Raw genomic sequence first — 133,291 nt, forward strand, 5'->3', positions numbered from 1 at the left:
TAACTGTACAAGTTCTTTTCACATGAAAACAGATTCTTACTTTTTGTACAAAGTAACCATGTAAATAGAAATATCAAATGTACATGGAACAGAATGTAAAAAAAAAAAAAAAATGTTGTGATCACTTCCCAGGAGTTGTACATTCGATTTACCAGTGACATATTTTTACTAGCCTTTTGCTGATATCCTAACTACACATTAGTTCTTTCTGCCCCACATGGAAAATGACAGTATCGGCACATTTTACTTAACTCCAGATATTTTTCTCTATTTAGAACTCTGATAAGTTGATATCCCTTCAGAGAACCCCAGGTAATAAAAAGCATCTCCAATTCTCCAGAGTTGGGCCATTCAAAGCCAGTTTTAAACAAGAGGTTGAATGACGTTTCTGATTATTCACTCTTATATGTGGTGTTAGTGTACTCCTGGGGGTTAGGGAATTATTTTACGACTCATATAAATGATGTCTTAATTTTTAGTTTTTAATAACTGGGCTGTACGTTTTATTCACATTAGCATCAGGAATAAGAGTCTAACAAAGCCTAACTGGTTACAAAATTTGGAGTTTATCTTTAACCCCTGACCCCCATTTCATCACCTTTTCCCACCTTAATGGTATTCTTTCTATTTTCCAGGTATGCAGTGCCCCTAATCTCGCTTTTTACATGTTTTAAGATCTTTCATAAAAGGATCTGAAATTCATTTACATTAAGGGGTAAATGACAGATAATAGCTTAAAGTATTACTCCTCTTTTCCAAACTCCCGTGAGACAACCAAATTAGTGCCACAGGATCTCACCCTCAGGGCCTGCTATATAACTTACAGGGCTCAGCACAAAAAGAAAATGTGACCACATTCTCAAAACCCAGGAAAAAAATGCTGTTAAAATATAAAGCTTAAAAAAACAAAACAAAACAAAACAAAAAAAATATAAAGCTTTTGGGTTTCCCTGGTGGTCCAGTGGTTAAGACTTCGTGCTTCCACTGTAGGGGGCATGGGTTCAATCTCTAGTTGGGGGAGTTCTGCATGCCATGCAGTGGAGCCAAAAAAAAAAAGTTATATATATATATATATAATATATATAACATATATATAAAGCTTGGTAGGTAGTCTTGGTCAGAGGGTGAAGTCAAAATGTGATAGAGCTGAGACAAAATTTTGGCCAATCCCAGGGAATGTTCTGGACCATCCATGGCCCATAAGAAATGCTAGGTTGGGCCAAAATGTCTTTAGACCTTTGTCTCTGTCAATCACTGGATGTGGGCTGCTCCAATGGCAGGGAGTGTGATTAGCAGAAAGTTTCCAACTCTCAGTTCCTTCAGGGTGTGTTTTAGTTGCAGGAGGCCACCTCACCCAAGGACACACCCTTCCCACCTGGACCCACATCCTGCTTTGTCTTCTGAAGAGAATGTTAACAAACGAAATCCAGCCATATACATATGGTAATAATCACAACCAACAGCTTGGGTCTGTTCCAAGAATAGAAGGTTGGTTTAACATTGGGGAATCAGCGAATCAATCGCTGATTGACTGATCTGCATTAACAGAATGATATATAAGCTTACAGATAAGAAAGGGTGAAAATAAAATGATGGGAAAAGATATATCATGTGTCAATGATAAATTAATCAGTTGGTCTAAGAAAGGAATGGAAAATTTTATTGAAGCCAAAAGAAGACTGTAACCTGGGAACAGCAACTCAAAAAGCTCCAAGAACTGTTTCATCCATTAGAAGTCAATGCACAGTTATATAAGTTTTTTGAGACAGAAGGCTGTGTATTAAATGATGTATTATTGACAGTTTACACAATCCAGATCTAAGTGTCATCATGGCCCCTTTCAAGATCAAGAAGGAATGTTATCTTTTTTTTTTTTTTTTTTTTTTTGGTGGTACACGGGCCTCTCACTGTCGTGGCCTCTCCCGTTGCGGAGCACAGGCTCCGGACGCGCAGGCTCAGCGGCCATGGCTCACGGGCCCAGCCGCTCCGCGGCATGTGGGATCTTCCCGGACCGGGGCACGAACCCGTGTCCCCTGCATCGGCAGGCAGACTCTCAACCACTGCACCACCAGGGATGCCCAGGGATGTTATCTTTTAAGGAGTTGTCTTGTTGATGCTAGGAGAATGTTGTTCTTTATGGCTGAGCAGGTATTTCTGCCGGTGGGGCAGGTTTGGTGGATGCAAAATCCAGATACAAGTTATGAAGGTACAAAAAGACATGGAGGAAATTTAAACATGTTTTGCTAAAGAACTCAATCTGAAAAAACTGCATACTGAATGGTTCCAGTTTCATGACGTTCTGGGAAGGGCAAAAATATGGAGGCAGTAAAAATATGGTTGCCAGGTGACAACAATAGACCAGACAGATCTAACTGATGTTTATAGAACATTCCACCCCAAAGTGGCAGAATACACTTTCTTCTCAAGGGCACAAGGGACAGTCTTCAGGATAGATCACATCTTGGGTCACAAATCAAGACTCAGAAAATTTAAATTGTATCAAGCATCTTTTCTGACCACAATGCTATGAGAATAGAAATCAATTACAGGGAAGAAACTGTAAAAAACACAAATACATGAAGGCTTAACAGCGTGCTACTAAATAAACAAGAGATCACTGAAGAAATCAAAGAAGAAATAAAGAAATGCATAGAAACAAATGACCATGAAAACACGATGACCCAAAACCTGTGGGATGCAGCAAAAGCAGTTCTAAGAGGGAAGTTTATAGCAATTCAATCTCACCTCAAGAAACAAGAAAAATATCAAATAAACAATCTAACCTACACTTGAAACAACCAGAGAAAGAAGAACAAAGAAAATCCAAAGTCAGTAGAAGGAAAGAAATCATAAAAATCAGAGCAGAAATAAATGAAATAGAAATGAAGAAAACAATAGCAAAGATCAATAAAACTAAAAGACGGGTCTTTGAGAAGATAAACAAAATTGATAAACCCTTAGCCAGACTCATCAAGAAAAAAAGGGAGAGGACACAAATCAATAAAATCAGAAATGAAAAAGGAGAAATCACAACAGATACTGCAGAAATACAAAGGACTATAAAAGACCACTACAAACAACTATCTGCCAATAAAAGGGATAACCACGAAGAAACAGACAAATTCGTGGAAAGGTACAATTTTCCAAGACTGAACCAGGAAGGATTAGGAAATATAAACAGACCTATCACAAGTAATGAAATTGAAACTGTAATTAAAAATCTTCCAACAAACAAAAGTCAAGGACCAGATGGCTTCACAGGTGAATTCTATCAAGCATTTAGAGAAGAGCTAACACCAATCCTCAAACTCTTCCAAAAAATTGCAGAGGGAGAAACACTCCCAAATTCATTCTACAAAGCTACCATCACCTTGATACCAAAACCAGAAAAAGATATCCCCAAAAAAGAAAATTACAGACTAATATCACTGATGAACATAGAGGCAAAAATCCTCAACAAAATAGTAGCAAACAGAATCCAACAGCACATTAAAAAGATCATACACCATGATCAAGTGGGGTTTATTCCAGGGATGCAAGGGTTCTTCAATGTACGCAAGTCAATCAATGTGATACACCACATTAACAAATTAAGGAATAAAAACCATGTGATCATCTCAATAGATGCAGACAAAGCTTTTGACAAAATTCAACACCCATTTATAATAAAAACTCTCCAGAAAGTGGACATAGAGGGAACCTACATCAACATAATAAAGGCCATATATGACAAATCCACAGCAAGCATCATACTCAATGGTGAAAAACTGAAAGCATTTCCACTAAGATCAGGAAAAAGACAAGGATGTCCACTGTCGTCACTCTTATTCAACATAGTTTTGGAAGTCCTAGTTACGGCAATCAGAGAAGAAAAAGAAATAAAAAGAATCCAAATTGGAAAAGAAAAAGTAAAACTGTCACTGTTTGCTGATGACATGATACTATACATAGAAAATCCTAAAGATGTCACCAGAAAACTACTAGAACTAATCAATGAATTTGGTAAGGTTGCAGGATACAAAATTAATGCACAGAAATCTCTGGCTTTCCTATATACCAACAACAAAAAATCTGAAAGAGAAATTAAGGAAACACTCCCATTTACCATTGCAACAAAAAGAATAAAATATCTAGGAATAAGCCTGCCTAAGGAGGCAAAAGACTTGTACTCAAAAAGCCATAAAACACTGATGAAAGAAATCAAAGATGATATAAACAGATGGAGAAATATACCATGTTCTTGGATGGGAAGAATCAATACTGTGAAAATGACTATACTACCCAAAGCAATCTACAAATTCAATGCAATCCTTATCAAGCTACCAATGGCATTCTTCACAGAATTAGAACAAAAAATTTTACAATTCGTATGGAAACACAAAAGACCCCAAATAGCCAAAGCAATCTTGGGAAAGAAAAATGGAGTTGGAGGAATCAGGCTCCCCAACTTCAAACTATACCACAAAGCTACAGTAATCAAGGCAGTATGGTACTGGCACAAAAACAGAAATATAGATCAATGGCACAGGATAGAATGCCCAGAGATAAGCCCACGCACATATGGACACCTAATTTATGACAAAGGAGGCAAGAACATACAATGGAGAAAAGACAGCCTCTTCAATAAGTGGTGCTGGGAAAACTGGACAGCTACATGTAAAAGAATGAAATTAGAACACTCCGTAGCTCCATTCACAAAAATAAATTCCAAATGGATTAAAGAATTAAATGTAAGACCAGACACTATAAAACTCTTAGAGGAAAACTGAGGAAAAACACTCTTTGACATAAACCACAGCAAGATCTTTTTTGACCCACCTCTTATAGTAACGGAAATAAAAACAAAAATTAAAAAAATAGGACTTAATTAAACTTAAAATCTTTTGCACAGAAAAGGAAACCATAAACAGGACAAAAAGACAACCCTCAGAATGGGAGAAAATATTTGCAAATGAAACAACAGACAAAGGATTAATCTCCAAAATTTACAAACAACTCGTGGAACTCAATATCAAAAAAACAAACAATGCGGTTAAAGAATGGGCAGAAGACCTCCATAGACATTTCACCAAGGAAGACATACAGATGGCCAAGAGGCACATGAAAAGATGCTCAACATTGTTAATTATTAGAGAAATGCAAATCAAAATTACAATGAGATATCACCTCACGCCAGTCAGAATGGCCATTATCAAAAAATCCAGAAACAATAAATTCTGGAGAGGGTGTGGTGAAAAGGCAACACTCCTGCACTGTTGGTGGGAATGTAAATTGATACAACCACTATGGAAAACAGTATGAAGGTTTCTTTAAAAACTAAAAATAGAACTACCATATGAACCAGCAATCCCACTACTGGGCATATACCCTGAGAAAACCATAATTCGAAAAGAGTCATGTACCACAATATTCATTGCAACATTATTTACAATAGCCAGGAGATGGAAGCAACCTAAGTGTCCATCATCGGATGAATGGATAAAGCAACCTAAGTGTCCATCATCGGATGAATGGATAAAGGAAGCAACCTAAGTGTCCATCATCGGATGAATGGATAAATGAAATGGATAAAGAAGATGTGGCACATATATACAATGGAATATTACTCAACCATAAAAAGCAACAAAACTGAGTTATTTGTAGTGAAGTGGATGGACCCAAAGTCTGTCATACAGAGTGAAGTAAGTCAGAAAGAGAAAAACAAATACCTTATGATAACGCATATATAGAGAGTCTAAAAAAAAAAATGGTACTGATGGACCTAGTTGCAGGGCAGGAATAAAGAGGTAGACATAGGGAATGGATTTGAGGACATGGGGTGGGAGGGCGAAGCTGGGGCAAAGTGAGAGTAGCATCGACATATATACACTACGGAATGTAAAATAGTTGGCTGGTGGGAAGCAGCAACATAGCACAGGGAGATCGGCTCGGTGCTTTGTGATGACCTAGAAGGGTGGGATAGGGAGGATGGGAGAGAGGCTCAATAGGGAGAGGATATGGGGACATGTGTATGCATATGACTGATTCGCTTTGTTGTGCAACAGAAACTAACACGGCATTGTGAGGCAATTACACTCCAATAAAGATCTATTAAAAATAAATAAATAAAAAGCATTTAAAACAAAACAAAACAAAAATAATAGAGGAAACTGTGTGTGTTGTGGGGACAGGGGTAGGAAGTGAAGGGTATATGGGAACTCTTTGTACTCTCTGCTCAATTTTTCTGTTAATCTAAAACTTGTCTAAAAAATAAAGTCTCCTATTAAAAATAATATTACTAGGAGAATGTAATATTACTAGGAGAGATTCTTTTGGTGCAAGTAACAGAAACCAACTCAAAATAAGCCAAAGACAAAAGTACATGCATGAGGTTGTGGGGGCCGGTTGAGTTAAGAGTTAAATCCAAGGTCATAACAAAGCATCTGAAGTTCTTAGCAGGGCTGGGATGGTACAGAAAGGAAACGTGGAAGGCGTGGATAGGACCCCAAACTGAATCCTTACCATGGTGAGGCTCACAGAGGACATGGATGTGATGGCGGTACTCTGAGAAGACGCCGCTGGTGACAGCAGGGAAGCTGTGAGATCTGATGGCAGACCTACAACGTGGAAATGGCCTGCAAAATCAACTTCTTGAAGACAAAGAATGGGGCAGACTCGTGGCAGGGCTGCTGAGGCCAGGAGCTAGGATGCCCAGTATGAAATCCTCATCTAGTTTGTCTCTCCACCCATTTTCTTTCTCCAACCCCATCTTCTCTTAGCTTTCTCTACAGTAAGCTGAATCCCAAATATGTATGCAGGCCTGCATATACAGAAGCAATCTCACTAGAGCAATGGAATCATAGCTGGTTTTATGGAATCATTTATCTGGTTTTCTGGGTTTTCCATTATGTGTCTTGATATTGATTTCTCTTCATTTATTCTGCCTGGGCTTTATTGAGCTTCTTGAATCTGTGGTTTGATGCTTTTACTCAGTTCTGGAAAATTCTCAGCCATTGTATCTTCAAATATTCTCTACCCCTTTCTTTCTCTCCTCTCCTTTGGGAATTCAATTTTATGTTATTATACCTTATTGTACTCTTTATGTCTCTAACCCTATCTTTTTCTACTTTACATATTTTTATCTCTCTGTGCTTCAGTCTTTTGATCTAACTTCCAGTTCACTAATTTTCCCTTCTATTGTATCCAATCCACTGTCAAATATATCCAGTGAGTTCTTAATTTGGGTTACTGAATTTTTCAGTTCTAGAAGTTCCTTTTGACTTTTTCAAATCCATGATGTAGCTTTTTGTAGTTTCCTGGTCATGCAAATGTTTTAAAGTTTGAATTTTATCAGTTTAATCATAGTAATCTTAGGTATTTAATGAATGAAAATTCTTAAAGCTTAAGGCTTTGTGAGTCTTTCTGTTTTCTGTTATTACTTATGGCTCTCAATAAATATTGTTTTTGAAAAAATATTTATAGGAATATTAATAGACATAGGATAGCATCACCTTCCTCCAGAGAGGATTTTCATTTGTTTCAGCCAGGCTCCTGGGTCTAGTCAGGACCATTTTTGTCCCCTTTTAAGGATTGAGGTTCCCTGGAAGGGTCACTCAGATTCAGCCTGCAATTCTAGGTGAGAGTTTACTTCTGGTTTGCTTTTATCTTTAAGAAGAGAAACTTCAGTGTCTCATTTAAAGTGTGGGAGGGTATTGGATTTCTCACCTTGGTTGAGTTCTGTGCCGGACTCTTGTTCCCTTCTTCCCACAGGGCTGCTGAAAGTTCAGCTTAATTTTTAAAGCTGTTATTCAGCTGTTCCTACAGGAGCAGCAAAAACAAACAAACACCCTCAGTGCAAAAGCAGGTTTGTATAAATGATTTATCTTTCTGGCTCCTTCCTACAATTTATCTGGTTCATCCTCATTAGCTTTTTTTGTTTTTGTTTTTGTTTTTGGCTGCACTGCGGCATGAGGGATCTTAGTTCCCTGACCAGGGATTGAACCCATGCCCCTGCAGTGGAAGCGTGGAGTCTTAACCACTGGACTGCCAGGGAAGTCCCTCATTAGCTTTTTTTTTGAATTTTATTTTATTTATTTTTTTATACAGCAGGCTCTTATTAGTTAACCATTTTATACACATCAGTGTATATATGTCAATCCCAATCTCCCAGTTCATCCCACCACCACCACCCCCACCACTTTCCCCCCTTGGTGTCCATACATTTGGTCTCTACAGCTGTGTCTCTATCTCTGCCCTGCAAACCAGTTCATCTATAACATTTTTCTAGGTTCTACGTATATGCTTTAATATACGATATTTGTTTTTCTCTTTCTGACTTACTTCACTCTGTATGACAGTCTCTAGAACCATCCACATCTCTACAAATGACCTAATTTCTTTCCTTTTTATGGCTGAGTAATATTCCATTGTATATATGTTACCACATCTTCTTTATCCGTTCATCTGTTGATGGGCATTTAGGTTGCTTCCATGACCTGGCTATTGTAAATAGTGCTGCAATGAATATTGGGGTGCATGTGTCTTTTTGAATTATGGTTTTTCTCTGGGTATATGTCCCATAATGGGATTGCTGGGTCATATGGTAATTCTTTTTTTAGTTTTTTAAGGAACCTCCATAGTGGCTGTATCAATTTACATTCCCACCAACAGTGCAAGAGGGTTAGGGAAGTCCCTCATTAGCTATTTTTAAAATTAATTAATTAATTATTTAAATTTTTGGCTGTGTTGGGTCTTCATTGCTGTGCACAGGCTTTCTCTAGTTGCGGTGAGCAGGGGCTACTCTTCGTTGAGGTGTGCGAGCTTCTCATTGTGGTGGCTTCTTTTGTTGCGGAGCATGGACTCTAGGTGCTCAGGCTTCAGTAGTTGTGGCATATGAGCTCAGTAGTTGTGGCTTGCGGGCTCTAGAGCTCAGGCTCAGTAGTTGTGGTGCACGGGCTTAGTTGCTCTGCGGCATGTGGGATCTTCCCGGACCGGGGCTCAAACCCGTGTCCCCTGCATTGGCAGGCAGATTCTTAACCACAGCGCCAACAGGGAAGCCCCCTCAGCTTTTTTTTTTTTAATTTATTTCTTTAATTTACTTATTTTTGGCTGCGTTGGGTTTTTGTTGCTGCACATGGGCTTTCTCTAGTTTCGGGGAGCAGGGGCTACTCTTTGTTGCGGTGCTCAGGCTTCTCATTGCGGTGGCTTCTCTTGTTGTGGAGCACAGGCTCTAGATGCGTGGGCTTCAGTAGTTGTGGCTTATGGGCTTAGTTGCTCTGCGGCATGTGGGATCTTCCTGGACCAGGGCTCGAACCCGTGTCCCCTGCATTGGCAGGCGGATTCTTAATCACTGCGCCACCAGGGAAGTCCCCCCTCGTTAGCTATTAATGCTCTTAAATTTAAACACCTTCATCCAGATTTTTTTTTTTTGTCCTTAGTGGGAGGATCGTTTGAATAACCTGATCTACTATTACTAGAAGCAAAAGACCTTTTGCTTTTATTTTATTCTATTTTTACCATCTTGTTATGGAACATGTAAAACCTACACAAAAGTAAAGAGAGAAGCAGAATGAACTCTCTTGTACTCATCAATCAGCTTCAACAATGATCAGCTTTCTTAATTTCTTGTTTTATTTACTCATCTCTGCTGGCTCTTTCTTTCTTTGTTGAATATTTTAAGTCAAAAGACAGAAAAATATAATTTTAATTGAAAATACTTTGGTGTGAGTGTTTATCTGTTAAGGAGTTTTATATATATATATATATATATATATATATGTACAATAAAAATACATCTACAATATCTTATCATACCCAACAAAATTAACGATAATTCCTTACCATCATATAGTACCAATCTTATGTTCAGTTTTCCTCAGTTGTCTCCAAAATGTTTTTTTACAGATTGTTCAAATTGGGGTCTAAAGAAGTCTCAAACATTGCATTTGATTGATGAATTTAGCTACATTTAGATCTATAACATGCCTTCACTCCTTTTTTTCCCCCCATGGCATTTATTTTTGGAAGAAAGTGGATCATTTGTCCTGTAGACTTTCTCACATTTGGGAGCAGGCTGATTGTATCCTCATGGTGTCATTTAACATGTATCTCTAACTCAGTGGTGCTTACCTGGGGGTGATTTTGCCACCTAGGGAATATTTGGCAATGTCTGGACATTTTTGGTTGTCATGACTGCAGGGGTGCTACTGATATCTAGTAAGTTTAGGCCAGGGATAGATACTACTAAATATCCTATAATGCACGGAATAGCTCTACCCAACAAAGGATTATGTGGTTCAAAATGTCAATAGTATGGACATTGAGAAAGTGCCTAATCTTTGATTTTCCCTAAAATGGCAGTTAGATCTAGAGGTTTTATCAGATTTAAGTTCAGTTTTAGGGAGAGGATAGAATTCTTCACGGGTGGACTTGTGTTGTATATCCTAGGATATCATGTAAGAAATCAATAATCTCACATTTTCAGTGATGTGCAGATTGATAAACACATGTAGGTATTGTCAGCCTGATCCATCCATTATAAAGTTTCTATTTAACTTTTCATCTAATAGTTTTATCATGCCTTGGTGGCTGCTTAAGCCCATTATTTCTTCAAAGGTTGCAAAAGGGTGACTCTTCTAATTCTGTTATTTGTTCTATTATTAGCTGCAGTTCTTCTATACAGAAAAGCATTGCCTTATCAACTATTTACCCTGAAATACAGTCCATACTGGAAAGGCAGGATGAATGCATGATTCTTTCCCTTTCTCAATTCTCAGAATGCCATAGTTGCTTATAAATATGTTTAAAATAGTCTTTATAAGTGTTTTTGGAAAACCCAGCTTGCTACCACCCTCTGAGGAGCGAGACAGGAAAAGAGTGTTACTACACAGACACTGTTACACCAGGCACTTGGTTTTAAATGAATCCACAAGGTGGGTTGGGATTAGACAGGGATCTAGGGGGCAGCAGAGACCACCAGCTGCTGGAGTCAGAACACCTTTGCTTTGATAACCTTTAAAAATTCGTTGCCACTGACGGTTGCTGCTTGCAGCTCTAATTTCAGCTAGATAGAATCTCAGCTGATCTGAGAAACCACATCCCCACCATGGCTGCAGGGAGGAGCTGGGCTCTCTCTGGACCTCCTGGCCCTTGTTACCTGCTGCGTAAAGAGTCTCACCTCCCACTAGCAACGGGAACCTGTCAGTCCCTGTGGGTGGGGTCTGTCTGTGACAAGAAAGCAGCCTCCACCAAGTTCAACTCCAGCGTTCATTCTGCGTGTTTCCAAGCGATCATTTATGTGTCTCTTTAAACGGTGTCAATATGCTATCCTGGAGAAGAGCGTGGCCTTTTAGGTAAGACAAACCTGTTGCCAAGTCCTGGTTCTGCTATTTATGAACTGTGTGATGAAACTCAGCTTCCACATCTGTAAAACGTGGTGGATGAGAGTTGCTACTGCACAGGGTTGTTGCTGCTGAAACAGAGGATGCTGGAAGTAAAGGGCTCAGTCAGGGCCCTGACGTGCAGGGCAGTGCTGTGCAGTGTGCGCGCGTGAGTGCACAGTAACCGCAAAGGAGCGCCCCTCACCTTCCCCTGGCACAGCCTGTCCCAGCTCCAGGGCTGATGGCTGCGTTCAGCTGGCCCAGGAGCCGGTCACCTCCGGACAAGTGTAGCTTGGTTGAGCGCATAGTGGAGCTGTGCTCTGTGCCCCCCCATGTCCCCTGTGTCCGGTGAGCAAAGGAAGACCTGGGAGAAAAGTGACTTCTCCAATTCACCGTGAGGATGGGACAGGGCGGAGGATGGAATCCACTACAGACTCTTGGTCTAGGGCTCTTATTGGCTGCATTTATATTACTATTTTGCCTAGATCCCCCTAGCCCTTCCCTAACCCCTTCTTATGTTGTCTTGGTTTAAGTCATACTTGCAAACCTTTTCAGAGAATTACGCATAAAATAAGAGCCCTCAGGATACATGTGTACTGAAATTCCTATAATTTTACCCATCCTGGGCTTAATTATACTCTGTCTTTTGCTAATCCAAGGATGCAAGATACAAAGCCTGAATATAACTTGTATGTTTAGCTAGTTATTCATTCATCAAACATGTATTGAATATTTGATATGTGCTAGGTACTGGGCCAAAGGAAAGGGGTTTGAGATAATGGGGTGGGGGAAGGGTGAGTGGAGACATAGGGATGAAAAATGCAGTCCCCTGCATGCAAGGAATTTTAACTCTAATGGGAGGAGTGGAGGCAATTCAGAACCAAGAAGCAAACCGATGATTACAATTCAGTGTAATGCACAGGATGGCCTTTACCTTGGGAGCCTTTCTGGAAAATTGATACTTGAATGTAATCTAGAAAGACAGGTCATGGCAAAGCAGGGAGAGAACAGAGTGACTGTCATTTCAGTTAGAGGGAGCATGGGGGGTTGTTAAAAGGCATGGTAGGTTTGGGGGAGTTTCCCATAGCTCTGTATGGAGGAAGCATGGGCAGATAGGGTTGCTGTGGTAATGGGGCTGGGGTAGAAGCCAGGTGGTGAGAGCCACGATGCCAAGGCAAGGAGTTGGGACATCATCTTTAAGGCAAGATGAGGGGCATTGAAATACTTAAAGTAACAATCAGACTGGAGATTGGAGAGATTTGAGAAATTTGGAAGACTATCGCCATGATCCAGGCTAGAAGGGATAAAGGATTGTACTTAAGGGGCTTCCCTGGTGGTCCAGTGGTTAAGACTCTGTGCTCCCAATGCAGGGAGCCCCCCCGGGTTCGATCCCTGGTCGGGGAACTAAGATCCCACATACTGCAACTAAGCCCACGGACCGCAACCACTGAGCCCGCAGACCCTAGAGCCCGTGTCCTGCAACCTAGAGCCCGCGAGCTGCAGCGAAGACCCAGCGCAGCAAAAATAAACAAACAAACAAATTAATTAATTAATTAAAAAAAAAGAATTGTACTTAAGCTGTGGCTGTGGGCATGGAGAAGAAGGAAGTAACTCAAGGGACATTTAGGAGAAAGACTGGATAGGACATATGTTCAAATAGTAACCATGGAAAGGATCTACCTCGACGTTTTGGAATCAACCTTGAGAAATTGCTATGATGTGCCCAAGTTCCCACCTGGTTTTTCACAGGTTCAGCTTGGGGCACTCCTCTAAAGTTTGCTGGAAGTTGGAAGTCTGATAAACACCTATGAAGATTTTTTTTTCTTCCTTTGCCTCCCCTTTGAAAAACCCAGTGGAAAATTCAGTGTTTTCTTTGTCCTAGTGATGGGGATGGGGGGAGATGAGAAACGTGGCTATTTCCAGTGCAGCCTATGGCCTCCAAGGGAAAAATGATTGATGGGCTGTGAGTACCTTCCTTCCAACCAATTTCATGCCAAGCTCTGCTGTGGTACCAGGGTTATACGATTTGAGGCTCCTTGCACAAAATTCCCAGCCCATAAATATCTCCCCTTCTGCCTGCTATGGGAACGTTTTTTCTGTTAATGTCCAAAATTAGATTAATTATAATCCTTGATTTAGGACACAAGCTCATCATTAGTCCATGCATGGTTTTCTTTCATTTCTTGTTCATAGTATAATGAACTCCTATGTACCCACCACCCACCTGAGAATGGAAACATTACCTGAAATGTGTACCTCTCTTCTGCTCCTCTCCCACCCCATCTCCCTCCTCTTCAAGATGGAAGGAAAAACCCTTCTGATCTTTGTGTTTATCTTTCCTTTTTGGGTGTGTTTTATTTTGTATATTTTTATGTATGGGTTTTTCTCCCCCACATTCAAAAATTGACCCACTAAAATGAGGACATTTGAACTTGGAGAAGAGCAAATACAAAATCCTTTGGAAGAGTCTGACATCTTCGTAAATATATTTCTTTTTTAAAAATAGATTTAGTTATTTATTTATTTTTATTTTTGGCTGCGTTGGGTCTTTGTTGCTGCCCGCGGGCTTTCTCTAGTTGTGGCGAGAGGGGGCTACTCTTCGTTGCGGTGCGTGGGCTTCTCATTGCGGTGGCTTCTCTTGTTGTGGAACACATTCTCTAGATGCGCGGGCTTCAGTAGTTGTGGCACACGGACTTAGTTGCTCCGCAGCATGTAGGATCTTTCCGGACCAGGGCTCAAACCTGCATCCCCTGCATTGGCAGATGGATTCCTAACCACTGCGCCACCAGGGAAGCCCTTAAATATGTTTCTTATTAAAAACCTAATTTGCGGGCTTCCCTGGTGGCGCAGTGGTTGAGAGTCCACCTGCTGATGCAGGGGACACGGGTTCGTGCCCCGGTCCGGGAAGATCCCACATGCTGCGAAGCGGCTGGACCCATGAGCCATGGCCGCTGAGCCTGCGCATCCGGAGCCCGTGCTCCGCAATGGGAGAGGCCACAACAGTGAGAGACCCGCGTACTGCAAAAAAAAAAAACCCAACCCCCCCAACCCCCCCAAAAAACCCCCCTAATTTGCCTTACAAAAAAAAAAATCTTTGAGTGAAATTGAGAGTCCAAAAAAAAGATATGTTTGTGCTCTAGTATGTCACCAAGCACACTGGAGGGCAGACGGCCCTGGTTAGAGAGGCACTTCTGGCTTCCGTGACTGCTGGCAAAGTGGGCTCTGACAGCTTGAGATCAGTGCCTCCTTCCAACAGAGGGACACAGGGAGGGGCTGCCAGCAGGTGACGCTCATCAGAGCCCAGGTGCACAGAATGGTGACGGGCTCCAAGCGGTATGGACAGAGCGTGGACTTCATGCGTGCAGCAGCTTATCCCTTAAACTGGTCAGTGACATAGGACTCAAGTGGCCTGGCTCCAAAAGGGGAGCTGGGCCAGTTAGATTCTCTCTTGGGAAACTGGACTGAGAAACACAGAAGGAATGATTTGCTAGTTAGTGGTGGGAGTTTCACTTACTTGACAAGTCAAGAGAGAGAGCTGGAGCTGGAGAGGACACGATGGGCCGTGGGAAACTCAGAGTTGTACTGGAGCAAAAAGGATGAGCAGTCCAAGGAGGCCAGCTGATAGCCAGACAGAATGAGATGGTTGACCAGAACAGAGGCTTGCTAACAGGAGGGCAGTGGTGGAAGGAGCCACAGTCCTGATACTGAGGCTGGGGGAGCTATGAGTATCCAACATTCAGCAGAATTCAACTTCTGATTTCAGAAAGCCTGGTACCATCAAGACTCTGGTTCTTAGATTTCCTGTTCTCAGGTGTCCATAACCCTGTTTAATCCAACTTTCCACCTATTCTGTGCCTGCACCTGCACCTGTACCTGCACAGCCGAACATGACTGGAATAAAGAATACAATCAAACTGTCGTGGTTTAAAAATATGCTCACAAATTCTTTGATACTCCTCCCTTGAAGAGGTGGAGGCTAATTCCCTCCTTTTACAAGTGGGCTGGACTGGGCTTCCCTGGTGGCGCAGTGGTTAAGAATCCACCTGCCAATGCAGGGGACACGGGTTTGAGCCCTGGTCCAGGAAGATCCCACATGCTGCGGAGCAACTCAGCCCACGTGCCGCACAGCTACTGCAGCCCGTGCGCCTAGATCCCGTGCTCCGCAACAAGAGAAGTCACCACAATGAGAAGGCCGCACACCGCGATGAAGGATAGCCCCCGCTCGCCGCAACCAGAGAAAAGCCTGCGTGCAGCAACGAAGACCTGAAGCAGCCAAAAATAAATAAATAAAATAAAATAAAAATTTATTAAGAAAAAAAGTGGGCTGGACTTAGTAGCCTTGCATCTAATGAGTAGAATAAATCAGGAGCGACAGTGTGCGATTTCAGAAACTAGGTTGTAGAAGGTGCTGCGATTTCCTCTTTGGTCTCTTGGATTGCTCGCTCTGGAGGAAGTCAGCTGCCATGTCATGAGGACACTCAAGCAGCCTATGGAGAGCCCCACAGAGTCAGAAACTGAGGCCTCCTGCCAACGGCCATGTGAGTGCACCATCTTGGGAGTGGATCCTCCCACCCCAGTCAAGCCTTCAGTTGACTGCAGCTCCAGTCAACATCTTAACTGCAGCCTCAAGAAAGACTCTGAGGCCAGAACCACGCAGCTAAGCTATTCTTGACTTCCTTCCCCACAGAAATGGTAAGATAATAAGTATTTGTTGTTCTAGGCCACTAAGTTTGGGATAATTTGTTAGCAGCAATAGGTAACTAATATACAGGCTGATTTGTCTCACACTCAGTTGATGATCACTGACTCCACTGTGCTATTAGTGTTGCCTGGCAACCATACTGTTATGTCTCCATCCTTTCATTCTCCCATTCTCTTTCATCCCTTCCCTCTTTCAAATCTCCAACACCTCCACCCCATTCTCACTCTCAGCTAATGTCCTTAATTCCTATTTCCATGAGTAAACATTAAAGCAGTCAGAAGAGAACTTTCCAGGGTCCCACTGTCATATCTACGTTCACATCTGTTCTGCCTTCTCTCCTGTGACTAGGGATGGACTCTCTGTACTACTAGCTAAGGCCAATGTCTTCCTTTGGGTTCTAGATCTGATCCTTTCTTGCCCACTCAAGGACATCCCTCGTGAAATTCTTCCCCCGTCTCTGTTTCTGGAAGGAAAGAGCATTGATCTGTGACTAATTGCTGCTCATAGGTCAAGTAAGATGAGGACAGAGAAATAACCATTGGTTTTAGCAACATCATGGTCATGAGGTTCATTGCCGCAGTGGTTTATCCTGAAAATCTGACTGGAGGGATATTAAAAGAGCCTGGGAGGGTAGAATTAGGCACAGTGACTGTATATACCCCTTTGATGAAATTCTGTTGTAAAAAGAAAGGGAGAAATGGATCAGGGATATGGGTTCAAGAAAGGTTAGAAAGAGGAGAAGTTAAAGGAAGGTTGTATGCAGAAGGAAATGACCTCGTAGAGAAGCAGAAAACTGACGATGCAGGTACATCCATGGCCCCCTGGCGGCAGGGACAGAGGGCAAGGGAGTGTGTGACATAGTGACGTGCCCAAAAGAACGACCTCGAAAACAGTTACTAAGCTCCAGCAATTATCCATGGCACTCTGAAGCCTTGCATGATAAATTTTAGATGTGCACAGTTCCAGCCTTCCATGGCCTTGTTTTCTACAACAGGCTGGGCCAGGACAGTTCTCACCTTTTTTCCAAGCTTTTTTTTTTTTTCTAGGAAGTAGTTTCCTTTTTGGAGGAAATCACGTTGCCCCTATTTGCTCAAAACATGAGTCCTGAACCATTAGAGCTCTAGGGGTGGGGTGGGAGAGGGTCTCCGTGAGGCCAGCGGTATCCTGGCCACGTCCCCTGTCCCACCCAGCCTTCCCGGCCACTCCTGTACACGCAGAGGAGGGACCCTTGGCAATTCATCTCGCCACCTGCCCAGACCCACGGCCACTACCTTATTTAGGCCGTCATCCATTCTTGCCTGGTTTAGAGTGATTGCCTCTTAACTACAGAGAAAAATTCCATGTTCAAAGCCCCTACAAACTGTATCATCTAGTCCATCACCTCATCCCTCACTCCAGCCGCTCTGAAGGATATTAATTGTCCTTCCTGCCTTTATTCTTGCTGCTTCTCTAGTCTTCGATGCCCTTTTCTCACTGCCCTCTTTCAAATCCTAATCATCCTTCAAGTCCCTTAAATCTTCAGGATCCAGCTGGAATGCTACCTCGTCCATGAAGCCTTCCTTATCCTCTGTCACCTCAGAATTGGTCCCTCCTTTCTTTGAGTGTTGTTCTGTCTCTCCTATAGCATTGAAGTTCCTTGTGGGCAGGGGTGGTGTTTACTTGTCTCTTGATCCTTCTACTTGGTGGCTGCCCCTGCCCAGCAAAGTGTCGGTGCAGAGAAAGCTTGTGGGTTGGAGAGCCGAATGGTCAATGGGCTTCTTTCTCGCAGGTCTCCTGCCTCATGGCCTATTGCCCAGGCCAGGGCTTCCCACTGGTAGGCAGTGTAGGTCCTGTGCCCTGGAAAGAACATGGAATTTAAAACCAGGAGACTTGGGCTTCCCTGGTGGTGCAGTGGTTAAGAATCTGCCTGCCAATGCAGGAGACACGGGTTTGAGCCCTGGTACAGGAAGATCCCACATGCCACGGAGCAACTAAGCCTGTGTGCCACAACTACTGAGCCTGCGCTCTAGAGCCCGCGAGCCACAACTACCGAAGCCTGCATGCCTAGAGCCTGTGCTCCACAAGAGAAGCCACTGCAATGAGAAGCCCACACACTGCAACGAAGAGTAGCCCTTGCTTGCCGCAACTAGAGAAAGCCCATTCACAGCAACGAAGACCCAAGGCAGCCAAAAATAAAAATAAATAAAAGAATTAATTAAAAAATACTGTAAAACAAAAACAACAACAAAATAAATAAATAAAATCAGAAGACTTAGGGTCAAGTTTGCCATGTGAGTAACTTTGGGTTAGTCTGACAGTACAATCTACCCATAGACTTGCTGTGACTCTCTAATGGATCATGGACTTGAAAGTGCTACCTCTTAAGTTTTTACATTAGTCACACTGGGTCCGTAGGGTCTCGGTTGGCCACTGGGGGGCAGTCTCAGCTAGCCTCCTAGCTGGGCTTGAGTGGATCCACCCTTTCCTGCCAGGGATGAGAGACTGGGGTGGTGTGCGATCCCACAGACCTGGAGAGCGATGAGCCCACACATCTGGCCTTCCCAGCCTTCTGTTTTCTCAGGGCTGGTTAGATACGGATCAGTCTTACAGCTCTGGCACTCTTTGGAGTGATGGGATACTTCCTGTCCTGGGCAGACGGGGAACCCATCTTTTACTTAGAGACGACTCATGAACGCGTGGATCACAGCAGGCCATCGTCTCTGTAATACTCTTTTCTTTTATTTAAAAATTTTAATTGAGATATAATTCACATAATCAAAACTCACCATTTTAAAATATACAATTCTGTGATTTTTTTCATTATATTCACTATGTTGTGCAACCATCACTGCTTATCTAATTCCAGAAAACTTCCATCACCCCCGATGAGAAACCTCACACCTATTTGTAGTCAGTCCCCGTTCCCCTCTCTGCTCAGTTTCCGGCAACCAATAATCTACTCTGTCTCTGTGGACTTGCCGATTCTGAATATTTCATATAACTAGAAGCACACAACTTGTGGCCTTTTGTGACTGGCTTCTTTCACTTAGCATAATATTTTCAAGGGTCATCCATGTTGTAGCCTATGTCAGTACTTCATTCCTTTTTATGGCTGCATACTATTCAGTTGCATGGCTGTACTACATTTTGTTGGTCTATTCACGCGTTGACGGACATTGGGCTGTTTCCACTTTTTGGCTATTGTGAATAATGTCTTATGAGCATCGGAGTAGAAGTTTTTGTGTGGACTTAAGTTTTCAAGTCTGTTTCAATTCCCTGGAGTGGAATGTTGCTAGAAGTTACTCTGTCACTCTGAGGAACTGCCAAACTCTTTTCCAAAGTGCCCGTATATTTTCCATTCCCACCAGCGATGTACGAGAACTCTGTAATCCTCTCGACACTGGACTCACCCCATGCTTGCCTTAGAATTCTGAAATGGGAAGGCCCAGGAGAGAGACTGAAGTTAAGGTTCTGCATGACGAAGAGCTTTGCAGACTTTGTCTGAAAAGCACACTTGGGCTTTGGGGTGATTTGTCTTCCTTGCTGAGGACACAATGCAGCCTTGTCCTTCTGGCTGAGAGGAGCCGCTGTGGATAAGCTGAGTGCTCTGTCTGAGCTGCATTCACCAACGCTGTTTGCCTAGAAGAGTTCTTACTAGTCGGTGCCGGCAGGTGTGTTTCTGCCCAGCCTCATCGGCCTCTGTTGTGGATCCTGGGCTTCCTGGGTGGAGCTGGCAGTGGCTCTTGTGGGGTGTCTGAGGTGTGAGGCTGGGGAGATGTCTGTTCAGGTTGACAGGGCCAGCGGGAGCCCGGCTGGGCAACGGGGAGACGTTGGCTGTCAGCTCAGGTGGGGCTGGTGAGCAGAGACGGCTCCTGGCTCGGAAAATGAGGGTTCTCTTCCCAGCAGCTCAGACCTGTCTCCCTAGATGAGGATGAATTTGTTCATGCAGCATCTGGACGTGACAAGGGAGGTGATTTAGGCAGGTGGGGTGGGAAAGAGATTGCTAACCCCAAAGGAGACCCTTATGGAGAAGGGAAATCACCAGCTGTGCTTACTCAGTGATTAGATGGAGAAGGGCTTGTTCATTTCAGTCAGTCTAAAGGGAGTGTTCCCGGGAGGCTCGGGGAGAAACCGAAGCAGGGAAAACAATCTCATGAGCTCCCTGCCTGAAGATGCTGGGTCCACTCTACCTGGTATGTATCTATCCAACCACTGGGCATCTTATACCTGTGGGTGTTTATTCATTCACTGCCTTCTCCTTTTTTGTCTGTTGTCAAGTCTCCCTCTGCCTCTGTCTCATGAGGACCCTTGTGATTGCATTTAGGGCTACAATAATCTCCCCATTTCAAGATCCTTAATCACCACTGCCAAGGTCGTTTTTCCAAATACGGTATGTACTATTCACAGGTTCCAGAGTTTGGGACTCAGGATCTTTGGAGGACCATTTTTCAGCCACTCCCCCTCCCAGTTTCAAAAATCACTGACGTTCCAGATTCTTAGGGTAAACCAGGCCTCGGAAATTGGAACCCTGAGAAAAGCGATTAATGCAAGGTCCCAGAGCCCATTTCCCTTCTGATATTAGAACCCACAACTCTTATTCCCCAGGCCTTCTCTTTCTGGTCCTGGTTCCTAGGAATAACCATGACTGGTACTTCCTGAGTGTTTCTTCTGTACTATTCTAAGCAAATTCCATGTACTATCTCATCACCCTTCCAAACAACCCTATAAGGTAGAGCCTACTGTTACCTTTCGCTTTACAGGTGAGAAAATTAAGGGGATGAGAGGTTAACTAACTTGCCCAAGGTGACAGAGCTAATTACTGGTGCTGTTGGGCTAGATACCCAGGCAAAGGCCAAACCCTTCACTTGTAGGAGGGACACCTTTGCTTGGGGTTACTCTGATCCACTCCATGAATCACCCTTCTCTGATATTTTTGTCCTTCTAGCGAATATGGAACTAAACTTTTCTGGAAGGAAAGGAGACCCCTCTAACCCCTTGCCCTCCTGCTGAGAAGCAATTCCTTGGAAAATACTGGCCTCAAGCTGCCCAATAAGCCTTCTCATCTCAGCTGATGGGACCAATGGGAAGTAAGCAGGGTCTTGCAATGAGATGGGGATGGATGGCTGTGATCCTAATGGATTTCTTAGGCTAATGGCCTGGGAGGGGCCCTGGAAGTTTCCCAGCTTCCAAATTGTCTGCTGAAAGCAGAAGGGGAGGGTGGGGCAGATTCACTTGCACCTTGGGTACATATCTGTTCCTGGCTGTGACTCACTTCCCTCTGGAGCAGGGCCTCGGGTGAGACGTTTACCTGTTCTACCTCCCCTTCACACTGCCTTACAGCTCCCCTCCCTGTGGGGCGGATCTCTGACGGCACAGAGCAGCTCTGCCCTTCTGTCTACCCCACAGAGCCCTCCACCATGGCAGCGCTGGCGGCTAGAGTATCCAAGCAGCAGGCGGCAGCTGAAGGTCTTGGCTCCAACCAGAAAGCCGTGAAGTACTTGGGCCAGGACTTTGAGACCCTGAGGCAGAAGTGCTTGGACTCAGGGGTCCTAGTTAAGGATCCAGAGTTCCCAGCGTCCCCACCAGCCTTGGACTACGAGGATCTTGGACCATGCTCCCCCCAGACTCAAGGCATTGTTTGGAAGCAGCCCGTGGTAAGGAGATGGGTTTGCTGTTGAGTGTCAGGATGGAGGGCCCTCGCTTCTGGTCAAAAGTAGCTGAGGGAGAAGTTATGGTTCTTGGCCCTCTGTTCCTGTAACCCGTATTTCAGCCTACCCCCACCCCTCCACTTTAAAAAACATCTTTTCAGAGGTGATAATGTATAGAGGGAAGGCATGCACTGGCTTTGGAAACAGACAAGTTAGATTTGAATCCTGCCTCTGCCTGTGTGGTCTTGGACACATAATTGCTGTGATCCTCAGTTTTTTCATCTGTAAAATGGTGCTACTGGCATCTTATTTTTCAGTGTTGGTACAAGGACTGGAGATAAAGGTCAGAGCACAGTGCTTGGCATATAACAGACACAGAAGGCATGGTAGCTATTGCCTAGGACCCCTGGGCCAGTGCAAGATGGAAAAAACCAATGCTAGAAGTAATCAGTCCTGGGGTACATTGTGACGTCGTTGCTGAAGTGTGCAGGGTTGTGAATTGTCATTGTTCTATTGAGGCTAGGGAGTGGAGAGGTGGGGCTGGGGGTCTGTGAATACAGATGGGAGTCAGGGACTCTGGGATGCTGTCACTGATTACCCCCCACCCCAGATCTCAAGGGCAAGGGATGTAGAACCATCCCCCCAAAACCTGGGCCCATGACCTACTGCTCTGTGACCCTTGTCAGTGATTTAACCTCAAGGATAGGAGCCCCCCACACACAGAGTAGTTGTGAGAATTGAGATAATCCTTTGAAGTGCTCTGCTCAGTGCCTGGCCCACAAGTCTCATAAGAGAACACGCTTTGCGACCCTTGGCCAGGGGGCCGTTTGTCTTCTAGACCACGATGGGAAAATCAAGCCATGGTCCTTATTTTCTTGGCAATGGTTGAAGAGGGAAGTTAAGGAGAGAATAACTCCTTGGATGTGGTCAAAATCACCCTTTAACTCCAACTATCTCTACCCCTTCTGTTTTCATCCTATCAATTTTACACAACAGTTACCACCTCTGAGCATAACTCCTTGGCCCTTCTTCCCTCCAGCCCCCCATAGCCATCTTCCATGCCCCTCTGGAACCTATGTGGGTGCTCTGGGATGTTGGCAAAACCAAGGTTGGGAACCATGGTTTTATATTCTAGTGTCAAGAGTTGGCAGCCACATTTCATTTCAACAGACAGTTTTTTTAGGCCTCTGTTTTGGGCCAGGCATTGGCTATGCCCTGTTTAGAAAGGTGGTCGGGGAGAAACTGAGCTGGGATCTCGGCTCTGAGGGAGACTGTGAGGAGGCAGACACATGAATAAAGGACCGACATCCTGGGCAGAATGAAGGAAGTGCTAACAGAGGCATCAATCACGGGCATGGCAATGTGGGATGTTAGGACTGAATGATGGAAAGACTTAGGGGAGGAGAATACATTCGAGTGGAACTGAAGGACCCCAAGGAGCTTGGGGGAGGGGAGATGGATATGGGGGGAGGGGAGAAGATTTCACTCTGTGACCAAAATCAGGTATCTTTAGCCTTTGCCTAGTTTTTCTCTTTCACTTGAAATTCTTAAAGCCCTCACCTCCTCAACCGCATTTCATGTTCTCCCCTAAACTGTGTCTTTACCTGGTCTCACTGTCCACGTAAATATGATAAATTCAGACTGGAATGCTGATTTGTGCCTGTCAACAAAATGCTATAAAAGCCAGACCATGAGGTAGTAGAACCTGATTAATGTGGAACTGAAGGACTCCCATTATTGAGAGTTTTCAGATGAATAAATAAAAGCTTGTCAGAATGTACCCTCTCCATCCCCAGTCATCAGTGAAGGATTCTCACTCAGCTGCTTTTGACCAGGCTGTGCTCACATATCACAGGATACATTATAGGACCCAGTTTTATCCTCTAAGATCTTACAGATTATTGAATAGACTCTTGAGTTTGTAATGACCCTGATTCTATCTCTATTGGGAAGGTGCCTTGGAATCTGGGAAAACTCAGCCTGTTCCTAAATGCTTCATTTCTTTCTTCCCTTGAAGTCTCTCAGGGGCCTGCAGGAAGGTTGGGTGTCCAGAAATGAGGTGCACCAATGAGTTCATTTGCTCTTCTTTCCTCCCCTTCCCTCCCCTCCCCCTCCCCCTCCCTTCCCACTTCCTCCCTCCCTCCCCCTACCCCCCTCCCTCCCTCCCTTCCTTCCATCCTCCCTCCCTCCCTCCCTCCCTTCCTTCCTTCCTTCCTTCCTTCCTTCCTTCCTTCCTTCCTCCTTCCCTCCCTCCCTCCCTCTCTTTCTTCTTTTTTTCTTAAATTGTGGTAAAATACACACAACATATAATTTACCATCTTAACCATTTTTTTTTTTTTTTGCGGTACGTGGGCCTCTCACCGTTGTGGCCTCTCCCGTTGCGGAGCACAGGCTCCGGACGCGCAGGCTCAGCAGCCATGGCTCACGGGCCCAGCCGCTCCGCGGCATGTGGGATCTTCCCGGACCGGGACACGAACCTGTGTCCTCTGCATCGGCAGGTGGACTCTCAACCACTGCGCCACCAGGGAAGCCCTGTTAGATTTTTTTTTACCCATATGCACATATGTTTTTTAAATAGAAAACAAGTTAATGATTTTTTTTTAATATTTGGAAGAAAAAAAAAAAAGCCAGTCCAAAGGCACTGTCTTGGCCCATTTAGGTAGGAGCTAGCAGCTTTATACAAGGCTGTAGGGCTGCCACTTTGAGGTAGGTGAGCAGGGAAAGCGTAGGTCAGATGTGGGAATGGAGCTGAGTTCTCCTCTCTGTATAGGACACTTCCTGACGCCTCAGTGTTTCCATCAGCACACGGGGTCATCATTGAGTCAAGTATTTAATGAGCATGTACAGGGTGCAGGGCATTTTGTTAGAGTGTTATACATTAGCCTCATCCTCTCCCTGTAAATAGGGGTGTTGTCTGAATGGGTGAGATCATAGTTCCTCAGGTCATTATCTCAGCCTTTGCCTTGCTCCTACCCTCCCCCCTACCCGCTTTCCCACCCACACACCCACACAGTATGTATAGCGATAAAGAGCTGGCCGTGGGCACCAGCTCCTGCTCAGCCACCCCTGGCTGTGTGACTGTGGGTAGCTCTCCTGCCTTCTCTGGGCTTCAGCATCCTCAGCAATAAAAGGCGGTATGTGCAGGAGATGTTCTCCTAGGTCTCTTCCATGAATTTTGGGACTATCAAGTTCTTTCACTCTTGCTGTCACCATCCCTGGGCATCTGGTGACTTGGGTTTTGCAATTGCTTTCCCAATGGGTTTCAGGAATTGTGTCCCAGCCCTGTTTATCGTTGGTGGAGCCACGCGTACAGACGTTTGTCAGGGTGTGCTAGGTGAGTAACTGGGGAGAGTCCTATTTGATTTGGGAGACGGCAGGTGTGTACGTGTCATGAGTAACGTCAGATTACGCTGTTAGAGTTGACCGACTACATTATGTCTGTGACTTATCCGTATGCGTTTGTGTTTTGAGACCGTACTCTCCATTCTGGGTCTGGCATGCTGGAACTACATTTGGTTCCTCCTAACAAGAGATTTTCCATAGGCTCATTTAACCCCTTTTAGTGCTAGAGTCACGAGCCAGAATTATAGGCATGCAGTAGATAACCACGCTGTGCTGTGTTTTGTAGTGACCTTTAAGTGGATGTAATTTGCCCTGTGGAATGGCCATGTCTATATAATCATGGGCTGTCATAATAGATGCTCTTAGCATGAGTAAGAAAAGAAGAATCCCAGCTTTCCAGCCAAGCTTCTTTCCAGCCCGGAATCCTGGGATTAAGAAGCTTCACTTCCCAACCTTTCATATTCCCTCCAAATCAGGCTCAGTTAAGTTGAGGAAATAATTTATTTTGTACGTTCTAGCCTTAAGTGTTGGAAACCGAGGTTTTCCTTGAGAGCAGATCAGCACTGTTGATCTCATAAGCCCTCCTGATCCCAGGGCATCACAGTTTCTTCACTGAGTGGGACAACACTGACGTTTCAGGGACAACACGGCTCTGAATTGAATTCGCTGGGCTTCCAAACGGCCAGCCAGTGACAGCTTCAGGAAATAGACCTGGAAACGAAGGCAAGAGGAGACAAATCCTATCTGCTGAAAATTAGCCAAACAAACAAAATCTCAGCGTCCACGTGGCCCCGATCACCCTTTATCCTTCAGGAGATTTCCCCTCCATCCTTTTTCTCCTTGTTCCTCCTGTTCTCTTGAGCCTGTGGGAAACTTTTATGATTTTGAATCACCGGCATTTATTTTAAATGCTTCCAATGTTCTCTCCTTTGACGAGTATAGCCAATATCCCCTTAGCCAGAGCTCATGGTGCGTGAGCACAAAGCAGTGAGAACGATTCGGGTACCGCACAGACGCGAGCCCTGTTCCCTGAAAGCCACAGTCTCCTAAGCCTTTGTGTGAGGGCTCACACAGGGGTAGCGTTCTGACCTTTTATTGCTCTGGATGACTGTGCTGTGCCTTTTTCCTTCCAGCTAAATATTTAACCTAATTGAGCACATGTCTCAGGGAAACACAGCTTCTAATCTCTGCTTTTAACAGCTTCTTGTTGTAGATGTTTTGACTTTGGCAAAGGTATTTAATAAGTGTGTTTTAATTGATCAACTTGGATAGATCTTCCTTTGAATAGTTTTAAGCTCAGAGAAAAGAAGCGTTCCCAAAAGAGACCTGAGCGTTACCATGGTGAGCGTGCGCTGCTGATGGAGCCTGCAGCTAGAGGAGCAGTAAATGAACCTGATTCTCCGAATCCGACTCACGTCAAAGTGAGGGGGCCACGCCGTGGAGGCTGCTCCGGGTTAGCCCTGCTGCAGTGGTGGTTTTTAATGAGCAGAGCGGAAAGCGGGTGTTGAGTCCAATTTCCTGAAGGATGCTGGGTACGGGGCCGGAGGGCCTGTGGACCAGATGGAGCCTCAACGTGTATCGAAGTGGGTGCCTGCACGCCAGGCCTGCAACTCAGCACCAGGGTGGTTGCCAGGAGCTGAGTGACAACAACCTGTGTGGCCTGTGAGACTTGAGCTCGGTGGCGTTAACAATGGGGTGGATCGTGGCGAGATTAAGAAGAAAACTTCCTGATCAGAGAACCAGGGGGTGTCATGCTGCACCTGTTGAATCAGGGTGTGACAGGGATTCATGTTTGTTCAGGCTTGACACAGTCCAGCACAGTGCAGTGGGGTCTGTTCCAGGTTTAAAACATCTTTGTTATTATTTTTTATTTATTATTATCTTAAAAATTTTTTTAAATTATTATTTATTATTATCTTAAAAATTTATTTATTTTTGGCTGCGTTGGGTCTTCATTGCTGCACGTGGGCTTTCTCTAGTTGCGGTGAGCGGGGGCTACTTACTCTTCATTGCGATGCGCGGGCTTCTCATTGCTGTGGCCTCTCTTGTTGCGGAGCATAGGCTCTAGGCGCGCGGGCTTCAGTAGTTGCAGCACACGGGCTCAGTAGTTGTGGCTCACGGACTCTAGAGCGCAGGTTCAGTAGTTGTGGCGCATGGGCTTAGTTGCTCCGCGGCATGTGGGATCTTCCCGGACCAGGGCTCGAACCCGTGTCCCCTGCATTGGCAGGCGGATTCTTAACCAGTGCGCCACCAGGGAAGTCCTGTTATTATTTTTTAACAGTTGATCTATATAATGAAAATGATGTCCTTTACACAGTTTTGTGTTACCGTGATTTTATTATTATTTTGAATCCACACTGTTCAAAAATGAAAATAGCTGAAAGGTCCACCGTGAAGATTCAGCTTCCTGTCTGTCTCCATCTATTCCACTGCTTGCTGTCCTGGAACCTTTTTTTTTCCCTTATCCTTTCACTGTTTCTTTATGCAAATTCAAGCAAGTCTAAATACGTATTCTAATTTGTATCCCCTTCTTGCCTTGAAGGCAGCATACTGTAAACATTGTTTAGCACCTTTCCATTATTTGTTATTATTTTACTAAATAAAATGTCTTGGAGCTCTTTCCATGTCAGCGTATGAAGGGCTTCATTCCTTTGTAACCACTCAGAATATTGCAGTCCATTGTGCGAAGTACCAGTTGATTTAGCCTGTCTCCTACTGATGGACACGAGTTATTTTCTCTCTTCAGCTATTATACAAAATGGTGCAGTGAATGTCCTTCTCCGCGGTAGTGTGTGTGTGAGGGTTTTTGTCAGCAGGTTTGAAGTGTGGCTGCTTCAGTCACCATGGAATATCTTTCCCTTCTATTTGATTCCCAGTGCTTAGTGACCTCATATTCAGTCCCACTATCACCACTGTCTTATCTACTCTGAGGAAAGGGCCCAGGACAATCATTTACACTTGAGTGTGAATTTGAGTCAGTGGGCTACCAGAGGATTTGTATATTGAACATTATCTCCAGAGCATGAAAGAATTGTACCGTTACATCTTTAGTTACACCAACTCTCACTAACTTATTTCCTTTTGGTATGAATGCAGACAATGAAGCACAGTAATAGAAATCATGGCTTATATTCATATTACATTACAATTGTTGCAAATAATTCAAAATACCACATATTCATCGTTACCTCATAATTATGGTGCTTATTAGTCGCCACTCCAAAACTTTTATATAGAATGTTAATAAAGAAGTACGAACCTTACCATATTCTAATGTAAAAAACATATTTTGATAACTATTTCAATGTAATTATATTATATATATACAATGTATTTCTCGCCAAGCCAGGCTTCATCCTCGCCATGTGAGCCCCTTGCCTCCCACCAGAGTCTGTGCTCATGTAGATTCCAGGAGCTAGCTTTCTTTGGAGACATTATTATAGGAAGAAAGACTGGGAAGTCTGCAATGCTAAAGATTCAATTGCTCCAGGTAATTCTTACTGTGTAATATGACTTTCTGTTGGGTGACTCAGTCTCTGCCTGAGGGCGGTGTGGTTTGCCTCCACACCAGTAATCAAATGCGTATCTGTTGATGAAACAGCCCCCAGACAAAAATCCCTCCCTGGATCCCCAGGCCTGGAGTTCTTCACCCGGACACACTGAGGAGGGCTTCCCTGCAGCTGCAGCCTTACCACGCTTGGTCTTCCTGGCAGAGCCCACGTTCACCAGATCTAGCAAGGGCCACACACACAGCATCCCTCCAGTGTGAGGAGATCTCAGGGCCACACCATAGTGAGAGGGAATAAGTTGTTAAGTGTGGGATTATGCCCTGTCGGGCGCGTCTGCGGTGCCCACTTCCAGCAAAGGCTCATGGTTGGCGCATCACACAGGGAACTGCGGGCACCTCGTTTGTCCCTCTGCTGCCTGTCCCAGCACCGTCTGTCTCTCCTTTGCATGTTGGACCATGAGTGTCCCTCTGAGGCCTCTGTGTCCACAGAAATAGATTCTGTCCCACCACGAAGTACATGCTTCTGGCTTCTTTCACCCGACGCGGTAAGTCATGACTCTGGACTGGCCAGGACTCCTTTAGTCATTGGCTTCAGAAGTTCAACCCAGCCAGCTTAAAGAAAAAGGAGAAGTTATTGGCTCATCCCACTAGACCGTGGAAAGGGAAGGGCAGTGCTGGCCTCGAGAAGCCTGGATCTAGGGATCTAGGTGTTCCTGGAGCTCTCTCTGCCTGTCCTGTCTCCACTCCACCCTCTTCCATGCCAGGCAGGTTTCACGCAGAAGGAGAGATGACCACTAGGGTTCCAGCCTTCAACTTGGTAGTATCGCAAACCACCTTTGATTTTACAGATCTCAGAAAAAGTCTCTGATCTGGTGGTTGGGATCTTTGCCCATTCCTTGGGTTCAGCCAGAGGGGTGAGGTGCTATTTGATTGGCTCAGCTTGGGTCATGGGCTTTGCTCTTCTGACTGCCAGGCTCCCCCCAAACCACAGGGGGGTTCTCCAAAAGAAGGGGGCAGTGTGCAGTGGGCCGACAGAACGGAGAAAGTGTACCTCAATATGCCAGTGGGGTGGCGGGGACCAGGTCTGGCCAGACTGTGCTCTCCCCGCCCCAGGTCACCTTCGTCCTGCCATCTTCTCCCTGCCCCTGAATCCATCACCCTGCAGTGCTCCAGGACATGTCCCTCCCTGAAGGCTGCTCTCTTTCTCTGGATCTGTGCTACCAGCAGTGCCTAATTCAGCACCCCGGGTGCAAAAAGCCCCCCAGGGAGACCTGGGTCTTCATGGTCTGCCTGTGGCTTCACCACCTCAGTTTGCACAGCTGTACAGTGGGCTTGTAATCAAACCCAGCCTGCCGGGTGGTTGTGATGAGTAGAGAATTGACACGGCTCCTCGTCCGCCGGAAGTGGGCACTGCGATGGGCAGAAGGGGTTGTAATAACCCTGGGAGCCCTGCCTGTGTGTTCCATGGGACTGACTCTCTTCTGCATCTCTATAATCCACCGTGCTTGGGGTGTAGCAGGGCTCCGTGAATGTTTACTGGACTTCTGATCTGTTACCTAAGCCCTTTGCCTTGTATCACTATTAAATCATGAAGACAGGGGTATCTTACGTCAGAGGCTACTTGTGTTTTTTCTTCCTTCTTTGCCAATATCACTCTTGGCCATCAGGCTGGATCAGGTATTTTGAATAAAGAAATCCCAACCTGGGGACTCCCCTGGTGGTCCAGTGGTTAGGACTCGGCACTTTCACTGCAAGGGGCCTGGGTTCGATCCCCAGTTGGGGAACTACGATCCCGCAAGCTGGGAGGCACCGCCAAAGGAAAAAAAAGAAAAAATAAAATCCCCATCCAGAAGGTGACTACATGTCTTTATTATTTATTTATTTATTTATTTATTTTTGCGGCACGCGGGCCTCTCACTGTCGTGGCCTCTCCTATTGTGGAGCACAGGCTCCGGACGCGCAGGCTCAGCAGCCATGGCTCATGGGCCCAGCCGCTCCGCGGCATGTGGGATCTTCCCGGACCGGGGCACGAACCCGTGTCCCCTGCATCGGCAAGTGGACTCTCAACCGCTGCGCTACCAGGGAAACCCTCCCCTGTATTTTTGATTGTTTTGTGTTGGGTGGTAATTGCTAATAATAGGAGCCTTATTGAAGGCTTTTCTCTGCAGCGGGCACCAAGCTAAGCACTTTCATAGATTATCTCCTTTTTATCTTTATAACAACTCCAAGAAGTAGCAACTGTATCATGCCATTGCCCTGTAAGTAGCTGCTACTAGATGAGGTAGTTCAGAAGGTGAACCAAATGTTAATGAGGGGTGGGGGAGGAGTAGTGAAGGCAGATGCAAAGCGGGGATTTGAGGAGAGGCTAAGGAGAAGCTGTGTGTGGTCTCAGGGGAGGAGAGAAGGCTCCTGAAACTTCATGATCGTCTTGCCCAGGAGTCTAGGGCGCAGTATTTCATATAGGGGGATAATCCAATTTGCTTCGGCTTCCGAGGGCTCTGCAGGGTGTGGAAAGGCAGGAAGCTAGTCATCCTGCTGCACTAGACCTGGCTCGGACACTGACTGACCTTGAGACGTCCCGTAGCTGCTCAGGGCCTCAGCTGTACAGATCTGGAAAGTGGGGATTAAATGCCCCCTTCACCTGGTGCAGAGCCTGAGAGGTTCAAATGTAGGAAGACACTCTCCTTTTTGGGGGGATGCTGACGAAGGGGGGGCCTTATGTGATTTCAGGGGAATTCTTGGAGGGTGAAGGGCTGAGCTTCGGGTGCTTTTTTGTTCTCATCTCCATTTTGAAAGAACGCACCCGGCCCAGAAACCGTTGGATTCACCTACTTTGGGATTTGGCAGGATTTATCAGGGGCCAGGCACGCACGGTCCATTAGTCCAGAGTACACCTGCAGGCCCCAAGGAGGTGCAGAGAACGGGCACTTTACACGTAACTCAGAGCGGGAGGTGGTAGTGCTGAATGGACCCGGGCAGAGCAGGGTCCATTGTGACTTGTGAGTGTGACTGGTTCCCAGACGCATTGAGGACAAGAGACCACTGCAGACAGAGCCCGAGAGCCACCACCTACTAGCCCAGGAGACACTGAGGCTCCTATTTAGCCCTGGATACAGGAAGGCCACTGGAGTTGTCCCTTCTGAGCAGAAGTGTCGCTTATCGCGGGAGACTTTCTGAAAGCTCGTCTCAGACAGCGCCTCTGGAGTCCCTGTGATCTACAACCGCTTTCACCTTCCCCAGGAGCCCTGCCTAGGGAAGTGGGGAACTAACTAAATTTAGTCCAGCTCAACTTAAAACTTTGTCCAACCCAGTAGTTGAAACAGTCTTTTCTGGTGTAACTCGGTCCCTTTTGGGAAGGGAAGACTCTTCAGTCCTCCAGATTCTTCTCCTCTGTCCTCTCCTCCCCAAGATGGCCATATGGGGCCTCCTGTGCACTGGCCATGTCTGCTGAAGGGGTGGTTGGTCTGCTTCCTGCCCTGCCTTCTGGTGGCATCACACTGGTGGCCTCTGTCCCTTATTTGCTGAGGCCACAGGGGAACTCAGGGGGTTTCCTGAGTGTCAGGCAGGCACCTCTGTCCATCACGGCTCACCACACTCTTAATTCTGTGGGGGCTGCCCATGCCTTCTCTGGTGCAGAACTTCTCCCCACAATGGTTTTCTCTCTGAGTCCCACCTGGGGAGGGTGTCCTCTGGGCTCACCTCACCCCATTTGGGCCCCTCCTCCTTGCTCTGGACTTTTGAAGCCCACCTCTTCCTGCCCATCTCTCTCTGCCCTCCCTGAAGCTGTATTGGCAAGTGGGGTCAGGGTAGAGGGAAGCTGGCTTGCCCACAGGGGACCATTCATCAAGATACGCAAGAGGCCCCCTAAAAATATGTCTGCTGTTACATGTACATCCATGTGCATCTTTTATATTTTTTATGTCCTGATGTCCTCTGTTCCAACTGGAGGTTGATATTTATGTATATTCTTAAACATCTCTCTTGTTGCAAATAAGTCCTTTGTGCTTAAATGATCCTATACAATAAACTGTGAGGTACAAACCCATTTTACAGATTAGAAAACAGGATCGTAAGAGTTAAGGGTTGGCTACAGGTCACTCAGCAGACAAGTCAGGGCCTGAGGATTTAAACCCGGGCTTTCTGAGGGCAAAGGCCATGTTATTTTGACTTTTCTAAGCTTGTGGCTCCCCGAGGGCAGGGACCACGCCTTTTACATCTCTCTTGTCCCAGTGTCCTACATGAGCAATGATTGCTAAATGCTGGTGAGTGATGATGACATATAAGAACTACTTCCAAATCCTGAAGGAAGGGAACCTCTCAAACATATGTTTTCCAAGGAGGGTTGGAGGCTGGTACGAGATAGGGGAGATTTACAAATGATTCGAAGAGGACAGGAATGTGAATGGAGTGTTCTGCTAGGCTGGAGGGGGTGTGAACATGGCTGATTCACTCGCTCCCCTCGCCCTGTGCACAGCCCAGCCAGCCTGGGTAGGCACTGCTCCAGGGAGTGATGTGGCTTGGGGGAGCAGGTAACAATAATCTCAGAGTAAACAGGAGCCCTGGGGATGCCAAAAGGCCACTGCAGAGCTGGAGCCCGATGTCTATCTGTGCTCCAGGGCTAAGCGTGGGGAGAGGGCAGAAGGGTGTCTGGGATGGAGGCTGGCTGCAGGAAGGGGGCTGGGGGGATCCAGTGGAAATGATGTCGTCCAGTTTCAGAAATGTCTAGCTTTGCCTCTGCTTGCGGAGGTGAGGGCTGGCATCTCTATGATTTGCAGGGAAAGAGGAATGGCGGAATGATATAGCTCAGAGGGGTGCGCAGGGGGTCAAATGGTCACTCTTCCAAATCCAGGTGGGTGGGCCTGAGTCTAATCGTGATACTCCCGAGGTCTTGAGACGAGCACATGTTGGAAGCTGGGTAAGATGACACCCTACTCTGGCTTGGGTGCCGACCTTGATGAGCCAGTCAGAGCCTTCCTCTGGCTGTTATAATTTTCTTTAACCAGGGCAGACAGGAGTGAGAGAAGGAAGGGGGAAGCAGAACGTGGTTCCCAGAAGACTCTAGGAGTAATAGACTAAAGAAACATCATTATCATTCTCATCACTGACGTTTTCATACTGCGCAGTTGTTGAAAACCGGAGACTTATGCAAAGCCGTTTTGTCCAACCTCCCTCCAGTGCAGACTTTCCTCAACCCCTGATTTTACTGTGGTCGTTCTGGCTCATGAGGTCTCGATGCGGGGGAAATGATCCTCCATGCCCCAACCCAGAGGATGTTTGGCAGTGTCTGCCATCATTTTAGGCTGTCACACTGGGAGGCAGGTGCTACCGGCATCTAGTGGGTAGAGGCCAGGGATGCTTTTGAACATCTGTCGTGCACAGGAGAGCCCACAGCACAGAATTATCCCGACCAAAGTGTCAGCAGTGCTCAGTTAGAGAAACCTGCTCCGGCTGGATACACTATGTTATAGGAGCTTTGTAATTTAATTTCTTGTTCAGTTTTAATATTTTTTCCTTTTTTAATTGAAGTATAGTTGATTTACAATGTTGTGTTGTTTTCGGCTGTCCAGCAAAGCGAGTCAGTTTTATATATATATATACTCTTTTTCAGATTCTTTTCCGTTATGGGTTATTACAAGATATTGAATAGAGTTCCCTGTGCTATACGGTAGGTCCTTGTTGTCTAACTATTTTATAAATAGTAGTGTGTATCTGCTAATCCCAAACTTACGGGAACTTTATTAACTAAGATAGTAGCTCTAAATTCTCAGTCTGGTTCTAGTCTTTAAAAAATTTTTAATGTCACATTTCTTTTTTAAAAAATTAATTAATTAATTAATTTTTGGCTGCTTTGGGTTTTCGTGGCTATGCGAGGGCTTTCTCGAGCGGGGGCTACTCTTCACTGTGGTGCGCAGGCTTCTCATTGTGGTGGCTTTTCTTGTTGTGGAGCACGGGCTCTAGGCGCACAGGCTTCAGTAGTTGTAGCACGTAGGCTCAGTAGTTGTGGCTCGCGGGCTCTAGAGCTCAGGCTCAGTAGTTGTGGCACACAGGCTTAGTTGCTCCGCGGCATGTGGGATCTTCCCGGACCAGGGCTCGAACCCATGTCCCCTGCATTGGCAGGTGGATTCTTAACCACCGTGCCACCAGGGAAGCCCCTGGTTCTAACCTTATACAGTATTCATGTATGCTGTTTTATCTCTCCCTGCTCGAGATATCAACTGCAAAATGGGCTAAGCCATGAGACTTTCCTGCTGGTAATCAGGATATGAATTGTCAGATCCCATCTGACACTTTGCTACCTACGTGACTTCGTTCAAGGAAGCATTTTGTGCCGGGGCCTCCAGTCAGCTCTCCATCTAGCCTGAGAGATGGGAATTGTCGACAAAGCCAGCACAGCCGCAAGTGTGTGTGTATGTGTTTTAATGTCGCCAAAAAGGCAGGAACTGAATGCCGAGGACTGGAAAAGGCAGGTTCACCCACGGGAGGGAGGGGAGGAGGGAGGCTCTGGTGATTGCTTGGCACTAATGTGCAGAGCGAAAACAGCAGCCTGAGTGTGAAACACTGCAGCCGCCTTACCGCAAAGAGGGGACATGGAGGCCTCAGCTGGGGCAGAACATTAAAGATGGATTTTTGGAGAACAAGCGCACATCAGCAGGTCAGAATCTTTGCGTTACATTCAGATGTGCAGTCATCATGGCATTCTTTACCTTCCTCGACTGCTCTCGAGGAAGCCCTAGTTTGCACTGACCATGAGGTGGGGGGAAACGTCAACTAGCCAATAAAAGGTATTTTCTGCCTCTGCCTGTTTCGGGCTCTTGTCTCTTTCGGATAAATATTCCTCCTTCAGCCACTCTGTTTGGGGGCTTTCTTGCTTCTTCAAGGCTGGCCCCTCTCCGGCCTCCCCAGGACAGTGCCCGCATGGAAGGGAAGGCTGAACGTCCCCCAGCCTGTGGGAGAAGAGTGGCTGGCCCTTGGGTGCCCGCTGCTGTCCTCTGGGTCCCACTGGTCTCCTGGGACTAGCGTGTGGTGTGGTCTGTTCTGCTGGTGCTGTCGGGGTCCAGTGGACCTTCCCTGGCTGACCGAGGTCCGACTCGGTGCGCTGTCACGCCTCGGGCCTGGCCCTGAGCCACGCGGTCGCCATGGCCTCTGTGGTGGGATTGACCTGCCTTCTCCCTGCGCTCAGCTCAGTCACTATCTGACGGCAGAGGGAGACTTGGGGGCGCCCTTTACCACCTTCTCTCACCTTCTCTCCACCTGAGCACTCCGTGTTACCATTTTTATTCTGCTCCCACGTGCCCCGTGGGAAGCAGGGCGTAAATGCTCTCTGCTTCAGCTTCTCTTTAATCTCTCTGTGGTTTTTCTATTGTACCTGCTCCGGCCATTGTTCAACCTCAAGGTGGAAGAGGGGCGATGCAAGCAGTTCCAATGTCTGACCTTTTCTCCTTTTTCCCGTCTCCTCTCCTGCTTGTAGTCCAGAAGCATCTCCACTTCCCCCCTGATGTCTGGAAAATTCTCTTAAGTCATAGCCCAAGTTCTTGCTACCTAGGGTTTGTCATAACACTAGGTGTTTAGATCATCAAGCTTTGATAACATGTAAATGGAATTTTTGAATTTAGAGTTTTTTTTTTTTTAAGAAAACCTGACTCAGGATTATTATTTCTTTCTTTTTATTTTTTTATTTTTTTGCGTTACGCGGGCCTCTCACTGCTGTGGCCTCTCCTGTTGCAGAGCACAGGCTCCGGACGCGCAGGCTCAGCGGCCATGGCTCACGGGCCCAGCCGCTCCGCGGCATGTGGGATCTTCCCGGACCGGGGCACGAACCCGTGTCCCCTGCATCGGCAGGCGGACTCTCAACCACTGCGCCACCAGGGAAGCCCCAGGATTATTATTTCTTGATTGGCTTAAAATGCGTTTTTGACAGAGCAGAGCAAAGACTTCATTGTAGTGGCTGGGGTCTGCCTGCTGTTTACTAGAAGCCCTGAAGCCTGCTGATGCAGTGGGTGAGGAGATCGAGGGGAGCATTATTTCAGCGGAGTAAAAAAATAAATCAGTTTATTACTTTAATAAATATTAAAGCCATTACGTATATAACCTGAAGAAGGAGTAGGAAGAAGAAAGCTCAGCTGGTCGCAGACCCCCGGTAAGGTCAGTGACGCAAAACCCTGCCCCTCCAGCTCCCTGGTCAGCCAACGCTCTAACCAGGACCCGCCCTTGCTGGAAAGTGGCTGGAGAGGCGGGCATTGTCCATCAAGACTCTTTCCCAGCTTTTTCTGTCCACCCTATTCACCACCAACCTTAGGTCCAAAAGCCTCTCAGTTGCCTTCGGAAATTAAACTTATGCTCAAGGTCCAAGCCGTGTGTCCACGGAGGAGAACGTGATGAATGTGTACAAGCATCCAGGCAGATCCCCAAACACGTTTCAGAAATGTTTTGAGTGACGGCATAAATGTCTGTCTTCCCAAGAGAGCTCTCAGAAGAGGAACACGCTCACTGGATCTGTGCCTTAGAGAAACCATCTTTGTGATGACAGCGCGTGCACACCTTACAGACTCCCTGGCAGGCATCCCAAAGCCCGTGTACGCACTGCATCTCCTTGCAGCTCTGTGTTGGCCCTGAGAGCCAGGTGGACCCCGGGAAATGGCCACAGTGAGGCAGATGAAGAGAAAGTTAAACTCTCTTCCAGCTGGGCAGCCCCTTTTGATGTCAGCAACTGAGGGGCACTTTGTGTCCGTGCTGTGAATTGTAATGTCTACGGGGTGTTCCAGGTGGGCTGTTGGAAGCAGCTGTGTGGGAGCAAGAATGTCAGTATCAGAAGAGAGCCAGGATTGCACCTCATCATGAGGGCAGGTGCTGCTCTGATCTCTGTGAGAGGCCACCTGGCACAGGGAGGGCTGCAGCCCAGTCATCTGCCCCTCCCCAGAGGCCTGCGCCTCCGCCATGGTCTTCCCTTATCTCCCTCTACCCCTGAGCTCTAGAGGCAGGGGCCCCTGATGCTGGCTTAGGTGGCCCCTGTCAGATTCAACGCATGTCCTCATTGGGCTCCACCTCTCCAGACACCAGGGAGATTCAGGTGCAAACATGTAGGTGCTATTGGGGATTTGCACAAGAACAAAATATGAGTCATTGATTCATTTGGTCACGTATTTACTTAAAAAACAATTTTAAGGGACTTCCCTGGTGGCTCAGTGGTTACGAATCCACCTGCCAATGCAGGGAACACAGGTTCAAGCCCTGGTCCGGGAAGATCCCACATGCTGTGGAGCAACTAAGCCTGCGATCCACAACTACTGAGCCTGCGCTCTAGAGCCCACAAGCCACGACTACTGAAGCCTGTGCACCTAGAGCCCATGCTCCGCAACAAGAGAAGCCACCGCAATGAGAAGCCTGCGCACCACAATGAAGAGTAGCCCCCACTTGACACGACTAGAGGAAGCCTGTGCGCAGCAATGAAGACCCAACGTAGCCAAAAATAAATAAATAAATGAATAATTTTTTAAAAAGATGATGAAAAAATAAATAAATAATTTTTAAAGTCTTTTTCATTAAAGTATATTTGATTTACAATATTTGTGTACAGCAAAGTGATTCAGTTTTATATATATATATATCTTTTCTCATATTCTTTTCTATTATGGTTTATTACAAGATATCAAATATCTTGTCCTACCTGTGCTATATGGTAGGACCTTATTGTTTATCCGTTTGATACAGAGTAGTTTGTATCTGCTAACCCCAAACTCCTAATTTATCCCTCCCTCCTTTCCCCTTTGGTGACCATAAGTTTGCTTTCTGTGTCTGTGAGTCTGTTTCTGTTTGGTAAATAAGTTCATTTGTGTGCTATTTTAGATTCCACATATAAGTGATATAGATCATATGATTTTTGTCTTTCTCTGCACATCTTTATTTTTATTCATCAGACGGTCATTGAGCCCCTACTCTGTGTCAGCCACCCGCTGGGGATGCCAGGATGGGGAATCCACATCCCTGTCCTGCAGGAAGAGATTGCAGAGACAGTCTTGTTCAAGTCACCCAAGAAGGTGCTGGGGGCTCTGAGGAGGGAGCACACGGGACACCGAAGTGGGTCAGGGATTGGACTGGGAAGCAGCTTGGGCACAGAGAAGTATAAACAAGGTCTTTAGGAAACACAAAGAAAAAGAGGTGACCTGCGGCTGGAGAATGAGAAGCATCAGGGAAGGCTTCGTGGAGGCGGGGAAAGAGGGTGGTGCTGCATGCAGCAAGGACTCTACAAGCCGAGGGGACGGATGAGTGAAAGCGTGTGCCGGAAAAGACCAGGGCGTGGTGTGTGCAGATGCGAGTTCGACTGGAGATCAGACTCATGGTGGGAGGACAGTGGGAAGCAGGCTGGGGAAGTAGGGTGGAGGCATATTGGGAAGGGTCTTGAGGCCCTGTTAGTTTTTATCTTGTTCTTAAGCAATGGAGGAAGTTGAAGATTTCTGAGCAGAGGAAAGAGGTGGTCACAGGTGTTGACAGGAAGAAGGCTGGAGTGAGAGGAGAAAACCTGTTATTTTATCCACTCTTTGGAAGTTGCCTTTGAATGAGGTACTGCCCCCCTTGGGTCTTCTTTAGTGAGAAGCCACAGTCCCGTGCCTGCTGTACCAATTCTTATCTCCTCCGGCTCTGGTCCCACCTGGGGGCCCACTGCCATCGGGGGGAGGGCGTTTGTCAGGAGCAGGGCTGGCTTCTGGGTCAGAAAAGCTCTTCAAAAAGTAACTGTGTGTGAGAGACGGAGAGAGAGAGAGACTATATGAGGCTGGTCGGGGAAAGGAAGAGGGAAAGGAATTCATTTGGGACCAAATCATGAGCCTCTCTGTTGAGAGAGATGAGGGCAGATAGAGCAAAGGGTTTTCTAGGATAACCTGGTGACGGAGCCGTACTGAGCAGATGATGGGTCCTCAGAGGTAGGTTCCTGTGTCACAGTTTCCTGACCACTTGCTCAGGCAGCCCACGTCTGAGAGAACCGTGGTGTGTTCATCCTGGACTATGTGTACAGCTTGGGCCACAGCGTGGAAAGAACACAGAGAGTTAGACGAGGTCCTCAGAGGGTCTCTGGATGGTTGAAGGGGCTTTTATCTGAAGATACAGTGAAGAGCTTCAGATTTTTTTTTGTGGGCAAAGTGAAGGCTGAGACACACAGGCTAGATTTTGGAGCCATTTGATGGGGATAGGAATGGGAGAAACTTGTCTCTAAGCCCTAAACTCCTAGAGGTAGGGCTCTGGAGTGAAACTGGGAAGAGGCAGCCGTCGGGCCAGTAAGATGAAATATTCCTTCACACGATGAGCAGCATACATAAGAACACTGAGATCTCAGAGACTGTTGTAGAAGAAGCCTATAAATGAGATGTGAGACAAATTTACATCAGTTCCAGGATGATAGATCCACCACAGGATGCTAAGGTCAGTAAAGGGTGTCTGGGGCTGTGCTTAATCTTTTGAAGTCGACACCACAGGGGATAATGGTGCCTTCCGTGGAGGTACTGCTCAGGGGCACGGGTCTGGGGGGTCCCGACTTGTACAGAAAGCAGTTTTCTCTTTTCTTCCGCACTTACTTGGATCTCCAAAGTGACAAACACTGAGCCCTAACATTTTTAACCTCTCTTGATTTTTATTTCTTCTGACTAAAAGTATGATCTTTTCATGCTAATCAATATCTCAGAAGTCTTATCAGCTGTCATGGTGAGCTCTGAAACATAAAAGGGCAGTCCTCCAACAGACACGAAGAGACAACTCTCCGTTATCCAAGGTCAAGCGGAGCAAGGAACACACACACACACACACACACACACACACACACACACACACACGCATCCTGAGCTGGCCAAATAGCTTCAGTGTTTCCTCCAACCAAATGTTTTCTTAAAGTTGTTATTAAGGAATCAAAGAGGATGATTTTTTTTTAACATCTTTATTGGGGTATAATTGCTTTACAATGGTGTGTTAGTTTCTGCTTTATAACAAAGTGAATCAGTTATACATATGTTCCCATATCTCTTCCCTCTTGCGTCTCCCTCCCTCCCACCCTCCCTATCCCACCCCTCTAGGTGGTCACAAAGCACCCAGCTGATCTCCCTGTGCTATGCGGCTGCTTCCCACTAGCTATCTATTTTACGTTTGGTAGTGTATATATGTCCATGCCACTCTCTCACTTTGTCACAGCCCACCCTTGCCCCTCCCCATATCAAAGAGGATGATTTTTGCTTCTTTCTTTCTTTCTTTGCACTTTCTACTCCACTGATTGAGAGCTTAGGACATGTGGAATGGTCAGCCTGTGGCAGGTGGGGGGAAGGGAGAAGCTCAGAACTTCCAAGGAGGCAGCAGGACCTTCAGACACTGGAGGCAAAGAGTCCCAGACTATCTGACCCAGAAGGGAGTCATGTGACTCTGGATTGAATGGGCCAGTGAGGCTCAGAGAAAGCAGGGACCCTGCATGCCTGGCCTGACTAGTGCGTGTCGCCCATGACATGGTGCAGGTGACTGCTGGCTTCTGGCGGCCGTTGCCTCCCTTACCTTGAATGAAGAGCTGCTTTACCGCGTGGACCCCAGGGACCAGAACTTCCAGGAGAACTACGGGGGAATCTTTCATTTTCAGGTATCCTGGCTTGCTCACAGCCCTTGACAGTACTTTCCATAGTCTTGGGACCCATGCCGAGAATCAGAAATCTGGGTTTGGGGCCCAGTAGCCTAGGTTTTAATAATCCCTCCAGGGGATTCTGATGCATGCTTGAGTTTGAGAAACTTTGCTTTAACATGTCCATCCAAGCATCCACACATCCATCCCCTCCTGTCTCCCCCAGGCCATGTGACCTTGAGGAAGGCACCTTGTTTTTGTTTTTGTGGTACGCGGGCCTCTCACTGCTGTGGCCTCTCCCGTTGCGGAGCACAGGCTCCGGACGCGCAGGCTCAGCGGCCATGGCTCACGGGCCCAGCCGCTCCGCAGCATGTGGGATCTTCCCGGACCAGGGCACGAACCCGTGTCCCCTGCATTGGCAGGCGGACTCTCAACCACTGCACCACCAGGGAAGCCCCAATGTGAATTTTTAAAAGAATGACAAAGAAGAAGAATAAAGCAAATGTACTTAGATCCCAAACTCATCAAAGTCTCTACCCTTTGCTTGGGAGTCATGCTCCTTCTCACTGGCATTCAATGTTCAAAGTCTTCTCTGGGGTTCTTTGAATTAGTTTCATTGACTGGTACCCTTTTGTGCAACCCCTGTTCCTTCCCAGCCCTATTCCCAAAGCAAATCCCAAGGGATGCCTCTCAGCTTTGAGGGAGGGTCCCCATCATCCCTACCCATGCCCCCAACCCCCAGAAACCCAAGAAGCCAAGGTCAGCTCTGGAAGGATTGTATTTTGGTTTTTAAAAGAGCACATGGCTTGGTGAGAGGTGATCTGAGATTTGCTCCTGGAAAAGTGCTGAGCTGGCCACGTGAAAGTGTGCCTAAGCCCCTCCCTGGCCCACAGACAAAATTGGCAAAGGCCCTCCTGTCCCTTCCAGACCACACCATGTCCTACCTACCCCATCCCATGTGGTCCCCTCGCTGGGGTTGCTAATGGCTCTGAATGATGCATGTATTCTTTTTTTTTTCCAACAGGCTCAACAGTTCTTATGAGGCTCTTGCTGGAGGGCTTTGAGGATTTCACAGGTGGCATCTCTGAGTTTTATGAGCTGAAGACGCCACCAGCCAGTCTGTTTCAGATCATCCGGAAGGCCCTTCGAGCAGGGTCTCTGCTGGCCTGCTCCATTGATGTGAGCCGGGAAGGTTTCTCTTTGCTGCCCTTCCCCATGTGTGGTAGGGAAGAAACCGGACAGGGGCTAGAGGCTGGGAAGGCTTTGGGCCAGAGTAGAGTCTAGGACTTGCAGGGCAAGTCCTGTGACATATTTGTTCCTAGCACGTGGGAGCCAGTGGGAAGACCTAATTAATGGGTAGGAACTGGAGTTGGTCTCATAAACTCAGACACCATAGGAGTTCTAAGTGTTAAGCCCCGTTAGTACTGCAGGAATTGCCCTAAGAATGCAGCCTTGATCTCTGGATCCTGGGCCCTACCTTTGCTACCCCCTCTTGCTAAGTAATCTTGGGATTTTGGAAAACAAATATGGTGATTGACGATACATGATGGGCTTTGAGAACACTGAAGAAAAGGGAAGAGGTTCTGAACCAGGGGTGGTGCCCTGTGTGGGGGCTGGCTGTATGCGGTTCCAAGGTAGCCTGGAGGCCACCAGCCACGTGGTCTGCTGTCACCTGCCCCTTCACCTGCTCTTTCTCCTTCTCTCGACCCTTACCTGGTGACCTCACACACGTGAATGGCAAAGCAAGAGCAGTCCCCCTTTCTCCTCTCTATAAAAACCCCAGCAGGATATGTGTATTTCTGGTGGAGAAGTGACTTGGGGTCTGGGGAGAGGGAGGGGCTGTTGAGGAGGGACCCTGGGGACACCCACCGCCACTGGTGAAACAGGGCCAACAGTCATGTATAATTAGTCTTCTGCAGGCAGCGTGGGGTCCTCCCTGGAGAATAAATGGCTTCCCACTTCCTGTGTCATTTCAAAGGCTGGTAAGTCATACTCCAGGACTGGCAGGCAGGCCTGATCAAAGAGGGTTTGGATGGAGAGAGCTCTATTTACCTGAGGTTAATTGCTGTCCCTGCCCCCACCCCCGCCAGCCTTGCACTGGGGCCCTGTGGCTGTGTAGCATGTCCTTGGAAAGCATTGTAGGACTGGCCCCAACAAGGTCAGGGGCAGCCACTCTGAGTGGACTTTACTCTCAGCTCAGGTCTCCAGTGCAGCTGCAGCAGAAGCCATCACCAGCCGGAAGCTGGTTAAGAGTCACGCGTCCTCTGTCACTGGAGTCGAAGAGGTAAACTTGGGCATGGGGAGACGGAAGGGCAATGCGTAATGATACTACCATAAATCCCTGGCATCCTTGAGAGAAAGAGAGAGAATCACCACCTAGCCCTTCCCTGCCCTGCTGAGGTGCAGCATCTCTGGTGGCAGAGCCCCTGGCACTGACCCACACTCAGCTCTTGCTTATTACAAGGGCCCTCCTACCTCTTGCCCACTCAGAGATGGATAATGTAACCTCTTTGAGCTTCAACTCTATGGGTTCTAACTAAATGCAGGCTATCCTCTGAGATGTGGCCAGGAAGAGGGACGAAGTTTTGGAGGAAAGTTGTAGAAATTGTCAGTTAGATCTACACTCATTCTAAGAATGGTGTTTGGGCTTCCCTGTTGGTGCAGTGGTTAAGAATCTGCCTGCCAATGCAGGGGACACGGATTCGAGCCCTAGTCCGGGAAGATCCCACATGCCGCGGAGCAACTAAGCCCATGCGCTACAACTACTGAGCGTGCGCTCTAGAGCCCATGAGCCACAACTACTGAGCCTGATCTCTAGAGCCCATGCTCCACAAAAAGAGAAGCCACCGCAATGAGAAGCCCACGCACCACAACGAAGAGTAGCCCCTGCTCTCTGCAACTAGAGAAAGCCCGTGCACAGCTTCCAAGACCCAGTGCAGCCAAAAATAAATAAATAAAATGAAAAAAAAAGAAAAGCATTAAAAAAGTATATCTTACTGTATGTCATATGGCAAAAAAAAAAAAAAAGTATGTTTGTACAGGTAAAGCAGTGGAAACCCATAGGATCTCCAAAGAGAAAAAGGCAGTAAAACCTGCCCCAACTTTCAAGGTGGGGTGTGATGGTGGGAAGGAAAGCAAGTATTCCTTATGTTCCAACCCAAGGAGAAAGCATGGGCTGAACTTTTCATTATCTCTATTGACCATAGTCTGCTTACCTCCAAAAAGGGTGTGCATTGGTTTACAATGAAAAGCATGGACACAATAAAACCATACAACAAAGGTAAAATACACCAGACAATCTAAGCTAAAGACAGCGCTCCAGTTGAGAAATTAATTTTGTTTTGGGTTTCCTGATGGCCAAGGCAAAAAAGGAAATGCAGTGGTTGTCTCAGTTTTTGTTATTTATTAAAAAGGCATGAATGTTCATTACGTGTGTTTGTGTTTCACAAATACGCTCTTAAATGAAGTCAATTCCCAAATATGAATTGAGCACGTATATGTAAACACTGGGTGAGAGCATGACGGAGGATACAAAGGAAGGTCAGACACTGAAGACAGAACGGTCCATCGTGTTTGCACGTGTATGCAAAGGCACACGTGGGGGCTCCTGCTGAGTGTTCCGTAGACAATAGGAGAAGGTGGATGTATGGATTACCCACTATGGGCTTTGAGAGAGACTGCCTGGGTGCCTGTCCTCCATCTACTACTTACTAACTAGGTAATCTTGGATAACTCAACCCCTCTGGCTGGGTCTCAGAGGTTTTTTTGTTTGTTTTTTTTAATTTTTATTGGAGTACAGTTGATTTACAATGTTGTGTTAGTTTCAGGTGTACACCAAAGTGAATCGGTTATACATACACATATATCTACTCTCTCTGGGTCTCAGAGTTTTGAGAGAGATGAAAATGAAAATAAAACAGCACCCAGTTTATAGGATTGTGGTGAGGTTTAAATGAGGTGCTAATGCATCCGAGCTGCCCAGCTCCATGCCTAGCTCATACTACCTGCTCGAAAAATGCTAACTGCTCTGTTCTTAGTATTTGTTGGAGGGCATTGATTGTCAATAGGTCTCATATATTAAGAACTGAGTCAGTCAACTATCCAATTTTAATCCAAGTTACAGCAGATAGACACTTGTTTTTATGCTGGACTTACTATTTATTCAACCAGATTGTGGAAAATAGAGTAGTCCGCTAAGGCTTGAAAACATGTGTTAAAAGCCAATATAAGTGGTTGTTTAGGGGCATTTGAGGAATTGGATGCGGGTCCGCTCAGGCGAGGACATGAACGCAGGGCAGCAGGGGTATGCGCGGCGATTCAGTTGCCTTTGTCTGTGGCCCTTGCAGGTGGATTTCCGGGGCCATCCAGAGAAGCTGATGAGACTCCGGAACCCGTGGGGCGAAGTGGAATGGATGGGGGCCTGGAGCGATGAGCAGGTTCTTTCCTCCCTCCGGCCGTGCTCACCTCCCTCTGCGGGAAGGCATCACGCAAAACACGCAGTGATCGTGAGACCCACAGTGGAGTACGCTCGGCAGTGCTTTCCGTCCACAAAGCACACAGCCTGTTCGGAAAAGAGTGTTAGGTGGTTCCAGGTGGGGAAAAGCCAAACAAAAACCACTCAGCTGTAGTCTTCGATTCCTTGCTCTGCTTTGGCATTTGCAAGTTTGGCAGCTCAGTGGAATTTTGCTGAGCGCCGGAGGGTTGGCTTGTTTTCTACCTACCACCGCGGCCATCCAAAGGTGAGACCCGTCACTCTCCGTCGGATTCTTTCCACTCTACAAAGCCTGGTCACTCGGACAAAGGCCAAACCCCTCAGCATCAAGAAGAAACGTGCCTAGAAATAGGAACTGGATCCCAGGAGCCACTGGCCGCCAGAGGCAGTGAGGATGAGTGGGAGTGGCGCCGGCTCCCCCAGAGCTCATTACGGGCGGGCGTAATGATCTCTCCCAACAAAACCATTAATGAACGGAGGGGCCCAGACCTCTCACAGTGGAGAGTGGCAGCCAGTCAGAGGTGGTGCCTGGACACAGAGGCCTCCTGTGGTGTCCTGGGACAGCTGTGCCCTGGAATCAATGCCACCGTGGTACCGGAGGATGGAGAGAGCATGGCCCAGTTTCCATCCTAGTTAGCACCGCTGGCACGGGGGAGGCAGGTTGGCGCTGGGGAAGGATGGAGAATTGGCCAGTGTCACTGATGAAGAGCCACCAGAAGTGGGAATGGTCATAATAACAACTCGCCCCCCCAGCACATCCTTAAGCCTCGTATATACCTCATATGTGCTGTCCACACTGCATGATGCCACCAGGGCTTTGGAAGGGAACTTTATTACATTTATGAACTAATCACACATCATTAGTGCTCGTAGCTGGTACTTCCCTTGAGGTTTGTGTCATGAAGAAACACATCCCCAGGGCCACGGATCACCTCTTATATTGAAGATTTTTCATTCTCCTGCCTATGATGGAGCAAAACCCAAAACCTTAGTTCTGCCAACTGCCCCAAAAGGATGTCATGGCTGAATGAAACTGAAACCCCAGTTTCGGCCATTTTAAGCAGCAGCTGCTTCCCAAGCTGCTTACGGGGCTTATAGGACTTTATCTCCTTTCCCCAAAGATGCTCAGTCCCTAACAGGCGGGGACAGGTCCAAGGGTGTGAGGTGATGACAGGCAAGCCCGCAGGCTCCATGTGGAGACGCAGCCAGGGGTATTTATACATGGCTGCTGGGGGAGGAGGGTGCTGCATCTCTGAGGTAACATCCCTAGTCTCAGCCCAATGTCTTTAAATTAGAACTTTTTTTTTTAAGTTTCAGAAAATTAACTGGGAGAGTTAGGTCAGATCTCATATTCTCCAGCTAGTCCCCTAATCTTTGTTTATAACAAGCACATTCTGAGGTTTGGCTCTTTTTTAAAAAAATGCATTTATTTATTTTATTTATTTATTTTCAGCTGTGTTGGATCTTCGGTGCTGCGCGCGGGCTTTCTCTAGTTGTGGCGAGCGGGGACTACTCTTCATTGCATGTGCGGGCTTCTCATTGCTGTGGCTTCTCTCGTTGTGGAGCATGGGCTCTAGGTGCGTGGGCTTCAGTAGTTGTGGCACGTGGGCTCAGTAGTTGTGGCTTGCAGACTCTAGAGCACAGGCTCAGTAGTTGTGGCGCACGGGCTTAGTTGCTCTGCAGCATGTGGGATCTTCCTGGACCAGGGATCGAACCCGTGTCCCCTGCACTGGCAGGTGGATTCTCAACCACTGCACCACCAGGGAAGCCCAGGGAAGCCCCTGAGGTTTGGTCTGATCCAATAACTATTTCCATGAACTAAATAGGCCCTGGGTGCTCCCATCTCTGATGCCTAGGGGTCCTGAGAGCCCCCCTGGAGGAAGAGGCTGGGCTTGGGTATGCCCCAGCTTTTATGCAGCGACGGGGAGGTCTTCACGTTTTGCTGAAAGCAATCAGGGAGGGGATTTTGTAAAGATGGATCTGGATACTGCTCAGTTATTTAGCGTTGCATACATATTTCAGGAAAACCTAACTCCTTAAAGGTCAGGTAGCTGGAAATGGCATTTCAGCAAATTATGTGGGTATTGCTATGGAAAGGCCGCCAGCAGGAGGCCTCACAGGGTGACATTATTTCATGGAAATTGTCACAAAACTGGGCCTGATGGTCATTTTGCAGGCTCAGGAAGGGGACCATGTTCATGTGCCCAGAGATGCTCAGACCCTCTCACAGTATCTTCACTTCAGACTGATAGATAAGCCAGAAGGACGTCTCACCAATTGAGAAGCAGTGGAGTGGCCTGTGGCGGCCATTCTCGCAGCTCCTGCCTTGGATTTGCCCAGGCCTGTGATCAGGGCCTGGGGGGCTGAATCAGACATGAATGTAAAACTTGCCTGGAGAGTGAACTTAGAGCAAAGCCATGGCGCAGTGTTCCCGCTGCATGCCTGGGGTCACCCTGTTAGGGCCCGTGGAGCCCCGTCCCTTCCCCAGGCTACACCCCCCTCCCACCCCTGGCTATCATTTCGGTATTCCCCATTTCTCAGGGGGAAGTTGGGCTGCAGTAAATAGCTTGCACTGCAGCAAACCCTTCAGGAATGATCACCTCTGCTTCCTTTTAAAAAAACTTTTAATGTTATTCTTTCTTTCCCAGTGCACTGGAGTGGAATTACACAGATCCCAGGCAGAAAGAAAAGCTGGACAAGAAAGCTGAGGATGGAGAGTTCTGGTGAGAGTCACCTGCGGGAGTGCTGTCCCCTTAGTTGTGGGTCCATTCCTGGTTCACAGGTGGGCAGCTGTCTCTAGGTGTTCCAGGAATTCCACATGGTTCCCAGCCAGGAGGGCTTGTTTCTCCTCCCACTTTTACCCCAGAGTAGTTCTACCTCCGTACCAGTACGTCTGAAGCATTGAAACCAAGATATCTGGGCTTCAACACGGATTAGCTATCAGCTTGTCTTCCTCCGTTTCCATAACTTTCCAGTGAAATAGGAGCACTGTTCCTATCTCTTTAAGTCCAAGATTTAGCATAGCAGCAAAATAAGATAACTTGGGCTTCCCTGGTGGCGCAGTGGTTGAGAGTCCGCCTGCCGATGCAGGGGACACGGGTTCGTGCCCCGGTCCGGGAAGATCCCACATGCCACCGAGTGGCTGGGTCCGTGAGCCATGGCCGCTGAGCCTGCATGTCTGGAGCCTGTGCTCCGCAACGGGAGAGGCCGCGACTGTGAGAGGCCCGCGTACCGCAAAAAAAAAATAAATAAATAAAATAAGATAACTTCCTTCACTCATGGGCTAAGGAAGATAATAGGGACACCGCTAAGGATATGATGTGGTTTAGGGGCCATCTCTAGGCTCCAACTTGAACACCAGTTAGAGGGAACTTGAAGATGGTGGTTTGGTTCAATTTACCTGCCAGGGTCTCTCCAGTTGATGGTTTCGGCTTTTTGCCTGGTTGGTTAGATATGAGAGGGGGTTCTCTAAGAAAAATGGAGATGCTAACAATAGTGAGGAATGTGGTCAATGACCCCTGCATATTTGTACAGTGGGCTGCAGAAAAGACTCGAGCTAGCCCACTGCCTTTGGTCCGTCCTGTGCCCAGGGGGCACGTGTTCCATCACTTTTCCAGTCCAGCTCTCTCGACTGAGAGCCCACCTGTCCCTCTGCCCCCAGGATGTCTTTTTCGGATTTCTTGAGGCAGTTCTCTCGGCTAGAGATCTGCAACCTGTCCCTGGACTCCCTGAGCAGCGAGGAGGTGCACAAGTGGAACCTGATTCTATTCAATGGGTACTGGATACGGGTTCCACTGCCGGCGGCTGCCAGCACTCCGCAGGTGAGGCGGGAGCTGCCGTGCTCACCTTCTTCTGGCTTGTCCTCCTAGGGCTGGGCATCCTTATGTGTTAATCTTGGGACAGTGCCTTTGCACTCTGTTCTCTGGCTCCTGGCACCCCTTAGTGGCCCAGCTTCTTTCTGGGGCTTGGAGGCCAGGGCAGCAGTGGTGGGTGGCGGCTCTGCAGCCATTCACCCGGGGCCTGATCTCAGGTAACGTCATTCTCCAGCGTCTGTGTGTTCAGACTATCTCTGCTTCACCCACCTGCCCCCTGCCCCCCAAGGCCGTTCTTCTTCGTACGAACCATGCTCTTGTCACCCTGCACCAAGGCCTCTTGTTTTTCTCTGAGGCTTCCTCCATCCCCATGTGGCCCGGCTGGCTGGCAACCGGCCCACTGCGCCCTGGGACAGAGGCTAACGGTGTGCTAGAGGGACGCGGGTTCAGCATCACTGTATCAGCAGACCGCGTCCATCCGAGCGGCCATTCTGCTTTGTTTGCACCCGAGTCAGACAGCCTGGGTCAGGGGTGGTCACACAGGGTGCACGAATGGCCACTGTCCACTCCCCTGGTCGTCATCAGAACTCCCTCCCTGGTGGGGATAGTCTGGTGCAAACCACTGCCTCTGCACTAACCCGGGCCCTCATCTTATTAAATGTGGGAAGGCTTCCCTGTTCACGGGAGACCACTAGTAGAGGCTCCTCCTAGGTTGAATCAGCTGAGGCAGCACCAGAGGAAGAAACTCTGAAAAACAGCCCCACATCTCTAAGGAGAAATGAAAGAAAGCAAAACCCACCCTCTCCACTGCCCACCTCCCCAGGCCCGGTCCTGGTCTGACGTTGACATTGTTAACCGACTTCGACTTGTAAGCATTGGGCCTTGTTCTCACGACAGAGCTCATTGCAGGCCTGTGCTCAGGGCGTGGAAGCAGCATTAGAATAAAATCCCATGTGGGTGCAGTCCTGGGTCCTGACCGGGTCTCTTGTTCATTATCCCCATCCAACCCGAGCTCCCATTTCTGACGGCAGAGATGGAAGGAGGGTGGTCCTTTCCTGCCACTGTCGCTCAGATGCCCGGTGCAACAGCTCTGGGACCCTGGGAGGGTCGTCTCCCTGGTCTGAGCTTCCATCTCCCAATCGTCAAAGTGGAGGGATAATACCCACCTTCGGAAGCGCTTTGTAAATGGTGTAGTGTTATACAAATGGGATGTGTTATCTTTATGACCCATTTTCTTCTTCCAGCTCTGTTAAGGAGTAAACAAAAAATGTAGGGATTGCAGTGATGTTGCATTTGGGAGAAATTAAAATATGCTCACCATTAGCAAGCTCTTAGAAAATGTGTAGGAAATTTGCATGGATCATTTTGGGAGCTCGGAATTGTAGGGGTGCCTAAGGTATCTGTCTGCACGAAATCGCTACCCCATCTGTGCCGCCAGCTAGCTGTCGGGACAGATGGACTGTTCCTGCCCTTTGGTAATGATGTAAGTTTAGAAGATTACAGAATTGTCTCTGGCTCCTCTGGAATCGACAGATATTTGTTTTAAAATCTACACACTTGTAGGGGCATCCCTGGTGGCGCAGTGGTTGAGAGTCCGCCTGCCGATGCAGGGGACACAGGTTCGTGCCCCAGTCCGGGAAGATCCCACATGCCGTGAAGCGGCTGGGCCCGTGAGCCATGGCCGCTGAGCCTGCGCGTCCGGAGCCTGTGCTCCGCAACGGGAGAGGCCACAACAGTGAGAGGCCCGCGTACCGCAAAAAAAAAAAAAAAAAAAAAAATCTACACACTTGTGCCTTAGATAAAAGAAAAAAATCTGGAAGTGGAAGTTCTGGGAAGGTGGAATTCAATAAGTAATTTTATTGTTAAGAAAATATAATAACCAGTGGCTCTTGGTCACCTGTGAATGCCCCGTTATTGTATCAGGTTGGACCCTTACCTAGAAGATCTAAGCACTCTCTCCATCCCCCACCCCTTTCTTCCCCCAGGGTACATCGTTATTGAAATTACTGAGGCCCTGGCATGGAGATGGCTGCCAAGCCTATCTTCCTCAATCATACTCTGCCACTTGAGTCAGTCATAGAATTGCTGTGTGTCCCTGGATGACCCATTTGCCCTCTCTGTGCCTTGACTTGTACAGTCACTATTTGGAGAGATTTTTTTTTTTAAGGTCATATTTGAAATGAAGCAGTGTTTTAAAATATCCATAGGTGGTACGGCAGGCATGCTTCTTAATCGCCAAGTATTATTCCTTGGGCATTATTAAATGACGTACTCTTGAGGGAGTGTCCCTCATCTCTGGCTGCCACGCTGAGCCATCTAGTGGGGCCCCTGGATCAATGGACAGAGGATCAGCAATCGTGGCTGTTTTGGGCTGTGATCTGAAGCAGGGGCCCGTCAGACAGGCTTCCCAGGGGGCAAGAGTGGTTGGTCATCTTCTTATAGTCTGTCAGGAGAGGCCTCCTTGGTAGCTAGATTTTGCTAGAATTGTCCTCATCTGTTTCAGGGACCTGCTTTTCCCCCCAGAGACCTCCTTCCTCCAGGAGATGGGTTCATCTTCACAGATCAGTTCTTCACAGGCTGAGAACAAGGAGCTGTTAATCATTTCCCCAGAAGACTTGGAGTTTCCTTCCCAGGGGGACCCAGTGTAGCCCTGGGACCACGGGACCTTGAATATCCCGTCAAGTATATCTGGGCCCTGGTTGATCAAATGGACAAGTGTAAAGTTTCCACATGCTGTGGGGTGTGTGTGCTGGTATGCGGGTGGGGTAGGGAGATAGGAGGAAATACTGACCACCTTGTAAGGCAAACTTGCCAAGCCCTGCTTACCCGGCACAGTTTGGCCAGAGTTATGTTTCCTTGAGATGATCAAAATTCCTCCCTTTCGTTCTATTTTTCCCGATCTCCTCACCCCCCCCTGGGGGGAACCACCATCTCCTGGGTGACTTCTAGCTGCTTACTGGACCAATCCCCAGTTCAAAATCTCTTTGGACGAGGTGGGCGACCACCAGGAGGAGAGCATTGGTGAACCCGGCTGCACGGTGCTGCTGGGGCTGCTGCAGAAGAATCGCAGGCGACAGAAGAGGATGGGACAGGGCATGCTCAGCATAGCCGATGCTGTCTACAAGGTACTCTGGAGCTGGGGTCAGCCGTCACGGCACGCCTGATGTCTTTGGTCAGAATATTTTGCCCAGCAATTGAAGCGAATCTTTCTTATTGTTTGGATGTCCCTAATCAAGCATTTTCCTTGCTCCCCAAAATGCCTCCCCCAGTGGCCTTACTGAGGCCTGAATTCCACAATTAGAGATTCATTCCTCTGGCTTAAATCTCTACTGTTAACACTGAGACGTGTAATTCATTAAGCTTTGTCTGTCATTGAGGGTTCAGTGTAACTATACTTACTAGACTCTCTCCAGGTATAGGCTTCTCAGGGGACAGGAGCCAAGAAGGTGACACAAGGAGTATGAGGACATCACAGAGTGGGGGAAGGGAGCCAAAGACAAATCCTCTTTCTCCCTGGGCAACCTTGAAACACTTGTTGGGACACACAAGGCGTGGGCTGGGGTGAAAGGAGCCCCAGGTCATTTTCAGTTCTAGTGTCTCTGGATTGAAGGTCACAGCTGGCTCTGGGCTCAGGCTGCAGTGCGTGTCTCAATACCCCAGTTTGCCCTGTAACCACCCCTCTATAGATTTCGCAGCCTAACAAGTAGGTTAAAGCAAGACCTCTGGGTCTTGACAAGTCTAGCCAGGATCAAATTGGAATCCACTTATTTTACGTAGGCAAAGACTTTTTATAACGAATTCCGGAGGGATTCATGGTGGTTGTTTTTATAGAATTTTGTTAAAAGTGAATTTCTTGGGAAAAATACAATTCTAATCAGAAACACCAAGAGCTGGCTGGAAGCCCAACATCTCAGTATACATAAGTGCATGGGAAAGAAGTACTGTAATAAGAAACCAGTAAGGAAAAGTGCAATTGTCAAGCTCATGTGACCTCCAGCCCCTTTCTTTCACTTATTTTGGAACTTAGAGCTTTAGAGTTGTGTGTGTGTGTGTGTGTGTGTGTGTGTGTGTGTGTGTGTGTGTGTGTATGTGTGTGTATTTTGTGTTGGAGGAATGGGAGTTGGAAAATAATTGCTGCTTGATGGCTGGAGAAAAGTATTTCAAATAAATAAGCGCCAATTCTACTCCAGCGTATCCCTTCCATCCCCACCTAGAATGTAAGTAGGACCAAAACAGATGTTTTGCTTATAGGGATAAAAAACCAAGAAAGCACTTACCCTATGCATATCAATTCAACACTTCTTTAGTGCGTATCTGCCACGTGCCAGGTGCCGTGCTGAAAGCTGAGATCCAGAGGAAGAGCAGAAGGTTATCGACCTCAGGGTGCTCACAATCTAGAGGGGGAAACCACACACACACTCCACTAGCTACAGGGCAGGGCAGATCTGCTATGACGGGGACCAGCACGGTGAGGGATAGCTTCGTGGAGGAGAAGAATTTGATCAGGGTGTCAAAAAATGAGCTGGAGGGCTTCCCTGGTGGTGCAGTGGTTGAGAGTCTGCCTGCCGATGCAGGGGACGCGGGTTTGTGCCCCGGTCCGGGAAGACCCCACATGCTGCGGAGCGGCTGGGCCTGTGAGCTATGGCCGCTGAGCCTGCGCGTCCGGAGCCTGTGCTCCGCAACGGGAGAGGCCACAACAGTGAGAGGCCAGTGTATTGGAAAAAAAAAAAAAAAGAGCTGGATTTCAAAGGTGGACGAGGGAGAACATTCCAGCCATAGGGAACATCATGTGCTTCTTGACAGCTGGAGAGGAAGTGACAGTTTGGGAGAGCAGGCAGGAGGCGGGCGTGGCCAAAGGGTGGGCTGAATGGGGACTGTGGCCACCAGCTCTTCATCCACCAGCTCTACCTTCTATAACCGGATCAACAAAGCGTTCTTTCAAAGGTACGTGAGCTAACACACGGAAATAGCTTTGTGGGCATGGCATTTGCTCTCGTAAATAATATATACGGCATGTCAATTTTTCAGACATTAGTTTACAGCTGCTTATAAAATAACCCCATGTATGTGATCTGTGGACCTTCCTCTTACAGCCAGAGGCGTATAAATTAGAGCATGACATCTGTGAACACAGCCACTTTAACGTCAGGGTGAGGAAGGTGTACAGCCCTGTAGGGAGTGTCTGTGCCTGGGCTTGTAGAAAGTACCTGGTGTTGGAGAGAGGCCATGTAGGGATTGCAGGGGGTACCATTCTCTGACCCCTGGAACTGCTTCTTCTGGCTTTAACTGTCTGCAAACTGGAGTCTGGTTTGAGGTGGGAAAACTGACAGTGACTGAGGAACAGCCAGAAACCCCCAAAGGCTAAAAAGCCCTGCTCGTCTGGCCCCTGCTCTCTCCCCTGTAATCTTTCCTGCTGTGACAACAGGCTCCTGCCACACGGGCCTGTCATTTGCATCCAGGATATCTTGCATTTCAAAGGTGACTGTCCCTTGCCATCCATCAGTGGGCAAGGCTGGCCTGCGCTCCTGTCTGGATGCTGTGGCTGGGGACTTGTGCCACCTGAGGCCTGGCTGGCTGGCTCAGTTCCTGCCTGGGGCCTCTTGGCAGTGGAATCAGAGCATATCGCCTGCGGCGGTGGGTGGGGTGAATGCAAAGACAGCCGAGGTGGTTGAGAGTCCCTGCCCAGGGGGTGAAGGCTGTTGGGAGGCAGATCCCCCGAGGACCTCTGCTCTCCCAGACAGCCGGGACCTCTGTATGCGGGATTTTAGCTTTAGACGCAAACTTAGAGGAGTGACTGCAGACTTTTCTACCTCTGCTGCCGATTATAAACAGGGGCTTCGGAGTGAGGATGCCAGCTGACCCAAATTTTCCCTAACTTTTTTCCCTCAGAGTTGGCAGCTGCCCACAGACCTAAGCCACAAACAATGCCCTTGCTACTCTTCTGGTCAAGAGAGCCTGCTTGGGAGGGGCAAAGGTGGGAAAAGGACAAGGGGGGATTGAACCCTCTTCAGAGCCTTCTCTGGCATGGGAGGACTCCCACTCTGCATCTGAGATCTCCTGTGGGCATCACCATTTCCATTTGCAAATAATTGGACTTAACTCTACCTAGACTAGTGAAAAAGGAATTTACCAGCTCATGTCACCAAACCCAGGGAAGGACAGGGATGCTTAGGACTGGGGACGTGCCTGCTCTCAGGACCCTTTCTCTTCACATCTCCCCTCTGGTGTCAGTGCCATCTTCCTGGTCTGGTTTTCTGCACAGTCTCTCTAATATCACCCACATAAAACAAGGGGGCCCCTTCCCTTAGTTCCAATTTGAAAATCCTAGAGGAGTCTGTGATGGACTCAGCTTGGCTCACGTGCCTATTCCTGGACCAATCCCTGTAGCCAGTGGTGATTAAATTATGTCTCTAGTTGAGTGAGACCCCTTTCTGGCCAAGCCCTTGATCTGGAGGCCAGGTCTCTAGGTCTGTAAGATGTTAGTTCTCCTTTAACCCCCAAGGTTAGTCCTCCTCAAACATTTGGGGTCCTGGTAGATGAAACAATATGAAAATAAAGGAGAACTTTTTTCTCCTTTCGGATTTCTAGGGTTCAGTAGTCCACAGATGGCCTTGAAAATTCACCAATGACTTTCCAGTTTCAGAAATGCTAATGTCTCTCACTTTAGCACAGAATTCCTCCCAGTGGCCCAGGACTGCACAGTCTGTGGGCCAGATGTGGGGAGGGACACAAAGGCACAAAGGGAGGCCCACGGCACCCTCAGGTGACATGCTCTTGTCTCCTGCCCTGTAGGTCCCCAAAGAGATATGTGAACACTGACGGAGATGTCCTCCTTGGTAAGGAACAGCTGGGCTGCCTTCGTGATGGGCACCCAGTGGCATGTGCTTCCTCTGATGGAAGCCGGTTCTCCCACAAACCGACTCCCACAGGATCCGGTGAGCTGCTACCCCTGAGAGAGCTGGTAAAGACACTTGGGTCCCACCCGCCAGGAAGGGGACAGTGGTGACCTGTACCCCTTGTGTGCCTGGTGGTCTGATACAAACAAGATGACTGTAGCTCACTTAGGCTCCTGTTTATCTAGCCGACAGAAATAAAGGCCCAGAGAAGGAAGCACCACCTTGATCTTTTTGGCTCCCAGCTTTTCCTGCATCTCCTCAGTGATTTACAGCTGGGTTAGAGAGGCATGTCATCAGGGTCGTACTTACATCTGGGGTTTCCTGCTGCGGTCCCAGGCCTCGCCCAGCTATCCCGGTGGCCTCGTGGGCAGGGGCTGGTGGGGTGCTGTGAGACCGCCTCATCCACGCAGCTGGCACACAGTCAGGCCCCAGCTCGGCCCAGCCCAGCGAGCCTCTCCTCGGCTGCACGCTAGGGACACCTGGGAGCTCTTAGACGTCTCCGTGCCCAGACCAATTATGGCAGAATCTCTGGGGTGATTCCAACGTGCGGCCAAGGTTAGGAACCACTTGTTCTGTCTGGGGCTACCGCAGCCGGAGTCTATTACTCAAATGATGTAGGGGTACGTTTGCCCTGCTGTGCTAATCCCTGTTCCCCTGGGGTTCTCAGCCTTGGCCACCTGGTAGCATGTGCCAATGAGGCCCACGTTCACAGGTTCCAGCCTATGCCTTCTTCCAAGGCTGCCGATCGCTGGCCTACCCTGCCTGATGGCTCCCAGATGCATATTATTGGTTATGGAGGCAACAGACAAGAGCGAATGGATGATTTAGGGCATGCCCCTCTTCACTACTCAAAAGTCATTAAATTCAAACGTGCACTAAGTCTGACGGGTGGTGGCTCCCATCAGAAGCGGCCCGTCTAGGAGAGCGAGGTCCTCTGCACACACAGTGCGGCCTCCAGGAGCATCTCCCGGTGCTCTCCGTGCGTCGCTGTGGAGCCTGTGCTCTGCAGGTGCCGGTGGCTCTTTGGTCAGCGGTTCCAAGGCCTGGGGGGCTTGTGAAAGCACAGGCTGCTGGGCCCCAGCCCCAGAGTCTCTGATTCCGCAGGTCTGGCTTGGGGCCCGAGGACCTGCACTTTCAACAAGCCCCCCAGCGGTGCTCACGCTGACCCTGGGCCCACACACTCGTGGCTGGGCCAGGCCACGGGGAGGTGCGAGGGCCAGGGCCCTGGTGGCACATGCCTGTGTGGAGTCCCCAGTAGGACAGAGGGGCCCCAGCTCCTGCCTCCATGCTCTCCACCTCTCACTCTGCCCTCCCAGGTGAGGCGTCTGCAATCTGTCCCGCCCCTGGATTCCTGCTAGAACTCAGTTTGCCCCGTTCCCTTCCCACCTCCCACCCCATACTTCTCCTTCTCCCCTGCTGGTTTCCTGTTTCCTCCCCTCGCAGTCATCAGGGAGGGCAAGAATGACATTTAGCCCCTTAACACTTGCACTCGGCCAAGGCCTTGCTGGCCATGCCCCAGCATTCTGCCCAGAGTAGAAAACTTCTGGTGGGTGGGGGGGGGATCCCAAGGCTGTGGCTGCTCTGGTGCCCAGGTCAGCAGGGGCAGGCTGGGGGGTCCCGCTGTGATCCAAAGAGGGTCGGGTGATCACGAATAGGCACTGTCTACCATGGGGTGGGCAGTCCAGCTCTGGGTCACACAGAAGTCACAGCCCTTGCAGCTCACCAGCACCTGCGCTGTCACAGGCATCTTGATGAAGCCTGGTCCTGAAGATACAGTGCAATGGGGAGGCTTAATCGCAGCAGTAGTAACACCGGCAACAGCGTTTTCAAAGCACTCTGTAGCCACTAATTAGCCCGTGGCCTATGACCACAACCTCCCTCTCCCTCCAGCAAACAGTTGGGTCTTGGGGAGCATCTTCTGCCTCCCAGGAGGGCCAGGCCTCCCTCGGGGTGGCCAGCCCCTCTGTCTGCCTCCCTGCCCCGCCCCTCTCCCCCAAATCTGATCACCCTGGTACCTCGTAGAGCAATTTTCCGAGCCAGGCCAAGGTGAGCAGGCCCTCCTGGCTGCTGTTGCTTGGGAACCAGTATTTAAGCCACAGGCCTGTATTGGGGAGCTCAGCGCCACACCCCCAGGTACAGCTGCAGAGTGAGAGTCTGTTGGATTCAATGAGGGATGATTCATGAGGACAGATATCCAGAGAGAAGCTGAGCACACACACGGAGCACACCTGCTGTCCAATCCTTCATTTAAGCAGGAAGAGGGAAAGGGGTCTGGCCAAGGTCAGTGCCTCAACCTGGGCCGGGCACCCAGAGGTGCTCTGAACACATTTGATGATGGACACACGGTGAGCTCACGACAGAATCCAAGGCTTCCTGATTCTCAGCCCAGGGTTAAAAATCAACCGTCCCTAAATTAGTGCGATAAAACCCAACTCTGGGGCCTTCGTCTTCCAGGATTTCACAAGACATTGACCCTGACTGTTGCTTTGCACAGCTGGAGAGCCACAGGGATGAGCACCTGGGCCGGGTCTTCTTCCTGGGCCGCCAGCCTTCCACCCACTCCAGCACCTACGTCAACCTGCGCCAGGTCTCAGCTCGTGTGCAGCTGCCCCCCGGGGAGTACGTGGTGGTGCCGTCCACCTTCGGACCCTTCAAGGACGGCGACTTCTGCCTGAGGGTGTTCTCGGAGAAGAAGGCCAAGGCCCTGGGCGTGTCCTTTCCCTCCGGGGTGGCGGGGGTGACAGAGGGACCTGGCTCCGCGCAGGTGCAGGCCCTGTCGCTGTGTGGGACCTACCCCCGGCTCCCAGAAGAAATTTGTAGAACACCATAGATCTCAAGCGTCCTTCACTAGGTGTCCTGCTACTGCCCCTACACGTTGGTCTGTAGGACATGGGGGAGTTTTCCTTAAAAAAGGTCAAGGCTAGAGAGAAAGGGCACCAGTAACAGCCTGGTTAGAGCGTTTTCCTTGCAGTGGGGATGGGCACCTCATAGAGGAGGATCTAGATGAGAGCACCGCCTCTTCCCTTACACACACAACACACACACACCACAGACGTATACCATACACATCCACAACACATACATACACACACACGACACACAACACATACTACACAACATACAACACATACACACAACACAGACATACACACTGCACACACAACACACACACCAGACATACACATAGCACAGACATACACACCACACACATCACACACACCACATACATATACACACCACACACACCACAGACACACACAACACACACACCACAGACATTCACACACCACACACCACACATACTACACATACACACCACACACACACGCCGTACATACACACAGACCACATATTACCACACACACACCACAAACAGACCACACACACCTGATATACCTTACACATACCATACACACACATCACACACACCACACATACATAACACATATATAGCACACACATAGACACCACACACATTCCACATACCACACACACACACACACCACACTGCACCACGTAAACCATGTGTGTGTGTGCATGGACACGTGGGCTGTGGGCTTGGTGGCTCATTCCTCAGACATCATTTCAACAGGGATTCACATAGCTGGGTTCCTAGGGCAAGATGAGAATAGTAACTGGGGCAAGGTGGGGAGAGAATTCCCCAGAAGAGTGATCCACCAGGGGGAACATTCTAGATTCCATGGGGTGCCCACTGAACTTGGCAGTTCTTGTCTCTGGTGAAAAACTCAGGGTGGGGGGGGTGGTTGGGGAGGTGAAGGGAGGGGTCCTGGTTCAGTTTATGCAGTTTGGTGCTAGTAGGAACTGAAGGTCTTGCATAGGAATCCAATCCCTCCGCAGAGCTAAAAACTTCCTGAAAGAACCTAGCCATTAGCTGTATGTTTGACTTACTCATATTTGTTTTTTTCTCTCTTTGTGTTTTAGGGAAATTGGGGATGTAGTAGCTGGAAGCCCACATGAGGTATGCCGCATTTTAGTATGCCAAGCTCTAACACTGATGCATAGCAGTCATTTGGGATTTCTTATTGATTCATAACTGCTCTTTATATACTGAGGACGATAACTTTATTCATCAGGGCCACAACATTTTCTAGGTCCTGGCTCTTCCTGACGAAGATGAGATAGACGCAGCACCCAGAACCCCGACTTTGTAACACATTCCTACCCCATAGGGGGAGTCTGAGTGTCCCCCACATTCAGGCAGGTGGATCCTCAGAGCACTTGCTGTGAGCTTGAGCACTTCTGGGTGGGATGGAGAAGGCGATGGGAGAAAGAGATCTAGTCCCTGCTCTTAGACAGACCTCCATCCAGTCTTTTAGACAAATGACAGAAGCATAAGGAAAAGGATGAAGGGCAGCTCACGCCAGCAATGGATCTAAGCCTGTGTGAATGTAGTCTGAGGGTGCTGGAGTGAACACCTCCTTTGGGAGGCTCCGTGGGGGAGGTCATTTCAGAGCAGACTTTGGAGGAAGAAATGCACAGAGTTTGTGGGTTCACCTGCCTCACTCCCTCTACCCCTCCCTCCCTGCCCTGTTTCTCAGATGCGGTGCACAGAGGCAGCACGTTGAGTGTGGCTGTTTTGTGAGGGGTAGTGGTATTATTTGGCATATATCAAATCTTTAAGCTCTTATTTCTGCAGATGCATGAGGAGGTGCCAAAGATGGACCCATCTTGCCCTGGGGGCGGGGCAGTTATGCCGTGAGTCTATTAGATAGAAAACGTGTGCCCCATTGTCTGTTCCTTCTCATTCCCATTAGTCTCTGAACTGGACTTGGTGTCCAGTAGTTAAGCTAATGGTCAGTAGCGGCCCCTGCCTTGAGTCAGCTGCAGTTCCTGGCACCAGAGGCCCTTTCTGTGCTTCTGCCTCTGGGTGGTCCCAGCTGGTCAGAGCTCTCCCTCCTGCCCCCTTCCCCTTCCGCACTGCAGGTAGATGCCAGCTCAGCCTCTTCACTGCCCCCCAGGCCTTGTCTCTCACAGTAGCTGCTCCTCCTAGTGGTCCCAAGTGTGTTAGAAAGGCCAGTGTGCCAGTGTGGAGGGGGTGGATCTGAGTCCACAATTCAGGTGGGAAGAACTATCCTTCCCCCACTCCCCCTTTTTTTCCCCTGCTAAATCAACTTAAAACTGACTCTACCATCATCAAAAATTCTACAAATAATAAATGCTGGAGAGGGCGTGGAGAAAAGAGAACCCTCCTACACTGTTGGTGGGAATGTAAATTGGTACAGCTACTATGGAGAACAGTATGGAGGTTCCTTAAAAAAACTAGAAATAGAGCTATCACATGACCCAGCAATCCCACTCCCGGCCACATATCCAGAGAAAACCTTAATTCGAAAAGACACGTGCAACCACAATGTTCATAGCAGCACTATTTACAATAGCCCAGACATGGAAGCAACTCAAGTCTCCATCAACAGATGAATAGATAAAGAAGATGTGGTATATATGATGATGAAATATTACTCAACCATAAAAAAGAATGAAATAATGCCATTTGCAGAAACATGGATGGACCTAGAGAATATCACACTAAGTGAAGTAAGTCAGACAAAGACAAATATAATATGACATCACTTATATGTAGAATCTAAAAAAATGATACAAATGAACTTATTTACAAAATAGAAACAGACTCAGACATAGAAAACAAATATATGGTTACCAAAGGAGAAAAGAGGGGGAAGGATAAATTAGGAGTTTGGGATTAACAGATACACACTACAATATATAAAATAGGTAAACAGCAAAGACCTAGTATAACTATACTCAATATCTTGTAATAAACCATAATGGAAAGAATATGAGAAAGAAAATATATACATATATTCTTTCTCATACTCTGAATATATATATTTGAATCACTTTTCTGTACACCAGAAACTAACACAATATTGTAAATCAACTACACTTTAATAAAAAAAACTTACTGGGCTTCCCTGGTGGCACAGTGGTTGAGAGTCCGCCTGCCGATGCAGGGGACACGGGTTCGTGCCCCGGTCCGGGAAGATTCCACATGTCGCAGAGCGGCTGGGCCCGTGAGCCATGGCTGCTGAGCCTGTGCTCCGCAACGGGAGAGGCCACAACAGTGAGAGGCCCGCGTACCGCAAAAACAACAACAACAACAACAACAAAACCCCAAAACTTACTAAAGCCCCATTTCAGGAGTTCAATATCAGTCATTGTCGGGGTGCACCGTCTCCACCTCCCATGGTCTTGGGGTTTTCTGAAACACCAGGAAGTCTGTACCAGTCACGGGTCCTCACTGTTCTTCCTTGAGATGCCCACTGTCTCAGCTCAGCTCCTTCATGTCTGGCAGCTCTTGGGCTTCTGTACTAGGTCTGCGGCTTAGAATCTTTGGTAAACTAGGAGTCGCCAGGCCTAGGGGACAACCGTCCCTTGAGGTCCCCAGAGCATATGTATGGAGCCATACAAGGGTTCCCATATTTCAGGGCCCTGGGAACGGCCAACATCTTCTTGGTCTCAGGGAAACTTGGCCTTTTCTCTTTAAGGTACCCCTCCCCCTGACACACACACACACACACACACACACACACACACACACACACACACACACACACCACAGGGATAATATATTCAGGGGACTTAAGACTTTACAGGAGACAGGAAGAGCCATTGCCCTTGCCTTCAAGAACTTCTGTTTTCCTCCCTCCAGAAATCTCCAAGACTTGGACAGCTGGACATTTAAAGGGCCTGCTTGGAATGGGGGAGGGAAAAAAGAAAGCAATTGAACAAACACACTAGAGAAGGGTTGCAAAGATGCTGTCAACATGTAATATGACAACAGTAAAATAATACCTGTTTTTGCCAGGTTGCCTTACCATTTCCAAAGCGTTTTCATGTATATTTTCTCAGAGCAACAGATAATTCCACTACGTTAAGGGCCTTGAGAGCAAGGACCATGTCTTGTTCACCACTACATCTCAGACACAGATACAGAACAGTTCCCAACATGTGCTGGGTGTCCAGTAAATATTTTTTTGAAGGAGTGAATGCACTGAAGTACCGTTTGCCAGACCATGTATGCCATCATTTAAAAGCATCTTTCTCCCTGGTATCCAGAAACTCCCGTGTACAATGACATCCCCTAGTGGTGAAGTACCTGCTATGCACCCGCTTGTGCCCGTGTCCATTTTTTCTTTCACTTTTTTAAAATAAATTTTTATTGGAGTATAGCTGCTTTACAATGTTGTGTTAGTTTCTGCTGTACAGTAAAGAGAATCAACAATACATATACATATAACCCCTCTTTTTTGTTTTTCCTTCCATTTAGGTCACCACAGAGCACTGAGTAAAGTTCCCTGTGCTATGCAGTACGTTCTCATTCGTTATCTATTTTATACATAGTAGTGTACAAATGTCAATAGCGATCTCCCAATTCATCCCGTCGCCTCCCCTTCCAAGGGGGACTTGAACTTTTCATATGCTTTGATATTGCACGTTTTCATGTATAACTTGTGTCATTTTTATAAGTACAGTATTTGAATGTCTGCATGATTCCTAGGTAAGAAGGCCATACAGTTGCTTTAATAGAATCCTCCCTATTACTGCAGTTGACTTCTATAGCCAGGACCTTCCCAGTCCCTGAGGGAGAACAGTAGAACTGGAAGGCAGGAATAGTAAGGCCGGTGCTGTAGAGCTGGAGAAGGTGGGTCTGAGCAGCCAGCCCAACCGCAGCGCTGAGATTTATCCTTATTGAAATGTATAGCTCTAGTCTATTTCTTCCTTTTTTTAGAGATTTTTTTTTGATGTGGACCATTTTTAAAGTCTTTATTGAATTTGTTACAATACTGCTTCTGTTTTATGTTTTGGTTTTTTGGCCACGAGGCATGTGGGATCTTAGCTCCCTGACCAGGGATCAAACCTCCACCCCCTGCATTGGAAGGTGAAGCCTTAATCACTGGACTGCCAGGGAAGTCCCTCTTCCTCTCTCTTTCTTCCCCCCTCCCTCCCTCCTTCCCTTCCTTCCTTCCTTTCTTTCCAGTTCATACTTATTTTCCCCCAGAATAATAGAATATTACTCTATGTTCAGAATCCGTAGACTTCACACTAGATTCAGGTTATCGTATATTTTATTACATGGATGATATAAAGCTTTTATTCTACAAGACCACTTTAAAATCATACATGTGTGATGAGAAGTATTTATCATTTCTTCTAAAAACTTTAGATGTATTTTTGGATTTACTCCTCATAAATGTAAACAGTATAATAGGCATTAAAACCCCTGTGTTATCGATGAGGAAGCAGAGCCCTGGCGAGGTTGAGTTGCAGTAGGATGCTGAGAGCAGCTGCTCTGGAGATCAGACTGGTGGCTGGTGAAACAGCGCACAAACTTGACTTTGAATCCTGCCTCCACCATGTACCAGCTGTGTAATCTTGGCCTGTTACTTAACACTTTTAAACCTCAGTTTCTCCATCTGTGAAATGTGGATAGCAATGAGACCAATCTCATAGAGTACTCATGAGTATTAAATGAACCAATCTATGTATAGTACCTGACAGGTAGTAAGTGCTCAACAAAGGTAAGTACTATTACTACCGCTGCTACTCTTTTTTTTTTTTTTTTTTTTTTTTCTGTGGTACGCGGGCCTCTCACTGTTTTGGCCTCTCCGTATGCGGAGCACAGGCTCCAGACGCGCAGGCTCCGCGGCATGTGGGATCTTCCCGGACCGGGGCACGAACCCGCATCCCCTGCATCGGCAGGCGGACTCTCAACCACTGCGCCACCAGGGAAGCCCCACTGCTACTCTTAATAGTACAGTATCATTGGGCCAGATCAGGCCTTTTGTACTTTCCTGAGGGATGGTTTTGGAAGAAATTGACTTGGTTTTCTGAAACTCTTCAAGACATCTGGGAAACTTGTGACTTTTCTGTCTGGTGATGACAGTTGAGGAGTTTCATTCCATTTTGCAAAGAGCCCATGGTCATATCAGAAAGTCTCTGGACAGTCATTCATATAATGATTAGCAATTTTTGAAGGACTTTGACACACATTAGTTCTCATTTGATTCTCAAATGACCCCATGTAACAAGCCTAGTTAATTTAATACTGGACTTGAGGAAATGGATGTCAGAGCCCTGAGATGGAGTTTCGTAATTGGTCAGTGCGGTGTTTGAACTCCTGTCTTCTGGCTTCCAGTTCTGCTGTTTCCACTAGGCTGTGATTTTAACTCCTTTTTAATCATGTTGCTATTTCAGAATCTGGTGAAAGCTAAGAAAACACATGTTAACGTTACTCCCAATTTTCATGCAATACCTGAAGTTCACAGACCCCTTGAAGGTCATCAGTGAATCTCTTTTAGGAGCCCACAGACCCAGACCGAGATTCTCTGCTGTCAGTGTTGCCACCGATCTCTGAAAGCGATTCAGGGTTGAAATCAGAAATTCAGGATTGGTGGGGATCACTTCCTCACATCGCTGATAGAGGAAGCCCCTAGACCCCTGGACCTTGCTGGATGGAGAGCTCCTGGAGCCAGGACCTTGGACCTCTCCTGTTTACTGTCATGTACCCCCATCCACCCAGTGTCTGACACACGACAGATATGCGACAGATGTAGTGAGTGACGAGCGAATGAATTTTAAATCTTTGTCTTTCATTCTCCTCAACGAGTCCCATCTTAACTTTGCAATTGCCCTGCCTTTTAGCCACACCCCAATGAGGTGGACAAGAAGACGGCCAGCTCTGGAGCCTGTTTGAGAAGCTTGCAGGGAAGGTGAGTACAGGGCATAGACAGGCTCCCAGATAGGCAGGAGAGTGTTCTGGAAAGCTCAGCTCACCTGAGTCTTTCCCCTCGCATCTCCGTGAGTATAAACGGTGAGGCCGCAGGTCTCCGGTCCCCCAACTCTGTCTGTTGCCACTTTCCTGTCTTAAACCTGAGAGGCCTTTCCTGCACTGCTGGGGAGAGGAATCTTGGGACCAAGGCCATTTTTCTTGCTGTGTTGACTGCTTTTTGAGAAAACAGAACATCCGAATCTCTAGATCCTACCAAAAGCCTTTCTGTGTGTAAACTGGCCCTGTTGGATCAGAGCCCTGACTTTATAAAAAGCGGGGAGGCAAAACTTCCCTATATCAATATCCTTCAGAGATGAGAGGAATTGCTCAGCCCAGGTGGCAGGCAGCTCAGTTAACCTGGCCTGGGATTAGTGTCCACCGGCCCGCCGCCCTGCCTGCCCTCAGGGACACCAGCGGAGCTTGGGCTGCGGAATTCAAGTTGACCCAGGTGCCGGCACCGCTCAGGGGCACATGGAGCCAGGGGAAGACGCTGGTGTGCCCCCTGCTTCTTCCCTCCCTGTCCTGCTGACTTAGCTTATTGTGATTCCAGTCCTGTGAGGCCATAAGTCAGAGCAGACTCAGGACTGCAAGTGTCACAACTGGCCCCATAGATACAGTGAATGCACCGCTCTTTGAAGGATAATAAGGTTTGCCAAAGGGCCTTGGAAGGCATCCGTCATCTTGGGCGGCCATAACAATGTACTGCAGACTGGGAAGCATATGAAACAGAATAAACAGAAATTTATTTCTCACAGTTCTGGAGGCTGGAAGTCTGAGATCAGGCATGGTTGGATTCTGGGGAGGGCCTTCCTCTAGCTTGCAGACTGTTGAAGTCTCACTGTGTCCTCACAAGGTGGAAAGAGGGTGAGGGATCTGTCTGGGGTTCCTTTTATAAGGACATTAATCCCACTCAAAAGGGCTTCACCCTCATGACCTAATCACCTCCCAAAAGTCTCTCCTCCTAATACTATGACATTGGGGATTGGATTTCAACATATGAATTTTTGGGGACACAAACATTCAGTCCATAACAGAAGGTAAAAACAATGCTCTCCACCCTGCAGGGAAGCTCAGAGCCACTTTCTAGATTTAAGGATAGCGTAGAAGAAAACACATCAGAATCCTTGCAGAAGATAAAACCTGGGAACAAAATTCCTTTATATAGCCATTAAAAAAAGCTTTGCAAAAATGAGTCAATCTGTGTTTTAGATGGGCGCTCAGACCAGTGTTTTTGCTAACAAAACCTTGTTGCCTTAGCTGCCAAGGGACCATATTTTATTTAGAACATCAAGACTGATAACAAAGTAGAAGTTCCTATTTGTATAGTTCTTCACGTACCTTATCTTTTCTGTCCGGCCTGGTGGGACAGTATCGGTCACTGTCCCTGCTCTGCGGGTGAAGGGTCAGGCACAGAGAGTTAAGGAGCTTGCTGGGGCACAAGGCCCGGTGAGGGACAGGCCAAGATCTCAACATCCCATTCTTGGCCTGGAGGCTTTTCAGAGGGTCCCCAGGTCTTGTTATTGGGACTGACCGTGCCGTGCTTGAATGAGGCCAGCTGTGCTCACAGGCAAGGCTGCCCTGTGCAGCTCCCACCTCCCTGGTTTCTAGTAGAATAGCCTGGGCCTGGCTGGTGGAGGCGGGGAGAAGTGGGGCCCCATGGGGACAAGTGATAAGACCACACCTCACCAGAGGAAGTGACTTGGCTAAGGTCGCATGGAGAGTAAGGGACGGAGTCACGACTGGAACCCAGATCTCAGTCCAGCATCCCTTCTCTGAGCCTCATTCATCGTCCTGCCCGAGGTCTGCCCTCCAGCTCAGAGTTAAGGGACGAACCGTCCTACTGGCTCAGTGTTTATCCCAAATGCACGTGGGAAATCCTACTCCCCTAAATCTCTACTTCCAGTTTGAGATGGGCTATGCGTGAAATAGCAACTCCCATAGGTGCAGTGAGGAAAGCGGGCACTTTGGGGTGAGACAGTCTTAGGTTTCTGCCACTGGTGGCTGTGAACCCCCAGCAGTTACATCACATGGAAATGACAATTACATGGTGAATGTATATGGTGTTTAGCAATCACAGTTTCCTTAACTCTAACATGGGTGCAGAGCTGTTGTGAGGGTTTGAGGATGTCCCACATCAGGCGTGTGGCCCCTCAGCACTGCCTCCTATTATTGCTCCTTGCCATGTCTTGGTCTTGGGTTAGGCAAGCCCGGAGAAAGGCAGCAGGCACCGTGTGCAGCCTTCTGCAGAAGGTGTACCCCGCTCACGCCATTAATATACACTTCCCACCCGGCTATGGGGGCCCCAGAAAAACTGTGAACTGGAGTTTTTAAAAGATGTCGCAGCCTTTTAAAATCATAGAGTCAGTGGACCTGGTGTCTGACTCTACATGAATTTAATGTCTTGAAACGCTTGTCAGGGCCTGACGTGATTTGCATTTGGGTTCCTCTTTCTAGGATTCTGAGATCAGAATGAACTCAAGACGGCTCTGAATGAGGTGAACTCAAGATGGCTCTGAATGAGGTGTTTTCCAAACGTAAGTTCTTCCTTGGGGCTTTTCAGGAAGTCTGGGAGCCTAAGACAGATGCTGGGGTGGGGGTGGGGTAAGGATAGGTGCAGGCACTGGGCCAGGGGCACTGCAGATGGGGACAAGGGGCCTTTGGCCTCTGGCCCGGGGCCCTGATTCCCTCCGGGCTGATGGAGCGTCCAGCAGGTGGGAGAGGCTGTAGCGGGAGGGGTGCTGGGCCGGATGAAGGCGGGGCTTGTGCTGGGGCCAACCGGCCCTGCAGGAAGGAGTCCTGAGTCTTGGGAGGAAAGAAGTTGGGCTGAGAGTAAGTGAAATTTTCCCGCCAAATTTATAACTTTGATACAGTGGGAAACTGCGCAGATTGAAGATCTTGTTCTGTAGCACATCCCTGGGGAAAGCGTGTGGAGGGGAGGATTCTGACTGTCCTAGGTTGTGACAGTTCTCCGTCTTTAGACTTTAGCAAGCCCCGGGGGCTGTCAGAGGATCCAGCTGCACCCAGGTTGAGGAAAGCCTTGCTCCTTCCCTCTGAACCGCAGCCCCATGTAAGCTGGCACGGAACTGGCTTCTTGTTGGGCCCAGGGCTGGGCCAGGGTCAGGCTTCCGCCTGGTTGAGTGATGGGCATGTTCACCCATGGCAACAGGACAGGGGGTGAGCATGCAGGATGGAGGGGCAAGGCCGGGTGTGTGCCCACCTGGGGCCGAGCAGCTCCCCAGGGCTCAGAGCCCAGGCGCAGGCTCAGAGACACCCCGCCCTGCTCCAGCTCTCCCTCCTGCCTTGCAGAGAAAGAGCCCAGGGAGGAAGAGAGGATTTGCAGGGCCTTTGGTTCCTTCCTGCCTTGGCTCTCAGGTGTGGGCAAAGTGAGTATGGAGCCAGGGATGGCTGTAGCTCCCAGGAGATAGCTGCAATTTAGCAGTAAGGATAACAGCTGCCGTGTGAGAGGCTGTGTGTCATGGTTGAAAGCTTGGGCTATGGAGACGGGTGGCCTGCGTTTAAATCCCAGCTCTGCCTGGGTTGTGTGATCTTGAGCAAATTATTTAACCTCTCTGGGCCTCAGTTTCCTTATCTATAAAATAGGGATGAGAGTATCTACCACATGGGGTTATTTGGAGGAGTAGAAGTACAGTGCTTAGAACGATACCTAGCCAATAAAAAGTCAGCTGGTTTATTAAGAACTTGCTTATACCAAGCACTGCGCTAAGAAGTTCACTTCCATTATCTCATTTTAGCCCCAATTAGCTTTGGGGGCAAGTACTGTTCTTATTGATGGAGAAAGAAACCAAAGCTCAGAGATATTAGTTTGCTGAAGTCCCGGTGGCTTGTGAGTAGCAAAGCTGAGGTTCAGACACTGAACCCCGATGCCAGTGCCCACCTGTGCCACCCCCAGGGGGCCCCGCCCAGGAGCCCGCCGCCATGCTCTCTCCTTTCTGTGGCGCTCACATCTGGCTCCGTACTCTGGCTGGCGTCCTCAGTGGCTTCCTACCAGGGAGATTATTTCCCCTGCCTTCAAATGATCCTGATTCCCTCCCTTCTTTTCTATTTAAATATTTAGGAACAGACATCAAATTCGATGGATTCAACATCAACACTTGCAGGGAGATGATCAGCCTGATGGATGCATCCTTTAAATGTCACATTATTTTTACTCTGATCCTGATTTTCAGGACTCCTCCACCTCTCCCAGTGAGATGGAGGCAAGGGAAAGAGGGAGAAGGGAACCAGCATTTTCTGAGCATATGGCAGGTACTTGCTTGAGCTGTAAAGGAAAATGTCATCTCATTTTTGCTCCTCAGTAAGCGCGAGATGATCCATTTTACAGGTGAAGAAACTGAGATGTGCCCTGTTGAAGTGACTTGTTTAAAATCCTTTAATTCAAAGACAGCAACTATGTGGCATTTGTAACCCTCCTCCTGTTCATCACAGTATTCCTCCCACGAGGCTCCTCCCACGAGGCCCCTCCCTCCTCCTTCTCCCCGGCTGTTTCTATCCCCGTCTGTCTTTGTCTCTCAGTATTGACACGGCCACCACCAGTAGTTGAGAAATATCACACAGGATAAAACCTGTTTGTCACTCTGACCCAGTTTAACCCTCGCTGTGTATTGAAGAATGAGTAAGAGACTTGGGGAGGAATGGGGAAGGTGAGGGCATCCTAGGTGGAAGGAACGGCTTAAATGAAGCGCAGAGTGGGGAAGTGTGGAACATCACGTACTTGAAACTTGGCCTCAGGTGGGTCCAGGTTACTGTTCTCCATGGTGCTGCTGGTGAAGGTGATTTCTTGGAAAACTGGAGCCTAGGAGAGTGCCCCTCAGTTCTGAGGGCTTCATCCGTGATAAGATCTGATGACCTTTGGGGCGGTGGGAATGAACTGTACTTACACGGTAGTCATGCAGAGGAGTCCTGGTTAGCCAGCACGCGTGTGCTGCCCTCTGGTGGGGGTGTCAGCCACGGAGAGCGGGTGCTATCCTTGTGGTCCCAGAGCTTCAGACGCTGGGACTCTCCAGCCCTGTGTCCTTCTGTGAGGTCGGCATGGTCCACAGTTTAATTCGTGAGCCACAAAGAACTGTTAAGCGTCGATTCATTTTTCTACAAATAGTTCCTTGATTTCTGAATCATTCTTCTCAAACTTGCCTATCGACTTTAACTTAGATTTGAGGGTGACCTTGTAGTCACTCACTCATTGTTCCCAGGGGTATTTGCATTTTCATGGCTCCAGGAGGACCGTGACTCAGTCATTCTTCAAGAGGGTCTGTTCCACGATTTGGATGCTTTGGGGCAGAGGTTCTGAACCCGGATATGCAGCAGAGCTGCCCATGGAGCCTTGTGTAAATATAACAGCCTTATTGAGATATAATTCACATACCACCCAATGTACCCATTTATAGGGTACAGTTCAATGGTTTTTAGTATATTCACAGAGTTGTATAAACATCAACCACCCATTTTAGAGCATTTTTATCACCCCCAAAAGAGACCCTGCACCCATATTAGCAGTCACTCACCTTTTCCTCTCAACAACCTGAAACCCTCTGCCCTACAACAACTTTGTCTATAGATTTGCCTGTTCCGGATATTTTCATGTAAATGGAATCATATAACATGTGGTCCACTATAGCATGTATCAGCACTTAAAAACCATGAGGTTTTAACAATCCAGTTGCCTGAGTCTCACTCCTGGAGATGCTGATTCATTAAGTCTGGGATGGGGCCCGGGAGTCTGTAGGCAATTCCATCTGGGATTGAGGATACATTGGTGCTCTGGGACAAGGGCTTTGGAACAGACAGGAGTCCAAGTTCTGGCTCCACCACAGTTATTAAATGCTCTGAACCTCAGTTTCTTCTCCCAGAAAATGGAATAACAATATGTAGACTTGTGAGGATGAAATGAGATACAAGTATACATGGGACTAGCTAGACCAGAGCGTTAGCCCTCCTTGTAGACTACTCTTCTCAGGTATGTTGGTCGAAGTATTAGGACTTGAAGGCTGTGGTACAGCCAACACTCAGCGTGGATCGTGGAAATAAGGACACAGACTTTCTTAAAGGGTGAGGTTTATACCCTTGGATGTAAACGTGACTTTTTGTTTAGCTAGTTGAAGGAGGTGGGAATGATGTTCTGTTTCAGAATTTTAACATCTGAGCTGTAACACACTGGTGTCTAGCGATTAGTTGGGATGGCTGAGAAAAGGGTAGAGTTTCAAAGAGACGGAACTTCATGAGGGTAGGGACAGTTCAAAACCAGCCCCCCAGGTCGAGCCCAGTGCTTAATCAATATTGCTGGACACAGAGAATTGCACACAACCCCTGGCCTGTTTGGGTTGAGCAGTGGCCTATGAGCCAGCTGTGCTCCTGGGACCATGTCCCAGGGTCCCAGGAATCAGTGTTGAGAAGCTCAGAGCTCCTGCAGGACACCAGACAAACATCTGTAGACCGTGTGGCAGAGAATCCCAATACCGTGCTCCTGAGGACTCTTCTGATAACATTTTTAAAAAAAATATTTATTTATTTGGCTGCGCCGGGTCTTAGTTGTGGCACGCAGGAACTTCGTTGCCATGTGTGAGATCTTCATTGCGGCATGCAGGATCTTTAGTTGTGGCATGCGGGATCTTTAGTTGCGGCATGTGAACTCTTAGTTGTGGCATGTGGGATCTAGTTCCCTGACAAGGGATCGAACCCAGGCTCCCTGCATTAGGAGCACAGAGTCTTAGCCACTGGACCACGAGGGAAGTCCCTCTGATAACATTTTGACATCAACTATCAATGACATCAATATCAACCAGACATTTAAATCTGGAAGGGAATTTACAACAGACCATAGAGCTCAACCCCTCAATGACCCAGGATGACGAGGGTGCTGGATGCTAATGAACGGAGGGCGTTAGGCTCCTGACTTGCCCTTTGCTCCTAGCTCTGTACCTGACCTCAAAGGAGGGCCTTGGTGAGTGTTTGACTCTTTAATCTTTATTTGAATTTGTCTCCCACCAACATTTCCCACCGTGACCCCAGGGCCCTGCTTACTACAGACACGGATGTTCACTGAGGTCTTCAGACACTCACTGTGCAAGGTCACAAGAGAACGAAATCCATAGAGCATGTGGAATCTGGGCTTGATCATGTTGGCCTTTAACCTGCTTAGAGCAATGGGACGGGCACCTTGGGGCTGGTGGAATTCAAGATGCTCTGGTTGAAGATCCAGAAGTAGCTGGCAACCCCTCTCCCTGTTGTGCATACTCTGGGCTCTTGTCACCGTCCTCTGTTCTGTTTCTAGACCCTCGCCTTCTGTGACACCCATTCCTGATCTATTTGCTGCCCTGGTCTGACCAGATCCTTCATCATGGTCAAAGGCAACACCAAACCTGGACATACTGTTCAGGAAGGACTAAGGAGTCAATGAGAGATTGCCAGTTCTGTCAACGGAAGTGCTGTCAATGTGCCAGTGCTGTCACAGGAAGTTCCCCTGTTCACAGGGCAAAAGGACTAGCATTGGCCCTCAGCCCAAGCTCTTAATTTTGTTCTGGAAACTTCTTGGGAGGAATCAGTGAAGCCTTCTCTGAGGGTGTCCCTGGCCTTCTGAGGAAGTGGTGGGGTGGAGGGAGATGGTTCTGCAGGGGCCACAAAAAGCTGTTTTCTACCTGGAAATTTTCTTCTACTTTACGAGATCTATTGGGAAACCGATTATAACCACTCGGGGACCATTGATGCCCACGAGATGAGGACAGCCCTGAAGAAGGCAGGTGAGGACACATCCTGTAGACAAGGTCTTGAGAGCCAGATGTGCTCACTTTATTTTAATTTTTAAAAACTTTTATTTATTTATTTATTTTTAACATTTTAATTGAAGTATAATTGCTTTACAATGGTGGGTTAGCTTCTGCTTTATAACAAAGTGAATCAGTTATACATACACATATATCACCATATCTCCTTCCTCCCTCTTGTGTCTCCCTCCCAGTCTCCCTATCCCACCCCTCTAGGTGGTCACAAAGCACTGAGCTGATCTCCCTGTGCTATGCAGCTGCTTCCCACTAGCTATCTATTTTACATTTGGTAGTATATATATGTCCATATATACACTACCACTCTCTCACTTTGTCCCAACTCACCCCTCCCCATCTCCGTGTCCTCAAGTCCATTCTCTAGTAGGTCTGCATCTTTATTACCATCTTGCTCCTAGGTTCTTCATGCCTTTTTTTTTTTTACATTCCATATATATATGTTAGCATACAGTATTTGTTTTTCTCTTTCTGACATACTTCACTCTGTATGACAGACTCTATGTCAATCCACCTCACTACAAATAACTCAATTTCACTTCTTTTTATGGCTGAGTAATATTCCATTGTATACATGTGCCACATCTTCTTTATCCATTCATCCGATGATGGACACTTAGGTTGTTTCCATCTCCTGGCTATTGTAAATAGAGCTGCAATGAACATTTTGGTACATGACTCTTTTTGAATTATGGTTTTCTCAGGGTATATGCCCAGTAGTGGGATTGCTGGGTCATATGGTAGTTCTATTTGTACTTTATTAAGGAACCTCCGTACTGTTCTCCATAGTGGCTGTACCAATTCACATTCCCACCAGCAGTGCAAGAGTCTTCCCTTTTCTCCACACTCTCTCCAGCATTTATTGTTTCTAGATTTTTTGACGATGGTCATTCTGACTGGTGTGAGATGATATCTCATTGTAGTTTTGATTTGCATTTCTCTAATGATTAATGATGTTGAGCATTCTTTCATGTGTTTGTTGGCAGTCTGTATATCTTCTCTGGAGAAATGTCTATTTAGGTCTTCTGCCCATGTTTGGATTGGGTTGGCTGTTTTTTCGTTATTGAGCTGCATGAGCTGCTTGTAAATTTTGCAGATTAATCCCTGTCAGTTGCCTCATTTGCAAATATTTTCTCCCATTCTGAGGGTTGTCTTTTGGTCTTGATTGTGGTTTCCCTTGCTGTGCAAAAGCTTTGAATTTTCATTAGGTCCCATTTGTTTATTTTTGTTTTTATTTCCCTTTCTCTAGGAGGCGGGTCAGAAAGGATCTTGCTGTGATTTATGTCATAGAGTGCTCTGCCTGTTTTACTCTAAGAGTTTGATAGTTTCTGGCCTTACACTTAGGTCTTTAATCCATTTTGAGGATGGTGTGTTTTTGTGTATGGTGTTAGGGAGTATTCTAATCTCATACTTTTACATGTACCTGTCCAGTTTTCCCAGCACCACCTATTGTAGAGGCTGTCCTTTCTCCACTGTACATTCCTGCCTCCTTTATCAAAGATAAGGTGACCGTATGTGCGTGGGTTTATCTCTGGGCTTTCTATCCTGTTCCATTGATCTATCATCCTGTTTCTGTGCCAGTACCATACTGTCTTGATTACTGTAGCTTTGTAGTATAGTCTGAAGTCAAGGAGCCTGATTCCTCCAGCTCTGGTTTTCGTCCTCAAGATTGCTTTGGCTATTCGGGGTCTTTTGTGTTTCCATACAAATTGTGAAATTTTTTGTTCTAGTTCTGTGAAAAATGCCAGTGGTAGTTTGATAGGGATTGCATTGAATCTGTAGATTGCTTTGGGTAGTAGAGTCATTTTCACAATGTTGATTCTTCCAATCCAAGAAGATGGTATATCTGTCCATCTATTTGTATCATCTTTAATTTCTTTCATCAGTGTCTTATAATTTTCTGCATACAGGTTTTTTGTCTCCTTAGGTAGGTTTATTCCTAGATATTTTATTCTTTTTGTTGCAATGGTAACTGGGAGTGTTTTCTTGATTTCACTTTCAGATTTTTCATCATTAGTGTATAGGAATGCCAGAGATTTCTGTGCATTAATTTTGTATCCTACTACTTTACCAAATTCATTGATTAGCTCTACTACTTTTCTGGTAGCATCTTTAGGATTCTCTATGTATAGTATCATGTCAACTGCAAACAGTGACAGCTTTACTTCTTCTTTTCCGATTTGGATTCTTTTATTTCCTTTTCTTCTCTGATTGCTGTGGCTCAAACTTCCAAAACTATGTTGAATAAGAGTGGTGTGAGTGGGCAACCTTGTCTTGTTCCTGATCTTAGTGGAAATGCTTTCAGTTTTTCACCATTGAGGACGATATTGGCTGTGGGTTTGTCATATATGGCCTTTATTATGTTGAGGAAAGTTCCCTCTATGCCTACTTTCTGGAGGGTTTTTATCATAAATGGGTGCTGAATTTTGTCAAAAGCTTTCTCTGCCTCTATTGAGATGACCATATGGTTTTTCTCCTTCAATTTGTTAATATGGTGTATCGCATTGACTGATTTGCGTGTATCGAAGAATCCTTGCATTCCTGGAATAAACCCCACTTGATCGTGGTGTATGATCCTTTTAATATGCTGTTGGATTCTGTTTGGTAGTATTTTGTTGAGGATTTTTGCATCTATGTTCATCAATGATATTGGCCTGTATTTTTCTTTCTTTGTGACATCCTTGTCTGGTTTTGGTATCAAGGTGATGGTGGCCTTGTAGAATGAGTTTGGGAGTGTTCCTCCCTCTGCTATATTGTGGAAGAGTTTGAGAAGGATAGGTGTTAGCTCTTCTCTAAATGTTTGATAGAATTCGCCTGTGTAGCCATCTGGTCCTGGGCTTTTGTCTGTTGGAAAATTTTTAATCACAGTTTCAATTTCAGTGCTTGTGATTGGTCTTCATATTTTCTATTTCTTCCTGATTCAGTCTTGGCAGGTTGTGCATTTCTAAGAATTTGTCCATTCCTTCCAGGTTGTCCATTTTATTGGCATAGAGTTGCTTGTAGTAATCTCTCATGATCTTTTGTATTTCTGTAGTGTCAGTTGTTCTCCTTTTTCATTTCTAATTCTATTGATTTGAGTCTTCTCCCTTTTTTTCTTGATGAGTCTGGCTAATAGTTTATCAATTTTGTTTATCTTCTCAAAGAACCAGCTTTTAGTTTTATTGATCTTTGCTATCACTTCCTTCATTTTTTTTTCATTTATTTCTGATGTGATCTTTATGATTTCTTTCTTTCTGCTAACATTGGGGTTTTTTTGTTCTTCTTTCTCTAATTGCTTTAGGTTCAAGGTTAGGTTGTTTATTCGAGATGTTTCCTGTTTCGTAAGGTAGGATTGTATTGCTATAAACTTCCCTCTTAGAACTGCTTTTGCTGCATCCCATATATTTTGGGTCGTTGTGTCTCCATTGTCATTTGTTTCTAGGTATTTTTTGATTTCCTCTTTGATTTCTTCAGTGATCACTTCGTTATTAAGTAGTGTATTGTTTAGCCTCCATGTGTTTGTATTTTTTACAGATCTTTTCCTGTAATTGATATCTAGTCTCATACTGTTATGGTCGCAAAAGATACTTGATACGATTTCAATTTTCTTAAATTTACCAAGGCTTGATTTGTGACCCAAGGTATGATCTATCCTGGAGAATGTTCCATGAGCACTTGAGAAAAATGTGTATTCTGTTGTTTTTGGATGGAATGTCCTATAAATATCAATTAAGTCCATCTTGTTTAATGTATCATTTAAAGCTTGTGTTTCCTTATTTATTTTCATTTTGGATGATCTGTCCATTGTTGAAAGTGGGGTGTTAAAGTCCCCTACTATGAATGTGTGACTGTCGATTTCCCCTTTTATGGCTGTTAGTATTTGCCTTATGTATTGAGGTGCTCCTATGTTGGGTGCATAAATATTTACAATTGTTATATCTTCTTCTTGGATCGATCCCTTGATCATTATGTAGTGTCCTTCTTTGTCTCTTGTAATAGTCTTTGTTTTAAAGTCTATTTTGTCTGATATGAGAATTGCTACTCCAGCTTTCTTTTGGTTTCCATTTGCATGGAATATCTTTTTCCATCCCCTTACTTTCAGTGTGTATGTGTCTCTAGGTCTGAAGTGGGTCTCTTGTAGACAGCATATATATGGGTCTTGTTTTTGTATCCATTCAGCCAATCTGTGTCTTTTGGTGGGAGCATTCAGTCCATTTACATTTAAGGTAATTATCGATATGTATGTTCCCATTCCCATTTTCTTAACTGTTTTGGGTTCGTTATTGTAGGTCTTTTCCTTCTCTTGTGTTTCTTCCCTAGAGAAGTTCCTTTAGCAGTTGTTGTAGAGCTGGTTTGGTGGTCCTGAACTTTCTCAGCTTTTGCTTGTCTGTAAAGGTTTTAATTTCTCCATCAAATCTGAATGAGATCCTTGCTGGGTAGAGTAGTCTTGGTTGCAGGTTTTTCTCCTTCATCACTTTCAGTATGTCCTGCCACTCCCTTCTGGCTTGTAGGGTTTCTGCTGAGAGATCAGCTGTTAACCTTATGGGGATTCCCTTGTGTGTTATTTGTTGTTTTTCCCTTGCTGCTTTTAATATGCTTTCTTTGTATTTAATTTTTGACAGTTTGATTAACATGTGTCTTGGCGTATTTCTCCTTGGATTTATCCTGTATGGGACAAAAAAAAAAAAAAAAAAGAAAACCTAGTACCAATTTGTGACTGAGCTATTCCAATTTTATGAATTAATCTTTAAAAAAATTCATCAATCAAATTAACACCAGATTATAAAGAATTTTTACTGAAATTTGTTTTTTAATACCTCCAAAAGAGAAACAACCCAAATGTCTAAGAAAATGTTAATAATAACATATTTTCACATATTCAGCTATGTAATATAATTAGGAATAAAAATGATGATTTCAAAAAAAAAAAAACCCGGACAGACAGAACCCTGGGAGAAATGGTGAAAGCAAAACTATACAGACAAGATCACACACAGAAGCATATGCATACACACTCACAAAAAGAAAAAAAAGGGGGAAAAAAAAATCGTTGCTCCCAAAGTCCACCTCCTCAATTTGGGATGATTCATTGTCTATTCAGGTATTCCACAGATGCAGGTACATCAAGTTGATTGTGGAGATTTAATCCGCTGCTCCTGAGGCTGCTGGGAGAGATTTCTCCTTCTCTTCTTTGTTCGCACAGCTCCCAGGGGCTCAGCTTTGGATTGGGCCCCGCCTCTGCGTGTAGGTTGCTGGAGGGCGTCTGTTCTTCGCTCAGACAGGACTGGATTAAAGGAGCAGCTGATTCGGCAGCTCTGGCTCACTCAGGCCGGCAGCGGGGGCGGGGCGAGCCTGCGGCGGCAGAGGCCAGCATGACGTTGCACCAGCCTGAGGCGCGCCGTGCGTTCTCCCGGGAAAGTTGTCCCTGGATCCCGGGACCCTGGCAGTGGCGGGCTGCACAGTCTCCCCGGAAGGGGGGTGTGGACAGTGATCTGTGCTTGTACACAGGCTTCTTAGTGGCAGCAGCAGCGGCCTTAGCGTCTCATGCCCGTCTCTGGGGTCCGCGCTTTTAGCCGCGGCTCACGCACGTCTCTGGAGCTCCTTTAAGCAGCGCTTTAATCTCCTCTCCTCGCGCACGAGGAAACAAAGCAGGAAGAAAAAGTCTCTTGTCTCTTCGGCAGCTCCAGACTTTTCCCGGACTCCCTCCCAGCTAGCTGTGGTGCACTAGCCCCTTCAGGCTGTGTTCACGCCGCCAACCCCAGTCCTCTCCGTGAGCTCCGACCGAAGCCCGAGCCTCAGCTCCCAGCGCCGCCCACGCGGGCGGGAGACCAGACAAGCCTCTCGGCCTGGTGAGTGCCGGTCGGCCCTGATCCTCTGTGCGGGAATCTTGCCGCTTTGCTCTCCGCACCCCTGTTGCTGTGCTCTCCTCCGCAGCTTCGAAGCTCCCCCCTCCGCCTCCCGCAGTCTCCGCCCGCGAAGGGGCTTCTAGTGTGTGGAAACTTTTCCTCCTTCACAGCTCCCTCCCACTGGTGCAGGCCCCGTCCCTATCCTTTTGTCTCTGTTTTTTCTGTTTTCGTTTGCCCTACCCAGGTACGTGGGGAGTTCCTTGCCTTTTGGGAGGTCTGAGGTCTTCTGCCAGCGTTCTGTAGGTGTTCTGTAGGAGTTGTGCCACATGTAGATGTATTTCTGATGTATTTGTGGGGAGGAAGGTGATCTCCGAGTCTTACTCTTCCGCCATCTTGAAGCTCCTCCTTTATTTATTTTTGACCGTGTCGGGTCTTGGTTGCGGCATGCGGGATCTTTTGCTGTGGTGTGTGGGCTCTGTAGTTGCAGCACGCGGGCTCTGTAGTTGTGGTGTGATAGCTTAGCAGTTGCAGCACATGGACTTAGTTGCCCCATGGCATGTGGGATCTTAGTTCCCCAACCAGGGATCGAACCTGCGTCCTCTGCATTGGAAGGTGGATTCTTAACCACTGGACCACCAGGGAAGTCCCAAGATGTGCTCATTTTAAACTCTTAATATGATGGTTGCTAATGACCATCAGTGGCAGTTACCTTATGTTGGATGTCAATGTGACAACAAATATTTGTTCAGCACCTTCCTTATCTGGGGAGGAGGGAATGTTGCTGGATTCTTTAGACTTTTTCTAAGGACTTTGCCTGTTACTGGGAAGGTAACAGCAATCACAGGGGACGGGGCTGTGAAGGGGATGGTCAGGAGAGACCATCCCCTCACGTTCCCTGTTTTTTCTTGCTGTAGCCAATGTGATGCACAGCTGAGTTAGTATTGGAGCTACAGGCCTTATTCTTGGATCAGGGAGGAGGCTTATCCTGTTGAGGATTATCTAAAAGGAGACTGATTGGATGACTAGACCCATCTGGTATCTTCTGAAGGGGGCAGCGTCAGGCCTGAGTCAGCCCTGATTTCTGCTGTAGACAGGGCCGAGCCCCCCACTCCACCTATAACCTTGGCCCCCTTCTGCCCGTAGGTTTCACCCTTAGCAACCAGGTACAGCAGACCATTTCCATGCGGTATGCATGCAGCAAACTTGGCATCGACTTTGACAGCTTCCTTGCTTATATGATCTGCCTGGAGACCCTCTTCAGTGAGTCACTCTCTCCTTTAACCCTATCTCATTTCTCCTGAGGTGCGGAGAGGGGCAGGGGGCAGGGCCAGCAAGCAGAACCAGACAGGCTTCAGAAACTGTGGCATCCTTGGGGGAGGGGAAGCAGAAACTAAAGCGGCCGAGGAAGCCCAAGCTGGCCACGCCCAAAGTGCTGCCTTCTCTGGGAGATTTAAAAAGATTGTTGTCGGCTTCCCTGGTGGCGCAGTGGTTGAGAGTCTGCCTGCCGATGCAGGGGACACGGGTTCGTGCCCTGGTCCGGGAAGATCCCACGTGCCACGGAGCAGCTGGGCCCGTGAGCCATGGCCTCTGAGCCTGCGCGTCCGGAGCCTGTGCTCTGCAACGGGAAAGATTGTTGTGCACCTACTACATGCAGTCACTGGGCCAAATGAATGAGTCCCAGCAACGGCCCTTAAATGGCTTTTAACATCTGTGCCTCCATGGGGATCATACTGAGAGTGTGTGTCACTTCCCAGGGAGGGAATAGGGGTCTCCTTCTGGAAGCCTTTAGATGGTCTAAATAGGGGTCTAAATAGGTCTAAATAGGGGTCTCCTTCTGGAAGCCTTAGCCCCCTTGGGCTCATGCTAAGGTATCATATTAAGGGAGGGAGTTTTCCTTCCAGTGAGGGCTGGGAAGTGGTAAATTCTAATGGGGAAAGGTCAGTGACTGGATTACCCACAAATGGGGAAACCACCTCTGTTCCACGACCCCATCGCCAACCCCTGTTGAAAGAATTGCAAGTTTCTAGAGCTTCTGAGGGTGGAGATGGCAAAAGGACCTTCTCTGCTCACATCTGGAGGTTTGTCTAATTGGGCAAGGGGACATCTGCTGTCTAAAACCCTCACCCTGGGCACTGGATCCAGATCTAGCTTTTCAGGGTCCCTGAAGCTGAGTGGGAGCTGGGAAGGGGGCAGGGGCCGGGGGAAGGTACCAGGTGGGGTGGACAGAGACAGCTCTCTTTGGCTGTTCCAAAGTCCAGGAACATCCCCATCTGATTTCATTCGTTCTCTGTCATTCTAGAACTGTTCAGCCTTCTGAACAAGGACCAGAATGGCATTGTCCGGCTCTCTCTGGCAGAGGTAAGTGGTTTTGATAAACTGCTTGGTGATGATACTTGAACATTCTTGGATGGTATTGCTGCCGGGCGCTGTTAATTCACACTGACTTGTCTTATTTCCATGTGGATGCAACACATGTTCTATGGCAGGCATTGCCGGGAGGAGTGTCATTGTCATCAATCTTTCAAATATTATTTATTATTATTATTATTATTATTGTTGTTTTAAAGATAAAGCTACAGTTACATATGAGATCATTTCAAGGATGCAAGCTCTTATTAATTTGGATGGAATGGTGGGTGGTAGGTATAATTTAAAGTGCCTAACTTTTAGGACCAGGCATCTTTGATTGACGTATAGAAGGATATCAGAAACAAAGAATTAAATTGCAACAGGATAGAGTGCAGATGCAAAATAGATGGGTGTAAATTACTGTGTACAAAGCCCATAATGTCTTACGCTGACAACGTCGTGCCCTTCCCCTGTGGAGGGCTGCAGCCTACGCAGCAGGGCCTTTATTGGCCTGTGGGGATGCAGGTGTGGGTATGTGCTGAGGGGCCAGGCCAGGAGGCATTGCCCTAGATCTGTTTCTCAGGCAGAGGAACTAGAGCACCAGGTTATTCCTGGCCCTGCCTAGTTGTCTGGGTACAACCACTCCTTTTCTTCTCTAGAATGGGAATGTCATTGACCCCTTTCAGTGATCTAGGGAAGGCCCTCCTGGAAGCATGTCTGTGGATGTCTACAAACACCCGCTCAATAGTGTTGGACCTGAAACTTTTGGAAGTCCCTTTGGGGCTAAGCTTTTCCTAAGTCACTTTTCCATGGGGCTCTGGCTCAGGGGGTAGTGACCTAGTTAAGGGCTTCCTTGCTTCCTCCTGTTGAGCAAGGCACTTACTGGAGGACACAGCTAGAACAAGTCATACCACGTGAGGCAGGAGAGCGCCTCTGGCGCAGTCACATCAGCTCCTGAGGACCCCTGAGCTCACCCTGATCTCCTTATTTTGCAGTGGCTGTGCTGTATGTTGGTCTGACCCAGGGTTGTGGACATTGGTGATGCTCCCTGCCAGCCTGCTTGCCTCTTTTCTCCCTTTCTTTACAGTTTTGTGAACATTTATCCTCAAGGGGGCATTCACTGGTGATTCATCTCTTCCTTGCCGTTTCTTGTTCCCTGAGATCCTGGCCTGTCCCACTGGAGCAGTCCGGGGAGCCCGAGATCTCTTTCAGCAGCATTTAAGCTGATCCCAGAGCACAATGGAGAGACAGAAATTAATTAAAGTTGTGGGTCAAAATGGTTTCTGCCTTCCTCTAGCGATATGTAATCTGGGGGGTGCCCTGGGGTGTTCCTGCTTTAGAAAAGACGTTCTTGAGCAATGACGCAGCCCAAAGCTGCTGAAAGATGTGAAATGTGGGTGAATTTCTTGGAGGAAAGGCCTGCTATAGATTAAACTGCCTCTGGGGACTGCCTTCAGGAAAGGAGCTGCCCCTGCCCTTCTGAGGAGGGTGCAGGGAAGGGCTGCTGGGGGAGAGGCCTTTCTTCCTCACTTGCAGACGGGAGAAATTGCTATACTGCAGGTCGGCATGGGCTAAAGGAAAGGATAGGAAAATTCTTGCTGAGGGGAATTCTTACCTGACAAATAGCTTGAGGGGAAATGCAGTTCAGGTGAGTTTTGCTCATGGCGGAACACAACGATCTTTGTTGTTGGTAAGAAAATAGGTACCATAGCCTAGTGTCCTAATGGGTAGCTGGGGCAGAGCTGACTCTCATACGCGGATGTTGGAAATGAAGTGTACAGGAAGATGAGTGTCTTAGTCAGTTTGGGCTGTCTGAGCAAATACCAGAGACCAGGTGGCTTATAAAAAAACAGACACATTTTCTCACAGTTGTGGAGGCTAGAAGTCCGAGATAGGAGCAGCATAGTTGGGTTCTGGAGATCTCTCTCAGACTATAGACTTCTCATTGTGTCCTCACAGGGTGGAGAGCAGAGGGGAAGTAAGATCTCTCATGATTCTTGGAAGAACACTAATCCCATTCATGAGGGCCCCACCCTCATGACCTTATCCAACCCTAATTAGCCCTCCAGGTCCCACCTCCTGATACCACCACATTGGGGGGTGTGGTTTCAACGTATGAATTCGAAGGGGATACAGCCATTCAGCCCATAGCTGTGACCTACTGGAGAGAAAACACACATTTATGCCTTGGCCTCTGCATTAGTCTGATTAAAGATTAACTTTTGACCTCCAGAAGTAGAGCTGGATGAACGTTCCTTATAGGAACATGATTTATAAGTATGGTATAACACCCGTCAGCTTGTTTTTTTTTTTTTTTTTGAAGTATAGTTGATTTACAATATTGTGTTAGTTTCATGTGTAGAGCAAAGTGATTTAGTTATATATATATATATATTTTTCAGATTATTTTCCATTATAGGTTATTACAAGATATTGAATATAGTTCCCTGTGCTAAACAGTAGGACCTTGTTGTTTATCCATTCTATATATAATAGTTTGCATCTGCTAACTTCAATCTCCCAATCCATCCCTCCCCCTCCTCCCCCTTGGCAACCTCAAGTCTGTTCTCTATGTCTGGGAGTCTGTATCTGTTTTGTAAATAGGTTCATTTGGGTCATATTTTAGATTCCAAATGTAAGTGTTATCATATGGTATTTGTCTTTCTCTTTCTGACTTACTTCACTCAGTATGATAATCTCTGATTGCATCCATGTGGCTGCAAATGGCATTATTTCGTTCTTTTTATGGCTGAGTAGTATTCCATTGTGTGTGTGTGTGTGTGTGTGTGTGTGTGTGTGTGTGTGTGTATATATATATACATATAAACCACATCTTCTTTATCCATTCATCTGTTGATGGACACTTAGTTTGTTTCCATGTCTTGGCTATTGTAAATAGTGCTGCTATGAACATTGGGGTGCATGTATCTTTTTGAATTAGGGTTTTCTTTTTTTTCCTGGATATATATCCAGGAGTGGGGTTGCTGGATCATATGGTAGCTCTGTTTTTAGTTTTTAAAGGCTCTTTCCATAGTGGCTGCACCAATTTACATTCCCAGTGTAAGAAGATTCCCTTTTCTCCACACCCGCTCTAGCATTTATTATTTGTAGACTTTTTGTTGATGACCATTCTGACTGAACACCAGTCCACTTTAATGCTGTCTTCAACTCTCCCAAGGCCCAGCGGGGAGAAGGGGTAGGCCCTTAACTGAAGGGGGCTGTGGGAGCTCTGGGATCCCACCCCTCAGGGAGAGGCTCTGGGACGGCGCCCCTGCAGGGAAAGCTCACTCACCGGAGGGTGGAGAAGGAGCTGTATTTGTTTGGCAGTCTGTGGGTCCCAGAAGAAAAGAGGTCCTTCCACGTGTAGTCAGAAGTATGAGGGAGCATTCATCACCTGGGTCATCTGCAGGACCCAGCAGGTGCATGTCCAGCTGCCCTCAGGCTGCCTGGGGATACCACCCAGCCTGCCCCTGTCGGCCCAGGTGGTGTTATGTACAAGTCCCTGACCCACCCCGTTGTTTAAAAATAAAGTACTACAAAGCAGTTCTCCTTTACATTTCGAATATAGCATGGCTGCCTAAGTTGAAAGGACTGTGTTGTAATCGGCGGGCAGCAGGTAGGTTTATTTTTCAGGCCTACAAGCTACTTCAGGGAATAGTCTGGTAAGCAAAAAACCCAAACCAAACAAAAAAACCCAAAAAACAGTTTAGTTACAAAATAGATTTGCTTTGGGGGTCCCAGTCCCAGGGAAGTGTTGCGCTGGGCACTTCTTACCAGTACAGCCTGTGAGGCCTTACCAGTACAGCTAAGGATCTTAACACTGCATAGCTTTCCTCTTAAACACCTGAGAGTTTGCTGTCTGCTCCTCTCTGCCCCCTGAATTAAGGCAGCAGAGGTGCTGCTTTTTGGTGTGGCCTCTTCGTCGCCCCTCTGTGTGGCTGCATCTCAGGAAAGATCAGCCCCTGCTGGATGGCGGCTCCTCAGCGTGGATTCCCCAGGGAGGCTCCTGTGCTTCCCCGGCCGGGGCCTCCCCCACGTTATTGCGTTAACGTGTTTCACGTCTTCTCTGTTCCTGTGGACAGTCTGTGAATGCAGAGTGTTCCTAATTCCTCCAGAGCCTAGAACAGTGCCTGGCACAGAGTAGGCGCTCGGTGAATGAAACCCGTGTCCTTTCCTTTGCACATGAGGAAGTTCTGCAGCACTTGGGCCCCACTTTGTTTTCCCAGTAGAGAGGATGGGTTTGCACTGGTCCCTCACAGCAATTTCCTGCAGCCCCAGAGGGGAACTGCTGATGTTTGCATGCGTTACAGCCAGCCTCCGCTGGTGGGTGAAGGGCTGGAGGGGGGGGATGGTAAGAAGAAGATGTGTCCCCTGCAGGGTCCCCTGCTGAGCTGCCCCGTCCCCAGGCTCCTTCCCACCCCATGGCAGGAGCCGAGGCAGCCATTGCCTCCCACGTCGGCGGGTCTTTGATTTGTGCAGAGAATCCTTGGAGGCTCTCGGCTTCCCCACTTTCTGGAAGGAGAGGGAAGCAGCTCGGCAGGAGGCTTGAGGCAGCTATGGGGGTCAGGGTGAGCCTCCTTCTCTTCCTCTCCATCCTCCCTCGCCTGCAGAGCCCCGTCACTTCTCTTAAAGGCCAAGCTTCTTTCCTCATTAGTAAGCGTGAGGACGCACATGCTACCATGCCACCCCCAGACGCAACTGACGCCTCCGGGGGCATGGAACCTGACACTGGCGGGAGGCGGTCAGGGTGTATGGACTATGCCGGGTAATTCCACACCAGCAAGGCCACCTCTAGCCAGTCCCCTTTCCCGTGAGAGCTTCGAGTCACGCGGTATCAGCTTTCTGCTCACGTCGCCGGCCCGAGCAGGGCTTTCGGTAATTATGCACAGTCGCAGAAGCCTCGTTGATCAGAGCTGGGAGAAGCCGGTGGCCCGGCCACACGCAGCAGGGGGCTCTTCCCGCCAAGTTCCCGACGGCATCCTGTGCGTCCTGCCTGGGGCGCAGCTGGTGGAGGCCCCCGCCCTGCTCGGGGCTCCCCTCCGTTCCTCACCGCCTCCCTAAAGCCAGCTGCTCCTCCGGGCTGGGGCAGCGGGGCACACAGCAAATTCCTGCATCAGCTGTTCTCGCTCTGCCACCTAGGCTGACTTCTTGCCTCTCACTCCAAGCCTCACGCTGCGCAGCCTCTCAGATGCCCAGCATCTTTTTTTTTTTTTTTTTTTTTTTTTTTTTTGCGGTACACAGGCCTCTCACTGCTGTGGCCTCTCCCGTTGCGGGGCACAGGCTCCGGACACGCAGGCTCAGCGGCCATGGCTCACTGGCCCAGCCGCTCTGCGGCATGAGGGATCTTCCCGGACCGGGGCACGAACCCGCGTCCCCTGCATCGGCAGGCGGACTCTCAACCACTGCGCCACCAGGGAAGCCCCAGATGCCCAGCATCTTTTCACCTTTAGATGTTCCAGTTTCCCACAAGCCCTGATCCTGTCATTGCTTCCGCCGTGGCTCCAGGACACGGCCAAACCCCATCTCCCCAGCCCACGCTTCTGTGCTCTCCTTCCATGGGGGATCCCATCCCCCCGGTCGACATCTCCCTTCATACATGAACCCTTCCCTTTTTTTTTTGAACCCTTCCCTTTGATTGATGGGCTGGATTGACCTCGAGAGTCACGTAATTGGACAGTGGACAACCAAGACACCCCCCCACCCCCAACCTCTCTCTGCACTTCAGAATGGTGTCAGGAAGGACCTAGTGCGGGGACACCTACCTGCCACCTTTGCTCTGCTCCGCGGCTCCATGTTATAGATAGGGTGACTGTGGAGCCCATCTGTGTGATACAGACAAGGATAGAGAGAAGCACCCTGAATCCCATCTGCCTTCCATCCTATCTGATGCGTACCTGTCATACCTGAGCTGCAGTCTTTGGGAAGGACAGCAGTGGTCACTTACTAGTGGCAGCTCGTGGGGGAAAGGGTGACGATTTGGAGTTTGCAAGCTGTAAATACACACGTTGACTCCTTACAGTTTTGGGAGGCCTGTGTTTGCTTCACCCGTTGATTAACATAGGGCTTTATGGGGGATGGAGATGAGGCAGGGGATATGGTCCCAGCCACTGAGTTATGAAGGTCTTGTGAAGGCTGATGGTGCCTCTCCCAGCTCCCTGCTGTGGAGCAGAGCCAGGAGTGCAGGCGTGTGGAGACCCAGCAATCTACTGCCATCTGCTGAAACTTGCTTTTTCTTTTGTAATATTTGCTATATTTACATTCTTATACTTTATATATTTATTTCTGTTAAAATGATTGTATGTATTTATTATAAATTTATATGTTCATGTACATATTTACATATTTATACATAATCGATATATAAATATCAAGATATATAATAATAGTATATAAAATCGGTATATATATCAATAAATATCAACAACATATAAATAAAAGGACTGTATACTGAAGTCCCATGTATTATCCATTACAGTGAATGATTTTAAATGTTTTACCATATCTGTTTTATCATTTTTGCTGATGAATTTTACTGAAGAAGTTTTTGTGAAAGTAAATTGCAGATATCATGACATTTTACCCTATATTGTGCATCTCCAGCAAAGGGCATTTTATTACACAGCCACAAAACTATTATCCAACTTAACAAAACTAGCAATAATTCTTTACTCACATCTAATAACCAGTCTATATTCAAATCTCCTTGATGGACTTAAAAATATACTTTTACAGTTGGTTTATTTGACTGAGGATTCAACCAGGGTCCTCATTTTTCTGGTTTTAATCTACAGCAATCTTCCATTTTTGGGGGGTATTGAATGATTGATGCATAATTGCGGCTTTAAGAAAGAATATTGGTGATATGAATCTGCTCTATCTGCTTCTCAGTCTAATTAAATGTCACGCAGAGCGCCCGTCCCCTCCGGCTTCCTCCTTCTCACCACGACCAGGCAGGATGGTCTGTAGGGACTGGAATCTGGGAAAAGGGCATCTAGTTTTCCCTCCACTGTGGTTTCCATCCAAGCCCGCCTGTCCTTGCCGGTGGCATCTCCTGCTGGTGGCCTGTTGGCTCCAGAACCATCTGAGCTGGAGCCTCCCCTTCTGGGCCACACCTGGTTTTTGTTCAGGTCACCTTGTTCTCTGACCCTGAGGTTCATGGCTCCTTTCAGCCAGTGGGGCGGGGCAGTACTCATCCTAACCCTGAGGACGCCAGGCCCCCGGGGAGGCCTGCAGACCAGCGATCTGCCTCTGAGTATTCACTGAGGGGAATGGCTCAGTTAGTAAAAACAGAGGAAAGCACATGGGAATTCTCTGGGATTTAGAAGGTATTGTGGTTCTGTGCATAGTGTAAGCCTTCAATTTCGGCTTATTGCATTGGATTGAATTCAGCAAGGAAGAGAAGATTAGGAGATGAGAGACATTATCTGGTGATGAAATTCAAGCCCAAATGTTCCTGTAGTCACAGTTATTCTACTTATGCTCTGGGAGGGATTGGCAGGGAGCCCGTTCCAGAACCTCACAGACACTCATGTGTGGATTTGCACACTGGGCTTACCCAGTGGGCATGAGGGGCTTCTGTCTGGCCCCTAGGCTACTCCTGGAGACCTGGAGTGGAATCCCCTCAGCCTCCTGACGGCAGTGGGGTGGGTTCTCAGGGCGTGGAGCCACGCTCTTCAATTCTACTCAGTAATTTGATCAGTAAACGTCTTAAGCACCAACTACAAGCCAGGCTCAGTGCTCACCCTGGGAGTTGTAGGGAGGGTGAGGTGGGATGGTGGGTGGCGCAAGGATGAATGACTGAGGTCTCTGCCTCCCAGAACCTTCCAGGCGAATGGGGGAGACAGACTCCTACACAAGTAACACGATTTGAAACAGTGTAACATCAGTGCTGGAAGAGAGGTACAGAAAAGACAGGCCACAAGAAGAGAGAGAGGTTAATACTGTCTCAGGAAAGGGAGCAGGTTTCCTGCAAGATGGGTAGGAATTGGGCAGCTGGGACTTCATTCAGTCATTTGGTAAATATTAATTATGCATCAGCTATATTCTAGGTATTGTGCGGGCACCAGTAAATGAGAGGAAAAGGTGTTCCAGATGGAGGGAACAGCATGAGAGGAGGGAAGAGCATAGGAAAAGACAGAGCCTGTTTGGAAAAGCCTGGGCTGTGACTTTGAGGCCGTCGCTGCATCCCCCCAGGACCTGCTGGACCAGGAAGCAGCCACCTTCCTTCCTTGCTTCTTCCTGTCTGCTGTGCCATGATCCTGCCTGGGGTGCTTTGCCTTTCTATATCAGAGGGAAAGAATTTCAGGCTCTTCCCCAGAGAGGGCAGTATCCTTGGCCTCCTGAGGTTCAGGTTGCTGGGTAACGTCCACTTCCTCCACTCCCTGGGCTGGAAGCACCCCCAGAGCTCTCTGGGCAGCTGAGAGCCACCTTCTGGGGGCTGTTGCCCAGCACTGGGTCAAAGCACCTTGATGTGCAGCCAGCTGTAGCTTCTGCAGCTGTGTCCTCACCACCCAGGGTGAAGAAGAAAAGGCCAACTCTCAGAAAGCCCCTGGGAGAGGCCAGAAACATTCCCCTGGAGGTAAAAGCAATCCAGATGATTGGCGGAGGAAGTGCAGCTGGCCTCCCCCTTCCACCTGCATTCTTGAAACCTTTACCACTAATTAATTTCTGAATTACACAACAATGCACTTCCTAGTTACACAGGCGAAACACTAGCAGCTATAAAGGGGGCCTTACATATTTCACAAGTGATTCTTTTTTTTTTTTTTTGCGGTACGTGGGCCTCTCACTGTTGTGGCCTCTCCCGTTGCGGAGCACGGGCTCCGGACGCGCAGGCCCAGCGGCCATGGCTCACGGGCCCAGCTGCTCCGCGGCACGTGGGATCCTCCCGGACCGGGGCACAAACCCGCATCCCCTGCATCGGCAGGCGGACTCTCTACCTCTGCGCCACCAGAGAAGCCCACACAAGTGATTTTACTAGCTGCTCTCCCAGAAATGAGAGGGACGGAGGGGCGGGGGGAGGAGGAGGGAGAGAGAGAGGGAGATTTTGAATCGATTGAGACAGAAGATAAGCCTGTCTGGCAGGTCCTCCTGGTCTCAGAGGCTGGTGTCGTCTGGAGGAGCTCAGATGTTTGGGGACCTCAGCAACCCTTCCAGGAGACATGCAGCCGTCTCTGGCCTCAGAAGGAAAGCTTCCTCGGGAACCCTGCCAACTGTACAAACACCAACCAACACGGAAATGTAAATAATAACACGCAGACATGATGCAAACATAATTATAGCCGAACATTATGAGGAGAGAGACTCACTGGAGACTGGCCATGTTTTCCTGTCTGTAAGTCCCATTTTGCATTGTGGTGATTAAAGCAGACTGATTTTTTTTCTCTCTCTCTTTTCTGTTTTGTTTTTACTGCCACATAGAATTTTGTGTGTGTGTGTATTTATATATAGTAGATTGGATAGCACATGAAAACAAGTAAGTGGCTTCCACATCATGTTGGAATATCGGATTATCAAATGTTTATTAGGCTCATCAGACTTATTGAGCTCTTGCTGTGTGCAGGGAGGTATGCTGGCCAGTGGGCTACATGAATAAGGTAGGATCCCTCCTGTGGGTGTGTCTCTGAGGAGAGAGACATGTGTAAAAACAAGCGGCTTCAGCATGTGGTGGAGACAGGCACAGGGAGCCATGAGGGCACTAGCTGCATCTTGGAGTTCAGGCAAATCTGTGGAACAGAAGAGAGTGTGAACAAGGACTTTCCTCCGCTCTTACCTAGATCATGAGGGCTGGAGCCCTTCCCAACTCTCAGCATCTGATTTACAGGTCGAAGGCCAGGTATGAAGGCTGTAGGCTACGGGTGGTTCTCCTGAGGGGTGAGTTGTATCTGCCACGGTCCACCGGGGGACAGAAACCATAACAGTTATTTGAACAGAAAGAATGAAACGCAGCAAATTGTTATCTAGGTAAAAAGTTATAACTAGTAATTGAATGGATAAAAAGAGTACTTGAAGGTACTGTGGAGGTAGCAGCTGTGGGAAGCAACTGCGTCGGGCTGAGTGAACAAAGGGAAGAGGTTGGAATTATTAAAACACAGAAGTTTAGAGAGACCCCATCAAGCTGAAACTCAGACCTCTGAGAAGCTGGTGTCTCTGGAAGGGGAGGCTGTACCACAAGGGGGCAGGTTTTACGATTGTAGGAGTGATTGCGGAGCGGGTTCACCTGCCGGGGGCGCTCCCTGTTGGCAGAGCTGAGTATAGAGCCAGTGGACAGAGATTCAGAAGGTGGGGTGGGTGGCCCCGTAAGCTGGAGATTCATTCATTCCGCCTAGATTTTTGAGTACCTGCAAAATATCAGGCATTTTGTGGCTTGGACCAGCCTTGCAGCCGTGGAGGTGGTGAGGAGAGCTTATAGGATCTGCTGTCGGGTTAGGTATGGGGTATGACTGGGAGGGAAGAGTCGAGAATGATTACAATATTTTTGGCCGGAGCCTCTGAAGGATGGAGCTGACGGTAGCTGCGGGTTTTAAAAAATATTTATGCCGTCGATAATTATAAAGTTATGAAAAGATTGCATTTGAATTCACTGAGTGAATTAATCTGAAGAATGCAGTCTTAATAACCTGAGATGTATAAACCATTTTGAATAATCCAGGATATTTGCGTGTTTCCTGTTCACTACTCTTTATGAAATTATTATTTTCCCAGACAGGCCCTGGGAGTGGGAGTGGCCTTGTACACTCTGGGGCTTTACTTTCTCACAAAAAATCTTCTAGAGTTCTTTTGTTTTTGCCTTTTTGACTCCTGCTACCTACCCATAGGTCCCCCCCACTCCTCCCCATTGCTAGCTACTGAGGATGTGTCTGTCCTCACCTTTACGTGCTCAGAATTCTTCAGGGTTTCCTTCTCAATTTCTCCTGTTTTCCTTCTCAGTCTCCTTCTCTGGCTCCTTTAATGAGGTCAACCTCCAGATCTCCATCCTTTCTCCAGCCCAACTACCTCTGACTTGGTCTTGAGTTTCCAACTGCCTTCTGGGGATCTCCACAAGGTTTTCCTGAAGACACCTGAGGTTCTCCACGTTGCCAAATGAACTCATTCTTCTCCCTTTATACCTAATTCGCACCCGCTCCTCCCAAATCCTTGATGTCACTTAATGTCATCGCCTAGCCGTTCTGGCTCCAAGCCCAGTCATCTTTGACGCCTTCCTCTCACTCATCCTCATAGCTGATCCATCACTGATTCCTGTCAGTTCTCTTTTCACTCCCTCCTTGTTTCCCCCTTTCCTTCCCACTGCCTGAATTCAGCCTGTTCCCTTGTCTCGCCGGGCCTGTCCCGGTGCAGAGGCCTCCTAATTAATTCTTCTCCTTGCAAGCTCTTACCTCTCTGTCCCCTGCATCGGGAATTGCTTCCTAAAGCATCAGTGCACCACTCTGTCTCCTTCTCAAAGCTCTTAGTGGTGTCCTGTTGCCAGCCAGACTTCACCCCAGTTTCATCACTCTTTTTTTTTTTTAAATGTTGAGCCTTCTTTTAATTTATTTTTATTTTTGGCTGTGTTGGGTCTTCGTTTCTATGAAGGGCTTTCTCTAGTTGTGGCAAGCAGGGGCCACTCTGCATCGCGGTGCGCGGGCCTCTCACCGTCGCGACCTCTCTTGTTGCGGAGCACAGGCTCCAGACACGCAGGCTCAGCAGTTGTGGCTCATGGGCCTAGTTGCTCCATGGCATGTGGGATCTTCCCAGACCAGGGCTCAAACCCGTGTCCCCTGCACCAGCAGGCAGATTCTCAACCACTGAGCCACCAGGGAAGCCCCATCACTGTGTTTTAATCATGCAGGATGGCTTGATATTAACTACAGTCACCAAGCATGCTACCTTTGCTGGGGCTCTTCCTTCCACCTGTGCTTTCCTTTTGTCCCTCCCCGGCCTACAAATGCCCCACCCACCCTGCCCACTTCCTTCCACCCCCCATGAAGGTGAAGAAGAGGACAGTTTCTTTACTTTTTTCCAACATGCCCAAACTCAAATTAGAGCCCATTCAGTTCTAGCCTCCCAGCCAGGCAGAGAGAGAAGTCCAGAGCCATGGACCAGAGAGGAAGGGTCTGCAGAAACCTGAACTTGAGCCCCTGAAGGCCCATCTGCCCACCCCAGGCACAATTTCAGTTCAGTCCAGAAGATGGTTTTCCACGATGTCTCTCACCGTCTCTGGAGAAGAAGGTGCTTCCCTGCAGTCTGTGATGGGCAGGGCCTTGCATGAATTAATCAGCAAATTCCCTGTATTTAGCCAAGTGTCTGCAAGGAAAACCACTGCAGACTGAAGGGGTGTCTTCCCGACTGTCCCTGGCCTTTTACTCTCACTGAGTTCCTGGCGCCCCAGGGTCCTCAGACCAGTCTCTCTTTAACTGGATCTCTCAGAACTCCCTTCCTGAGACCCGTCCAGCATCTGGAGCTGTCCTCCACCCGGCCTCATGCTAATCTCTCACCCCTGGGCTCTAGAGGAGAGAGCTGGGCATTCCTGGGTCAGTCCTGCTTGTTCTTTCCCAGCAGGGTGTTGACTGCTTCCTTGGCTTCTCTTCTTTCCCACGTGGGCTCCAGTGGGTGCTTTTATTTCTCTCCCTCCCTTGGCCTACCTCCCGACCACACCCTCAGGCCAAGCAGACCAGCATTGGGGCCCGCCTGCTCCAGGGATGTGCCCCCAGGGACGACCCAGGGTGTGTCCATACAGCCCAGCACTTACTTGTCCTTGGGCTCATCTGCTCGTGGCCTCTGGATTTTTCCAAGGGGACAGTTCCTTGGGGGGACAGCTCTGAGCCAACAGGGGATTAGAGGCTCCCCGTCATCAGCCAGAGAAGGAAGAGATTGCACTTCAGAAAGGCCTCCTGGCAGCTTCACCTGGAAGGTGGCCGTCATTATGGGGCTTGGAGTCCTTGTCTTAGCTCTGTCATAGCTGTCCATTGATCTTAGGGAAGTTGCTTCGCCTCTTGGGGCCTCATGAAGGCTGTATGGAGAGACTTGTGTCCTGCATCTGTGTCCCAGCTGTGGTGGGCTGTCGTGGAGATGTCTCATGGCTCCTTGGAGCAGCTCCTGGGTTGTCCTGGGCACTAGGTGACGCTCTGTTCTGCATTTCAAGTATGTCGAGTTGATTATTACGTTTGAATTCAGTATCCATAAATTCTTTTATTTTGTTTCACATGCTGAATCTCTGGAGCCCGATATGCAAATTTATGGAAAAATATGCAAACAAGAGCATAGGACATCAAGTCTGCCGGTAGAGGAACTGTCAGGGGAGCCAGGCCCCTGCCGCCTCCACTCTGTGACTTTTCCAGGCCTCAGTTTCCTCATCTGTAATGTGGGGGAGCTGGGCTGGAGGGTCACTCAGTTCCTTCCCAGCTCCCCAAACCCAACATTCTGTGTTCGGAAAAATTACTACCGTGTCTACGGAGGGAACAGCTTCTGAAATGGACTCCGGTCTGCTGGGAGGTGGGCTACAGTGGGAAGCTAGGAACCCAGGGTCATAGGGTCCCTTCCAGTGGAATTTCCCGTTTGGCCTTTCCTCTCCATCCCACTAATGTGCAAAATTAACAGCAATAACAGCTAACAGTAGTTGAGTTTTTCTGTATGCCAGAATTTCTATGAAATGTTTTATGCTTTATCTCATTTAATTGACGAGGCATCGTGGCTAAGAGCAAGGGGCGTGGAGGTGACCATCTACCTCCGGAGCCCAGCTCTGCCACTCGCTGGCTGTGTGGCCTTGGGCCCCCTGGTTATTATTTACCTTTCTGATCCTAATTTTCTCATCTGACAGTGGGAATAATTATGGTACCTACCTCATAAGGTTGTGATCATGGTTAAATGAATTTGTCTATGTGTTCAGAACAGTAGCCAGCATGTGGTAAATACTGCATTAAAATCGAGCTATTAACACTACAAATGACAGCCTTCCCAACACTCCTGCCAGAGGGTACTGTTATTCCCACTGACTGCTGAGGAAATTGAGGCTTAGAGAGGCTAAGGGTAGGTGGCAGCCTTGGTCCATTTGAGCTGCTGTAACAAAGTACCATAGACTGGGTGAAACAACAAACATTTACATCTTACAGTTTTGGAGGCTGGGAGTCTGAGACCAGAGTGTCAGCGTGGGTGGTGCTGGGGAGGTCCCTCTTCCAGGTTGCAGACTGCCAACCTGGAAGAGGTTTTTCCGTGATGGAAAGAGGGTGAGGGAGCTCTCTGGGGGTCCCTTCTATAAGGGCACTAATCCCATTCATGAGGGCTGCACCCTCATGACCTAATTATCTCCAGAGGCCCCACCTCTGAACACCATCACATTGAGGATGAGGTTTCACATAAATGTTGGGGGGACATGAACATCCATCCATTGCAGTGGCCAAGGAGGAACTCCAGCCCATGACTGTCCACATGCATCCACTGCACAGCACCCGGTGCTCCTGGACTGGTCCTCCCTAGCTTGCTCCTTAGCACAGGGTCCAGGCTCCCCTTCCCTCAGGGCACTGTCTCCAGCTGCTCTTTGAGACTCTCAAATTGAGAGGAAAGTGGTTAAGTCAATTCACAGATTTTCTCCTGGAACCAAAAGGAGAGGCAAAGGGCAAAGCAACCAGTGAGGAGGCGTTTCCCAGCCTGATGCAGCTCTCAGGGCTAATGGCTGTGGCCCAGGAGCGGTCACAGGCAGACCCAAAGCCATGTTGCCAGCCACAGACTTGAGCTTTCCTAATGCACCCAGGCTCCTGGCACCAGCCCATGTGAGCTTGTCTCTACCCAGTGCACCCACAAACACTCTGGTTTATCTACAGGACTAATGAATTCTGCCAATGCCATAATCAGCAGGAATGGAAGAGTCAACTAGAGCTAATTCTTTTTTTTTTTTTTTTGCGGTGTGTGGGCCTCTCACTGTTGTGGCCTCTCCCGTTGCAGAGCACAGGCTCTGGACGCGCAGGCTCAGCGGCCATGGCTCACGGGCCCAGCCGCTCCGTGGCATGTGGGATCTTCCCGGACCGGGGCACGAAGCCGTGTCCCCTGCATCAGCAGGCGGACTCTCAACCACTGCGCCACCAGGGAAGCCCTAGAGCTAATTCTTTCTAGGGTTCAATGTAATTACTTTAAAATGACTTATTTAGTGAAATGGTAATGACGAGGCTAATGTTATCTCCCCAGATGACGAGGCTATTCGTTGTATGCTGCTTCGGGGGGGAAGCAGGGAAGCAGGGCTGTCACCCAGAAGTGGAGGCCGTCCGTCAGGGCTGCAGCTTGATTGCTTCTGCTTCTCCTACAGAGCAGTGGTAGGAGGCCACTTCCCTCAGTGCCGTGGCCCCTGGGGACAAGCCCACTGCAGCCAGGTGGCCTTTTCTCTAATCGTCCAGGTGATACCACTTTGGCTGAGAGAGGCTGATGGACGCTTCCTGTTCGAGAGGAAGTCCGGGGGTCTTATAGACTTAGGAAGCGTCTTCTGTTTGGGCAGGCCTGGATTTAAATCTCATCGCCACCTTTCGACCAGCCGGCCATGTGACCTTGGCTGACTCACTTAACCTGTTGGTCAGTTTCCTCACCTGTCAATGGGAAATGGCAATACCTGCCTCAGCTACCGCTCATGTCCTCTTATTGGCTGCAGGGGATATTGGAGGCGAAGCTATGGCCCACGCCGAGCGCAGACTTTATGGACACACTTGGCTCTTCAATCTTGGTTTATGTGCCCTGTTACTACTCTTTCTTCTTTTGCGTCCGCTGTTAATCCATGCTAGTTGGCCTTTTATGTAGTCTCATAAGGCTTCTTACCCCATTTCTGGAACAAAGTGGAGGATAAATTACAAGTAGCGGGCAAAGGCATGAGCATTAAGTGACAATTACAAAGTGTCTAGCACTTTACGTCTTTCCCTCCCTCTCCCCCAATGGGATTCTGTCGTCTGCTTCTCACTGGGGCAGGGTAGGGGTGGGGGGACATGGACCCTGAGCGGGGGGTGGGGTGTGGGCAGGGACAGGCAAGGAGCCAACACTGGAAGCAGAGTCTCAGGGGGCCGAGGTTTGAGCTGAATGGGTGGTCCAGAACTAGGTCACCACAGAGTCAGATACAAAAGGCCGAGCCAGGGAATGAAGTGAGGTGCCAGTGAGTTTAGGGGTTGCTGCTGACGAGGAGGGTCCAGGTGGGTGGTGTGGGTTCTTGAGCTGAGGTAGTTACAATGGCGGCAGGTGTTTATGGGGTGGGTAGGGTACTTTCAAGGAGTCAGAGTAGGGGAGCCAGTTGGGAGCCCATTTGGTAACTATGGGGCACAGATAATCTGGGAGGGTTCTGTGTGTCCAGGAGGGATGAGAGAGGGGTATTCTGGGGGTGGGGGAGGGGGGACTGATTGACCCCGGAGGGACAGTGCAAGTGCTGTAGGCCAGTGGGCAAAGTCTAGGGGACCAGCCTAATTGAGGTGCAGCGAGCTCTTCTCAACAGCCCCAATGGCCAAACAAAACTGTTGGAGTAGGCATCTCAGGGGAGCATACCTGGAGCACTGGGTGCCACCAGGCCTTCAATCTCAAACGGTCCAGCAGCATCAGCACGCCGGGCTCTGACTCACCTTGGTAGAGAAACTGTCTTCTGGAATTTGCCCTCTGCACCAAGAAATAAGTGAGCATCTAAATGGATAGAACATTCTTTCTCTGGGCAGAAGTTTGGTTTTCTTAAAGCTTGACAAAAATTAAGTATTAGAAGCAGTAGAAATAGAGAAGGTTTAGACAAGATTGCAGAAAAAAGTCAGGATATGTTTGACTCAAAACTCAGGCTCTGAGTCAGATTAACTCGGAATCCCCATTTCCTAGCCGTGTGACCTTGGATGAGTTACTGTCGTCTGAAAAAAAAAAAATACGTAACCTAGAAGTTGAGAGTATGTTTTATTCGATGGACATTTTTAGGACTTCAAGCCCAGGAGCCAGCATCTCAGATAACTCTGAGAGACTGCTGTGAGGAGATGAGGTGGGGAGCCGGGGTATATAGGAGTTTTTGCAACAAAGGGCAGGTAGTCGGAATGTGAAAAGATTATTGTTAATTAAAGAAAACCAGATATCACAAGGTAAGGAGTTTAGTGCTTTTCTATGTATGGGAAGATGCAACAGTCTGGGCTCACTGAATTCATTCCTTTGATATGCACCTCAGCTCTCTGGGGCCAGGATCCTGTGTTTTCTCATCCTGAGTTCCCTCGGGGCTCACCGTCTGGGCAGCTGTAATGTGATGGCTTGATGGCTGCAACATCCTTTGTTTACTTGATATGGCAGGCAGTATTTTAGTCCTCATTACTTAACCTCACCGAGCCTCAGTTTCTTCATCTGTAAAATGGGGCCATAGTGGCTCTGACTGGCCTGGGTTGCTCTTAGGGTTAGACGGGTTAATGTATGTTCAGCTCTGGGTTCAGGAGTGGGCCCCGATCAGACACTCCATCAATGTTACCACTTCTCATTATTAAAAGCAAAAATCCCATTAAGAAAATTTGGAAATGTTTTTATCCTTTAAAAATACATTTATTTATTTATTTATTTATTTTGCGGTACACGGGCCTCTCACTGTTGTGGCCTCTCCCGTTGCGGAGCACAGGCTCTGGACGCGCAGGCTCCGGACGCGCAGGCTCAGCGGCCATGGCTCACGGGCCCAGCCACTCCGCGGCATGTGGGATCTTCCCAGACCGGGGCACAAACCCGTGTCCCCTGCAGCGGCAGGCGGACTCTCAACCACTGCGCCACCAGGGAAGCCCCAGGATGGGACTCTTTTTGTTTGTTTCAAGCTCAGAGCTAGGACACCAAAGTTGTCCCACTAAAGGATTGTGTGCTGACTTTTACGCAATTGTGTTCTATTTCTGAGAATATTTTCACACTGAGAATGAAGCTGGCTCAACACTGTCCAATTAACCATGGAGGGAATATGTGGGGCTGGGGAAGTTTGGCCTTGAGCTGTACTTGTACGTGACATCTAACTAATGCTAAACACCATGCTACTGGGGGAAAGAAAACTCCCCTTCACAGGCTCCATGGCGCTCAGAGAATAAAGAATTAGCGACCACAGATAGGATGTCCAAATAATGGTTATGTTTGATCATCTCGCTCTTTGCAGAGAATTAAAAGCAATCATAGGTAGAATCAATGCCACTCTAAGTTTCCCAGATCAGGGCTGTTTTAATATTTTAAGTGGATTTTACTGCTGGTGATTTTTAAAACACATACACGCGTCTCCTGCTGACTGCTGTGGCAACCGGGAAATGAAGACGAGGGACAGGGTCCCTGCTGACATTTAATTCTCAGGGCACTGCAGGTGCCTTACTCCCAGAGACCTGCTTTCCTGACACGAATGTGTGTGTCTCTGCCTCTGGTGATAATCTTTTCCCCACCGTCTCTAGCATTTTATATATATGACAGTCACTTACAGGGCGAGTTATTTACGTGACACCTTGCAAAGGGCTTTAAGAATACAACTGCTGTTCAGTTATTCCTTACAACTCCCTTGTGATGGAGATCATGTCTACACATCAAGCTTCAGAGGATCCGGAGGCTTAATGCTTCTTGCTTGAGTCCTATAAGAAGTCACAAGCAGGGACCCTGGCTGCCACCCCAGGGTTGCCCGGGGGCTCTGGGTATCTCTGTTTGTGCTGGAAGTTTCCTCTGAAGGAGATAGTTCCAATTCAAATGGGAGACTTGTGGGGATCAGAGGACGGTGAAAGCAGGGTAGCTGGTGTTTGGCCAGGGCATGGTGCTCGGGATAGCCAAGGACACTCATCCAGGAGCCCAGGAGCTTTGGAGCAGAAGAGCTCATCTCTATAGACAGTGACTTCCCTGAGGACACTCTTCCGGATTGGTCCACGTGGGCTCTTGTTCTCACTTAGATCAGCACTGACTCTGCAGCATAACTGGGACATGGGCGGGTCCTGTCCAGGTACTCCCAGGGCAAGGTGGGAGGGAGGCGGGGCTGGTGTCCTTAGTCTCTGAAGGCCAAAGCTGCTCCCGCCAGGTGGTTGAAGCTGGGGGTCGGGACAGCAGCCCCCATGAGGGCAGGCCCGGGGAGGGTGGTTTGGAAAGAAGGGGCAGGAGGAAGGAGCCGGGACCTCACAGCAGCAGCTGTGCCTCTTTGTGGGGGTAAAGAAGAGATGGCTCCCAGCCATTGGGGTGAGCAGGGCTGCATCTGTGATTCCTCCAAGGAACCGTCCAGACTTTGGCTAATGCTCTGAGTGGGGGGACTCATGGGTGGGGTCCCCTGCCTGCCTCATCCCCCCTCAACTGGCAGGCTCAGAGCTGTGTTGGGGAGAGAAGAACATCTGTGCTGTGATGATGTATAGCCTCCGGCTGCCCCCAAGAGCCCCAAGGCGGAGTAGGGAGAGGGGTAGGAAGGGGGACGGTCACGGAGATGTCCCGGTCCAGGAAGATCTGCCCCCGACCCGGCTCATCTCATTTGGTCCTCATGGCAGCTCTTTGCAGTCGACATAATTAACTTCATTTTACAGATGAAGAAACCAATATTCAAAGTAGTTATGCGGCTTGTCCAAGATTGTACAACTAATTAGGAGCGGAGAGTGGGCTCATAAGTCTCTCCAGTGAGCCAAAGTACCTGTGTGTCTCTCTCCAGGGCTTCTGTTCCCTTAGGTATAAGATGCCTGCCTTTCCCTCCTTCTGCCTCGATGGTCTGCGCCCTCTGCACTGCTCCAGCTCTCGCCACAGGGTCAGCTGGGGCTAAATCCATGTCCAAGCTCCTCACTTGCCACGATCTTTGGTGAAGTCTCACTTTCCTCTGGTTTCCTGGAGGACGCTGAGTGGACACAGAGAGAACGCCGGTAAGAGGCCACAGAGCTACTGAGATCAATGCAATTTTGTCACCATGGCAAGTGGAAGAGGCTGCGACATTTCAGTTCGTCCCCATCTGCATCTTGAGGAAAGAGAGAGTGTCCAGCCCACAGGTCCCCGCTAGGGATGGGGACCTCTGCAGTCTGACACCTTTTGCCTCTGAACTACGGTTCTCTTCTCTTGAAAACCATTTGGTTTTAGCTCCTCTAAGGGGCCCTGCGTGACGCATTTATTTTAACTCAAGAGTGCTGTCCTCAATTTCCCTGGGAATGTGAACAAGGCCCTTCTATTTCCTGATCTGAAGGCAGGCCTCCCTGAGGTCAAGCCCGGGACTGGCTCTCTCATCTTCACAGGTACAATCGTGCTCCTGTCAGCAGCTCTTCTCCTGCGGGGTCTCTGGGCTGCCACTGCCTGGGCGCATAGTCTCTTGCAGGAGATGGGAGAGCACGATAGTGGCAAAACACAGAGTGGGTTCTTTTACTTGTTTCCTTACCAGCCGCTTCCAGGACAGGAGGAAGGAAAATGGGGTTCTTGGTGCCTGTGAGGGAGGCTACTGAGCCTGGATGTTGAGATTGAGTGAGTGAGCACCGGTCCCAGCTGGCTCTTGGGTATTTTATTTCTTAGCTTGTGTCTACTGAGCACCTACTATGTGCAGAGCCTTGAGCTATGGCTTCAGGAAAGAGCAGAGTTGGCTATTGGTTGCTGAACCAATAACATTTCCCAACCTCCTCCTTCCTTTCTGGTCAAGCATACCACACATGAGACACAGCCTTGATTACAGAGCCAGCAAGAAAAGTCTTCTAGGGAAGGATTGTCTCTCTGACAAAAAGAGAAATGGAAAGAGAGGTTGTCCTCCTTCTTTCTGATGTGATTGCATTAGGATGGGTGGCTGGCAGCCATCTTGCCACCTTGAGGGGACCGAGCAAACACTGAGGATGGCAGAATGGAAACGCGGAAGTCAATAAGTCCTTGATGACTTCATTACACTGAATTAACCAACCCTAGACCTGGGAATATTCCCAGACTTCCTGATGTGTGAAATAATCAATGTCCTTATTGTTTCAGTTATTTTGACTGGGATATTCTGTTTCTTGCAGCCGAAAGCATTCTAACCGATAAACACAGACAACAGAATCTTTCCCTTTAGGAGATTAGCATCCAAGGGAGATGGGAAATGCACCCATGAGGCCTCTGGAAAGCACTTACCAGCCCATGCCATACCCATAATGCATAGTTGGGTCTTTTTTTATAAAGAAGATGCATTCATAAAAACAATGTGTTACACAAATTGTGATTCTCCAGTGATTTCATAACTGCTTCTGAGATACTTCACCTAATTAATAATTGGTATTTAACTCACAATAGCTCTTAATACTGTAGAGTTTCTTTCCTCTGTTTTGACAAGTGGTAAATATCTGGAAATCCCTATTATTCAGGTGAAGCGTTTTATAAACAAGTTATCCTTTACCAAATGAGTATTCATTCTTTAATTTATCTCCTTTAATTGCAGATATTGGAAATAAATAAGGGTCCTAAAGAGAAGGGTGTCACCTGAATATCAGGCTGTATGATCACATCTCTTATTCCCAAACAGAAGACTGGGGTAAAACATGGAATGATGTTCATACCTTCATTATTCCAAGTGTTTATTGTATCCTAATTGATACATGTGTAATGAGATGTTAAAAGGGCGCTTGTGGCTGAAGCTCGTGGACCATACATGCATCATTCAAAAGAGTGGTGAGGGCTTCCCTGGTGGCGCAGTGGTTGAGAGTCCGCCTGCCGATGCAGGGGACGCGGGTTGGTGCCCTGGTCCGGGAAGATCCCACATGCCGCGGAGCGGCTTGACCCGTGAGCCATGGCCGCTGAGCCTGCGCGTCCGGAGCCTATGCTCCGCAACGGGAGAGGCCGCAACAGTGAGAGGCCCGCGTACCGCAAAAAAAAAAAAAGTGGTGAGACTGTTTGCAGGATTTGCCGTGGAGCTCTCCAAAATTCAGTCACATGAGTCTCAAACCCCTCATTCTTAGTGAGGGCATCAAAGATTGGTGATGGAAAATTAGGAAGTGGATTCCAAGTGAGAACTCCTGCTGAGCCCAAGGCGGGGAGTTGTTCACCCGGCTCTAGCTCTCTTCTCTTAGGAGTCTAGAGGCCGGTTCCGAAACTTGCTTGTTTGCAGAGTGGTTTAATTCTACCAATGAGATGCCCTGTAGCTAGATTTGGAAGCCAGAGTAGCAGGCAGAGCCGTTCTTTCTCCTCCAGCATGGCGGCAGGTACGTGTGCTCTGGCCAACATGAGTTTTCCCAGTGGATTCTCTGTTTGCCAGCCAGTCTCCTGCCGCAGGGCTATTGAGAAGATGTGAACAACAGCAGTGGTTTCCATAATTTTCAGACTCCAGGTAGCACAACAACTTCCTGATCTTTGGGATCACTGCCATGGTGATAAATCTGAAATTCTATGGTGGGCTAGAGAGGCACTCCTGAATCTCTCTCCTCTGGCCCTTCCAAGAATTTGACCCGCACCTGATTTCTGCAAAAGTTAGCCAACTGGGAAGTTAGAGAGGACAGTCTATCAGACTGCTCCCACTTCTGACACCAATTATAAGTTCAGGAGGTTCCAAAACCACCCTCAATTTTGATAATTGACTAGAAGTACTCACAGAAACTCACTTACATTCTTTTATTCACAAATGTGGTTTATTACAGGAAAAGGGTATAGATTAAAATCATTCAAGGGAAGAGATGCATGCAGCAGAGCCCAGGAAACTTCCAAGTGTGGACTCTTCATTTTCTTCTCCCCATGGAGTCAGGATGCATTACTCTCCTGGCATGTGTGATAACACACACAGAGTATTGCCGACAAGGGAAGTTTCACTCTTTCACCCTTTTTTCACTAAAATAACAAGTGGTTTCTATTTTCTTATCTGAAAACCATGACCAATAGAGGGCGTGGAAACTATATCCTCCTTCACCTCAAGTCAAGATGGAATAGTTTTAAATACATCACCCAGAACGGTCAATATGGATCTCCTTTAGTTTGGGGGACAGAGCGGTCCATGGTCTGAGTCCCCCTGAAAAATCTAGAAGGCGAGAGACAGGCTCACCAGCAGCTTTGTGAGGGGAGGGGCAAGGCAGAAGTTTCTGCCACACCAGGATTGGCCTGCTCTCCTGACATCTGTCAGGTCAGAGGGTGCAGGGTGATGCCCATGGACCACTTTGGACCATGTGTGAGAGAGGGCTAGTGTGGGCCATCTTAGGACCTTTCCTAGAGGGTCAACTGGAGGGCCAGACAGACACAGTTGAAAGGAGCTGGAGGGATCACTGATAGCTTAGAGACTGAGGAAAGAGTAAGGAACCACCATGAATAGAGGTACTTTGACACAGGTCAAGGGAACTGATGGCAAGAGAGCCCCAGTTTTGAGGGTGTCTCCAGATGTGCCCTCATAAATGCACATGAGACAAGGCTCTTCCCTCACGTAAGAGGAAGTTGGTGCCAGATCACCCAGCAGTGCCCGTCAAGGGAGAACTTTCTGCTCTCCACTCCTTGTTTCTCTTTCCCCCACCTCAGTCCAGTTCCAGTGGGTCTAAAGCTGGATGGGAGGAGTAGAAGCCCATGGTAGGGGGGCTAGAGAGGACCGTGACCACATCCACCCAGCCAGCCTCGCTGCCTCCAAGGCGTGAGATCTGGGAGTGGAGGGAGGGGTCTCCAGCTTGGATCAAGAGCGGAGTCTTGACTATTCCTCTGGAATTTTAATTATTAAACCAAGACTTGTGATTGTGAGGACTGGAGAACTCTTGTATTATGCAGGAGTGACCAGGAGAGCCATGGGGCCTGCCATGGGAAAATGGGCTTCCAGGAATACGTTTGCATAAAACTGGGAGATAAAAATAGAGTTGCTCACTCCATGTAATGGTTACACAGATTTGCTCTCTCCTCTAAATGGTTACTTGACTGTGGGTGGAGGATGTGTGTGTGTGTGTGTGTGTGTGTGTGTGTGTGTGTGTGTTTCATTTTCAAACCCCCAGAAGTTATGCCTGGTACATTATAGCCATTCAGTAAGTGTCTGGGGGATGAGTGACAGTTTCTTTGGGTTGCGAGGTACTATATCAACCAGCTATTGCCACAGTGACTCTGCTTAACAAAATACCCGAAGCTTACTGGCCCCAAACAAGGAGTATTTATTTCTCGCTTATGGGTCTACAGGTTGGATGCGTTCAGCTGATCTCGGGTGCGTTTAGCTGGGCGTGACTGCAGACTGTGAGGTGGGTCCAGGTCTGCTTTATGTGTCTCTCCTCTTCCTTGAGACAGGGGCCACGCAGGCCGTGTTCTTCCCATGGTGACAGGCAGGTGTGCCAGAGGGCAAGCCCAGCTGTTCCCATCGACCAAAGCAAGTAACATGGACGTGCCGCAAGTCAAGGGGCAGTGAGGTGCACCCAGCTTACTGCGGAGGTCAATACGCTGGCGGGGGCGGGGGTGGTGGCAGGGAGTGCGGGCAGGGGCGGTGAGAGATTAGGGCCAGTAATTCAATTGGCTGCAGGTACCATGTACATTTTTTTCTGTCCACACTTAATCAAAGATAAGGGATGGCCTTGAGTCATTCATTTCTTGCGCTGCAGGAGGGAGTGCTCGGGCCCCTGCCGGGAACTGACAGTCATTGAGGACAGTTGGCCTGGCCTTGGGAGCTCTGAGCTCTCGGCCTCGCCCTGCTGAGCGATCCAAAAGAGGAGCGACACGAGGCCCCCGAATTCTCTGGGCCCAGACTCTTGATTACAAAATAAGAGGGCCTTGGTCCCTTCGGCTGAAACTAGTCCTGGTCAGGTCCCACGGGCATGACTCCTGTGCCCTAAGGAAGGTCCATATTTGGTGCAATGCTCTGCTGTCGCCATCTTGAAATACTGAATCATTTTTGGACAAGGGGCCCTACCTTTTCATTTTGCACTGGACCCCACAATTTATATAGCTGGCCCCGCCCATGGGGATGCAGATTTCCTGAAGATTTACTGATGTAATTCCATCCCTGGAGGGACTGCAGCTCACTCTGTGCTCATTTATTCAGCAATAATGACAAAGAGTATGGCCACCAATTCATCCAGTGTCCTGAAGCACCAGGCACTATGCTAATAAGGGTTTTACGAACATCGTTCCAATCCTCATAGCAGACTTTCAAGCTTTTCACGAAAATGAATGTCATTGTAACGTATAACTCATCCAAGATCATACGGCTGGGACTTGAGTCTAACTGCGTTTCTCTCCCATGCCTTTCGGCCAGATGATTTTGCTGTTATGTTCCACAAACTGGATGGAGATCTGGGGATGCAGAGTACCGTCCCTACCCTCAAGGGGTTAAACATCTTATTAACGATAATTGCAAACACCTACATGGAGCTTGCTGTGTGCAGGCAATGTTCTGAGCAATTTATACATATCAAGTCATTTAATCTGTACAAAAGCAATCCATGGTTTTTAGCCCCATTTTATAGAGGGGAACACTGAGGTATAGAGGAGGTGAGTACCTCACCCATGGTCACATGGCTGGAAGGTGGCAGGGCCAGGTTTGAGGCTTAACCCCTTGCTATACCTCCTCTCAACGTGGTGCAGCCAGGCTCCTCTCTGCTTTGGTGACGAGGGGAAAAACATAAATGAACTCTTCCTACCCTGGGTCAGATTCTGTGGATACAGTTGAGAACGTTGTGGGAGTGGAAGGGAGACAGGCCCTGGGCCCTGAGACCTGGGACCCTTTACCAGAGCGCTTGCACCTGGACAAACGTCTCCTCCAGCAACAAAATACAAGGAAACTAAAAATAACTGCAGGTGTGCGCAGCTGGGGCAACTGTAAGCAATAAGATACAAAAAGGCCACAAACCAACTGTCACTTCCTGAGTGCTGGGAGCAAAAGCAGGGGACCGTGTACGATCCCTGCACACGGCACCACCAAGGGGGTGGGCAGACCACCTAAGCTCTGCCCCCCGCCCAACCCAGGGACCTGCATCTGTCCTAACTCCGCTTAAGGAGCCAGCTGGCACCCTCCTCAGGGAGCGGGCAAGGGCACCTGTTACTTGCTTTTGCTCCCAGTACCGCCTTACCTGGATTTCTCGACTGGACTCTTACCGATTTCTAGTGATTGAAGAGTCCAAGGACCTGGGTCGGTAACAGAAGGGAGGTGGGAGGCAGGTGAGCACAGAGGCTGGGACCCCGGTGTGACATGATGGGGGCTGTAAGGGGATGGCCGTGGGACATAGGTGTTACCGGTTCACCAGACGCAAGGAAGCGGGCCTTGCACACGCAGCGGGAGGGAAGCTACCCCGTGACTGGGATTCAGAGCTGTCTGTTCCACGCACACCGACTGCTTGTTCTGTGTTTGCATCCGGGGGGATTTCTTTTCTCACCTCTCTTCTCAGCATATGGTCCGATTAGCCTGCTCCCTTTTGAAGGGAAATGTGTCCATCCACCCATCCCGGGTCTGTTGATGCCATTTTTGCCTCCCCAGTAAAGCTAGACGTGAGGAAAGGCTTAGCCAGGCAGAGCCGTCTCCAGACCTGCCCGCCGCTGTGGCACTCCATGGGGGGACTGGCGTGTGTCACTGCAACCCTATTAATTCCCACAGAGCACCCACCTCACGCCAGGGACCGTGCTCACGGAACGAGGTTCATTTGAATAGCAGCTAACAGAGGCGTGACTGGGACTATAGCTAATGAAACCATCCTCCCACGTTCCAGATGTGGTTTGGGGGTAGTTCCACTGCCTCTGGTCACCCTGAAGTAACTGCGGAGTGATGGGTGAATCTTTACTATTGTTTCGGCGATTACGGTCTACTGCGAGTGTGAAACAAAACTTTGAGGAGAGCCCGCAGGGTGAGTGAGAGCAGGTGGGGGAGGAAAGGGAAGCAGAGGCCAGGTGACAGAAAAGAGGAGCAGGGGAGAGAAGAGGGGAGGGTGGGAGAGACGGGAGTGCAAGGACCATGCTGTGGCTCCCTGCAGAGTTTGGGGGCTGGACTGTGATGCCCAGAGGACGGGTGGGGTTCTCTTCAACGGGACTTTTTGAGAAAGATTACACCCTGCGGTAAATATCTAGAGCAGTTCTGTGTTGCTGTGCAGCCCCAAGACCCAGAGAGGCTGCTGGCTGTCGTTTCCATCAGGGCTGGGAGCTGGCCCTCCTGGATGGGCAGAAGCCCTCTCTTCCCCCAAATCTCTGACCACCCCTTGTCCTGGGTACCATCTCCAGGCACCTTCATCTTGAGAAAGGGTGCCCAGTGTCACATGGGCTCTTCCCTGCCACCTGTGCAGGTCCCCAGTTCCCCTGATGGATGAGGGCTGTGTCTCTCCTTCCAGGTGGGCTGCCTCTCAGCCCGGAGCGTGGAGTGGGGCAGCCTCAGAGCGGAAGGGCAGACAGACGCAATTGAAGTCATTTTCCCTCTGCTTCTGTATCTCTTTTTTTTCCTTTGGGTAAAGATTGAGGCAAAGTCAATTAAATGGAAAAGTCAATAGGCTTGGGTTGAGAAATTAAACAGAAAATCAGACTGTGTAAGCATTACAGTTCTTACAGGAATATTAATTCAACTTAATGGTGGAGTTTGGGCTGTGTCACGGGTCTAGTAATTTGGAGGCCTGCAAGAGGACTGTATATTCATAATGCAATTTTCATCGTTTCGTGTCGAAGGCATTCCTAATATAGTTTTATGAGCCTCCTTGCCCAGGTCACTATCGTAAATGAGAAGTTATTCCCAGAGGATCTTATTTGGGACAACAAATGGATAAAAGTATTGAATTTATTAACATCTAAATTAAAAAGTCTGAAAAATGGAGTTTTAATTAATCAGCTTGCAAACAGCTACCCCCAAGGATAAGACAACAGAGCTAGTGATTGGAGACATATTATTTTTCAAAACAATAATGATATTTCCACAGCAGCTCCTATCTTAGGAGTTCAAAGCCATCCGTAATCGTTAATTATTTAAAGACTTTCTAAAACGGAAGCAGATAATTGATGCTTTTTCGGGCTTTCTAATGTGGAAATGGGGCTAAGAGGGGAGGGTGAGTGCCTTTGTCTAGTTGTGGTGCTGGCTGTCAGAAAATCAGGAAGGTCAGGAGGTGGGTGCAGTTCTCTGAGCTTTCTCTGCCTCTGGCCTCACGCCCTCTGGCTTTCTGGTTCCTGCTCTGCACTTTGGGCCCAATCTCCTTCCCATCCAGCCACCCACCCCGTCCACCATCCTGTTCAACAGCCCCCAAGCGTGGCCCTGTCTTCGCACCTGGGCCATCTTAGGTGTTCATCAGCCTCCCAGGACCTGTCCCTGGACCCCAGCTTCCCCAGGGGCCGCAGCACCAGGTGAGACACGTGCTCTGCTCAGAGGCTCCCTTCCACCGCGGGCTGCTGGGAAGCTCAGCCTCCAGCCATCTCTGGTAGGGGCGCTGGTCTTTAGAGAGGCTTTCCCTTCTGCTCCCGTCTGGTTCATGGACTCTGCACTCTGACATCTGGTCTTCTGGGCTGCCTTCCTGGGGCCTAGTCCTTCCCCGAAGGGCACGGAGGTGGTCGTCCCCTTTCCTGAGCTTTACTTGGAGCTAGAGGTAACTCACTTACCATCAGGCAGACGGGAGTGTAAGATGTCAGAGGCCTCACTGACCTGTCTGCTTTGGAGCCAACTGGCAAAATCATCACGCTGGGTCCTAAGTCACTGACACAAGCCACGGGAGGCCAGCGAGTGCTGGGAAATCAACGTCGCACTTTCCCCAGGAGAATGATGGGGGGAAGCTGTGTCCCATAGAGATATAGGTCACAGAATGTCTTCATATTTGATACCTCATCTCACTGGCACCCAACCCCTGTAAGGTAGGGAGAGGCAGACAAGACTAGTTCTATTTTATAGACAGGGAAGGAAGCTAGTAATTTTTGAGTAAGATTGTTTTGGACAATTGGGCAATTTATATATGTTATCCTATTATGTTAGGTAAGGTGGTTTATTTTTCTTTTATATTATTTATTTATTTAAAGAAAAGTGATGGGACTTCCCTGGTGGTCCAGTGGTTAAGACTCCAAGCTTCCTATGCAAGGGCCGTGGGTTCGATTCCTGGTCGGGAAACTAAGATCCCACCTGCTTTCTTAGTGCCCATTCGTCTCCTTCATTCGTTCAGTTGCTGTGTGAACTTGCTGCCTCACTTAGCTCTTTCTTGGTTTCCTTATCTTCCAAGTGGCTCCCTCATAGTGTTGGTATGGGGTTAAATGGGATAATGTGTTTGTACCATTTAGACAATGCCTGACGCATATTCAGTGCTCAGTGAGAGTCAGCAATCATTGACATTATTATTACCATCGGTATTATTCACAACTTCCCTGAACCTCTATTTTCTCAGCCGTCAGATGTGCATGAACATACTCAGGGATGTCGAGGGAGTCAGAGAGAATATGAATAAGGTACTTAGAACAGCATTTGGCCAAAATTGAGGACGGCCGACCCTCTGTATCTGCAGGTTCTCCACTGGCAGGTTCAACCAACGGCGGATCGAAAATCCTGGAGAGAAAAAAATTCCAGAAAGTTCAAAAAGCAAAACTTGAATTTGCTGCTTGGATCATCTATTTATGTAGCATTTATGTTGTATTAGGTATTATAAGTAATCTAGAGATGATTTAAAGTATGCGGGAGGATGTGTAGGTTTTATGCGGGTACCACACCATTTTATATAAGGGACCTGAGCATCTGTGGATTTTGGTATCTGTGGGGTTCCTGGAGCCAGTCCCCCGCAGGTACCGAGGAGTGACAAATAGGAGACACAGGACCTGGTGAGCTGCCTGTAGTGGGTGATGGAAGGGAAAGGAAAGGGAGTTCGGGTCCTCATTCATTCATTCGTTCACTCACTCATTCGTTCACAAGCTGATTGTTGAGGACCAATATGCTTCAATCTCTCTAGAGTCCCTTGGGCCAGCCAGTGTCTCTCTAGAAGTTCCAGGCATGAGAAACAAAGCTGGAACCTGAATTTGCCAATGGAAAGGACTAGGCAGGCAGAAAATCCAGTTCAGGGGCTGACATTTCCATCCACCCCCTCAGGGAACTGGATACCCCACGCCCCTTGATTTACTTACTTTCCACCAGAAAAGGAGCCGTGGTAGACTTTTCACATAAAAAAGAGAGCGATGTAATGACCCATTATATTCCCCCCCCACCGAAGTATCAACCCATAGATCAAGTCAGGATCATGCGGGGCAGGGTGATGGGAAAGGGGGGCGGTCTGGGGGCAAATGTGATGCTGAGAGGACAGAGGCCTAACGGGCTCCCACCCCGACCTTCCCTCTGGCTTCCCCACAGGTCCGTCTCCTCTTTGCCTCCCTAAATACTGCCCTTTCCCCCCAGTTCACCTCCTCCCTCTCCTGTGATGACTTCTTGGACTTACCTCGCCCACACTTGATCTTTCTTTTCTTTGGAATGTTATTTCAGTTGGACTTAGAGCCACATCCTCTAATGGATGGCTCCAATGGTTCAATGCCTACCGATCTTATTTCCCCAATTAGGTTATAAGCTCCACGTGGGCAGGACTGTGTCCTAAACCTCTTGGTACACTCACAGCATTGGCCCAAGGAGAAATCACCGTGGTCTCTGGAATCTCATCTTTATTCCACTGCCCACATCAGGCACCTGGTTATCCAGTCCCACAAGCCCAAACGAGCCAGGACACTGGCACCTCTCTGTTCCAGATCATTCTTGTTCTTCCTGTAGTTGACCTAGAAAAATCCTACCCATCCTTGAAGGCTGAGCACAAATGTCACATGGTCATTTCAGAGAGTATGCTCCAGGCAGAGCTAATTCCTTCCTTCACGTTGATTCCATAGCACATCTTCTGTTCTTAAAATGACCCACTTCCTGGCTTGTTGGAGGAGTTAGATGCAGGTGGCTACGAAGCCTCATATGCCAGGCCCAGTGGGTGTTCTCATGGAGCCCCAGCACCTCCCTGCTTTGGTACAGAACACTGTGTACGTTCTTTAATAGCTCTTGTTTCTTGTTTCACTATCTCTGTCAAGCCTTCACCTTACAGAGATGCTGTGAAATGAGATATACAAATGAGATAATATGTAACAGTGCCTTAAGCACCAGAAGATGGATATATTATTACAGCTGGAAAGCTCTCTACTGGGGAAATCAAACTTGATGAGAGTGAATAGGGAAGGGGAGGGAGGGATAGAAATAGAGAGAAAGACAGAGACGGAGAGATACAGGGAGAAGGAGGCACAGAGAGAGAGAGACAGAGAGACAGAGAGAGGACACACAGACTAGCGTGTCTACTGGACTGGGAGACCGGGAGGGATGTCTTCGAGGCAGCGGGGTGTTATGTTTACTGAAAAACAAAACACCCCAAAACCATTTGAATTTGGTTTCTGCTAGGTGTTCACAGAAAGTCCATCCCTGTCTCAGGGGACAGTATATTTTAGCGAGTTAAGAGCTTTGAATTCAGCTAGACCTGAGCAGGGCCCTGCCCCCGACTTCCTAGCGGTGAGGATGTGGTCAGGGGACGCCCTGCGTGTGGGTTTCCTCGCAGTCAGCAACAAGGGTGCACAGCCCCAGCCTCCAGGGTGGTGTGAGGACGAGGGAGCGTGTGCAGTGCTCACAGATGTGCAGTAAATGCACGACAACTGCCTCGCCCCGTATTTCCCCACCCCCGCTCCCCTTCCCCCCACTGTCCCTAGGGTTGGACTCGTAGCCAGAGGAGTCAGGCTGAAGTCAGCAGTTTCAGAAGGAGAGATCACATCCTTCCCCCGTGGTCCTGAAAGTCACACACCAGGACCTCCCGGGAAGGGAAGATACACAACAGGTGCCATGAGGAAGGTTCCAGGGCGTCAGGGTGTAACCCTTCTCTCTTCTCTGCCTAACTTCAGAACCAGCCGAGAGATGGTCGAGAGAGACATACAGACAGACAGAGCAGGGCCTAGGACGTGACGCAGGGCAGGAGGCTCCTCGTCTCTAGAAGCGTCCATTGCTATCCTTTGGATGTCCGGGTCAGAGCATCACTTGAAATCCCCATGGGGACACAATTATGGATATAAGTAGTTGAGGCCTCTGTCGCAGGAGGGCTCGGAGGATACATCCTGTTCTCAAGCTGTGTGGGTGGGTGTTTTCCTGTAGGCAGTGACCCTGGTCTCCCTGGAAACCACAAGCCGCAGAAACAAAGGCACACTGCTGGGCGTCGTTCACGGCCACCCTCAGTCCCTGTCTCATGGCGGAGGGGGTGTGAGGGTGGAGGGCACCGAGGACACGTTCTGCTTCTTCGTTGTGGGAATTTGTCCCCCATGCCCACCTGGCCCCCAGAGAGCTTTCATTTTCTTGCCAAGTCGGTCTTAGTAATAATGTGGCGAATTCTTAAGGGGGCAACCATGTGGACCATCAAGGCCTCAGTCTGTCTTTCTCTTAGCTTGTAGTCTGTCAGCAGGACCCCAGACAAACGAGGAGCGGGGTGGAGAGAACGTGAGAGGTCTGCGTGGATTATTCTCTGACCTGGGAGCCTACTCCCTGGCCCCCAATTCCCTTCAAATACTCTCCCCAACTCCTTCAACACACCCCTGCCCTGAATGGGTCCCTCACCCGAATCCCCACCACACAGGGCTGTACCTGCCCATTCACCTGTCAGGCTTCCTGCTGGGATCCAGGGCAGGACAGAGGCTCTCACTCATCTTTGCATCCCCAGTGCCCTGGTGCAGCCCCAGAAATGCTTGTTCGTTGATTGACTATCAGAGCCCGCCTGGCCCGGACCTACCCACGGGCGCCACGCTCAGTGGTCCTTGCAGAGAACCAGGAAGCCAAGCCCCCAGAGCCTCTCCTTTTCACTCCGCATCTGCCTTGTTTCATCTGAAACGTGGGAGGGGTGGAAGGGTTTCCCGATGCTCTCCGGGAGCGCAGGGCTTGTGTTCCCCTCCCCACTTGTTGCTCTGTCCCGGCCCCCCACCCTGCGCTGCACACACCCTGGGAAGGCAGGCCTGGCCCAGCACCTGGTTCAGGTGCTGCCTCTGAAGGCCTTTGGGAGCTTGGGGCCAGGTCCCTTCAACCTTTTCAGCACAGTGAGCATCAAAGCTGCTTTTGTCATTGGTTGATTGTAGTGGGTTTTTTTTTTTTTTTTTTTAAATTGTGGAAAAACGTACATAACCCAAAATTTATTATCTTAACCAATTTTTTTTTTTTTTTTGCGGTACGCAGGCCTCTCACTGTTGTGGCCTCTCCCGTTGCGGAGCACAGGCTCCGGACGCGCAGGCTCAGCGGCTGTGGCTCACGGGCCCAGCCGCTCCGCGGCATGTGGGATCCTCCCGGACCGGGGCACGAACCCGTGTCCCCTGCATCGGCAGGCGGACTCTCAACCACTGCGCCACGAGGGAAGCCCTATCTTAACCATTTTTAAGGGTACAGTTCAGTGGCATTAAATGCATTCACATTGTTGTACAACTATCACCACCATCCATCCGCAGAACTCTTTCACGTCCCAAACTGCAACCCTGTACCCATTAAACGACGCCTCACTCTCCCCTCACCCAGCCCCATGCAGCTACAATTCTATTTTCTGTGTCTGTGAACTTGGCAGTTGATCGTTTTCATGGGACAAAAGAACCGACCGCCTGGCACCACCTGGAGACTTCTGATACCCAGTTGTGCTCTGCTTAAGACGTAGGCTTGAATTTGACACTTCTTCTCTTGGGGGTCACAGACCCCAAAGTCCATTTGACTCTAAACCTGTGCTCAAAACTCTAAGGAATGCATTTGGAATGGGGGCATTTCAGGAACCTTGGCTGGGGAGGGCAGGGGCTTTGGGACAAGCTGTGAGGTTAGAAAGTTGAGATTTTTGGCGTCTCTCAAATCATACTTGGTTGCCTGTTCATAAGATCAGCTTTGTCCCCGGTCATCCAGGTTTCCAGATTTGCTATTCCTTCTTGCTGACAGCTTATTTATTACAAAGGAATGTTCCTGGTTACTTGGAACAATCAGAGCTCTATATTCACAAGAGACCTGCCTTGGGTAGTATTTCACCGACCCCTCGCACTGGGGGCTGTGAACTGTGTACAAACTCAGCTTCTCTGCTTGAATTCCCTCCTCTGGGCCTGGTGGGGTGAGCTCAGCGCAGGGCAGGCGGTGCATCTTAGTGGCGTCATAGCCTGAGGCCGTGGCTCCGTGGCTGTGGGCTGGACTGGCCCTACCAGCATTGGCTCTGGCAGGAATAGTAATCACGCTCGCTCCCTTCTCGTAAGATCCTGCCATATACCAGGCACTGTTTGACCCGCATAATCTCATTTAATCCTCGCAACTGTTTTAGAGAGGGTTGGCCAGAAGCAGATTTGTGATGAGGATTCTTAGGCAGGTGATTTAATGAGTGGGCGCTATCGTAGACGTGAGGGAAGCGAGGATGGGGCAAGGGAAGAGGGGAAGCCAGGGGACGGTCTTGATGGCGTGTAACCGCAGCCTGATACCACAGAAGCTCTGACATCACAGAGTCGCCGCTTTGAGGCAAGGGCTTTGTTCTCCTCAATCTCTTGTTCAAATTGACTCTCCCCGAGCCCGGGTTGGGAGTAGGGGTATAACCTCGAAGGAATCTCTGGGTGAGGAGGTGGCTGAAGGGGGACAGAGAAGGGTACAGCTGGGAGCCGTTAGCAGCCCAGCTTCGGAAGGAAGGACAGGGTGAGTCTCCAACAGCATCCTCTAGAACAACCTTCTGAGGTGTGTACTAAGATGAATCCCCATGTTACAGAGGAAAACTGAGGCCCAGAGAGGGCAAGCGACTGGCCCAAGCACATCCTTGCAGTAAATGGTAGAGGCAGGACCTGGACCAGGTATTCCCACCCCAGAGTCACCCACCCACTGGCTCTTATGCAGACTCCGATTCCTTCCAGGAGCTGTGGCCGATCCCACGAGCACTTATGTCTGCGCCTGGCTCTGGCTTTCCCATGAATGGTGCATGAATGGTAGATAAGCCCCAGATCTCGGGGACTCAGCACAAAAGGAGTTTCTGTTTTGCTCACATGAAGTGCAGCTGGCAGTGGCGGCAGGGGGAGTAGAGTCCCATTCAGGGCCTGGGCTGAGGGTAACACTGCCATCCTGCAAGGACAGCTCCCAGGAAGCCCCAAGGAAGTGGAGAATCCTGCAGGAGGCTGGTAGGGGCCGGGCCTGGAAGCCGTGAACCCCACTTCGACCACATCCACATTGTTGTACAACTATCACCACCACATTCAGTGGCTGGTCAGAACCCAGCCACAGGCCCCTCTAAGATGCTCGGGAGACTGGGAAAGGTAGACCCCGCCTACACAGATGCTTCCCAGCCTCGACTCCTCAGAGTGGAGTAGTATTTATGACCCACCAATAGGGGTCACAGCCTCTGACACGGCCACCTGTGCCACTTCCTTGGTCCTAGGGGTCAGCTCAGGCCCCTAGGACCAAGGGGCCTGAGCCTTGTTTTTGTTTTTTTTTCTTTTGTGTGAAGAAAAGAACCATCCAGAATTTATTCTCCAGCAGACAGATAGCATCAGCAGGTAAAAACTACAAGCGTTTCTCCGTAGATCATACATTCACAAGGCATTATTAGCTTAACAAGTGAGAAAGCCTCTGGTGTATTTTCTGTAACAATATCCACTTCACAGTGTAAACAGGTACTATTATTGTGTTCACTTACAATTCCAGAAGGAAAGGCACAACTTGGCAAAACAGAAAAACAATTTTGGGGGGGGGGGTCCTAAAGTCAGGTGCAATTACTGAGAGACAGACTTGAGAACAGTCGCAATCCACTTTTCCACATAGAGGGGCAAAGACTTCACCCAGAAATGTGGGTCTTTCTTTCTCCTTCCTTGTTAAATCCTCAAGACTAACGCCTCATCATCTGCTTAATATCACATATACAAAAGGGGGATTAAGAAAAAAAGAATCACAACAATGTCTTGAACTTCCAGCGGCTCCCACCAATATGTTAACTCTTAGGTTTACGACAGGGCCCGGGAACACTTCAGCTTCAGCCGTCATCAAATAAGCAAACAGAGACTATAGCTACAAAAATAACACATGAATGAGGTAGGTAAATTAAAGCTTTCACGTCCAGGACTTGCCTATTCCAACTTGGTAGCCTTCATGCAATACTCAGAAAAAAAAAATCTTCATAATTACTTGGCATAAGTCACAATCAAGGAACTTCTGGTACAAATTAGTAAAAGAAGTTATTAGTATATAATAAGAAAACATGCCCTTCCAGTGAGTTTGTTTCTTCAAGAACGGACACCCAGCTCTTCAGAGTAGGCACCGGTGAACTAAATTAAGTCACCTGAGATTCCCTGCTCAGGTGCTCACCTCTTCTGGTTTTAGGAAGAAGAAGGGCATCTGGAAAGCATAGGGAGGACCTTGGCACTCTTGGGGCTTCAACTGAACTGTATTTAAATAAGCAGCAACACACACACTGACTCTCTAAGGACTAAAATCTGTCCACTTGAGGGCATTCTACTTCAGGTTCCAAGGTTGAAAAAAAAGTTGGAATTCTACAACCTTGGTTTAAAAAAAAAAAGAAAGTACATTCAAAAAAGAAAAGAAAAATGGGTGTAGGGTTGGGAGAATACAAAACAGGTCCCTAAACAGATGACAGACCTTGTCCATATACCCACATACAGTCACTGCAGAAGTAAGTATACACTACCCACCCACCCCTGCCCCCAACCCCCAAACAGGCAAGACAGTTGTATTCTATCCCTTGTCTCTGTCCCCTCCTCCAGGAGGCTGGATGTCCTTTAACTAGCAGATGCCTGGGACGTATCTTCAGGACTGTTTCTCAGGTGGCACCTGGTTCTGCCTTTGTGTACCATTTCACCCCTGGAGGTGGGTGGGTGTGGGTGGAGGCAGGCATGAGGATGACGCAGCTGGGAGCTAGGGAGCCTGGCTGGAATCAGCATGGGCACTTTTTCAAAGAAGCCAAGTTTAGAGCCAGACAGAGTGAAGATAACAGACTTGGAGAAGGAATTCTAAAATCCTATCCTAAACAGAGTCTGCATCTCAGGAATCCAACGGAAGTCCTTGGACCTATTCACTCCCTCAAAAACTGTATCCTAAGCTAGAGCCAGGTAATATGGAGATTAGACCTCAGTCCTGTGTCCCATGGAACTCAGAATGCAGTGGGAGGGACAGAGGATCGGCACACAGGAATATCCCAGGAGAAGCAGCTTCATGATGAGAGGAGGCACCTGGGGCTTTGGGAGCCCCTGATTGAGACCGGGGGACTCTGGGAAGGCTTCCCAGAAGAGGTGAGGCTGAGTTTAATCTTGAGGGGTGACTAGGAGTCATCTGCAGGGTTTTGAGGGGTGGTGGGCTGGAGCTGGGTGCCATGCCCAGCCCTGGGAGCAGCATGCCTGCTCAGAAAGAATCAGGTGACCCATGAGGGCCCTGAAGGTGCCAGGGGTTTGGGCTTGACCCTGAAGGCCCTGGGGGATCACTAAAAGGTGACTTGGAGGAGAATCGTAACCAGGTGTGTGTGTTCTGCATGCCAGGTGGAGAATGGGGAGGAGGGCATTGCATTCATCCAAGTGAGAAATAAAGACTTGAATGGAGGCAGTGGCTATAGGAACAGAGTGTCAGGGTTGGGCTGCAGAGATATTTAAGGTAGAATGGTGGGTTGGAGGTGACTGGAGGGGAGGAATCAGGATGGCATCCAGTTTTCTGGGGTTAGGAGCTGGAGAATGGGACCATTCACTGAGAGGTGCTGAGGCCATAGACCTTGGTGTTCCAACAGGATCTTAGAAGCCAAGTGTATGTATTACTTGCTCGGGATGCTGTAGCGAAATGCCATGGACTGGATGGCTTAAACAGCAGACATTTATTTCTCACAGTCTGGAGGCTGGAAGTCCAAAATCAAGGTGCCAGCATGGTCAGCTTCTGGTGAGAGCTCTCTCCTTGGGTTGCAGATGGCCGCCATCCTGCTGTGTGCTCATATGACCTCTTCCCTGTGTGTGTGAGCATGAACATGGGGGGGGAGAGAGCGAAAACAAGCTCTCTGGTACCTTCTCTTATAAGGGCACGAATCCCATCATGAGGACCCCATCCTCATGAGCTCATCTAAATGTAATACCTTCCAAAGACCCATGTCCAAATACCTAACATTGGAGGGTAGGTCTTCCTCGTATGAATTTGAGGGAAGGGGACACAGACATTCAATCCATAACACGAAGTGACCTTAGGCAAGCCATTAAGCTTTCAATGCTTCAGTTACTCATCTGCCAGGTGCCTTCCTCCAGGGTAATGTAAGGATCAAATAAAAAATGTGTGTGAAAGTGTTTTGAAAATCACAAGGAGTTTTGCAAATTTAAGGCGTTAATTCAAGGAGAAGGGACCACAGGAGAGACCATGCAGTTGACCTGCCAAGAAGTCGCTGGAGATGCCTGGCTGGGGGTGCTATCTGGCTATTCTGGAGCCAATCCTGGTCTCAGAGCTCCCCAAAGAAACTTCTATCCTGCTGGGGCCTGAACTCGGAGGCCCCACTGGGGTGTGGATCATTTGAACTGTTCCAGCACTGTGGGCACATCCCACTGAATGCTCCTGGGTGGAAGGTGCGATGACCATTTTTTCTTTTTCTTTCTTTCTTTTTTTTTTAATAAATTGGAAACTGTTTTCTCCCCTTTTCTTTTTTCTTTTTCTTTTTTCTCTTTTGGCCATGCCACATAGCATGCGAGATCTTAGTTCCCCGACCAGTGATCAAACCCGTGCCTCCTGCAGTGGAAGCATGGAGTCTTTTTTTAAAAATTAATTAATTTGGCTGCATTGGGTCTTTGTTGCTGCGTGCGGGCTTTCTCTAGTTGCAGTTCGCCGGGGCTACCCTTGGTTGCGGTACGTGGGCTTCTCATTGCGGTGGCTTCTCTTGTTGTGGAGCACGGGCTCTAGGTGCAGGGACTTCAGTAGTTGTGGCACACGGGCCCAGTAGTTGTGGCTTGAGGGCTCAATAGTTGTGGCACATGGGCTTAGCTTCTCCACAGCATGTGGGATCTTCCTGGACCAGGGATCAAACCCATGTCCCCTGCATTCGCAGGTGGATTCTTAACCACTGCACCAGCAGGGAAGTCCAGAAGCATGGAGTCTTAAGTACTGGACCTCCAGGGAATGACTTTTTTCTCATAACCTCCATGGCCTTCATGGGCCCCAGAGACTGGTCAGTGACTGGGCTCTAAAGGCAGCCATATTATGGCCTTGGCAATGAGCTGCAGCCCTCGGACTGCCAGGAGAACCTCCCAGGGCTCCCGGACCCTCTCACCTCAGCATTGCCTTAGGTATTTTCCTCCCTTGCCTTTGGGAAGCAGCTGTTTGCAGAGGCCCTTGGAGCTTTCTCCTTTGCTCTGCAAAAAATGTTAAGCAAACATTTAAGGAATAAGGGCTTTATAATGATGAAAGTAAACACTGAGGAATACCAGCTATTATGGAATGTAAGTGTTTAAAAAAAAGAGGAAAGAAAAAATAAATGACAAAGTGCTGCTTGTCTCAAGCAGCCCTCCTACTGACTTGCAGCTGTGTGAGGCAGGGTGGGGGACCAGCCTTTCCCATGCTTCACATTTCAGGCTGCAGCTCCCACAGACGGCTCCTAAGAGACTCAATGCCCAAGTGTGTTCAGGTAAAACGGGCATTTCCTCCTCCTGGAGAAAGGAGGAGAGCAGAACAGATGGGGTGCCCAGGCCAGAGGACCAGCTCAGCTGTGCTCTGAACTGTGGGGCACCCCCCTGCCCTGAGAAAAAGATGGACAGGAGGAGGCCAAGGAAGGGGAGGCTGGGCAGCCCTGGGGATGGCAGCAGAGACTTTACCACCAAATGGAAAGCCCAGGCAGGTGCCAAGGGCTGTCCCAGGTCTGGGGGCTCCCATTCCTCCCCACATCCCCAACCCACTCCCTTGCCACTCACCCCACGCCTGCTAAGCCTAAAGGAAGGCCCTTTTCTGAGTTCCCAACTGGGGAATCATTCACTTTTTCTCTGAGAAGCAATGCCTCAGCCTCTCTCTGGGGGCATAACATAGTGGTTGGACAGCAAGGGTCAAACCCTAGTCCTGACACTTGTTGGCTATTGGCTTCAGTTACCTTCCCTGAGCCTTGGCTTCCCAATCTGTAAAATGGGCTAATAAAGAGCCTACCTCAGGGCTTCCCTGGTGGCGCAGTGGTTGAGAGTCCGCCTGCTGATGCAGGGGACACGGGTTCGTGCCCTGGTCCGGGAAGATCCCACATGCCATGGAGCGGCTGGGCCCGTGAGCCATGACTGCTGAGCCTGCGTGTCCGGAGCCTGTGCTCCACAACGGGAGAGGCCACAACAGTGAGAGGCCCGCGTACCACACACACAAAAAAAAAAACCTACCTCACTGGGGACTTCCCTGGTGGTGCAGAGGTTAAGGATCCGCCTGCCAATGCAGGGGACACAGGTTCGAGCCCTGGTCTGGGAAGATCTCATATGCCGCGGAGCAGCTAAGCCCGTGCGTCACAACTACTGAGCCTGCGAGCCGCGACTAGTGAGCCCACTCGCCTAGAGCCCGTGCTCTGCAACAAGAGAAGACACCGCAATGAGAAGCCCGCGCACCGCAACGAAGAGTAGCCCCCGCTCGCCGCATCTAAAGAAAGCCTGCATGCAGCAACAAAGACCCAACACGGCCAAAAATAAATAATAAATAAATCAATTAAAAAAAAAAAAAGAACCTACCTTGTCACGTTGTTGTGAGGACTGGATGAGGTGGAGCTTGGACAGGGCTGGGCCTGGAGTGCAGAACATGCTGAGAGACTGTCACCACTCTTATCCCTGTCTCCTCTCCCCTCCCAAGCTGGGATCCGGCAGTGGCCTTGGTGACAGCTGAGGTACACATTCTTAGAGAGTCGACTTGCCAGGCTCACCCCAAAGTAATCCTCCCTGGGTCCGCAGTTGGGTTTGGTCTCCTTCCAAACTGCCTGCCTAGCACACCCTAAGACGTGGGAAGATTAATGGCTTCCAGGGGGTCTCTTTACCTCCCACTGGAAGCCACTATCTCTTTCTAGAATGGCTTTAGAAAAGATGCATCTCATTAAATTCAGACCTTTGGAAACCATTTGCTGCACCCCAGGCCTCTCCAGATGGACCTGGCAGCCAGCGAATGAGCTGGGGAGTGAGGACCCACATTAGGAAAACACAGAGGATGCTGTGTCTGACACTGCTTACAGTTCAAGAAGGTCTGGTGAACTTCTTGCTCTGAATGAGCTAAAGGTGTCGGGAATTCCAGGGCCTTTGATTCTCAGTGGGTTCTTTGAAGGAGTTGAGCCTGGGGGGCTTAACTTGGGAGGTGGGGGGTCATGGTGGAACTTATTGAGGCGATTTTTCAAAACCTATGTCTTCTCCCAGCCCCCGCCAGGGCATCTGGGAATCTGTCGGGCAGGGGCTGTGTTGATAAAGCCCGTACACATCCTGCCTCTGGCTGAGGACCACACGTGTGGACTCAAGAATAGAGAATAAGCAGCATGTGGTAGTGACCTCCCAGTGTGGCTGTTAGACCACGAAGCTAGAAAGTGGACCCTACCTTTGTGTAATTGCTTTCTTTCACTCAATGAATGTATTTGAGTTTCTGCTATGTACAGGGTAGTTACCAGGCTCAAAGAATACAAAGATATGTAAAGCATAAAATGTCCTTATCTTCATTGAACTTACGTTCTCTTTTTCTTTAATGGAAGTATGATGTACAATATTATGTAAGTTTCAGGTATATAAGAAAGTGATTCACAATTTTTAAAAGTTATAGTCCATTTATATTATTGTAAAATATTGGCTATGTTCCCTGTGTTGCGCCGTATATCCTTGTAGCTTACTTACTTTATACATAGTAGTTTGTACCTCATAATCCCCTACCCCTACCTTGTCCCTCCCCGCTTCCCTCTCCCCACCAATAACCACTAGTTTCTTGTCTGTTTCTTTTTTGTTACATTCACTAGTTTGTTTTATATGTGTAATTTATTTATTTATTCCGTTTTCACATTTTTATTGGGGGCCACTGAGGATGGGGTGCTCATACTTCCTCCTTCCACTCCAAGCTGGGCCTTGGTGTCCTGGGGGTAACTGGGCACATTCCCATCATCTCGGAGGTGGCTGTAGGGTGTGGCCTGGTTGACCAAGACATTGTACATGGTGTAGGGGCCGAGTGTGGGCAGAATTATAGCAAGGCCCAAATGGTGAAGGATGGGGCAGTTCCAGCTCCTTGGCACAGGCATTCTTTTTTTTTTTTGCGGTACGCAGGCCTCTCACTGTTGTGGCCTCTCCCGTTGTGGAGCACAGGCTCCGGACGCGCAGGCTCAGCGGCCATGGCTCACGGGCCCAGCCGCTCCGCGGCATGTGGGATCTTCCCGGGCCGGGGCACGAACCCATGTCCCCTGCCTCGGCAGGCGGACTCTCAACCACTGCACCACCAGGGAAGCCCAGCCCAGGCATTCTTGATGAAGGCAGTGAGTTTCACAGCCATCTTGGTCTCCACATTTGTGTAATTCATACCTGACAGTTTCCTTCACAGACATCGCCTCACTTGACATCCAAGGTTACACTCTGATAGTCAAGGCTGCCATAGCTCCATTTTACGAATGAGAAAGTTGAGGCCCAGGTAGGACGGGTGCACACAGCAAAGAAAGGATAAGCCAGAGTAAGAATCCAGCTCTTCTGACCCACATAGCTGTGGTCATCCCAGTCTAGATCATGCTGAGGGTGACCAGTGGAGCTGGGCCAGCATCCAAGTGTAGGTGGGACACTTTTTTTTTTTTTGACCACGCCATGCGGCATATGGGATGTGGGATCTCAGTTCCCTGACCAGGGACAGAAACTGTGCGCCCTGCGGTGGAAGCATGGAGTCATAACCATTGGACCGCCAGGGAATTCCCTAGGTGGGACACTTTAAATGTGCATCTCAAAAGCACTTCTTCTATCCCTTTGTCAAACAGACCTTGAAAGGACACCGGTTGCTTTGTGTGCCGTCATTTTGGGCTGCGTTGTCACGATTCTCTTAGTATGGCTCTGGAATTACGTAGCAAAATCCCTCAGAGTTCCCCTGCTTGGCACGAGTGGGTACTTTTCAACTGTCAAGAAATGAGAGGAAGCTTCTCGACTTTCTTGGAAAGTTCTGGACAGAAATATAAATGTTCAGACACATCCTAAGAGTCTCGTGGGAAGAACTTAAAGCCAGCTCATAATCAGGGTTCAGACATAGAGAGCGATCTGATGGAATGGGTTCCCCAAAGTTGGGTGACTTGGAAGATGGAGTGAGCCTTCCGTCACAGTGGCCGTAGCAAAGGTCCAGCAGCGTGGATCAGCCTTGGCAGCAGGGCCCGAGATGTGTGTACACATTCCAGATATGGCCTGAGGCTGGCCTGACCACGCCCCCCCCCCCCCCCCCCCCAACTCCACCACCACTGAGAGCCTGTGATCCGGGAAGGTGACCGGCTGGGGCATCAGTGAGAGAGCTGTCACTTGAAACCCAGCAACCCTTCTGCAGAAGCTGGTCAGGAGAAGGGCAAGGATGGAAATTTCCTGCTGGCCAGAGGTGGGGTGGAAGGGGGTGAGATGGTCAGAAGTGGCCCAGGCATTGGGCATGAGTAGGCATGGCTAGAAGCCCATGGGCAGCTCAGTAAGAGACTGCACAGAACAGAAGGAGGGTTGGACTGGAGATAGAGGCGGTTCCATCGTATGTGAAATCTTCTCCCCTGCCCACTCTGCCAGGGGCTTCTAGAGAGAATGACTGGAGAGTTCATCTGCCGCCCCAAACACTGGAATCTCTGCTCATCAAATGAATGGTGGGTTTGGTCAGTGCTACAGATGTGACATTGACAGACGCCAGTGGGTAAGACCGGAGGCATTTGAGTTATGTTCATTTGAGGGAGGTGCTGCAAATTCAGGCTGTTTCTGCTGCTAGGACCCCATCTGTCTGCATAGGTTGGTGAAGCCCAGAGAAAGTGGAGCTGCAGATAAGGAAGGTGGCTCCGCTGGGAAGCTATTTGCTGAGCTCACTGTAGTGAATGCCAGCTGCATCCTTCAGACACCCCTCCAGGACAGTCTCCCGTTCTCCCAACACCTTCTGGCTCACAGCTCAGTCCTCTCTGGGAATTGCCTGCAGCCAAGACCACATCCTCTTCCTGGGCAACCTCTCTGGGGAGAGAGATAAGTGGTCACTGAGGGGGTAGGAAGGCCTGACCCCCCTCTCTAACGGGATCACCTCTGAAGGGCTTCCCAGCGGCAGAGCTCCCCGCAGGATTGCCAGATGCCCCTGCGGGGTGGCATCGACGCTCACCTGCTTCCTCTGCCCAGCACTGCTTCCTGCATCCGCCCAGAAAAGGTGTTGGCCCCAAGAGGACTGCCCAGGAAAACTCCTGCTTGCTAAGCTCGGCCTCAGAGTCTCCTTTCGGGCTCCTGAGCTAGGACAGCCCAGCCCTGTTGTGTCTCCATCACTGCACTACCTCCTAAGTGGGAGGAAAGTTGGTGATCAGAGCCAGAGAGCCGCCGCCAACTTTGGGACCCTCATGTATGAGCCCTACCCTGAGTACTCTTCCAGAGCCTTGGCGATGTGTCCAAAGAACGGGGCAGGGGGAGCCCTGGACAGAGAGTGTTGCGGTAGCCAGGAGCCTGACTTCTGTGTGTCCTCAGCCCCATGCGGAGTCTTAGGAAACACAGAAAAAGCAGAGTCTAGTTTGACTCGTAGACATTTGGGGCTGTTTATTGACCTCGATGGACTTGTACCATGGGAACAAGTCTCACCGAGGCCTCACTTGTAACCAGAGAGCATTTTTTATCAAGATGTGTATATAGGTCAGCCCCCTGGGTAGTAGTCAGGGTTCTCCAGAGAAATAGAATACACACACACACACATATACACACACACACGAGTAGGTATGTGCGTGTATGTGTGTGCATGTGTGTGTGTGTGTGTGTGTGTGTGTGTGTGTGTGTGTGAGACAGAGAGAGAGAGAGAGAGTTATTTTAAGGAATTGATTTATGTGATGGCAGAGGCTGGGCAGCCTAAAATCGGCAGGGTGGGTTTGGTGGCCTGGAGACGCTGAAAGACCATCCAAACGCCTTGTGCTGCAGAATTCCCTTTTCCCCCGGGGGGCGTGGTGGGCTGGTCAATCTTTTCTCTCTGAAGGCCTTCAACTAACTGGGTGAGATGCACCCAGATTATGGTGGGCAATCTGCTTTTCTCAAAGTCTCCTGGTTTAAATGTTAATCTCATCTGAAATATACCATCACAGCAACATCCAGCTATGTATGAGCAAATATCTGGGTACCATGACCCAGCCCAGTCGACATAAAACTATCCATCACATCCCTCCATGTTGTACAATTTCCATCTAGGAAACTTCGCCCTCATCACCCTATAATAAGAAGGCAGGGCACCATCAGGTGAGAGGGGAGCCATGCGCCTGCTCAGCTAGTGTCGTTCTCAATTGAAGATGAATGTTTGCCACCAGGGATTCACTGTCTTTACCTTTCCTCGTGAACTTTAGACATTTTATCATCTCTAGCGCCTTCATTTACTAGGGGCTGGCAAGCTGATTCTGTAAATCACATAAGGACACGTAGTATTTTAGGTGCTGCACGTCACATATGTCTCCGTTGCATATTCTTTTTTGTTTGTTTTACAACTTTTAAAAAATATAAAAACCACTCTTAGCTTGCTGGCTGTATAAAAACAGGATGAGGGCTGGATTAGCCCGTGAGCTGTAATTTGTCAAACCTTGATTTAAACTACTAACATGCCGGGTGCATCTGATTGCTTGAAATTCCTGGACGACTTCCAATCCCTAAGTGCACTCCTCCAACTGCTTCCAAACCCAGGTGTTCAACAGAAACCTAAGTGACATCAAAGCTGCAAGGTCCGCAGGAAGAGAAGGGCTTCCTCCTCCCAGGCTCTAATGACCAGATCTCCCCCTAAAGATGGGGACGGCTTCTCCATCACGAAAGCTTTGAGCTGGGAGGACAAAGGGCCAAGGAAGACCATGAAAGAACACCAGCCCTGCCCTCCCTCCAGCCAGCTCGTTGCCCAGCACAGTCCCCTCCAGTTCTGTTGGACGCTTAGGGTCCCCAAGAGGGAGCACTACCCCAGGTGGCCTGGAGGGTCCCCCCACCTGGGCGGGGAGGAGGGCAGCTGCATGGGCTTGGACAGCTGCCTGTGGCCAGAGCACACTGAGCCTGCGTGCAGCCTGGAGCCGCCCTGGGATGAACCACCTTCAGGCAGGAGGCCTGTCAGTCAGCCTCCAGGGGGCTTTTCAGTGATCAGGGTCATGGCGCTTTGAAACTTGGCTTTTCGGTGTGTCTGGCGGGGTGAGGGGGGAGCTTTTTATGAACCAGTTGTAGATCAACTCAACTGCACAATCCTGTTGGGTAAAGACATTGTGGAAAACTGTGAGCTCTTACACCGGCCAATGCTGTTTTAGCGTGTGCGTTCCTATCTCCTGTGAGAGTTGAATGAGAATAGAAATCGTCCTGTTTGCTGCTTCTCTAGTTTTGTGTTTGATCTGGCTGTAAAGAACTCTTTTCTCAGAAGTTGGACTTTTCATTCCTCTCCTTCCCTCCCTCCTCTCCTCCCTCCCTCCCTCTCTTTCCCCATCTATCCTTGTCTGCTATTGCACCTGCTGTGAGAGATCCCCATATTAAACCTGTCTGCAGGTAGCTCAGGGGAGGGCATGTGTAAAGCAAATATGAAAGACTTTTGTGCCTTTGTAGCTCTCTCTTCCTTACTCAAAGTATTGTTTCTGTGACACTAACAGCACAGTGAAAGCAGACCTGGGGGTCAGGCCTCTGAATGGCAGGAGAATGAAAATGGACCAAGTACTGGATTACCATGCAAAACCCCTTCTGGCCACAGCTCTTTCTACCGGTGGCATCTGCCCTCCAGCCTGTCCTGCTTTGTCCTCAGGAAGGCCATCTTTGGAACATCAGGCAGTGCCGGCCAGGCCCTTCTCCTCATGAGGCTGGGCAGAGCTAATCAGACACCATGGGCTCTACTGTCTAAGAGTTCTCAGCCCAATGCCAAAGACTGTGACCACATGGCAAGCTTCCCCCCTGAAGGGCCCACCAGGGTGAGCTGCCCCAGAACAGAGGGTCAGAAACATGCAGAAAGTGCCAACTGTGAGTGTCATTTGTCCTGGAAGTCAGTGCAGAGATAATGCCTTCAAGATCTGTGACTCAATAGTGAATCCCCATAGAATTCTCTTTATTTTATATGTTTGGGCTAATTTCCAGAAAGCATAATATTTCAGGAAAATGCACTGTGTTTATTTGAATAGCGTTTATTTCTTTATAAGTTTGCCTTTAGATTTGATTAAAAATGTATTGTCACAGCTGCTGCTGTTGGGATCGTTGGAACCAAGTCTGTGAGCCACGTTCTCCGCAGAGGCTGCTCTGAGTCTGCTCAGTGGTTCCAGAACTGTCCACGGAGACACATCCTGAGGTGTGTGCGTGAGGCCCTTCCTCCTGTTGCTAAATGCAGGCATTATACTGACCATTTTAGAGTTTGTACTGCAGGCCTGCTTAATATAAAAAAGAAGCTTTTCAGAGTCACCCCATTCTGTTGCTTTTTCTTTGTGAAGTAGAACACGTAAACTGGATCCTCTTTTGGTAAACCGTTCAGATCCAACTGAAGTTCAGGAGAATGTTAATAAGCGCTCGGAAAACCATAGAGTGTGTCTTCAGAATTTGCTGCACGTGGGGCTATTATTTTAATTTCAGAGTTAATGCAGGTTCTAACTCCTGATAACAATGACTTTATGAAGGCAGGCACTGGATAACAAAGCTATTTTCATCCTTTACTGAATGGTTTGGAAATCATACTGCTTTAATCTCTTTTTAATATATTTTTTTTGTTCTCTGACTTTCTGAAAAATGTTTTATAATTCAGGAACGCCAGTCATCTTTGCATGATGGAAAGGCGGAGAAAAATGGCATTGTCATTCACGCATGCATTCATCTGCTTTATTTCTTCATTTTTTTAAATCAGTAAAATCAGAATAACAATAATACTTTCCTTCTAAGGCTGTGGGGAGAGGTCAATGAAATGATGCGTGCACAGCGTTCAGCGGAGAGCCTGCCAGCAGAAGGCACTCGGTGAATCTCAGTTTTAGTTTCCAGCTTCCCCATTCACTTTCCTCCCTCCTCCATAGAGATCTCATAAGCAAATGCCGCGTGCTCAGACTGTAATATATACAGGATATACAATGTTAAGGAAAAGTAAAACAACAACAATAATAATGATATAGTATGAAAAATATTACAGTACAAATGTAGTGGGAGATCTCATGCCCTGTACTTCTGTTCCTCCCTTTCTCCTTTTCTTTCTCTGATCCTAGAGTTAGTGGTGTTTCTTAGTTGAGTGAGTCAGCTTTGAGGCACTAAATGTGCCTCCCTGACACATGAAAAAGGCGGGCCTGTTGGGTCCCCCGGAGGGGGTCCGGGCATCTGTGCCAAGGAGGCTGAGTGACTTTGTCTTTGGAGAAGAAGCTGTTTTAGACCTTTTGCATTTGGAGGCTGCTGGGCTCCTGGTAATATTTAGGGAGGCCACATTGCCGGGAAAGGGGATGTCCTCTGTGTCCCAAGCCTTGGGAAGGGGAGGGTTGCCCTACCTCCTGTGGGTGGCTGTCCAGGCTGGGCAGGAGTGGGAGCTGCCCAGGGTGGAGGCCTGAGCCAGTTGTGCTGGGCTCCTGGGACTGCTGGTGGGGATGGCTGGGTGTGAGGCTGGAGGAGCTGGTACCAGGGCCCAGGGAACCACAGGGAGCCCCAGGGACACCAGGCAGGGGATGGTCCTCCCTCAGAAACCAAGGGGGACTGTGGCAGCCGAGAGCAAAACCAAGGAAGGAACATGGGGGAACACCAGGAGGGAGATTCTGGACTTCTCCTTAATCTGGTGTGTGGGTTTGAGCTGGTTTTGTTTATTTGTAAGAAATAGAATGGATACGAGCCTACTTGCATGCTGAATTTGCAGAGCAGTTGTACCAGTTACCCAAGGTACAGAAGGCCATGGGGACACGTTACAGCCAAGTCTCTCCTCCTGCCAATCTCTGTCACACATGGCATCCTGCCCACGACTATCACGTCTTCCTCAGACACTCATTCATTCATGTGCTCAACAAACTACAAATAAGTCACAGCTGTAGTCGCATCTCACTCCTTGTTCTAGAACCTTCCATGGATCCCCATTGTCGACTGAAGGAAGGGCAAACCCTCCACAATCTGGCTCAGACCTACCCTTACCCTTCTAGTCTTAAATCTCCATCTCGCCTTCATGGGCTGCCCTCCCCATCAGAACTGACAGATTCTTCTCGAATTTCCAAACATGCCCTGGGTTGTCTTTTCTGAGCCTCTCTGCTAGTGTGGTTTCTTCTGCTTGAAATGCCCTCAGCCCCGTTCTACCACTCGTTACCTGTGTGCCCTCCTCCAGACTCTCTCCAAGTCCAGGTTCAACAGAAACCTAAGTGACATCAAAGCTGCAAGGTCCGCAGGAAGAGAAGGGCTTCCTCCTCCCAGGCTCTAATGACCAGATCTCCCCCTAAAGATGTGGATGGCTTCTCCATCACGAAAGCTTTGAGCTGGGAGGACAAAGGGCTAAGGAAGACCATGAAAGAACACCAGCCCTGCCCTCCCTCCAGCCAGCTGGTTGCCCAGCACAGTCCCCTCCAGTTCTGTTGGGTTCTTAGGGTCCCCAAGAGGGAGCGCTACCCCAGGTGGCCTGGAGGGTCCCCCCACCTGGGCGGGGAGGAGGGCAGCTGCATGGGCTTGGACAGCTGCCTGTGGCCAGAGCACACTGAGCCTGCGTGCAGCCTGGAGCCGCCCTGGGATGAACCACATTTGGGCAGTGAGGCCTGTCAGTTGGCCTCCTGGGGGCTTTTCAATGATGAGGGTCATGGGGTTACCCCATGCGGGGTAGGGGTGGGGATTGGGGTGTTTTATGAAGCACTCTGACCTTTGGGTGGGTCTCTAACCCCTCTAAGGCTGGGATATCTCATCGGAAAAGGAGAAGGATGTTGCCAGACAGGGTTAGCTTTCTGCTTCGTGTCCAGGCAGGGCCAGCTCAGATATCGTTGACCTTCAGGCTTTTCCTTCTCCAGCCTTGCCGTCATCACACCTCTGTCTTTGAACTGCCACAGCATTTGGTTTGTCTCTCTTAAGGCACATGTAGCTGTAAAGTCATATAACTGTAAACGCCTAGAGGCAGGAACTGACCTGACACGTCTTTGTATTCCCCCGCCATAGCCGAGGGACATAGTAGGAATTATTCACTCTTGGCTGATTTGAAAACTGATAATATCAACCCACATTTATTGACCTCTTTCCACGTGGCAAGCATTTTGCATGGCTGTCTCATGTCCCCTCACAACGCAGCCTCATGGATGTATACGTATAACTGAATCAATTTGCTGGACACCTGAAACTAACACAACATTGTAAATCAACTCTACTCCAATTTAAAATAAAACACGTAAATTGAAAAAATCCCCCCAAACCCCAAAAACTCCTCAAACCAAAAAACAACATAGCCTCATGGGCAGGCACTCTGCTTAGTCCCGCTGACGTCTTGGAGAAGTGGAGTAACAGCCTGCAGTCATCTGAGCAAGGGGAGCGCTCAGGACTTAGCCCGGGCAGTTCACACTCGTCAGGTCCTTCTAGAACCCACAAAGGGACCATCTTTGGTAGTTTAAGAGCAGTGTTTTTCCCCCATAAGGGATTAAGATAATTACCCCAAAGACCAGTGGTTCCCAGCCTTGGCTGCACATGGGAATCATCTGGGGAACTTTCTTTATTTTTTAATCAATATATTTTTTTATTGAAGTATAGTTGATTTACAATGTTGTGTTAATTTCTGCTGTACAGCAAAGTGATTCAGTTATACATATATATACATTCTTTTTAAAATATTCTTTTCCATTATGGTTTATTGAATATAGTTCTCTGTGCTATACAGTAGGACCTTGTTGTTTATCCATTCTGTGTATAAAAGCTCACATCTACTAACCCCAGCCTCCACTCCATCCCTCCTCCAACCCCCTCCCCCTTGGCAACCACCAGTCTGGAGAACTGGGTTTTTGATGACACCTGGTGAGGCCTGTGGAGAAAAGCCTGCAAGTGGATGTGAATCCTCCTTCATTTATTTACTTACCGTGATAAACTATACATAACATAACAGCTACCACTGTAACCATTTTTTCAGTGCACAGTTCAGGGGCATTAAGTACGTTCACATTGTTGTACAGCCATCACCATCCATCTCAAGAACTTTCTCATCATCCCAAATAGAAACTCTGATCCTACTAAATGATAACTCCCAATTTTCCTCTCCTCTAGCCTCTAGTAACCACCATTCTACTGTCTGTGTCTATGAATTTCACTGTCTAGGTACCTCAACTGAGTGGAGTCATACAGTATTTGTACCTTTGTGTCTAGCTTATTTCACTGAGCACAATGTC

General features: G+C 48.4%; 1 protein-coding gene across 1 annotated transcript; it reads left to right on the forward strand.

Annotated features, from left to right (window-relative positions):
• The first annotated feature begins 21,455 nt into the window (after nt 1–21,455).
• LOC132432027 (calpain-8-like) lies at nt 21,456–83,126 on the forward strand. Its single transcript, XM_060021922.1, is given in 24 exon segments — nt 21,456–21,692; nt 24,953–24,969; nt 24,971–25,020; nt 41,022–41,140; nt 41,862–41,878; nt 42,144–42,173; nt 42,175–42,298; nt 43,320–43,403; nt 45,466–45,551; nt 48,260–48,334; nt 49,273–49,391; nt 49,394–49,432; nt 52,373–52,548; nt 58,814–59,031; nt 60,262–60,298; nt 66,004–66,022; nt 66,025–66,075; nt 68,626–68,664; nt 70,206–70,270; nt 73,287–73,351; nt 73,802–73,884; nt 80,892–81,008; nt 82,048–82,106; nt 83,093–83,126. Coding segments are annotated over 24 exon segments (1,950 nt in total). The 3' UTR covers nt 83,117–83,126.
• Nucleotides 83,127–133,291: the final 50,165 nt, after the last annotated feature.

The sequence above is a fragment of the Delphinus delphis genome, chromosome 1 (assembly GCF_949987515.2).
Source record: "Delphinus delphis chromosome 1, mDelDel1.2, whole genome shotgun sequence".
NCBI lineage: Eukaryota > Metazoa > Chordata > Mammalia > Artiodactyla > Delphinidae > Delphinus > Delphinus delphis.